Source organism: Mustela nivalis, assembly GCF_964662115.1.
Source record: "Mustela nivalis genome assembly, contig: HAP1_SCAFFOLD_692, whole genome shotgun sequence".
NCBI classification, from domain to species: domain Eukaryota; kingdom Metazoa; phylum Chordata; class Mammalia; order Carnivora; family Mustelidae; genus Mustela; species Mustela nivalis.
In genome coordinates, this window is record NW_028135971.1 from 48225 (window position 1) to 191033 (window position 142809).

The 142809-nt window shown below is 44.4% G+C and overlaps 1 protein-coding gene and 3 long non-coding RNA genes across 10 annotated transcripts; 3 read left to right on the forward strand and 1 right to left on the reverse strand.

Annotated features, from left to right (window-relative positions):
- Window positions 1–14724: 14724 nt before the first annotated feature.
- LOC309857420 lies at window positions 14725–90141 on the reverse strand. 4 transcript variants are annotated; one of them, XR_014307705.1, is made up of 4 exons: window positions 90050–90141; window positions 76988–77416; window positions 71081–71167; window positions 70843–70996 (listed from the first exon to the last, which is right to left on the reverse strand). It is a non-coding gene; the product is annotated as an uncharacterized lncRNA (long non-coding RNA). The 4 variants fall into 4 exon arrangements; XR_014307703.1 differs by lacking the exons at window positions 70843–70996; window positions 90050–90141 and adding an exon at window positions 14725–14751 and having other exon boundaries at window positions 76988–78034; XR_014307704.1 differs by lacking the exons at window positions 70843–70996; window positions 90050–90141 and adding an exon at window positions 45570–46067 and having other exon boundaries at window positions 76988–78034.
- On the forward strand, window positions 25019–32419 carry LOC309857417. Its single transcript, XR_014307702.1, has 3 exons — window positions 25019–25089; window positions 26371–26542; window positions 32294–32419. It is a non-coding gene; the product is annotated as an uncharacterized lncRNA (long non-coding RNA).
- Window positions 32531–42624, forward strand: LOC309857416. Its single transcript, XR_014307701.1, has 4 exons — window positions 32531–32571; window positions 36984–37061; window positions 41057–41133; window positions 42066–42624. It is a non-coding gene; the product is annotated as an uncharacterized lncRNA (long non-coding RNA).
- On the forward strand, window positions 44666–55402 carry LOC309857419 (uncharacterized protein). Of its 4 annotated transcripts, XM_082750133.1 has the most exons (6): window positions 44666–44900; window positions 46158–46182; window positions 48920–48973; window positions 49630–49847; window positions 52696–52795; window positions 53272–53667. In XM_082750133.1, exons 1-4 carry the CDS (start codon window positions 44715–44717, stop codon window positions 49716–49718), a joined length of 354 nt encoding a protein of 117 aa, XP_082606259.1. In that variant the 5' UTR covers window positions 44666–44714; the 3' UTR covers window positions 49719–49847; window positions 52696–52795; window positions 53272–53667. The 4 variants fall into 4 exon arrangements, with proteins under 4 accessions (XP_082606259.1, XP_082606260.1, XP_082606261.1 ...); XM_082750134.1 differs by lacking the exons at window positions 52696–52795; window positions 53272–53667 and adding an exon at window positions 55157–55402; XM_082750135.1 differs by having other exon boundaries at window positions 49625–52795.
- Window positions 90142–142809: the final 52668 nt, after the last annotated feature.

Here is a 142809-nt window from a genome sequence, read left to right on the forward strand (position 1 = left end):
CTGCCCATTTCTTGATTGGGTTATTTGTTCTTTGGGTATTGATTTTGGCAAGTTCTTTATAGATTTGGGGTACTAGCCCTTTATCTGATATGTCTTTTCTGAATATCTTCTCCCATTCTGTCAGTTGTCTTTTCATTTTGTTGACTGTTTTCTTTGCTGTGCAAAAGCTTTTGATCTTGATGAAATCCCAATAGCTCATTTTTGCCCTCGTCTCCCTTGCCTTTGGCAATGTTTCTAGAAAGAAGTTTCTGTGGCTAAGGTCGAAGAGGTTTCTGCCTGTGTTCTCCTCTATGATTCTGATGGTTTCCTGTCTCACGTTGAGGTCTTTTACTCATTTCGAGTTTATCTTTGTGTATGGTGTAAGAGAATGGTGAAGTTTCACTCTTCTACATATAGCTGTCCAATTTTCCCAGCACCATTGATTGAAGAGACTGTCTTTTTTCCACTGTATATTTTTTCCTGCTTTATCAAAGATTATTTGACCATAGAGTTGAGGGTCCATAACTGGGCTCTCTACTCTGTTCCACTGGCCTATGTGTCTGATTTTATGCCAGTACCAAGCTGTCTCGGTGATCACAGCTTTGTGGTAAATCAGGCAATGTGAAGCCCCCTGTTTTGTGTTTCTTTTTCAACATTTCCTTAGCAATTCAGGGTCTCTTCTGATTCCATACAAATTTTAGGATTGTTTGCTCCAGCTCTTTGAAAAATGCCAGTGGAATTTTGATCAGAATGGCATTGAAAGTATAGATTGCTCTAGGCACTGTAGACATTTTAACAATGTTTATTCTTCTGATCCATGAGCATGAAATGGTCTTGCATCTGTTTGAGTCTTCTTCAATTTCTTTCATGAGTGTTCTGTAGTTTCTCGAGTACAGAACCTTTACCTCTCTGGTTAGGTTTATTCCCAGGTATCTTATGGTTCTTGGTGCTATAGTAAATGGAATTGATTCTCTAATTTCCCTTTCTGTACTTTCATTGTTAGTGTATAAGAAAGCAACAGATTTCTGTACATTGACTTTGTATCCTGCCACATTACTGAATTGTTGTATGATTTGTAGTAGTTTGTGGGTGGAGTCTTTTGGGTTTTCCATATAAAGTATCATGTCACCTGCGAAGAGAGAGAGTTGGACTTCTTCATTGCCAATTTGAATACCTTTTATTTCTCTCTGTTGTCTGATTGCTGTTGCTAGGACTTCTCATACTATATTGAACAAGAGTGGTGAGAGTGGGCATCCTTGTTGTGTTCCTGATCTGAAAGGGAAGGCTGTCAGCTTTTTACCATTAAGGATGATATTCACTCTGAGTTTTTCATGGATGGATTTTATGAAGTTGTGGAATGTTCCCTCTATCCCCATACTTTGAAGCGTTTTAATCAGGAACAAATGCTAGATTTTGTCAAATGCTTTTTCTGCATCAATATAGAGGACCATGTGGTTCTTCTCTCTTCTATTATTGATCTGCTCTATCACATTGATTGATTTGCGAATGTTGAACCACACTTGCAACCCAGGGATAAGTCCCACCTGGTCATAGTGGACAATCTTTTTAATGTACTGTTGGATCCTATTTGCTAGGATCTTGTTGAGAATCATAGCATCCATATTCATCAGGGATATTGGTCTGAAATTCTCCTTTTTGGTGAGGTCTTTGCCTGGTTTGGGAATCAGGTAATGCTGGCTTCATAAAAGGAGTCTGGAAATTTTCTTTTGCTTCAATTATTTGAAACAGCTTCAGGAGGATAGGTATTATTTCTTCTTTGAAAGTTTGGTAGAAATCCCCAGGGAATCTGTCAGGTCCCGGGCTCTTGTTTATTGGGGGGTTTTTAATCACTGTTTCAATCTCATTACTAGATATCAAGTCTATTCAGGTCATCAGTTTCTTCCTGATTCAGTTTTGGAAGTTTATAGTTTTCCAGGAATGCATCCATTTCATCTAGGCTTCTTAATTTATTGGCATGTAACTGTTGATAATAATTTCTGATGATTGTTTCTATTTCCTGAGTGTTAGTTGTGATCTTTCCCTTTTCATTGATATTTATTAATTTCGGCCTTCTCTCTTTTCTTTTGGATTAGTTTGGCCAATGGTTTATCGATCTTATTAATTCTTTCAAAAAGCAGCTTCTAGTTTCATTGATGAGTTCCACTGTATTTGTAGTTTCTATCTATTGATCTCTGCTCTAATCTTGATGGTTTCCCTCCTTGTGTGTGGAGTTGGCTTAATTTGGTGTTGATTCTCCAGTTATTTAAGATGTACAGACAGCTGGTGTATTCTGGATTTTTCCATTTGGTTGAGGGAGGCTTGGATGGCTATGTATCTTCCCCTTAGGACCGCCTTTGCTGTTTCCCATAGGTTTTGGACTGAAGTGTCTTCATTCTCATTGGTTTCCGTGAATTGTTTAAGTTCCCCTTTGATTTCCTGGTTGATCCAAGCATTCTTAAGCAAGGTGGTCTTTAGCTTCCAGGTGTTTGAATTCCTTTCAAACTTTTCCTTGTGGTTGAGCTCCAGTTTCAAGGCATTGTAATCTGAGAATATGCAGGGAATAATCTCAATCTTTTGGTATCATTAAACTCTGATTTGTAACCCTGTATGTGGTCTATTCTGGAGAAGGTTCCATGTGCACTCGAGAAGAATGAGTATTCTGTTGTTTCAGGGTGGAATGTTCTGTATACATCTATGAGGTCCATCTTGTCCAATGTGTCACTCAATGCTCTTGTTTCTTTATTGATTTTCTGCTTGGATGATCTGTCTGTTACTGAGAGTGGAGTGTTAAGATCCCCCACTACTAATGTATTCATATCAAATATGTCTCTTTATCCTGATTAATAGTTTTCTTAGGTAATTGGTGCTCCCATATTGGGGGCATACATATTTACAATTGTTAGATCTTTTTGGTGGATAGACCCTTTAAGAATTATGTAGTGTCCTTCTGTATCTCTGTTTACAGTCTTTAGTTTAAAATCTAATTTATCTGATATGAGAATGCCTACCCCAGCCTTCTATTGAGGCCCATTGGCATGAAAAATTCTTCTCCACCCCTTCACTTTCAGTCTGGTTGTATCCTTAGGTTCAAAATGGATCTCCTGGAGACAACATATGGATGCGTCCTATTGTTTTAGCCAATCTGCATTCCCATGCCATTTTATGGGCATGTTTAGGCCATTCATGTGGAGAGTGATTATTGAGAGATATGTTTTTTTTGACATCGTGTTACCTGTGAAGTCTTTGTTTCTATAGATTGTGTCCATAAATTTCTGTTCAATGATATTCTTGGGATTTTTCCTCTTTTATAGAACCCTCCTTAATATTTCTTGTAGTGCCGATTTGGTGGTCACATTCTCTTTTAAAGCTTGCCGGTCTTGGAAGCTCTTTATCTCTCCATCCATTTTGAATGTCATTCTTGCTGGATAAAGTAGTCTTGGCTGCATGTTCTTCTCATTCAGTGCCCTGAATACATCTTGCCAGCCTTTTCTGGCTTGCCAGGTTTCTGTGGACAGGTCTGATGTTATTCTGATAGTGATGCCACAACTTTGGGTTTCTTTTTCAACATTCCTCTGGGTATTCATGATCATTTCTGGTTACATATAAATTTTAGGATTATTTGTTCTTTTTCTTAGAAAAAAAATTGATAGTTTTTGATAGGGTTTGCATTAAATGTGTAGATTGCTTTAGATGGCATACACATTTTCACAATATTTTTTCTTCCAATTCATGAGCATGGAATGTTTTTCCATTTCTTTGTGTCTGCTGCAATTTCTTTCATGAGTACTTTATAGTTTTCTGAGTAGAGATTCTTTGCCTCTTTGGTTAGGTTTATTCCTAGGTATCTTATGGCTTTGGGTGCAATTGTAAATGGGATCAACTCCATAATTTCTCTTTCTTCTGTCTTGTTGTTGGTGTATAGAAATGCAACTGATTTCTGTGAGTTGATTTTATATCCAGACACTTTACTGAATTCCTGTATGAGTTCTAGTAGTTTTGGAGTGCAGTCTTTTGGGTTTGCCACAGAAAGTATCATATCATCTCCAAAGAGTGAGAGTTTTACTTCTTCTTTATGCCTTTTCTTTCTCTTTGTGGTCTGACTGCTGACACCAGGACTTCTAGTACTGTGTTGACTAGCAGTGGTGATAGTGGATACCCCTGCCGTCTTCCTGACCTTAGGGCAAAAGCTCTCAGTTTTTCCCCATTTTGAATGATATTCACTATTGGATATCATAAATGGCTTTGATGATATTGAGGTATGTACACTCTATCCCTACACTGTGAAATGTTTTGACTAAGAAAAGATGCTGTACTTTGTCAAATGCTTTTCAAGCATCTACTGAGAGTATCGTGTGGCTCTTGTTCTTTCTTTTCTTAATGTATTGTATCATATTGATTAATTTGCAGATGTTGAACCAAACTTGCATCCCAGGAATAAATCCTCCTTGGTCATGGTGAATAATCCTTTTCATGTACTGTCAGATCCTATTGGCTAGCATTTTGGTGAGAATTTTTGCACCTGTGTACATCAAAGATATTGGTGTGTAATTATCCTTTTTAAAAAAAAATTATTTTCAGCGTAACAGTGTTCATTGTTTTTGCACCACACCCAGTGCTCCATGCAATACGTGCCCTCCTTAATACCCACCACCTGTCTCCCCCAACCTCCCACCCCCTGCCCCTTCAAAACCCTCAGGTTGTTTTTCTGAGTCCATAGTCTCTCATGGTTCACCTCCCCTTCCAATTTCCCTCAACTCACTTCTCTTTTCCATCTCCCCATGTCCTCTCATGTTATTTCTTATGCTCCACAAATGAGTGAAACCATATGATAATTGACTCTCTCTGCTTGACTTATTTCATTCAGCATAATCTCTTCCAGTCCTGTCCATGTTGCTACAAAAGTTGGGTATTCATCCTTTCTGATGGAGGCATAATACTCCATAGTGTATATGGACCACATCTTTCTTATCCATTCATCCATTGAAGGGCATCTTGTTTCTTTCCACAGTTTGGTGACCATGGCCATTGCTGCTATAAACATTGGGGTACAGAGGGCCTTTCTTTTCACTACATCTGTAACTTTGGGGTAAATACCTAGTAGTGCAATTGCAGTGTCATTAGGGAAGCTCTATTTTTAATTTCTTGAGGAACTCCATACTGTTCTCCAAAGAGGCTGCACCAACTTGTATTCCCACCAACAGTGTAAGAGGGTTCCCCTTTCTTCACGTCGTCTCCAACACACATTGTTTCCTGTCTTGCTAATTCTCCTTTTTGAAGGAGATTTTGCTTTTGGGATCAAGATCATGCTGGCCTCATAAGTTTGGAAGTTCTCCTTTTGTTTCTAGTGTTTGGAACAGTTTTGGGAGAATAGCTACTAATTCTTTTTTGAATCTTTTGTAGCATTCCCCTGGGAAGCTGTCTGGCCCTGGGCTCTTGTTTGTGAGGAGATTTTGCTGACTTTTTCAATGTCTTTACTGGCTATGGGTCTGTTCAGGTTTTCTATTTTTATTTTTTCCTGGTTCAGTTTGGGTCATTTATACATCTCTAGGAATGCATCCATTTCTTCCAGATTGTCAAATGTGCTGGCATATAGTTGCTCATAATATGTTCTTATACTTATTTGCATTTCTTTGGTGTTGGTTGTGATCTCTCCTCTTTCATTCATGATTTTATTGATTTGGGTCCTTTCTCTTTTCTTTTTGATAAGTCTGGCCAGGGGTTCCTCAATCTTATTAATTCTTTCAAAGAACCACCTCCTAGTTTTATGGATTTGTTCTACTGTTCTTTTGGTTTCTATTTCACCGATTTCTGCTCTGATCTTTAGGATTTTTCGTCTCCTGCTGGGTTTAGGCTTTCTTTGCTGTTCTTTCTCCAGCTCATTTAGGTGTAGGGTTAGGCTGTGTACTTGAGACCTTTCTTGTTTCTTGAGAAAGGTTTGTATCACTATATATTTTCCTTTCAGGACCATGTTTGCTGTGTCCCAAAGATTTTTACTAGTTGTGCTTTCATTTCATTTGTTTCCATGATTTTTTTCAATTCTTCTTTAATTTCCTGGTTGACCCATTCATTCTTTAGTAGGATGCTCTTTAGCCTCCATGTATTTGAGTTCTTTCCAACATTCCTCTTATGATGTTGTTCTAGCTTCAGAGCATTCTGGTCTGAAAATATGCAGGGAACGATCCCAGTCTTTTGGTACCGGTTGAGACCTGATTTGTGACCTGGGATGTGATCTATTCTGGAGAATGTTCCATGTGCACTGGAGAAGAGTGTGTATTCTGTTGCTTTGGGATGGAATGTTCTAATTATATCTGTGATATCCATCTGGTCCAGTGTCATTTAAGGCCTTTTTCCTTGTTGGTCTTTTGTTTGGATGATCTGTTCATTTCCATGAGGGGGGCATGTTAAGGTCCCCTACTATTATTGTATTATTGTCGATGTGTTTCTTTGATTTTGTCATTAATTAGTTTATATAGTTGGCTGCTCCTATCTTAGGGACATAGATATTTAAAATTGTTAGATCTTGTTGAACAGACCCTTGATATATGATATAGTGTCCTTCCTCATCTCTTATTAGTCTTTGGCTTAAGATCTAATTAATCTGATATAAGGATTGCCACTCCAGCTTTTTTTTTATGTCTATTAGCATCGTTTTCCACCTCCTCATTTTATTTATTTTCTTTTTACTTCTTTTCAGTGTGATAGTATTCATTGTTTTTGCACCACACCCAGTGCTTCATGCAATATGTGCCCTCTCTAATACCCACCACCTGGTTCCTCCAACCTCCCACCCCCCCACCCCTTCAAAACCCTCACGTTGTTTTTCTGAGTCCATAGTCTCTTATGGTTCACCTCACCTTCCAATTTCTTTCAACTCCCCTCTCCTCTCCATCTCCCCTTGTCCTACATGCTATTTGTTATGCTCCACAAATAAGTGAAACCATATGATAATTGACTCTCTCTGCTTGACTTATTTCACTTAGCATAATCTCTTCTAGTCCTGTCCATGTTGCTACAAAAGTTGGGTGTCTTTGGGTCTAAAATGTGGTTCTGCAGACAGCATATTGATGAGCTTTGGTTTCTTATCTAATCTGATACCCTTTGTCTTTTGATTGGGGCATTTAGCCCATTTGCATTCAGGGGAACTATTGAAAGAAAGGAATTGAGTGTCATTGTATTGCCTGTAAGGTGACTGTTACTGTACATTGTCTCTGTTCCTTTCTGATCTATGACATTTAGGCTCTCTCTTTGCATAGGGGATCCCTTTCAATATTTCTTGTAGGGCTGGTTTGGTGTTTGCAAATTCTTTTAGCTTTTGTTTTTCCTGGAAGTTTTTTTTTTTTTTTTAATCCCTCCTTCTATTTTCAATGGTAGCCTAGGTGGATATAGTATTCTTGGCTGCATATTTTTCTCCTTTAGTGCTCTGAATATATCATGCCAGTCCTTTCTGACCTGCCAGGTCTCTGTGGATAAGTCTGCTTCCAATTTAGTATTTCTACCATTGTATGCTATTGACTTCTTGTTCTGAGCTGCTATCAGGATTTTCTCTTTGTCACTAAGACTTGTAGGTTTTACTATTAGATGATGGGATGTGGACCTATTTTACTGATTTTGAGAGGGGCTCTCTGTGCCTCCTGGATTTTGATGCTTGTTCCCTTTGCCATATTAGTGAAATTCTCTACTATAATTTGCTCCAATATACCTCTGCCCTGCTCTCTCTTTTTTCTTCTTCTGTGATCCCAGTTATTCTAACATTGTTTCAGCTTATGGTATTACTTATCTCTTGAATTATCCCCTCATGGTCCAGTAGTTGTTTGTCTCTCTTTTGCTCAACTTCTTAATTCTTTGTCATTTGGTCTTCTATATCACTAATTCTCTCTTCTGCCTCATTTATCCTAGCAGAAAGAACCTCCATTTTTTATTGCAGCTCATTACTCACTTTTTAAAATTTCAACTTCATTAGATTTTAGTTATTTTCTTTTTCCAGAAAGGGATTCTCTAATATCTTTTATTCTAATATCTTTATTAGATATTTTCTTATATTTTAGTCTAATATATTTATTTCTCTAATATCTTCCATGCCTTTTTTGAGCCCAGTTAACAGCTTGAGAATCATCATTCTGAACTCTAGTTCTGACAATAGCCAATGTCCATATTGATTAGGTCCCCAGCCACCAGTATAACACCCACCCACCCACACACACACACACATTTGGCTAGTGAATAGAACAGAGCCACCCATTTGATTTTGGGTGTATTTTGTCTCTTAGGAGAAACTACCTCCCAAAATTATAAAGAAAGAAAAAAAATATATATATATATACACACACACAAAAATAAGGGTAAACATGATGAAAGGATGGAATATGAGTGTAATGATGAAAATTTTAAATAAATTCTAAAAAAGGAATTGATAAGTTGGTTGGAAATAGGAAAAAAAAAAAAAAGCAAGAGGAGGGAAGGCGTTCTGGCTGGCAACCAGGACAAAGCCATGTGCTAGATTTGGGTATATTTTAATCAACTTGAAGAAATTGTATCGCAAAACTTTTTTAGAAAAAAAAAACCTATATGTATACAAGAAATTAGGTTAAATACAATGAAGGGATAAAATATGACTCTAACAATGAAAGTGTAAAAAGATTTTTTTTTAAAGAAATCTACTGTGAAGATAAACTAGTTAAAAAACACTAAAAGAGGAAAGAACAAAAGTTAAAAAATAGAGTAAGAAAAAAAGAAAATTAAAAAATAATTAATTTAACTTTGCAAGACTAAAGGATCATGGGGGAAAAGTCATGAATTCTATGCATTCCTTTCCCCTAGCTCTGGAGTTCCACTGTTCTCCTTAATCAGTGAGCTTGGTCTTGGGTGGTGTTCTTGCTGATCTGTGGGAGGGGCCTGTTGCAATGATTCTCAGCTGTCTTTGTCTGAGGTAGAATTGCACCAACCTTGCTTGGGGGTGGACCAAGTAATCTACTCGGGTTTGTTCTCGGGAGTTTTGTTCCCTGAGTGCTTTCCATAGAGCTTTGGAGGATGAGAGTGAAAATGGTGGCCTCTCAATCTCTGGTCCGGAAGAGCCAAGAGATCAGGGCCCCATGCTCAGTGCACCCCCAGAGAAAACCAGCCAATCACTCCTGTCTCCCTGGTATGAAAATTGACACTCTCTGACATATCACTCAGCATAATCTCCTCCAGTCCTGTCCATGTTGATACAAAAGATGGGTATTCATCCTTTCTGATGGAGGCATAATATTCCATTGTATATATGGATCATATCTTCTTTATCCATTCGTCTGTTGAAGAACGTCTTGGCTATTTCCATAGTGGGGCAACTGTGGCCATTGCTGCTATGAATGTTGGGGTACATATGGCCCTTCTTTTCCCTACATCTATATCTTTGGGGGTAAATACCAAGTATTACTTTTGAATTCTTTCAACCTCCATAGGCTCTGTAGTGATCCTCTTGTGTCCGATATTAATGTACATTTTCTCTTTTTCTTTCATTTTTCTCCAGGCTAGAGTTCATCCTTTTCACTGATATTTACAAGAAACGAGCTTATGTCTTGGTTTTGTGGATTTGGTCTGAGAATTTCCCGTGTTCCATTTCATTGGTATCTGCAATAATATTATTTTTTTCTCTTGCTTGTTTTATATGACACTATTCTCTTGCCTTGTTTTCTAAGAAGGAAGCCTAGTCACTTTATGTCTTTCTGATTTTCCAACACACATCTTTCAGTACTATCAATTCTCCCAAGCCCTACCTCTTCATAAATGTTTGTCAAGATATAGTTACATCTCATTTAGCTCAAAATATTTTAACGTTTCCCTTGAAACAATTTCTTTGACCATTGTGTTATTGAGAAATATATTTTTAAATCTCCATCTCTTTAGGGATTCTCCAAGATTTCCTCCTATTGTTGCTCTCTAGTTTAATTTCATAGAGGTCTGAGAGCAACTATTGTATGGCTTCTGCTCTTTTAAATGTGTTGGGGTGTGTTTCACAGCCCAGAATGTGGTCTCTTTTGCTGAATGTTCCATGTGAGCTTGAGAAAATGGTGTGTTCTACTAAAGTCTCTGCTCCTGTGCTCCAGGAAAGCTTTATTCCCTGTGTTCCCTTTTCTGTCTCCTGAGAGCCATGGTTTGCCCTGTGTCTTCCCCTCTCCTATGGATCCCAGAGGAGTGGTTGATTTTTCAGTGTCTTCAGCCTTTCTTTTGTCCTTGGGAAGAAGAGCTGATTTCCATGCTTCTTGCACATGGAAGCCTCTCCTTTTGCGTTCATGTGCCTTCAATCTCCCTTCTCCTGGCATGTGTCTTGAGTTAAATATATGTGGGCACATGGTGCTTTCATTCATAGAACTAGTTTTCCAAAACAGCTAAGAAGAATGTGTCTAGATGTAAGCTTCTGTACTAAAACACATTTCCTTTACATCTTTTCACCGTTATCCCAAATTATAAGTGTACAAAAATATCAGCAACATGCTTTCTCTCAACCTGTTGCCCACCCCAGAGGTGTAGACTGGTGAAAAGAGAAAAAAAATAGATATATACCCATTGAGTATCCAGCCTTTCACACACAATGATAGACAAAGAAATCCATTGACAGAGATGGATCAAAAAGCAAGTCCATAGGGAGTTGATACCATAACAAAAAAATGAAAGGTAAATTTTTGAGATAAAAAGAGAAATAAAAAAATTATGTATATAGATCATTGCATACTTTTGCATATAGAGCACCAGCTTTAAAAAAGAACAAGTTTCTATGGATGTTGTTTTGATGTAATGCGCAAATCTGGTCCCGTGAAAGACCTAGAGCTCTTTTCAAAGGTGAGGTTAACATCATTTGCATGACTTGGAAACAGGTCTTAGTTTGACATGCCTACTTGAGAAGGAACAAATCACACGAGATGATTCGTTTCACACATTTTGGAACACCCATATGTTATGTAGGCAATCCTCTCTCCCTAGAAAACTGGTGTTCATTGTGTTTTACCAGATAGGTGTTGGGTCAGGCAACTAACACATTCTGGAAGCATGATGCACATTATTTTGGGAAATACCCACTTGGTGTATACTCAGGCAGTATACTCAACCAAAAGATTTCTGAGACCTTTGTCTGACTCCTTCAACACCAGGTCGGTTTAAGATAAAGTGTCATGTTTAGACAGAGCAGCTGTAAGTCATGGAAAAAGCATTGCCCTGGGAGTTTGGATGCCAGGGTTTGAATGTAGCTCTGAGTTTTGTGAAGTTATAGGATCTCAGACAAGGCATCTCACCTCTAAGTAACCTTTCTGATCATTTACACGGCATGCTTTACTTATATGAACCATTCAACCCTCACCACCAATTTAGTGGTTTCCTTGCTAATGGCACTCTTCAGATGGAGAAACTGAGGCACAGAGATGAATATGCCCAGGCACACAAGCTCTTAAGTGTAAATGCCAAAATGTGAACCCCTATGCTGATCCTTTGAGATACAGAATTGCACTTACCACACTGACAAGGGTAGCTCTGAGCCATGGGTTCAGTAGAAACAATGGAAGGTCTTTCCAAGGTCTGTATAGATTTCTGAACTGCTTGAGTCTACAGAAATCCCAAACACTGTCTATCCTCATAAGGTGACCTCAGTGGTCCCATGGAGGACCAATGTCGGCATAGCCATTAGTGTGACAAGCACAGAAAAGGTCTAAACTGTCTGGCCATCTCACAGATTTTGAGATTGGGAGGCATAACATTGAGAAACCTGGTAAGTCGATCTCAGTGTTGGGTCACCTCTCAGCAGCCAGCCCCAAACAGAAATGGGGAGAAAGTTAGTACTCATTGACTGCTGAGCCCCAGAAAGCCTCAGATACTGGAAGGTACACAGCAAGCAACAAGCACAAACAAGAACTCAAAGTCACCTTTGGCTATGAACCTAGGCTCCACTCTTTTTCTTTCTTGCAACTCTCATACAGAGTTGGGTTAGATAGAGAACATTGGAAGGAACCCAGGCCTCCCATTGTAAAGAATCATCCCATGAGTGAATGACTACTGCTCACTCGGAGAGCCACCCAACTCAGTGAATACAGAGATGAGACACAGACTGGATGGAAAGATACCATGAGATTAATGATGGTTACTTGTATTAATTTCATGTTTTGAAATTTTTGGACCCTCTTCTCTCTTTAGGGTTTCTTTATTTTCCTTTATTGTTTTTTAATGGAGGCCAAGTTGACATACAATGTCCCCTTAGCTTCAGGTGTAACTTTGTCTTCAATGGCAAAGCCAAGACTCTGTTTCTCCCTTCTTTTCTACTCTTCTGCCTTGCATTTCCTTCCATGAAGAAGGGTGGCTCACCAAGAGCCACCTGCATGCTTGTTTTAAAAGTTTAAATTCAGATTAGGTAACAGATACTGTAGTATTGGTTTCAGAGGTAGAATTGAGTGATTCGTGTGTTCCGTCATGTACCCTCCTTCAGAGACAGAGACAGAGAGAAGTAATAAAGACACACAGAGAGAGATGATAGAGAGTTAAATGTGTTTCTCCAGGAGATACTGTCAGACAGAAACCACATGATATCAACCTTCTAAAAAAATATTATCACATGGCACACTTTAAAACTTACTGCTGTGGGTGGCCCAACATTGGCATTTCAGTCCATGCTTGGTACCCAACTGGCGCCATACACTCTAGGCTCACGTCCATATCAACTAACACGCCCCGGGTTACTCTTGAGCAATACCACCAACATGCTGATGGGTACTCTGTGTCCTAGATCTCTCAGAGGACTTCCTAGGAACAGCTCTGGGTGATAACATCATTACCAAAGATCTATCCATTGTGACAGTGAGCTTGATGTTCTTTGTCCAAGGAACAAATGTTGCTTTCTTGTTTTCTTTCCAATCAAATACAGATGACAATGGGACAATGTACATTTGAGTTGAGATATATATATATCTCCTATGATTTCCCTATTGTAGAGAGTGCTGAGTGGTGCCCTCTTTTGAACCGCTAGCTGATGAGAGAGGACATTTACTATTGGTAACACCAAACCTGGTTAGAAATGCTGTGGTAGGATCCTTTCCCTCAGCAACAGTTTCTCCTGTTTGGATGAAGAATTTTGTAGTTGCCATCCTGAGTGAATGGGGCAGACACATCCCCCAGGAAAAACAACTTCCTACAGGCATCCAGGTCATGTACTTGGGGTCTTGGGCTCAACCACTGTGTTCCATATGGTTTCCTAAAGTCATCCAGAGAACTAAAGATCAGTGCAGACAGACAAGTGTACAGCATGACCTGAGCCCCATGGTGTCCTCTTATTTATACCTGCAACCCCCAGAAATGTCGGGAGCAAAGGGAAAGTGGCATGTTATCTGGAATCAGTCTCTTCCTGGGAAAAACTTCTAGCTGGTAAGGCAGGTGGGGCCCCCTTGGAATCTTCAGTCTGGAGAGCCTCACCAGTTGGGGGTTCCTGGTAGGACTATTGGAGGTTTGCAAGACAGGCATATTTCCCAGGTGACAAAGTATGCTCTTGTGTCTGCAAGACTAGGAAGCCAATGTATTCCGTGTGTGTGATAGGAGTTTGTGTGCATGAGACTTGGGGTTAGGGTGTCTTTTGTGGCTCTATGTAGTGTGATTGAGAGTGGGTGCTTTTGTGTGGGAGACAGGAAGAGATAAAGACAGATACAGTCACAGAGACAGAGACAGAGAGGAAGAGGGAGAGAGTGAAAGAGCAGGAGAGACAGTGTATATTTCTGCAGATCAATCCCACTGCCACTGGCCAATGTCAACCTTCTCAGAGAAAAGAAAAAAACCTCATCACGGCACACGTTCTAGCCCTATGACCGTGGGAGGCCCCACAGGTTCATTTCAGCCCCTGCCAGCCAACCAAATGACCCCAATGATCTAACACCATTTATATCAAGCAATCCTCTCCAAGCTATTCATTCTTTTTTTTAAAGGATTTTATTAACCTGAGAGAGAGAGAAAGAGAGAACACAGTCAGTTGGGAGGGGCAGAGGGTGAGAGAAAAACAGACTCTCGCTGAGCACGGAGGCCCCACGTGTGACTCAATTTCAGGACCCTGAGATCATGACCTGAGTGGAAGGCCGATGCTGAAAGGACTGAGCCCTCCAGGTGCCCCTCCCCGAATTATTCTTGAGCAGCACCACCAATGTACTGACAAGTATGTTCTTGATGTCCTTCTAGACATCCCCAAAAAAAGCTCGATCTGGGCAAGGTTTCGTCAGAATATCAAAGACAAAGACGACCAATGTGTTGCCAAGGTGAGCTTGCCTGTCCTTGCCCAAGGAACAAGTGTTGCTTTCTCGGTTTCTTTAATCAAATTCAGTTGAAAAGCATATAACATACTATATGTTGGTAAATTGAAAATAATAAAACATCAGCTAAATAAATAAATGGCTTGTATATGGAAATAAAATGTTTAAACTGTATGAGTGTTTGTGTTTATGTGTATATACACACATATATACATACACACATACACATACACACACATTTGAGAGGACACATATATAATTTCTCTTTTGGGGAGTGTGCTGAGTGGTTGTCTCTTGCCAACCATCATCTGATTTGAGAGGACATTTACTATTGGCAACACCAAACCTGGTTATAATCGCTGTGATAGGATCCTTTCCCTCAGCAACAGTTTCTCCTGCTTGAATGAAGAATTTTATAGTCACCTGGGTGGACTGGGCAGACACATCCCCCAGGAAAAACAACTTCCTATAGGCATCCTGTTTGCTTACCATGGGAGCCAAGCACTGGGTTCCCTCTGGTTTCCTATTGTCACTGACATAACTAAAGATTAGCAGACAGACAGTATACAACATGACCCGAGGCTCATTGTGCCCTCTTTTCTGTACCTGCAGGTGCCACCCAGATTGAGCAAAACAGGTATGTATTCTGGAATACGTCTCTTGTTATCTTTAGTCAGGGGCACCATCAGATCCTGGGTTCCCATTGGAATGGGGATCAGAGGTGTGTTGAAACAATGGGTTTTCCACATGGAGAACCATGGTCATGTCTTTGCGGCTGTGTAGCATTCACGTAGTGAGTTTGTGTGAATGGAGGTGGAGTGTGTCTCTGTGTGAACTGACGAGGTGTGATTGTGAGTGGGCATGTGGTTTTGTGTGTCTCTCTGTGTGTGTATATTTCCAAGAAATTATGTCTCCCTAAATAGCACAGTTGTTGGTGTGAACTTTGCCATTTAGGAAAAGAAAAAGCAAATCCTGTCCCCTGGCCTAATGGGTGCATATGTATGTCAGAACTTACGGCATTGTACGACTTAAATATGTGTGTAGTCTATCATATACCAAATAGACCTGGTTTCATCTGAAAAATCCCATTACCACACAGAAAAATGTTCCCAGGGTCCTGAGAGGAAAAAGCATTTTCAGAATTCCCCTGAGTCTGTCAGGAATGACTTCAGTTAATGATGGGTCTCACCTCTGAGCAGACAGTGGGATCGATCATGACTAAAGAGATGGACTCCTGTGGTGTTCAGTTGGCCTCAGAGAAAAGGGAGGCTGGAGGGGGTGCTGAATGACAGCGGGGTCATAGTGCCTGTGTTTGGGGAGCCTGGCACTGAGATGAGGCTCTTTAACCCAAAATCTCATGCACCATTTCCCACCTCTCCATTTCTAGGGGAAGACCCTACATTTTTTTGTAAAATTTTTTATTTATTTTCAGCGTAACAATATTCATTGTTTTTGCTCCACACCCAGTGCTCCATACAATCCGTGCCCTCTCCAATACCCACCACCTGGTTCCCCCAACCTCCCACCCCCCGCCCCTTCCAAACATTCAGATTGTTTTTCAGAGTCCATAGTCTCTATGGTTCACCTCCCCTTTCAATTTTCCTCAACTCCCTTCTCCTCTCCATCTCCCCATGTCCTCCATGTTACTTCTTATGCTCCACAAATAAGTGAAACCATATGATAACTGACTTTCTCTGCTTGACTTATTTTATTCAGCATAATTTCTTCCAGTCCTGTCCATATTGCTACAAAAGTTTGGTATTCATCCTTTCTGATGGAGGCATAATACTCCATAGTGTATATGGACCACATCTTCCTATCCATTCATCTGTTGAGGGGCATCTTGGTTCTTTCCACAGTTTGGCGACCGTGGCCATTGCTGCTATAAACATTGGGGCACAGATGGCCCTTCTTTTCACTACATCTGTATCTTTATGGTAAATACCCAGTAATGCAATTGCAGAAGACCCACACATTTCTACACGGAGTTTGGAATCAAAAATACTTTTACACCTTGTTCCTGATCCTCCTACTGTGGGGTGCTTGCCAGTCATGAGACTACAGTGATCCCAGGGTCCTTGCTCTCTCACATACTTTAAGGTAAAGGGATTTTTCTCCCCATGGATTCTTTGCTTCTGCCCCTCCTCTGTTCCCACACCTTTCTGATGAAAGGAGCCTGAGAAAGAATATTCTTCCTCTTAGTGGGAGAGCTGGGGCAGGTGGTCCCAAGGGCAGATGGTTACCACACCCTGTTCTGAAGGGAATCTGAGAAGTGGGAGCCTGCAGGTTCTAGAAATCCTTTGTCTCTAGATCATGGTCACTTGGTAGTGTGAAAGAGAATGCCTGCTGGGTGCAACCCAATAGAGAAGTGAGAGCAGCAGTTAGGCTCTAAGGAGTCCTGGCTCCATCAGATCCTTCTGCATTGAAGGGTGAGGGCATGATCCAGGGGCTTGGACTAGAGCTTTAGAGGGAAGAGGTAGAGGGGATGGTGTGGGGGGGGCAGACGGACAGCACGAAGGACAGCCAGGCCATGTGAGAGAGGGAGGGCATGCCAAGATTGCAAGGATAGGTGAATCAGTCCAGGATCACTGCCTGGGCCCAGCCTTGCCCACCCTGAGGATGCCACTCGGGCTCCTCCTGAGCAGGGACGAGGCAGGTCACACTGTCACGGCTGGTGTGAGCACTGTATGGACGTCTTCCTAAATCCCCAGGGAAGGGGCTTGCTTCTCGTTCCATCCTCTTCTCCGGCCACCTGTGCAACAAACCAGGCTCTTTCCATCATGGAAATTAGGGAGAGTCAGAGAATGCCGTCAGGTCTCCTGTTCCCCCACTTTAGACACATCAGTGGGGATGAAACCAGGACCAGGCCAGACACACAGAGGCTCACAGCCTGAACCACCCAGGGCTAGGAGGGGCGAGTTTTTACTTTTCACCTGCTTTTGGAAGTCACTTGACAACCAGTCCTTGTCTACACGCAGTTGGCCAAGGGTTATCTGGCCTGCAGACATATTTATGCTGAAGAGATCTCATACCATGTGGCTATGGCAGCTGTAGAACATTCTAGGTGCACATGAGGTGAGAGCGGCACAGACTCCAGGCATGGTGAACTTAGCAAAGTCATGGGAGCTGATCCCACGGTTGGGGTGCTTCTTGCTCCTCCCTTTTATGGCCCAGAAGACATCAGTTTGATGGTTTCTCTAAAATGATCTGAGAGTTCACACACCCAAACTCTGTGTCCTTCCACTCATGGGGACAGGAGCCCTGCACCTGGTAGCCACTGCAAGGACACGAGCAGCATCTCCCTCATTCCTTCTCCCCCAAATGGTTAGCTCTGAGCAGCCTCTCTTGATACAGTCTGGATTAAGGTCTAGTTCAGGGGCAGAAATTTCCCTCTTCAGCTTGTCGTGGTCTATGTTCACCCACATTATGCTAACTGCATGCCCAGGCTCTAGTATGGACCAGGAAGAGAAGGATGGGCTCCTGAGGACAGTGAAGTGTCCCTGCCCCTAGCAAGACATGTCTGCTCACGTGTGAGTTAATTCGAGGAAACAAAGCTAAACAGTCCCATCCTTCATCACATCAGCTAAATTACAGGTGCCCCATAATGCATGTTTACAACACAGAACATTTTCATCCTCACAGACAGCTCCCCTGGGCACCTGTTCTGAGCCTGGCAGAGGGGCTGCTCATGGACCCCATCTAACCCAGACTGTTTCCACTACAGTTGGGATCACAGGTTGATCCATGCATGGGTGAGAGCTATTGTAATCCCATGGAGACAGGGAAGTGCCATGTGAAGGGGCATCCTTCCTCTCCCTGAGGGTTAGCAGCTGTGCTCAAGGTCTGTTGAAGGGCTCTGACTCCAGGGAGCCCAGGGCAGGTCTGAGGATCTAGGAGGAAGAACAGGTGATGGCAGGTGAGCCAGCCTGACCTCTGCTGGAGCAGTAGGTGCAAGGGAGACCCTCTCTCTAACAACCTGCTGCTCATGCTTGTGTCTCTATAGAATGGAGCCTGGATACGATATACGAGGTCAGCTCAGAGGAAGAAGACCCTCCAGGTAGGGAAGTACACTCAGGTAGGAACTAAGGGGAGAGGGTTCCTGGGAATAGGCAGGTTACAGCAGCTACTTTGTAGACTGAGAGTGGGAGGTAGGAAATCAAAAAGATGAAGTATATGTATTAGAGGATTTCTTTCTGTTTTTCAGCCATGGAGAGATTTTATTTTTTTACAGAGAGTGAAGGATTGGTGGGGAGGGGCCATGGGAGAGGGAGATGACGACTCCAGGCTGAGCCAGGAACCTAATGCAGGCCTGCTCCCAGGGATCAGAAACCCAGCAGAATGCAGACATTGAAATGACTGAGCCACCCAGATTCAGTCTCTGTTTTGTTCCTTTCCTGTAATGGTAGGTTCTTTTGAAATAATAGTAAGAAGTAGTCTGCCTCTGGGCCTTGAAGGTGCTCTGTTTGTAATCCTCTTTTCTTATTTTATATTTAAGATTCTCTTTCCTAAGGAGCTGTGAGGTTGCATTCCTCAATGCAAAACAGGAGAGCCTTTGGATATAGTCGTAGACTGGTTGGAATTCCAGAGGCATATGTGAAGGCTGCTGAGCTGGTCGCACACCCTGGCGCTCAAGGGTCCCACTGAGCTGTTTCCTGGATGACCAGGCCCAGGACAGAGGCTCTAGAAGTGGGACCATGGTCTCTGCTCCTGTCTGATCCCACTACTCCAGCCGCACAGCGATGGACCTGCTCCCCACATCATGGTCACAGACCATCCTTGGACCTTCCCTCAACCTGCTCGGGGCCTCCTCCATTCCTGCCAGGGCTTGGGGGCTTGGCATGATTGCTGTCAAGTGCTGGGGTTTATATAGCTGTGCTCACTGTGGAACCCTGTCCCCACACTGACAGCCTAGGGGAATTTGGACACGTCATTTGATCTCTCCTGTCACATTCATCTCTTCTCTAGGCTAGGACACTTAATGGCTGTAGTAACACTCAAGTATGATTCCAGTGTCTATGATCAGCCCAGGCATAGGGTAGTACCTTTATTGCTCAGTTTCCTGTCACACTCATGCCTAGCAAAACCCAGGCCCATGGAAACCATCTCCATGGTGGCTGGTTTGGCTCACGGGTCAACTGAGGGACTAGGGAGGATGGCAGTAAACCCATCATCATTGCTCCACTGTTGCCATTTCACAGAACAATCAGGTTGTTGGAGGTGAGAGGAGAAGGGAAAGAAGAAATTCATGATTCGGGGAAGGATGAGGGAGCATAGCAGGAGGGAGCAGAGGAAGGCATGAAATCATGGGGACAGGAAGTCATGGGCAACACCTTGGCTGCCTCTTGAAAGAATGGGATGACAGGCATTGGTTGCAGGTCCCAGTTATGAAATGTAAGAGCTGGAAAAGGCCCAGAGACCCTGGACACCTTCGTTATCAGTGGGTTAAAGGGATCATGGTTCTGGAGCTGGTGAGGTGGGGGGACTGTAGCGCTGAGGATAGAAATTGAGTTCTGGGGTCAGGGACATGATCCTAGGAGCAGTGGCCTGAGTCCTCTTTCTCCCCTTTCCCTTCCCAAAGGAAGGCCATGTCTGTTACCATTGCTCTGCACAGAGAAGCCTATTATGCAGACTGGGAAGACTCAGAACACTAGATCCTCAATCCGTGTGCCATTATTTCGTCTCTCATTCCTTTTTACTCTTTCTTTTCTTTCTTTTTATTTTCTTTTGTTAATGAATTATTTTATTTTGAGAGAGAGTGAGATCACATGAGTTGGAGGGTGGGCAGAAGAGGGAGAGAGAATCCAAAGCAGACAGCGTGCTGAGTGCAGATCCTGACAGGGGACTCAACCCCAGGACCCTGAGACGATGGCCTAAGCTAAAACCTGGATTCAGACACTTAATCAACTGAAGAAACCAGGCACCCTTCCTCTCTCTTATTGATAAGCTACTTTTTGTAACTTTGCTTACTTTCTATTTTCGTGCTTTTTATGATTCTCATCCTGCAGGACCTGGGCTCATCCAGGAACTTGATGTTCTTAAATCTTCAAATTTATGGTCTCTCTCTTCAGCCCTGCTCAACAACTTCCTCAGCATTTTCCTGGTTTCTGGTTCCCAGTCTGCATGAAAAAGCGAGCACACAAATGGGCCGTAGGCAGACCGTACATGAAAATAGGTTTCTGTCCACAACCAATCCAGGACCCAATCCTTGGTGTCAGCAGAGAAAGCAGGCTTACTATGTATGTCAGACTTGGAAGGAGATTAGCTGCTGTACATAGCAAATGGCCAGGGTTCCACACCAGGTCCTTCTTAACAGTGGGCCTCAAATGGCCATAATTCTATCTGAGAGCTTCCCTAACTCTTGTCCCCACTCCCCACAAAGAACCAATTGACCATAAAACAACCAAGTATGCACCTATAACAACCACAGAGGATGCCTCCCTTCCAGCCACCTCACTAGACCCTCTTTGTGCCAATAACCTCCCATCAGGGCATAGCTGAAGCCTTCCCTTTTTCCCACTAGCATGAGTTCTCACTCTTCTGCTTGATGTCGAGTCTCTGCCAAGTGCACATAATGGTGGCTCGACTCCCTTGCTCTAGCAAGCTCTGGGTGTTCTTTTCCTGTTGTCATTTGATTGACCTTTCTTTACTGGGCAGGTCATCCCAGAGTTCCTGCCTAGACCCTGTCTAGCTGCCTGTTGCTTCAAAACCACAGCTTTCAAGCCTGTGTGGTGCCCACCAGGCCCCTTGGCCTTGCTGCATGCAGCTTCTCAACACCTCTTCTGTGTTTCTGACTGTGGGATGTGCCATGTAGCTCTGGACCCCATGGGAAATCCCTCTGGGCAATTCAGATTTCATCAAATGAAAGGAATCACCAATACCAGAATTTCCAACTCCTGGGTGAGCTCCAAAAGGAGGCCATGTTTGGTTACTCAGGCACACAATTTGGGGGAATTACTATTCATGCCCCAAACTAGAACAATGCTCCCTTTGGTGAAAACTGCAAAAATAAGAAAGCCTATGAGTGAGCACTGAATCTGAAATTTGCTCTCTTGCAGTGAGTTCCTAGGCTGTTGATACTCAGGCTGGCACCTGGGGCTTGTTTTGGGGACCCATTTGTTTGCCTCCTTGGTGGATTCATACCATTCCTTTTTGTCCCCTTAGGCTGTCCTTTTGGTTACAATGTTGTGTTGTGCTGTGCAAAACTGTTGTGAGTTATAAGAAGAAGAATCTGAGCATAGAACCATGCATAGGCTCTTGTGAATCTTGTCTGAGCCAGCCTCACAGACAAGGAGACTAATGATCTCAGCAGACTGTCATCCACCGGGATGAACTGAGATGAAGATCCTCTATGAAACCAGCTAAAGTTCTCCCGCTATGTCAATGTTGGGTCCTGGGAGTACTCTCTCTGGTTTTCCACTGGCTAGAGAGTCCATATTGATGAACCTGTGTTCAGAGGTGGCCAACTGCCATTATGGGGGCTCAAGGTATGAGATATACAAATGTTCTATTTCAACCAACCATCACCACTTCTTTGGGAATCCTCTAAACCTAAACACTTTCTTCTCCCTAAAAAAAAAAAAAAAAAAAAAAAAAAAAAAGATCTGCTTCTCATGTGTACTTTCATCACAATCTCAATTATTATTCCCCACAACTTCACCAATGATGACTTGGGTCTTTAAGGCCAACTCTGCACAACCTGATTTGAGCCAAATCGTTCATTTGAGAAGCAGGCATGTAACACACAAGATATTGGGTCAAGTCATCCATTTCATTCTTTTTTAATTTTCCTTTTTTTAAGATTTTATTTATTTATTTGACAGAGAGAGAGATCACAAGTAGGCAGAGAGGCAGGCAGAGAGAGAGAGGGAGGAAGCAGGCTCCCTGCTGAGCAGAGAGCCCAACGCAGGGCTCGATCCCAGGACACCGAGACCATGACCTGAGCTGAAGGCAGAGACTTTAACCCACTGAGCCACCCAGGTGCCCCTTCCTTCTTTTTTCATTTTGTATCTGCTTAGTTAAAATTATTCTTCTCATTTTACTTAAATCCCTTGCTGCCATTCACCCAGAATGACCCCTTTACTCCTTTTGTCTTATTATAATCATTATACTAATTATTATCCTTTTAAAGTCAGAACATACTCTATACCTCTTCTGTGTTTCTGACTGTGGGATGCGCCATCCAGCTCTGGTCCCCATGGGAAATCCCTCTGGGCAATTCAGATTTCATCAAATGAAAGGAATCACCAATACCAGAATTTCCAACTCCTGGGTGAGCTCCAAAAGGAGGCCATGTTTGGTTACTCAGGCACACAATTTGGGGGAATTACTATTCATGCCCCAAACTAGAGCAATGTTCCCTTTGGTGAAACCTGCAAAAATAAGAAAGCCTATAAGAAACCTATCTCCAGGGGGCGCCTGGGTGGCTCAGTGGGTTAAGCCGCTGCCTTCGGCTCAGGTCATGAAATCAGGGTCCTGATATGGAGTCCTGCGTCGGGCTCTCTGCTCAGCAGGGAGCCTGCTTTCCTTCCTCTCTCTCTGCCTGCCTCTCTGCCTACTTGTGATCTCTCTCTCTGTCGAATAAATAAATAAAAATCTTTAAAAAAAAAAAAGAAAGAAAGAAAAACACATTATGTTTAAAAAAAAAAAAAAAAACCTATCTCTAGGGTGCCTGGGTGGCTCAGTGGGTTAAAGCCTCTGCCTTCAGCTCAGGTCATGATCCCAGGGTCCTGGGATTGATCCCACATCGGGCTCTCTGCTCAGCATAATGCCTGCTTTTCTCTCTCTCTCTCTGCCTGCCTCTCTGTCTACCTGTGATCTCTTAAAAAAAAAAAAAAGAAAGAAACCTATCTCTACTTTTGGCAAAATTTACTGATAATACAATTTTTGTCCGAGATGGAATATGGATCAGTCTCAGCATATTGGTGGCATTTGACAGTTGTCCCATTGCCATAGATTTCTTGTTGGCAGGATGTGGTGGCATCTGTGTTAGTGTTTACACCTTTTGTGCTTGACCCCATAAAGGAGGGCAGGTAAAACAGGTTCTCAAATGTCTTAAAGAAGAAGCTGTTTGGCATTAAGGTTGATCTTCATGCCTTATGGGATTTGTTCTCTTGGCCTGGGTTGGGCAATAGGGCTTCCTGGTTTGGAAGCACCTTATACAGACTATCAACATATTCTTTGTTTTGTTTGTCTTCATAGTGGTCATCGTGCTGGTCCATTGTGTTCTAGCCAGTGTTAGTCTTACAAGCATCTATACAGATGTTCTCTCATCACATGCATGGTCAAGAAGACCTTCCAATACAGTTGCCCATGAAGATGACTAGACCATGTCCAGCAGTGAAGTGTGGGATCTCTGGTCTTGTCTGAATAGGCCAACCTCTCCTAAGTGAGATAAGGACCAAAATGGGGGATAGACACATGGAAGACCCCAAAGAAAGTGCCCTGAATATATATAAAAATAGGACTGTGGCCTGATATGTGTAGCCCAGGAAACCAACCCATTATCTACAGTTTTCATCTTTTAAGACATCAGACCACTATCTGGGGCATCCAGTCCAGAAAGCTAACAAATAACCTCTGTAGCAATTGGCCCCGAAGGACCAGCACATGATTTGTAACAGACTGAGCCTGGTTTTTCTCCATTTTTGCACCTGAGGCCCAGCATATACAATAGCCCTGACAAAGACATGGGATGTCCTGCTGCTAGATTCCTGACTTCAGCTTCCTTATGCCAAGAGGCTTTCATCAGGCATCCCTGAAGACTTTCCTTCTGGCTCTACAATGTTTCTGCACTCTTCTCCTGCTTTTGAATCTCTGCCCAAATGCAGTGATAGTGGCTGACTCCCTTGCTCTAGCAAGTTCTGAATAAATCCCCTTTACTTGTTATCATACGGTTGGTCTTCGTTTTTATGCACATCACCACTGAATAGTGTCAAGAAACCCTGAATGGTCCAGGCAGGGAGCTGGACTGAGTCAGGTGTACTAGGCCCACCCTGCTAGAAGGAAATCCTGTAAAGTCAGGTTCTGGCCCATGTACTCCCCCACACTGCTATTTTCCTGTTTTGGGTGACTCTGGACATGCACAATTTGCCCATCAATTTCCACTCTCGAGATTGCTCCAGCAGGGGTCTGGTTCTAGAGGTTCTTTTGTCTTTGTCTTCAGCTTTGGAAATATGAAGACTGAGGCATGAGACAACTGTGTGGAATTGCTGAGTAATATTCTGGATGTCTGGGGCATGGTGTGGGCAAAATTTTAGATTTGAAGTGGGGCCATGCTAGGTCAGAAAGTTTGGAGCTGATGAGCATAGAGTTTTCCTGAGTGAAAGAGAAAATAGGAAAATATGTCTGGTTTGTGATCCTTGGTTTGTGTCCTGGGGAGGGGGTCTGCAGGTTCTGGGTATAAAGGGGGCCCTCTAAGAGGAGACAGGACATTGTCCCCTGCCCCTATAGGAACTAGTAAGGGAGAAAAGTCTGTAGAACCTGGATCTGGAGAGACTCTTTGGAAGGAAGGAGTAGGGAAGTTGCCCACTCAAGCCAGTGTTCAGACCCCCTGTTCACTCTGAGGCCATAGTCCAGGTTATTTGCACACTTTCTCAGATCAACCTATGAGACACTGAAGGTCACAGGTTTAATTTATTAAGCCACCAAAGCACCAATGCAGATGGCCACTTTCACAGTTTATTCACAGTAACTGCTCCGGCATCCTACAGAGGCCATCTGGCATCCTGCAGAGGCATCCTGTGACAGTTGGTTTGGAATATTCCGTATTCTGAGTCAGTTAGCAGTTGAGCAGACCACTCACTGGTCACTAAGCATAGCCAACTGGTCCCTGGGAAGGCTCCAGCTCCACGTGACACAGCTGGTAATGTGCATGCTGGGGGAGAATGGCCACAGTGGGTCTTCCACCGGCACTCCAGGGGGTTTCCCTTGGGGTTAACTGCCTTGTGTTTTGGGTTATGGATTAACACCTAGAGGTGGGAGGCTGAATTAGCATCTGGTCTTTTCTGTTGGCTCAGGCACCTCCTCCAGCAGGAGCGTCCAAGAAAGAGACTTGGTTCTGGGCGACAGGGCATGATCTCTGGTGCCCTGGGCAGGTCTTGGGTGTTCAGGGATCTCTCTCCCCAGGGAAACAACTCTATTCCTGTCCTGGACCCCATCCTCATCTGTATGGTAACTCCTGGCATGTCAGTTCATCTCTGTGAATTTCAGGGCCTCCCACTGTAGAATAAATGAAACAAGATGGGATTGGGAGGGAGACAAACCATAAGTGACTCTTAATCTCACAAAACAAACTGAGGATTGCTGGGAGGAGGGGGGTCGTGAGAAGGGGGGTGGGGTTATGGACATTGGGGAGGGTATGTGCTATGGTGAGTGCTGTGAAGTGTGAAAACCAGGTGATTAACAGACCTGTACCCCTGGGGATAAAAATATATGTTTATAAAAAAAAAATAAGAATAAGGCTTACAGCCTCTGCCCTGCCCTCACCCACCTCACTAGGGCCGACCTGGGAATTACAGGAGATGGTCACATGTATTGTATTGTCCACGAGCTGTGAAACATCATTCCCATGTAAAAGCTAAGAGGGAGCTTCCTTCCTCCCTGCTGTGGAGCCATCCAAATCCCCTCTCTGGATTCAACCACTACCAAGTGTCTATTTCCTTCTTGCAGTCACTCAGGGATTGAACACTTAGGGCAATTAGGAAACACCAGTCATCTGTTTGTTTGTTTGTTTTTTTTTTTTTTTTTTTGTAATAAGGCTTTCTTGTATTTAATTATGTTTAGGCTCTTAACATAATAGTAAAAAAGTAGGCCATATTCACATTTGAACATCTCAGAACAGGGAATTACACAGAGTGTTTTTGTCACTTTCTCAGGCACTTGTGACTTCTAAATGGAGTTTGAACCCAGGCCATCAGTCATGGATAGTGCCCTTTGCTGCATTTCTCTAATGCCTTAGTGAAATAAAAGTATTTGATCACAGGATCTGTCTATAGGGTGTTCTAAGCGTATAGCCAACCACAAGAACTCCAGAAGTCCTACTTGGATTCAGGAGGCTCTACTGAGCGGGCAGCAGGTGGATAATGGGATGAAAGGATTGAATTAGGAATAGATGATCACCCATTTCCCTGTGTTCTTCTGCCAGCAAGTTGTCCACAGTTCTCTCTATTGTGATGCATTTCCTGGGATCTTGCTTCAAGGATTAAGAAGAAATGTTCACATAAGGTGAAGAATATCAACTGGTCCTAAGCAGTGATTCAGGAAACTCTACCTCTGGCCACACAACAGAGGGCACCCTATAGATGACCCACTTGAAGGTACTGTGGAAATGGACTCATTAGGTTCATTCAAGAATAATGATTCTATTTTATTCCCTGGCCTATCTTTAAGAGAAAACCATAAAAATGTTAAGCCACATTCTTCTCTTGTGTATGCAAAGATAAATGAGCAAGCCATTCAGTATTGCTGTAGCTCTAGAATACAGGTACTTTTCAAACTCAAGAATGGGTTTCCTTTTAACAGTAAACAACATCTTTAGTTAACATATAGACTTTTAGCTGATTTTTGAACATTGGCTGAAACAGATCTTTGACTGAAAAAGTGTTTTCAGATTTTAAAAAATTAATAGGTATTATTTATAACAGGAGGTTTAGATGAATGTAAGAGTTGAACAGATAATATAGAAAGCTCCCATAACCCATGCCCCCTGATTCATCCATTAAGGACATCTTACATGAATGTGGTCCATTTGTTATAATTTGCAAAACAATATCAATACATTTCTATTAACTAGAAGTCCACGGTTTACATTAAAATTCACTCTTTGTGCTTTGACATTCTGGGGGTTGTGACAAATGTATAGTGTCGTGTATCATCACCATGCCAGGATTCTTTTTTTTTTTTTTTTTTTACTTTGATAGATTTATTACAGATGGAAAAACAAAACCAATATAAAAAAGAGTTGAGTTAAATATTTGGCTATATCTGACGTACTTTTCCTACTAGGTTTCCTACTAGGTTTGTGAAATCAGTGAGAACATAACTGGTGACAAATGATGGCTGGTGATACAATTTATTGTCACAGATACCATTTAACACAGACATCAGTCTAATTCAATAGAAGTTTACCAAATGATTGGTCAAAAATCTATCATGACTCTACCTTCTTCCAAATTTTTGCTACTTATAGAACTTTGAAACATTAAAATTTTTGTGGATTTTCACTGGCGTGTTTCTTTTTTTTTTAATTTTTTTATTTTTTATAAACATATATTTTTATCCCCAGGGGTACAGGTCTGTGAATCACCAGATTTACACACTTCACAGCACTCACCAAAGCACATACCCTCCCCAATGTCCATAATCCCACCCCCTTCTCCCAAACCCCCTCCTACCAGCAACCCTCAGTTTGTTTTGCAAGATTAAGAGTCACTTTTGGTTTATCTCCCTCCCAATCCCATCTTGTTTCATTGATTCTTCTCCTACCCACTTAAGCCCCCATGTTGCATCACCAGTTCCTCATATCAGGGAGATCATATGATAGTTGTCTTTCTCTGCTTGACTTATTTCACTAAGCATGATACGCTCTAGTTCTATCCATGTTGTCGCAAATGGCAAGATTTCATTTCTTTTGATGGCTGCATAGTATTCCATTGTGTATATATACCACATCTTCTTGATCCATTCATCTGTTGATGGACATCTAGGTTCTTTCCATAGTTTGGCTATTGTGGATATTGCTGCTATAAACCTTCGGGTGCACGTGCCCCTTTGGATCACTACGTTTGTATCTTTAGGGTAAATACCCAATAGTGCAATTGCTGGGTCATAGGGCAGTTCTATTTTCAACATTTTAAGGAACCTCCATGCTGTTTTCCAGAATGGCTTCACCAGCTTGCATTCCCACCAACAGTGTAGGAGGGTTCCCCTTTCTACGCATCCTCGCCAGCATCTGTCATTTCCTGACTTGTTGATTTTAACCATTCTGACTGGGGTGAGGTGATATCTCATTGTGGTTTTGATTTGTATTTCCCTGATGCCGAGTGATATGGAGCACTTTTTCATGTGTCTGTTGGCCATCTGGATGTGTTCTTTGCAGAAATGTCTGTTCATGTCCTCTGCCCATTTCTTGATTAGATTATTTGTTCTTTGGGTGTTGAGTTTGCTAAGTTCTTTATAGATTCTGGACACTAGTCCTTTATCTGATAGGTCGTTTGCAAATATCTTCTCCCATTCTGTCAGTTGTCTTTTGATTTTGTTAACTGTTTCCTTTGCTGTGCAAAAGCTTTTGATCTTGAGGAAATCCCAATAGTTCATTTTTGCCCTTGCTTCCCTTGCCTTTGGCCTTGTTCCTAGGAAGATGTTGCTGCGGCTGAGGTCGAAGAGGTTCCATGCCAGGATTCTACAGAAATCCATACATCAGTGCTCCTGGCAGCACTATTCACATTAGTCAAAAAGTGGAATCAACCCTCAAGTCCCTCAAATGATGAATGGATCAATCACAATGTGTTATATACACACAATAAAGTACTATTCACCTATAAAAAAGAATTTGAAATATGCCCAACATGTATGGACCTTGAAGAAATATTATCCTCTATGAGATCAATCTAGCACAGAAATACCAATATTGTATGATTCCACTAATATAATGTCTTTAGAATAGGCAAACTCATAAAGACAGAGGTTATTAAGAGCCAAAAGCAGTGGGGAAGATGGAGTTATCTCTTCCTGGGTATGGAGGTTATGTTGGATAGGATGAGAGAGTTTTGGGTATAGATAGTAGTGATGAATATACATGTGTAAAGATAATTAAAACCACTGAATTGTATACAGACAAATGATTAAAAGGATGAATGTTATATATTCTTCATCACAGTAAAAAAGTTAAAAATCCAATAGACTAGTGATGAATACATTAGCTGTGTAAAAAAAGCATGGAGGCTGAAAAGGTCTTATAACATTTGAATAAGTGTAATTTTGCTGTGCTTTAAAATGGGTAGGAATCATGGGACTCCATCATTGAAACAACATACATTTTAATGTTTGCCTTTTTTAGATAGACCATTTCACATGGATTAAGTTCCCCTTAGCTAGAAAGACAAAGCCTCTATTTCTCATTTCCTTCCTGCTCCTTCTCTTTGCCTGCCTTCAACCACTGAGGAAGATGCTCCAGCAGCTGCTCAGTCCTTGCTGGTTAACCAACGATATGCATACATTCCTGCCCCATGTCCACACCAAGCAAATCTCCCTGAGTAATAAGTGAGCAGCACTTCCAATGTCCTGACAGCTTCTCTGTGCCCTATCTCCGTCCAAAGGCCTTTTGGAGAACCTTCTTGGAGACACAAGGGAGAAAGTGGTCCCATCTACCACCAAGGGAAGCAAGCCTGTCTTTGAGATAGAAACCTTGCTTCCTTTCTTTCTTCAAAAGAAAATGAAACAATGTGCGTTATAGATGACATCCACAATTTCCTTGTTGGGCGTGGGGAGAATGTTGAGTCTATTATCAACTTATACCTGATTTCAAAGGACATGTGTTGTCTTAATGTTACAGTTAACTCAGGAAAGGTGTCCAATTAATAGGGGACATTTGTGGTCAATTAAATAAGATCAAGATATACACCGATCTATTTCACAAAATTGGTAATTGGGGATATATTTAAGGGATGTGATCATAACTTGGCAACAAATATTTTACGTTAATCCTTTTTCATGTGCTGATGCATGTACCATTTGCTGCCCATCATGACCCCCGGAGCCATACTACGAGCCCCTGGATGGAAACCTGGATAGATTTTTTTTTTTAAGATTTTATTTATTTATTTCACACACACACACACACACACACACACACACACACACACACACACAGCTCACAAGTAGGGAGAGAGGCAGGCAGAGAGAGAGAGGAGGGGAATAAGATTCCCCACCAAGCAGAGAGACCAACGTGGGGCTCGATTCCAGGACCCTGATTATGATCCAGGCCAAGGGCAGAGGCTTAACCCACTGAAATACCCAGGTGCCCCAGATTTTTTTTAATTTTTTTATTATATTCATTTAGCCACTGTATAGGAGTACATTATTAGTTTTTGATGTAGTGCTCAATGATCTATTCTTTATATATATATAACACCCAATCTCAGCATATGCCCTCCTCAATACCCATCACCCTGTTACCCCTTCCCCCTACACTTCTCCCCTCTGAAACCCTCAGGTTGGTTCTTGGGGTCCATAGTGTCTCATGGTTCATCTCCCTTTCATCTCCCCTTTCAGATTTCCCTCCCTTCCCCTATGGCACTTCATGCTATTGCTTATGTTCCACAGATGAGTGTAACCATATGATAATTGTCTTTCTCTGCTTGACTCTTTTTTTTTTTTCCAAATAAGAGGAATTTATTACCTTTGAATCAAAGCATGTGGATTTGTTTTAACTGGCAATAAAGCAATATGGAGACACAAACCATAGAAAGTCATATTTTAGATTTCCAAAAGACTTTGAAGTGAAGAGTATACATTTTTTAATTGCTACATAATGCTACGTAATGACAAGATGACAGGTTGTGACAAATAGCATTTTAAAAGCTCTACTCATAATGGAATGGAAGGTGTCATTTCCCTATAATTTTATATATGTCTTTAATTGACTCTATCTGGATACAACATATTACCAAACAGATGTTCATTAAAGACTAAATCAGTTTTAATGGCACATAATAATTTGAACCTACATCTATTAATCATTTTTTTCGATCTAACATTTGTAGTCTCGCTAAACATTTTATCAGTTGTTGACAAAATTCAAAATAAATAGGATAAAAAGTCGGGTTTGGAAAAGTAGATTTCTTTTTTTTTTTTTTTTTTTGTTTTAATTTATTTTTTTTTTTTATTTTCAGCATAACAGTATTCATTATTTTTCACCACACCCAGTGCTCCATGCAATTCGTGCCCTTTATAATACCCACCACCTAGTACCCCAACCTCCCACCCCCCACCGCTTCAAAACCCTCAGATTGTTTTTCAGAGCAGGTGAACCATGAGAGACTATGGTCTCTGCTTGACTCTTCTTTCCTTAACATATTCCCCTCCAGTTCCATCCATGTCAGTGCAAATGGTGGGTTTTCACTGTTTCTGATTTTATATATGGACCACATCTTCTTTGTTTTTTTTTTTAATTTTTTAATTAATTTTCAGCATAACAGTATTCAACCAGTTAGAATGGCCAAAATTAGCAAGACAGAAAACAAGTGTTGGAGAGGAAGTGGAGAAAGGGAAACCCTCTTCCACTGTTGGTGGGAATGCAAGTTGGTGCAGCCTCTTTGGAGAACAGTGTGGAGATTCCTCAAGAAATTAAAAATAGAGCTTTGCTATGACCCTGCCATTGCACTACAGGGTATTTACCCCAAAGATATAGATGTCGTGAAAAGAAGGGCCATCTGTACCCCAATGTTTATAGCAGCAATGGCCACAGTTGCCAAACCGTGGAAAGAACCAAGATGCCCTTCAAAGGACAAATGGATAAGAAAGATGTGGTCCATATACACTATGGAGTATTATGCCTCCATCAGAAAGGATGAATACCCAACTTTTGTAGCAACATGGGCGGGACTGGAAGAGATTATGCTGAGTGAAATAAGTCAAGCAGAGAGAGTCAATTATCATATGGTTTCACTTATTTGTGGAGCAAAAAATATAGCATGGAGGACATGGGGAGATGGAGAGGAGAAGGGAGTTGGGGGAAATTGGAAGGGGAGGTGAACCATGAGAGACTATGGACTCTGAAAAACAATCCGACGGTTTTGAATGGGCCTGGGTGGGAGGTCGGGGTACCAGGTGGCGGGTATTAGAGAGGGCAAGGGTTGCATGGAGCACTGGGTGTGGTGCAAAAACAATGAATACTGTTATGCTGAAAATAAATAAAAAATAAATTTAAAAAACATTTAAAAAAAAGAATGGGACCTCTATCTATTCTCAATATGTGTTTCTTTTCCTCTCTTAACCCTAAAGATGGGCTAGTGACTCTATTTGGGGGGCAGGCCACCTCCCCTCATGTCATTTCTTTTCAAAAACAGAGGGATAATGTGTGAGACCAGACTTCAACTTTGGAAAGGAAGTGTTTCCTCTCACGTGAGACCCTTGTCTGTGAAGAGCCACCTGTCTGGACAGCAGGAGTTGGCCGCTGTGCAGCTGCGATGACTCTGAAAGGTCTATGATGACACCATCACCATGGCGACGAGAAATACACCTCTGCTGTCCTTTCCAACGGCCCCTCTTTGAGCTGAGTGAGTCATTGAGACACCTAGAGCTCTCTATATGGGGAACAAGATTGGATTGTGTGGCTGCTGTTGTGGTATGTTCTTACAGATCTCCTGACTGCTGTTTGCTGCTAATCAGATAGTTCACTCTTCCTCCAACTATTCTCTCATCTTTGAAAATTTTTTCTCTCTCCAACTTGTCATTCAGAGTTATACAAATGTTTTATAGTTTAGTTTTATCCCTTGATTTCTATTTTTGGTTATTCTACCAAGCTAGCTGCCTTGACTTTTGTCCTCCATTTTGAAAAATGTACTCCTTCCTTTGATATCCTGCACCTCACCCTTGACAAACTAGGTTTCCCTAGGGGAGAAAACATGGCAACATCTATTTTAATTTACGCCTTTTTAACGTCCAAAATTATACATTCCCATTCCTCCTTTCTGAAAGTGAGAGTGAACCCGGAAAGGTCGATATGGAGGATATTTATGATTGTTTTATCCATGTTTTACAATGTCTTCCTGTACCGTTTATCCCAAAATGGGTATTTCAGGATTTGGGGGACATGTTGGTTTGTTCCTAGAAACAGGCGCCCCAAAGAGATCCAAAGAAGAGAAGAGTCTACATTTCACTTATGACCCCCAAGCAGATGTTTCCCTTTCTTCTTTGGCTGTTATCCAAAATTACTTTTTCTAGGTGATATGCTGTCTAGGTCATATGCTATCCCCCATCCTTTTCAGTTCCCCAGAAGTAAGTATAGTGAAACTATAAGGACATTTTGTCCTCAGTTACACAATGAATAGCCAGTCTTTCAACATATGGTGAAAGATGGCTAATTAGTTAATGAATTGTGTTAATGAGTGATTGATACCCAAGCACATAGATTGTTAGGAATGCACAAAGAACGATGGGAGGTGGAGACCATGAGTAGAGACAAACTTTACGTGTAAGTGGATAAACATGTACACTTGCCCATAGGATGGTAGCTCGAAAGCAGAAAGAGTCTTCATTAGAGTGGTTTTGATGGGATGTGTTTGTTAGTTCTCTTGACCTTTCCTCCAGATCTCTTTCCAACAGCTAAGCTATGGTTTTCTTCTGTGACAAGGGCCTCAGGAACTCATATGTTGTTTGGAGGCACTTATGTTTGTGTGAGGAATACATAATGCAAGGTGGCATTGTTTCACATGCTTTAAAACACTAGACTTTGCAATAGTGACCCTGCCATCCTTTACCCTGGGATTCCTCTCATTTGGCCTGCTGACCATGAGTCAGGCAACTGGAACAATCTAGAGAATAATCATGACTATTTCTGACCAAGGGTCCCAGAGAGTGTATTCAGGGAATCAGCAATTGGTTGTTTTTTCCTTATTGACTTCTTGATACCTCTGATCCATCCAAACGAAATTGTGTTAGGGTCAAACACTTGTATTTAGGCAAAGCAGCTGTGCCACAAAGCAATGGTCTGGGAACTCAAATGCCCAGATGTGACCCAGCTCTGGAAGTTGTGAAATTGTGAGATCTCAGACAAGATCCATACCCTCCAATGAGCCTCCCAGACCATGTGACATGCATTAATTCAGTAATGCTCATCACACACATATTGGATGTTTTGTTTACTCTCCGTATTTCCCAGGTGGAGGAACGTAGGCATAGGGATGAATGTGACCAGGTTCATGGTCTCCTATGTAAAGGAGCCAGGAGGTGAACCTAGGCCTATGGTCCCAGGGTTCATGCTCTAACTACTGAACTGAACTGCACTGACTACTCAGACATGGATTCATTAGTGTCTGTGCATAGAGCTGTAGTCACAGTGTGTACGTCAGGAATTACCTGAGCCAAGGGAAATCCCAAGTGCTGTTTAGCATTATGAGGTCATCTCGGGGGTCACATAGGCCACAGAAGCTCCTGAGCCCCACAAGTACAGACCTTGCCATAGTCCTTACTAGGAAAGGGACATAGAAAGCCTGGTTAGTTCAAAGATATTGAGGGTTTGGAGGCACACTTGAGGACAACCCAGTCAAACTCTGTTTCATTGCTGGGCTACACCTCAGTCCAGTCAGAACTGAGGAGACCCTTTCATCGTATTTGATGGCATTTTCAGTATGAGTAAGACCTAGTAATGCAGAAATCCTGTGAGCCCAGGGACACTCCTGGGACAATAAAATGGACTCAGAGAACCGGTTCATGATTAGCCTTCTCTCCACTGCCCTCATTGCGATTGCCTTGTAGAGCTGAGATAGAGAGTGGTCAGTGTCATGGCATGGTCCCTTTTCAGGGCATGGTACAAATAGAATAAGAATAGGGATCATAATGGGTGGTTCCTGGCTGACTCAGTCAGGGGAGCATTTGACTCTTGATCTCAGGGTCATGAGTTCAGTCCCCATGTTGGGCGTGGAGCCTACTAAAAAAAAGAAAGAAGAATTGGGGACCTAGTGTAGCATATTGGATAACATTCTCCCCCATAAGCCCTAAAAACATGCTTGAATGCCGTGAATTACACACTTTAGGGACAGTGACCAATAAGAACTCAAATGCTCGTAACAGCCTGGTGTCCATCGTCTCTGTTTTGACAGGCTTATCCCTCAGGGTCAGGGAGTGTCCATGCTCCAGTGGGGACCTTGCCTTCTTAAAGAGCTCTCCCATTGTTGGCTAGTAAGTGCAAGCATGGAGAGAGTCCATGCTCAATGAATATATACACCTGGCATCACACAGCAAGACCAGAAGGAAATCAACATAGAACTAAGAGGGTGCTTGGTTTTCAATGATAGGACTTCATTATTTACATATTGTCAACAACTGATGAGATTCCTCACCAAGGACCAAGCAATTTGGTTGCTTCCTAACCAAGCAACAGAATGTCATGCCTAGATTTGAATCTAGTCTCAATGAAAGGTCACCGATTCTCAGGCTCCAATGAGTATAGAGCAGAGGAGAGATAAATGCAAACAGGTCTGGGTGATCCTCATGGAGTGTCATGAGAGGGGGAGCTTCGCGGGGCTCGGGTTTAGAAGGGTCCCTCCCTATGGGTCCTTTGTATATTCCCGGTTTTTGAAAGAAGATTTTATTTGAGGGGGAGAGAGAGAGAACGGTCATTGGTTATGAGGAAAGTGGGGAGGAGAAGAGGGACAAGTAGGCACCAAGCTGAGTGCAGAAGCAGGGGATGGGCTCGATCCCTGGACTCCAAGATCACGACATGACCCGACGTGAGACACTTAACCCACTGAGCCACACAGGTGCCCCAGAGGGTTCCCCTGAAAGGAGGTGGGACATGGTCCCCTGCCACTTCAGGGTGTAGAGAAGAATGAGGAGTCTATAGAGACTGGGCCTGGGGGAGGGAGGAAGGAACAGGGAAGGTGCCCACTGAGAGCCTGTGCAGCCCCTGTTCACTCTGTGCCAGCCAGCCCTTCGTCCAGGCTGTTTGGAGACTTACTCAAATCAATAACCAAGGAGACACTGAAGGTCTCTGTCTTGATTTATTCAACCACCAAAGCACTAAGCCAGGTTGCCATTTTACCAGTTAACTGGCAGGAATGGCTCAGGGATGCTGAGTCCTTAGAAGGGAAGCAGATTCTTAGTAGAGCCATCATGGGACAGTTGGTTTGGAATGTCCTGGCTTCTGCATGAGCTTGGGATCCCAGCAGACCACTGGTCCCTGAGGGTGGTCCACTGGTCCCAGGGAAGGCTCCACATGAGAGAGCTAGGAGTATGAATGCTGTGGGTGGATGGCCCTTGGATTCCACTGGCTCTTCAGAGGGGTTTCTCACGGGGCCATCTGCATTGTGTTCCAGGTTGGGGATTGAAACTCAGTGGTGGGGGGCTGAGTTAGGATTTGGACTGTTCTGTTGGCTCAGGCACCTCTTCCAGGGCATCAAGTGTCTCCCACACTCCCACTTGGGGCAGGAGGATTTGAGAATGGGACTAAACTGAGGAAGCCCTGGTTCAGGACTGCAGGGCATGATCTCAGGTGCCCTGGGCAGATCTCAAGTATTGAGGGATCTCTCTCCCCAAGGATTCGACTCCATTCCTGTCCCAGATTTCCCACTCCTCAGTATAGTCACTCTTGGCAAGTCACCAATCCCTCACTCTCAATGACAGTGTCCTTCTGTCTTTCTCTATAGTCTCATACAGTGTCTGCTAGAGCTTTCCCCCATCTTTTCCTGTGGTAGTAAAGGACACTTAAGCTACACTTAACCTACATTCCAACATTTTACTGATTTTCAAGCCTGGAATACAGGGTTCTTAATCCCAGGCCCCATGTTGCAAGGTCCATTTCCAGACTCATTTCTTCTGTACCTTTGAAACTTTGTTCTATCATCAATATCCCCCTATTTGCTGCTCCTCCAAGCCCCTATTCTATTCTCTGCTTCTACGTATTGGACTATTGGAGGTGCCCCATATAAGTGACATGATGCCATATTTGTCTAACTGGGTCTGGCTTATTTCACTTAAGATGATGTCCTCCAGGGCCATCCAGGTTGTCACAAATGTTGACATTTCCTTCCTTTGCAGGTGAGAAATTCACCCAGCTATGGGCCCGAAGATGGAAACATCATATAAAAATACAACCCACTGATGGATCCCATGAAGGTACCATGGGAATTTATTCATGAATCGGATTCAAGAATAATTACTGTAGGAGCACCTATGTGATGTCCAAATCTTGATTTTGGCTCAGGTTATGATGCCAGGGACCGGAGCTCGGCCCCATGTGTGACTCCGTGGTGGGTATGGAGCTGTTTAAGCTTCTCTCTCCAATTCCCATGCCCTTCCCCTGCTCACACTCTCTCTTTGTTGCTAGAAAAAAAAAAAAAAAGAAAGAAAGAAAAGAAAAAAAGAAGCTGTATCATTATACTAGCCTGTGAGTGTCCCATACTTCAGACAAAGATACCAAGCCATATTATTTTTGTGAACATTGAATTTCAGCTGGTCACTCATGAGTTTATAACCACAAGAATAAAGCTGCATTTGCACCTCGAGTTTGGTAACGTTAAATGGTAGGTATAGTGAAGCTAACATTTGGACATGAGTGTGTTGTTAAACACTAGCCAAAGAGATCTCTTCTTAATTTTTAATCAATAGACCTTAATACTTAGAGTAGGTTTAGAGTATCCTAACAAGTGAAGAGATAATCAAAAAAAGTTCCCTTATCCCCCTTATCCCATAGTGCACCTTTTCCACAAGTATCAAAACCTTCATCATTGTGGAACATTCGTCACAAATAACAAACCAGCCTAGAGATATTATTCACTGAATTCCACCATTGCTATTAAGGCCTGCTCTGTGTTGAGCAGTAGTATGGGTTTTGACAAATGGGCAAAGTCCTGTATCCACCATTTATAGGGTAGGTTCACTGCCATAAAAATCCTGTGTTTCACCTAGTAATACCTTTGCACTTTCTCTAGGAATCAGAGCAACCGCTGATGGTTTGTCATCGCTCTAGATTTCCTTTTTCCAGAATATGATAGAGTTGGAACTGTAAGCCATGTTGCTTTTCCACACTGACAGCTTTCTCCTCTATCTATACAGTTACCATTCATTGATATCTTTCTGTGACTTGACACCTGAATTATTTTTCTTTTCTTTTATTATTTTAGTTAGAGAAAGAGGGAAAGTGTGGGGGAGAGAAGGAGGAAGAAGGAGAGAGAAACTTCAGCAGGCTCCTCCTCAGCATGGAGCTTACCTGACACGGGGTTGAAATTCCTGACCCCGAGATTCTGACCTGAGCCAAAATCAAGTGTTGGGTGTTTAACTGAGAGAGCCGACTACATGCCCTGAAGTTCAGCTCTGTTTTTTACAGAATCCTATTTCATTGTATGGGGATATTGTTGGTTGTTTACCCATTCACCCTGTGAAGGACAACTTAGTTGCCTCGAGTTGTGGTGTTCCTAAAGAAAGCTGATAGAAGCACTCCTGGGCCGGTTTTCATAGGAACATAATTTTTCAGCTCAACTAGATAAATACCTAAGAGTGTGATGGCTGGATTAGACACAGCAAGGCTCTTATGCTTTGTTAGATTTGATAGAATTCACCAGTCCAGCCACCTGGGGCCGGCACCTCCTTTCTGGGAAACGTATGAACTGTGGATTCACTGTCTTTGATATATGCCAATTCAGACAATCTATTTCCTTTGCGTGGGTCTTGAGAGTTTCTGTTTTGGAAGGAATTGGCCTTTTTGCTTAAGCCATCCTAGGATTTTTCCATGTATTACTTTACTTTTTAAAATTTGATTTTATTTTTTTTTTCAGTGTTCCAAGTGTTCATTGTTTATGCACCATACCCAGTGGTCCAGGCAATACTGCCCTCTTTAATACCCACCACCAGGCTCACCCATCCCCCTCACTTCTAAAACCCTGTTTGTATCTCAGAGTGCACAGTGTCTCATGGTTCATCTACCCCTCTGATTTTCCCCAATTCACTTTTCCTTTCCTTTTCCTAATGTCCTCCAAGTTATTCCTTATGCTCCACAAGTAAGGGAAACCATATGATAATTCACACTGCTTGACTTATTTCTCTCAGCATAATCTCCTCCAGTCCTGTCCATGTTGATACAAAAGTTGGGTATTCATCCTATTTAAAACAATTTTTATTTATTTTTTTAAATTTCTTTTAACTGTTCCAGAATTCATTGTTTATGCACCACACAAGTGCTCCATGAAATACATGCCTTTCATAATACCTACTACCAGGCTCACCCAGCCTCCCAACACAGCCCCTCCAAAACCCTCAGATTGCTTTTCAGAGACCATAGTCTCTCATGGTTCATCTCGGCTTGACTTGTTTCTCTCAGCAAAATCTGCTCCAGTCCTGTCCATGTGGATACAAAAGTTGGGTATTCATCTTTTCTGATGGAGGCATAATATTCCATTGTATATATGGACCATATCTCCTTTATCCATTCGTCTGTTGAAGAATGTCTTGGCTATTTCCACAGTTGAGCAACTGTGGCCATTGCTGCTATGAACGTTGGGGTACAGATGGCCCTTCTCTTCCCTACATCTCTATCTTTGGGAGTAAATACCCAATATTACTTTTGAATCCTTTCAACCTCCATACGATCTGTAGTGACGATAACTCTTGTGTCCCATGTTAATGTACGTCCTCTCTTATTCTTTCATTTTTCATCTGGCTACAGCTTTATTCATTTCACTGATATTTACAAGGAATGAGCTTGTGTCTTAGTTTAATGGATTAGGTCTGAGAATTTCCCATGTTCCATTTCAATGGTATCTGCAATAATATTATTTTTTTCTCTTGCTCGCTTTCTATGATACTACACTCTTGCCTTGTTTTCTAAGCAAGCCTAGGCATGTTACATCTCTCTGATTTTCTGACACACGACTTTCAGTCCTATCAGTTCCCCCAAGCCCTGCCTTTCCATAAATGTTGGTCAAGGTACATTTGCATCTCATTTGGTGAAAAATATTTTAAAGGTTCTCTTGAAATTTCTTCATTGACCACTGTGTTATTCAGAAGTGTATTTTTAAATCACAGCTCCTTGGGGATTCTCCCAAGATTTCTTCCTGTTGTTGATCTCTAGTTGAATTTCATAGAGGTCTGAGAGCGGCTGTTGTATTGAGTCTACTCTTTGATTGTGTTGGGATGTGTTTTCCGGCTGAGAATGTGGTCTCCTGCTGAATGTTCCATGGGAGGTTGAGAAAATGGTGTGTTCTGCGAGAGAGTGTCTGCTCCAGGAAAGCTCAATCCCCTGTTTTCCCTTTTTTGTCTCCTGAGGGCCATAGTTTCCCTGTGTCCTCTGTTTTCCTATGGATCCCAGAAGAGCGTGCTGATTTTTCAGTGTCTTCAGGCTCTCTCCTGTCCTTAGGAAGAAGAGGTGATCTCCATGGTCTTTGCCCATGGAAGTGTCTCTTTTTGTCTTCATGTACCTTCAAACTCCCTTCTCGTGGCCCAAGTCTTGACTTCAATACAGCTGGGCACATGCTGTTTTTATTCATAGAACTAGTTTTCCAAAACAGCTGAGAAGAATGTGTCTAGATACAAGCTTTTGTACTAAAACACACATTTTCTTTTACATTACGTCTTTGATGACATCTGGCTAATTTAATTAATCTGCCTAAATTTAATCTGCCTAAATTATAGGTATAGAGAAATACCAGCAGCATGCCTTCACTCAGCATTTGCCCACCCAGAGGTATAGACTGGTGAAAATAGAAACAAGATATATTTCAATATATACCCATTGATTATCCAGCCTTACACACAATGGCAGGCAAAGAAATCTACTGATAGAGATTGATAGAAAAGCAATGACCTTACACATCTAACCCACATTCATATCAAGCAATACTCTCCGAGCTATTCATTTTTTTAAGATTTTATTTCTCAGAGTGAGAGAGAGAGAGAGAGAGAAAGCACAGTCAGGTGGGAAGGGCAGAGGGAGAGAGAAAGAGCAGGTCCTCCCTGAGGAGGGGCCCCCCACGTGGGACTGGATCATAGCATCCTGAGAGCATGACTTGACGGGAAGACCAGTGCTGAAAGAACTGAGTTTCCAGGCGCCCCTCCTCGAATTAATCTTGAACAGCACCACCAATGTGCTGATGGGTACATTCTTGATGTCCTTCCAGATGTGTCTGAGAAAATCTCAGTCTGTGAGACGCTTTGCCATAAGGCCAAAGAAGAAGAGGACCAGAGTGTTGCCAAGGTGAGGTTGCCTCTCTTTTTCCCCAAGGAGCAAGCATTGCTTTCTTAGTTTCTTTCATCAAATTCAGATGACAATCAAATTATACACTATATGTTGGTGAATTGGACATAATAAAAAAATTCATTTTCCTAATGTAAATTTTTTGTACATGGAAGTAAAATGGTTTTTTAAAGATTTTATAACTTTATTTGACAGACAGAGATCACAGTAGGCAGAGAGGCAGGCAGAGGGAGAGGTGGAAGCAGGCTCCCCGCTGAGCATAGAGCCCGATGCTGGGCTCAATCCCAGGACCCTGTAATCATGTCCAGAGCCAAGGCAGAGGCTTTAACCCACTGAGCCACACAGGCACCCCTAAAGTGAATTTCAAACTGTATGTGTGTGTGTATGTATGTGTATATATAATTTTATATACATATATATGTATAAACGTGTATATATATATGTATATGCTTATATATATATACATACATATAAATATATGTGTGATTATATAAGTATATATATCCATATATATGCACATACGTGTGTATACACACACATACACATTTGAGAGGACATATGTATAATTTCCCTTTTGTGGAGAGTCCTGAGTGGTTGTTTCCTGCCCACCATCGTCTGATTCAAGAGGATATTTACCACTGGCAACAGCAAATCTTGTTAGAATTGCTGTGGTATGATCCTTTCCATCCACAAGAGTTTCTCTTGCTTGGATGAAGAATTTTGTAGTTGCCATCCTGAGTGGACTGGGTAGACACATCTCCCAGGAAAAATAACTTCATACAGGCATCCAGGTCCCACTCTTGGGGCCTTGGATTCAATCACTGTGTTCCATCTGGTTTCCTAAAGTCATTCAGAGAACTAAAGATCAGTACAGGCAGACAAGTATACAGCACGGCCAGAGACTCATGGTGTCCTCTTTTCTGTGCCTGCAGCCTCAGGAAACATCAACAGAGGGAGGCGGTACGTATTCTGGACTCAGTCTCTTCCTGGGGAAAAACTCTAGCTGGTAAGGCAGGTGGGGCCCCCTTGCAATCTTCAGTCTGGAGAGCCTCCCTGATTGGGGGTTCTTGGTAGGACTCTTGGTGGTTTGGGGACAGGCATATTTCCCAGGTGACAAAGTATGCTCTTTTGTCTGCAAGACTAGGAAGCCAGTGGGTTCTGTGTGTGTGCTGTGAGTTTGTGTGCATGAGGTTTTTGGTTGAGGTGTCTTTTGTGGCTCTATGTAGTGTGATTGTGAGTGGGTGATTTTTTGTGGGAAACATGGAGAGACAGAGGCGGAAAGATACAGACAGAAAGACAGAGAGGGAGAGATGAATAGAGCAAGAGAGAGCGTGTATATTTCTGCAGGAGATAGATTCTACCACCACTGCCACTGGCCAAAGTCAACATTCTCAGAGAAAAGAATAAACCTCATCTAGGGCACACGTTCTAGCCATGGGAGACCCCAAAGGGGCAGTTCAGCCCCTGCCAGCCAACCACATGACCCCACATGATCTAACCCACATTCATATCAAGCAATACTCTCCGAGCTATTCATTTTTTTAAGATTTTATTTCTCAGAGAGAGAGAGTGAGAGAGAGAGAGAGAAAGCACAGTCAGGTGGGAAGGGCAGAGGGAGAGAGAAAGAGCAGGTCCTCCCTGAGGAGGGGCCCCCCACGTGGGACTGGATCATAGCATCCTGAGAGCATGACTTGACGGGAAGACCAGTGCTGAAAGAACTGAGTTTCCAGGCGCCCCTCCTCGAATTAATCTTGAACAGCACCACCAATGTGCTGATGGGTACATTCTTGATGTCCTTCCAGATGTGTCTGAGAAAATCTCAGTCTGTGAGACGCTTTGCCATAAGGCCAAAGAAGAAGAGGACCAGAGTGTTGCCAAGGTGAGGTTGCCTCTCTTTTTCCCCAAGGAGCAAGCATTGCTTTCTTAGTTTCTTTCATCAAATTCAGATGACAATCAAATTATACACTATATGTTGGTGAATTGGACATAATAAAAAAATTCATTTTCCTAATGTAAATTTTTTGTACATGGAAGTAAAATGGTTTTTTAAAGATTTTATAACTTTATTTGACAGACAGAGATCACAGTAGGCAGAGAGGCAGGCAGAGGGAGAGGTGGAAGCAGGCTCCCCGCTGAGCATAGAGCCCGATGCTGGGCTCAATCCCAGGACCCTGTAATCATGTCCAGAGCCAAGGCAGAGGCTTTAACCCACTGAGCCACACAGGCACCCCTAAAGTGAATTTCAAACTGTATGTGTGTGTGTATGTATGTGTATATATAATTTTATATACATATATATGTATAAACGTGTATATATATATGTATATGCTTATATATATATACATACATATAAATATATGTGTGATTATATAAGTATATATATCCATATATATGCACATACGTGTGTATACACACACATACACATTTGAGAGGACATATGTATAATTTCCCTTTTGTGGAGAGTCCTGAGTGGTTGTTTCCTGCCCACCATCGTCTGATTCAAGAGGATATTTACCACTGGCAACAGCAAATCTTGTTAGAATTGCTGTGGTATGATCCTTTCCATCCACAAGAGTTTCTCTTGCTTGGATGAAGAATTTTGTAGTTGCCATCCTGAGTGGACTGGGTAGACACATCTCCCAGGAAAAATAACTTCATACAGGCATCCAGGTCCCACTCTTGGGGCCTTGGATTCAATCACTGTGTTCCATCTGGTTTCCTAAAGTCATTCAGAGAACTAAAGATCAGTACAGGCAGACAAGTATACAGCACGGCCAGAGACTCATGGTGTCCTCTTTTCTGTGCCTGCAGCCTCAGGAAACATCAACAGAGGGAGGCGGTACGTATTCTGGACTCAGTCTCTTCCTGGGGAAAAACTCTAGCTGGTAAGGCAGGTGGGGCCCCCTTGCAATCTTCAGTCTGGAGAGCCTCCCTGATTGGGGGTTCTTGGTAGGACTCTTGGTGGTTTGGGGACAGGCATATTTCCCAGGTGACAAAGTATGCTCTTTTGTCTGCAAGACTAGGAAGCCAGTGGGTTCTGTGTGTGTGCTGTGAGTTTGTGTGCATGAGGTTTTTGGTTGAGGTGTCTTTTGTGGCTCTATGTAGTGTGATTGTGAGTGGGTGATTTTTTGTGGGAAACATGGAGAGACAGAGGCGGAAAGATACAGACAGAAAGACAGAGAGGGAGAGATGAATAGAGCAAGAGAGAGCGTGTATATTTCTGCAGGAGATAGATTCTACCACCACTGCCACTGGCCAAAGTCAACATTCTCAGAGAAAAGAATAAACCTCATCTAGGGCACATGTTCTAGCCGTGGGAGACCCCAAAGGGGCAGTTCAGCCCCTGCCAGCCAACCACATGACCCCACATGATCTAACCCCTGTTCATATCAAGCAATACTCTCTGAGCTATTCATTTTTCTTTTAAGATTTTATTTATCTGAGAGACAGAGAGAGAGAGAGAGAGAGAGAGAGCCCACAGTCAAGTGGGAGCAGCGGAAGGAGAGAGAGAAGATGACCCTCGCTGAGCAGGGTGGCCCCCATGTGGGACTAGATCTCACAACCCTAAGATCATAATTCAGATGAGCAAAAGGCTGATGCTGAAAGGATTGAGCCCTCCGGGTGCCCCTCCCCGAATTATACTTGAGCAGCACCACCAATGTGCTGACAGGTACATTCTTGATGTCCGTCTAGATGTGGACATCCGCTTGGTCTGGGCGTGGCCTCGCCAGAACATTGAAGTGCAGAAACACCAGCATATTGCCAAGGTGAGCATGCCTGTCTTTACCCAAGGAACAAGCATTGTTTTCTTGGTTTCTTTCAGCAAATTCAGGTGAAAATCAGATAATATATGTTGATGAATTGAACATAATAATAAAAAATTCATTTTCCTACTATAAATTGCTTGTATATGGAAATAAAGTGATTTTTCATATGTATATGTGTCTGAATGTGTGTGCATATGTAATTGCATAAATGTGTAATTACACATACACACACATTTGAGAAGACATATGTATAATTTCCCTTTTGGGGAGAGTGCTGAGTGGTTTTCTCTTGCCAACCATCATCTGATTCGAGAGGACATTCACCAATGGCAACAGCAAACCTGGTTAGAATTGCGCTGGTGTACAAAAGATAAAAGAAAGAAAAATGGTGTAACATTATCATTATTTAGAAAAGGTATTGATACTATTTGTTCCAAATTATAGAAATATTATAGTATAACCTCACTTTCTTTTTTTTTTAAGATTTTATTTATTTATTTGACAGAGAGAAATCACAAGTAGGCAGAGAGGCAGGCAGAGAGAGAGAGAGGCAGAAGCAGGCTCCCTGCTGAACAGAGAGCCCGATGGGGGACTCAATCCCAGGACCCTGAGATCATGACCTGAGCCGAAGGCAGTGGCTTAACCACTGAGCCACCCAGGTGCCCTCACTTTCTTAAAGCTAAAGAAAGTAATTTCTTATTTAGCTTTTAAATTTGGTCAACTTTTATGAGGTACCTATACAGGATACATAAAGCAGGGATCCCAAATGTCCTTGCTGAAAAGAACTTTCTATAGTTAGTAGATCATGCTTTCATTTTAGACCCACATTAGTCTACACTAGACTTTCCGAGCTTTAATATTACATTAGTTAAAATGATTTGGGGTTCTGTGAACAAACGCATTTGCTAAACACTAAGTATGTTCCTAATATGTATAGACAAATAAAGGTTGGTTGAACTTCACGAATGATACTTAAAAAAAAAAAAAAAAAAAAGAATTGTGGTGGTGGCATTCATTCCCTCAGCAACAGTTTCCCTTGCTTGGATGAAGAATTGGTAGGCACCATCCTGAGTGGACTGGGCACACACATCCCCTAGGACAAACAATTTCCTTCAAGTGTCCTGTTTGCTTTCCGTGGGGGCCAAACACTGGGTTCCCTCTGATTTCCTGATATCACTGAGAGAACTAAAGATCATGAAGTCAGACAGTATACAACATGACCTGAGCCTCATGGTGCTCTCTTTTCTATACCTGCAGGTGCCGCGCAGACTGAGCCAAAGAGGTGTGTATTCTGGAATCAGTCTCTTGCTGTCTGTAGTCAGTGGCACCATCAGATCCTGGGTTCCCACTGGAATGGGGATCAGAGGTGTGGTGAAACAATGGGTTTTCTATGTGCATACCCATGGTCATGTCTTTGTAATTCAGGTAGTGATTTTGTGTATGTGGAGGTGGGCTGTGTCTCAGTGTGAAATAATGAGGTGTGATTCTGAATGGGCATGTGGTTTTGTGTGTGTGTGTGTGTGTGTGTGTAACCAGGATTTATGTCTCCCTAAATAGCACAGTTGCTGGTGTGAACTTATCATTTAGGAAAAGACAAAGAAAATCCCACCCCTTGCCTCATGGGTGTGTTGTGTGTCAGAACTTACGGCATTGTATGACTTAAAAATGTGTGCAGTCTATCGTATGCCAAATACATCTGGTTTCATCTGACAAAATCCCAACACCATGGAGGAAAGTGTTCCCAGGGTCCTGAGAGGATAATAACATTTTCAGAATTCCCTTGAGTCTGTCAGGAATGACTTCAGTTCATGATGGGTCTCACCTCTGAGCAGACAGCGGGAGCGATCATGACTAAAGAAAAGGAGCCACAGCATATTCAGTTGGCGTCAGGGAAAAGGGAGGCTGGAGAGGGTGCTGAATGACAGCGAGGATGTAGTGCCTGTGTTTGGGGAGCCTAGCACCGAGATGAGGCCCTTCAACCTCAGATCTCATGATATTTTTCCCATCTCAATTTCTAGGGGAAGACCCTACATTTCTACACTGAGTGGCATTAGTAATAGCTATTTGCCTTGTTCTTGATCTTCCCTGAACGGGGCTCTCACCAAACCCAATCCCAGAGGCCATGTTCCATCAGACTCTTCAGATTAAAGGGATATTTCATCTACGACCCCTCCTCTGTTCCCACAACTTTTTGATGAAAGGAGTCTGAGAAAGAATCCTCTTCCTCGTAGGGGGAGAGCTGAGGCAGGTGGTCCCAAGGGCAGATGGTTGCCACACCCTGTTCTGAAGGGAATCTGAGAAGTGGGAGCCTGTAGGTTCTAGAAACCTTTGTCTCTAGACCATAGTCTCACGGTAGTGTTGAAGGGAATGCCTGCTGGGCACAACCCAATACAGAAGTGAGAGCAGCAGCTAGGCTCTAAGGAGTCCTGACTCCATCAGATCCTTCTGCTTTGACGGGTGAGGGCATGATCCAGGGGCTTGGACTAGATCTTCAGAGGGAAGATGTAGAGGGGATGGGGGGGCGGGCAGAGGGACAGCTCAAAGGACAGCCAGGCCATGTGAGAGAGGGAGGGCATGCCAAGATTGCAAGGATAGGTGAATCAGGTGAAGCCTGGGCCCAGCCTGGCCCATGCTGAGGACGCCATTCGGGCTCTTCCTGCACAGGGACGAGGCAGGTCACACTGTCACGGCTGGTGTGAGCACTGTATGGACGTCTTCCTAAATCCCCAGGGAAGGGGCTTGCTTCTCCTTCCATCCTCTTCTCCGGCCACCTGTGCGACAAACCAGGCTCTTTCCATCATGGAAATTAGGGAGAGTCAGAGAATGCCGTCAGGTCTTCTGTTCCCCCACCCGAGACACATCAGTGCGGATGGAACAGGACCAGGCCAGACACACGGAGGCTCCCAGCCTGAACCACCCAGGGCTAGGAGGGGCAAGTTTTTACTTTTCACCTGCTTCTGGAAGTCACTTGGTAACCAGTCCTTGTCTACACGCAGTTGGCCAAGGGTTATCTGGCCTGCAGACATATTTATGCTGAAGAGATCTCACACCATGTGGCTATGGCAGCTGTAGAACATTCTAGGTGTTCATGAGGTGAGAGGGGCACAGACTCCAGGCATGGTGAACTTAGCAAAGTCATGGGAGCTGATCCCACGATTGGGGTGCTTCTTGCTCCTCCCTTTTATGGCCCAGAGGACATCAGTTTGATGGTTTCTCTGAAATGATCTGAGAGTTCGCACACCCAAACTCTGTGTCCTTCTACTCAGGGGGACAGGAGACCTGCACCTGGTAGCCACTGCAAGGGCACCAATTGCATCTCTCTCATTCCTTCTCACCCAGATGGTTAGCTCTCAGCAGCCTCTCTTGATACAGCCTGGATTAGGGTCTACTTCAGGGGCAGAAACGTCCCTCTTCACCTTGTCTGGGCCTCTGTGGTCCCACAAAATGCTAAGTGCCTGCCGAGGCTCTTGTATGGACCAGGAAGAGAAGGATGGGCTCCTGAGGACAGTGAAGTGTCCCTGCCCCTAGCGAGACATGTCTGCTCATGTGTGAGTTAATTCAAGGAAACAAAGCTAAACAGTCCCATCCTTCATCACATCAGCTAAATTACAGGTGCCCCGTAATGCATGTTTACAACACAGAACATTTTCATTTTCACAGACAGCTCCCCTGGGCACCTGTTCTGAGCCTGGCAGAGGGGCTGCTCACGGACCCCATCTAACCCAGACTGTTTCCACCAAGTTGGGAACACAGGTTGATCCGTGCATGGGTGAGAGCTATCTTGATCCCATGGAGACAGGAAAGTGCCATGTGAAGTGGCATCCTTCCTTTTGCTGAGCGTTAGCAGCTGTGCTCAAGGTCTTGTTGAAGGGCTCTGACTCAGGGAGCCCAGGGCAGGTCTGAGGACCTGGTGGAAGAGTAGGTGTTGCCAGGCGAGCCAGCCTGGCCTCCACTGGAGCCTCAGGCGCAAGGGAGCCCCTCTCTCTAACAACCCGCTGCTCATGCTTTTGTCCCTATAGAATGGAGCCTGGATATAATATATGAGGTCAGCTCAGAGGAAGAAGACCCTCCAGGTAGGGAAGTACACTCAGGTAGGAACCAAGGGGAGAGTGTTCCTGGGAACAGGCAGATTACAGCAGCTACTTTGTAGATCGAGAGTGGGAGGTAGGAAATCAAAAATGTGAAGTATATGTATTAGAGGATTTCTTTCTGTTTTTCAGCCATGGAGAGATTTTATTTTTTAGAGAGAGTGAAGGATTGGCGGGGAGGGGCCATGGGAGAGGGAGATGGTGACTCCAGGCTGAGCCAGGAACCTAATGCAGGCCTGCTCCCAAGGATCAGAAACCCAGCTGAATGCAGACATTGAAATGACTGAGCCATCCAGATTCAGTCTCTGTTTTGTTCTTTTCCTGTAATGGTAGGGTTTTTTTTTTATTATTTATTTTCAGAAAAACAGTATTCATTATTTTTTCACCACACCCAGTGCTCCATGCAATCTGTGCCCTGTATAATACCAACCACCTGTTGCCCCAACCTCCCACCCCCCTGCCATTTCAAACCCCTCTGATTGTTTTTCAGAGTCCATACTCTCTCATGATTCACCTCCCCTTCCAATTTACCCCAAATCCCTTCTTTTGAAATAGAAGTAGTCTGCGTCTGGGCTTTGAAGGTGCTCTGTTTGTAATCCTCTTTTCTTATTTGATATTTATGATTCTCTCCAAAAGTGAAGTGAGGCTGCATTCCTCCCTGCCAAACATAAGAGCCTTTGGAGACCCTCCTAGGCTCGTTGGAATTCCAGACCTGTGTGAAGGCTGTTGAGCTGGTCGCACACCCTGGTGCTCGAGGGTCCCACTGAGCTGTTTTCTGGATGACCCGGCCCAGGACAGGGGCTCTAGAAGTGGGACCATTTTCTCTGCTCCTGTCTGATCCCGCTGCTCCAGCCACACGGTAATGGACCTGCTCCCCACATCATGGTCCCAGACCACCCTTGGACCTTCCCTCAACCGGCTTGGGGCCCCCCCAGTCTTGCCAGGGCTTGGGGGCTTGGAATGATTGCTGGCAAGTGCTGGGGTTTATATAGCCGTGCTCGCTGTGGAACCCTGTCTCCACACTGACAGCCTAGGTGAATTTGGATATGTCATTTTCCCTCTCCTGTCAAATTCACCTCTTCTCTGGGCTAGGACTCTTGTGGGCTGTAGTAACACTCAAGTATGATTCCAGTGTCTATGATCAGCCCAGGCATAGGGCAGTACCTTTATTGCCCAGGTCCCTGTCACACTCATGCCCAGCACAAGCCAGGCCCATGGAAATCACCTCCATGCTAGCTGGTTTGGCTCATGGGTCAACTGAGGTAGGACTAGGGAGGATGGCAGTAAACCCATCATCATTGCTCCACTGTTGCCATTTCACAGAGCAATCAGGTTGTCGGAGGTGAGAGGAGAAGGAAAAGAAGAAATTCATGATTCGGGGAAGGATGAGGGAGCATAGCAGGAGGGAGCCGAGGAAGGCAGGAAATCATGGGGACAGAAAGTCATGGGCAGCACCTTGGATGCCTCTTGAAAGAATGGGATGACAGGCTTTGGTTGCAGGTGCCAGTTCTGAAATGTAAGGGCCAGAAAGGGCCCAGAGACCCTGGAGGACTTCATATCAGTGGGCTAAGGGGATCATGGCTCTGGGGCTGGTGAGATGGGGGGACTGCAGAGCTGAGGACAGAAATTGAGTATTTGGGTCAGGGACATGATCCTGGGAGAAGTGGCCTGAGTCCTCACCTCAGCCTGACTGTCCCCTTTCCCTTCGCAAGGCATGGCCATGTCTGTTACCATCGCTCTGCCCAGAGAAGACTATTTCGCAGACTTAGAAGATTCAGAACAAGAGATCCATAATCCGTGTGCCATCATTTCCTCTTTCATTCCGTTATACTCTTTCTTTTCTTTCTTTTTAGTTTCTTTAGGTAATGAATTATTTTATTTTGAGAGGGAGTGAGATCATGGGAGGGGGTGAGGTGTAGAAGGAGAAAGAGAGAATCCCAGGCAGATTACCCACTGAGTGCAGAGCCTGACAGGGGACTCGACTCCACGACCCTGAGACCATGGCCTCAGGACTCACACACTTCACCAGCTGAAGAAACCAGGCACCCCTTCTCCTCTCTCTTACTGATAACCTCCTTTTGGTAGCTTCAGCTACTTTCCTCTTTCCTGCTTTTTTTGATTCTCCTCCTGTAGGACCTGGGCTTATGCAGGCACTTGCTGTTCTCAGATCTTCAAATCTATAGTCTCTGTCCTCAGCCCTGCTCAGCAACTTCCTCAGCATTTTCCTGGTTTCTGGTCCCCAGTCTGCATGAAAAAGCGAGTGCACAAATGGGCCATAGGCAGACCGAACATGAAGATGGGTTTCTGACCACAACCAATCCAGGACCCAATCCTTGTTGTCAGCCGAGCAAGCAGGCTTACTATGTATGTCAGACTTGGAAGGAGGTTGGCTGCTGTATCTAGCAAAAGGCCAGGAATCTGCACCAGATCCCACAGAACAATAGGCCCAAATGGCCGTAGTTCTATCTGAGCGCTTCCCTAACTCTTGTCCCCACTCCCCACCTAGGTCTGACGGACCAGAAAACATCAAGCTGGGACCCCGAACAGGCACATAGGATGCCTCACTTCTAGACAGCTCACTGAGGCTCTCTGGGCCAATAGGCTCCCATCGGGCATAGCTGAGGCCTTCCCTTTTCCCCACTAGCGAGAGTTCTCACTCTTCTGCTTGATGTGGAGTCTCTGCCAAATGCACATAATGGTGGCTTGACTCCCTTGCTCTAGCTAGCTCTGATATTCTTTGCCTGTTGTCATTTGCTTGGCCTTCCTTTACAGGACAGGTCATACCAGAGGTCCCGCCAAGACCCCGTCTGAGCTGCCGTTGCTTCAAAACCACAGCTTTCCAGCCTGGCACCTGGGCCTTCTTCTGGGGTCCCCTTTTTTTTTTTGGCCTCCTTGGTGGAACCAGACCATTCCTTTTTGTCCGCTTATGCTGTCCTTTTGGTTACAATGTTGTACTGTTCTGTGCAAACCTGTTGTGAGTCATAAGAAGAAGAATCAGAGCTTGGAACCATGTATAGGCTCTTCTGAATCTTGTCTGAGCCTGCCTCAGAGACCAGGGAGATTGATGATCTCAGCAGATTGTCATCCACCGCGATGAACTGAGCTGAAGGTCCCCAATCACAAAAGCTGAAGTTCTCCCACTAAGTCAATGTTGGGTCCTGGCAGTATCCTCTCTGGGTTTTCACTGGGTGGGGAGTCCAGACTGATGGGTCTGTGTTCAGAGGTGGCCAACTGTCATTTTGGGGGGCTCAAGACATGAGATATACTAATGTTCTATTTTGACCAACCATCACCACTTCTCTTCGGAATCCTCTAAACGTAAACTCTCTCTTCTCCCAGAAAACAAAAATGTCTGCTTCCTGTATGTACTGTCCTCACAATCTCAAGTCTTATTCCCCGCAACTTTTCCAATGATGATTTGGGTCTTCAGGGCCCACTCTGGACAACCTGATTTGAGAAAATCGTTCATTTGAGAAGCAGGCATGTAACACACAAGATATTGGGTCAAGGCTCCCATCTAGTTCTTTGTTCATTTTGTATACGCTTAGTTAAAATACTACTTCTCATTTCCCATAAACGGCTTGCTGCCATTCACCCAGAATGACCCCTTTACTCCTTTTTTTCTTATTATAATCACTATACTAATTATTATCCTTGTTAAGTGAGAACATAGCCTATGCCACTCCTCTCTGTGCTTCTGACCGCAGGATGTGCCATCCATCCCTGGACCCCATGGCAAATCCTTCTGGGAAATTCAGATTTCAACAAATGAAAGGAATCACCAAGACTGGAAATTCCAACTCCTGGGTGAGCTCCAAAAGGCGGCGACTTTTGATTGTTCGGGCACAGGACTTGGAGGATTTACTATTTATGCCACAAATTAGAACAATGTTCCCTTTATTGGAAACTGCATAAATAAGAAAGCCTGTAAGAAACCTATCTCTAATTTTGGGGAAGTTGACTCATAATACAATTTATGTGGAAGATGGAATATGGAGCCGTCTGAGCCTATTGTTGGCATAGTGATTTTCGTGCCATTGCCGTAGATTTTTAGTTGGCAGGAGGTAGTGGTATTTGTGTTACTGTTTACACCTTTTGGTCCATAAAGTAAGACAGAACAGTCTCTGAAAGGCCTTAAGGAAGAAGCTGTTTGGCATTAAGGCTGATCCTCATGGCTAAGGGGATTAGTTCTCTTGGACTCAGTTGGGCAATAGGGGTTCCTGTTTGGAAGCACCCTATAGTGACCCTTAACATGTTCTTGTTTGTTGTGTTTATCTTCATAGTGGTCATAGTGCTGGTCCACTGCGTTCTTGCCAGAGTCTTACAAGCATCTATACAGATGTTCTGTCATCACATGCATGGTCAAGATCTTCTAATACAGTTGCCTGTGAAGATGACTAGACCATGTTCAGCAGTGAAGTGTGGGATCTCTGGTCTTCTCTGACTGGGCCAACCTCTCCCAAGGCTCAAAATGGGGACAGACACGTGGAAGATATGAACGGGCAGTGCCATGACCATACATAACAATAGATCTCTGGGGGCGCCTTGGTGGCTCAGTGGGTTATGCCTCTGCCTTTGGCTCAGGTTATGATCTCATTGTGCTTGGATTGAGCCCCACATCAGGCTCTCTGCTCAGTGGGGAGCCTGCTTCCCTATCTCTCTGCCTGCCTCTCTGCCTACTTGTGATCTCTCTGTCAGATAAATTAATAAAATTTAAAAAAAAAATAGGTCTCTGGCCTGTAGTGTGTAGCCCAGGAAATCAACCCATTATCTACAGTTTTCTCCTTGGAAGGCATCAGAGCGCAATCTGGTCCATCCGGCCTAGAAAGCGAACCAATAACCTCTGTAGAAATTGTCCTCAAATGACCCGGACATGGATTGTAACTGAGTCTGTGCCTGATTTCTTTCCCTATACACACCTGAGGCCCAGCAGATACAATAGCCCTGAAAAAGACATGGGATGTCATACTTCTAGACCACCGGCTACAGCTTCCTTATGCCCAGAGGCTCTAATGGGGGCATCCCTGAAGCCTTTCCTTCTGGCTGTACAATGTTTCCCTACTCCTATGCTACCCTTGAATCTCTGCCCAAATGCAAGTGATAGTGGCTGACTCCCCAGGCATGGAGCTGGGCTAAGTCAGGGGTACTAGGCCCACCCTGCTCTAAAGGAACCCTGCAAAATCTGGCTCTGACCCAGGTACTACCCACACTGGTGTTTTCCTGACTTGGGTGGCTCTGGACATGTACTATTCCCCCTCCATTTCAACTTCCAAGATTGCTCCAGCAAGGGTCTGCTTCCCGAAGTTCCCTTCCCTTTTTCTTCAGCTTTAGAAATATGAAGACTGAGGCGTGACACAACCATGTGTAGTTGCTGAATAGGATTCTGGATGTCTGGGACATAGTGCCGGGAAAATTTTAGATTTGAAGTGGGGCCATGAATTCCGAAAGTTTGGAACTGATGAGCATAGAGTTTCCCTGAATGCAAGAGAAAATAGGAAAATAATTCTGGAGACCCTTGGTGAGTATCCTGGGGAGGAAGTTGGCAGGTTGTAGGTATGGAAGGGCCCCTCTAAGAGGAGATGGAACAAGTCCCCTGCCCTGTAAGGAAATAATGGAGAAAGTCTGTAGAGACATGATCTGGGGAGACGCTTTGCAAAGGAGTGGGAAATTTGCCCACTCAGAGCCAGTGCAGGCCCTGTTCACTCTCGGCCAGGCCTTAGGCCAAGCTGTTTGTACACTTGCTCAGATCAACAAGCGGTAAGACACTGAAGGTCACAGGTTTAATTTATTAAGCCACCAAAGCACCAATGCAGGTGGCCATTTTCCCAGTGTGTGCACAGTAACTGGTCAGCCAGTGTTGGTCAGTAAAAGGAATCTAATTCTTGGTGAGCCATCCTATGACAGTTGGTTTGGAATGTCCCATGTTCTCAGCAGTTGAGCAGTTGAGCAGACCACTCACTGGCCACTAAGTGTGGTCAGCTGGTCCCTAGGAAGGCTTCATTTGAGACAGCTGGTCATGTGAACACTGAGGGAGGATGGCCACAGTGGTTTTTCCACTGGCACTTCAGAGAGGCTTCCCTTGGAGGTAACTGTTTTGTGTTTTGGGTCAGGAGGTGAAACCTAGAGATGGGAGGCTGAGTGAGCATGTGGACTTTATTGTTGGCTCAGGCACCTCCTCCAGCAGGAGTGTCCAAGAAAGAGACTTGGTTGTGGGCGACAGGGCATGATCTCAGGTGCCCCAGGAAGGTGACTCGTGTTCAGGGATCTCTCCCCCCAGAGAACCAACTCTATTCCTGTCCTGGACCCATCCTCATCTGTATGGTAACTCCTGGCATGTCAATTTATCTCTGTACATTTCAGGGCCCTCACTCTAGGATATGGCTTACAACCCCTTTCTGTCCCCCCAAACCTCAAAAGGGCCTACCTAGGAATTACAGGAGATGGTCAAAGGTGTCCTCCACGAGCTGTGAAACACCATTCCCATGTGAAAGCTAAGAGGGAGCTTCCTTCCTCCCTGCTGTGGAGCCGTCCAAATCCCCTCTCTGGATTCAACCACTATCAAGTGTCTACTTCTTGCAGTCACTCAAGGATTGAACATTAGGGCAATTAGGAAACACCTGTCATCTATTTTTTCTTAAGGCTTTCTTTGTGTTTAATTATGTTTAGCCTCATAATATCATACTGATAAGTAGGCCATATTCACATTTCAACATCTCAGGGAAATGAGACCCAGAGGGGTCTACGTAACATTCTGCATACTGATGGCTCCTAAATGGAGTTGGACCCCAGGCCATCAGTCATGCATACTGTCCGTTGCTGAATTTCTCCAATGTCTCCATCAAATGAAGGTATGTGCCCACAGGACCTATCTGTCCGGTGTTCTTAGTGCACCCCCAACTGCAAAGGCTCCACAAGCCCAACTTGGATTCAGGAGGCTCTACTGAGCAGGCAGCAGATGAATAATGAGATGAAAGGTTTGAACTAGGAATAGGTTATCACCCATTTCCCTGGGTTCTTCTGCCAGCAGGATGTCCACAGTTCTCTCTACTATGATGCATTTCCCAGGATCTTGCCTCAAGGATTAAGAAGAAATGTTCACCCGAGGTGAAGAATATCAACGGGCCTGAAGCAGTGATTCGGGAAACATCACATCTGGCCAAACAACGGGCCCCCTATGGTTGGCCCACTTGAAGGTACTGTGGAAACACACTCTTTAGGTTCATTTCAGAATAATGAGTCTATTTTAATCAGTGACCCGTATTTAAGACAAAACTATGAGATGTTCAGCCACATTCCTCTCTCCTGTATGCAAGGGTGGATGATCAAGTCAATCGGTAGTGCCTCTAACTCTAGACATCAAGATACACCAACTCCAGAATGGGCTCCTGTTGAACAGTAAACAACATCTCTAGCCAACGTGTGGACCATTAGTTGTTTTTTTTTCCTCTTTTGTCTACATTCTTTGTTTTTCTTATGTTCAATTAGCCACCATAGAGTACATGTTTAGTTTTTGAGGCAGTGTTCAATGACTCATTGTTTGCATAGAACACCCAGTGCTCCTCACCACATGTGTCCCCCTTAATACCCATCGCCCGATACCCCCTCTGCTCCCCTCCCCTCACCCTTCTGTAACCTTCAGTTTTTTGCAGGAATCCAGAGTCTCTCATGAGTTGTCTTTCTGATTTTTTCCCATTCAGTTTTCCCTCCCTCCCCCTATGGTCCTCTGCACTATTCCTTGTTTTTTTTCCCCCTTTTTTAAAGTTTTACTGTGTTGTTAGTCATCATACAATATGTCATTAATTTTTGATGCAGCATTCCAAGATTTATTGCTTATGTATAACACCCAGTGCTCCATACAATACGTGCCCTCCTTACTACTCACCACCAGGCTCATGCATCCCCCACCCCTCCCCTCCAAAACCATCAGTTTGATTCTCAGGGTCCACGGTCTCTTTTTTTGATCCTTTTCGTGAACAGAACAAAATCATGTAGTATCCATCTATGTGCCAGAACACACACTGAACCCTACCTTTTGGGGAGTATTTAAAATACTTCATTTAGATAAGTATCGATTTTATGTATTTCCCTCCACTGGTCCACTCATACAGAAATGCTGTGTTGATAAAACAGTGATTTGTTTCTCATAATTACTCACGTAGAGCCTGTTTTTCCCACACACAGTGACCGAGAAATTGGTCAGTGAGTTCACAAAGTTTGAGAGATTATGAAGTACCTAGCCTTAGCTACACACAGAGAAAAAGCAGATCAAATACATAGATGGTGAGAAAATGACATAATTTGATTAGTATGTGCTTAGAGAAATATGACTTTGGAAAATGGAATTGGTGTTAACACTGCTTTTGATTTCATCTGGAACCCATGTTAAACTTTGTTCTAGAAATGTCCGGTGACTCAGGACGGTAAAAATGGATAGGGATGGTGTTTTCAATCAAGAATGGGACCTCTATTTATCTCAATATGTGTTTCTTTTCCCCTCTTCACCCTAAAGTTGGGCTAGTGACTCTATGGGGGGGGCAGGTCACCTCCCTTCATATCATTTTTTTTTTTTTTCAAAAACAGAGGGATAATGTGTGAGACCAGAGTTCAACTTTGGAAAGGAAGTCTTTCCTCTCATGTGCCACCCTTGTCTGTGAGTAGACACGTGTCTGGACAGAAGGAGTTGGCCACTGTGCAGCTGTAGTGACTCTGAAAGGTCTATGATGACACCATCACCATGGCGATGAGAGATACACCTCTGCTGTGTTGTCCAATGGTCCCTCTTTGAGCTGAGTGTGTCATTGAGAAACGTACAACTCTCAAGGATGGGAAACAGGATCAGAAATATTTTGTGTGGCTGCTGTTGTGATATGTTCTTACAGATCTCCGGACTGCTGTTTGCTGCTAACCAGATAGTTCACTCTTCCTCCAAAATTTTCTCATCATTGAAAATTTTCTCTCTCCAACTTGTCATTCGGAGTTATACAAATGTTTCATAGTTTAGTTTTATCCCTTGATTTCTATTTTTGGTTATTCTACCAAGCTAGCTGCCTTTTGTCTTTCATTGTGAAAACTACTCCTCCCTGTGATATCCTGCACCACACCCTTGACACAGTAGGTTCCCGTAGGGGAGAAAATACGGCAATGTCTATTTTCATTTCTGTCCAAAAATATATATTCATTTAATTAATCATATATTTCATTTAACGTCCAAAATTGTATATTCACATTCCTCCTTTCTTTAAGTGAGAGTGAACCCAGAAAGTTCGATATGGAGGATATTTATGATTGTTCTATCCATGTTTTACAATGTCTTCCTGTATCGTTTATCCCAAAATGGGTATGCATTTCAGGATTTGGGGGACATGTTGGTTTGTTCCTAGAAACAGGTGCCCCAAAGAGTTCCAAAGAATTGGAGAGTCTATATTTCACTTATGACCCCCAAGCAGATGTTTCTCTTTCTTCTTTGGCTGTTATCCAAAATTACTTTTCCTAGGTGATATGCTGTCTAGGTCATATGCTATCCCCCATCCCTTTCAGTTGCCAGAAGTAAGCATGGTGAAACTATAAGGACATTTTGTCCTCAGTTACACAATGAATAGCCAGTCTTTCAACATATGGTGAAAGATGGCTAATTGGTTAATGAATTGTGTTAATGAGGGATCGATACCCAAGCACAAAGATTGTTAAGAATGCACAAAGAACAATGGGTGATGTAGACCATGAGTAGAGACAAACTTTACATGTATGTGGATAAACATGTACACTTGTCCATGAGATGGTAGCTCGAAAGCAGAAAGAGTCTTTATTAGAGTGGTTTTGATGGAACGTGCTTGTTAGTTCTCTTGACCTTTCCTCCAGATCTCTTTCCAACAGCTAAGCTATGGCTTTTTACTGTGACAAGGGCCTCAGAAACTCATGTTGTTTGGACGCACTTAAGTTTGTGTGAGGAATACATAATGCGAGGTGGCATTGTTTCACATGCTTTAAAACACTAGACTTTGCAATAGTGACCCTGCCATCCTTTACCCTGGGATTCCTCTCATTTGGCCTGCTGACCATGAGTCAGGCAACTGGAACAATCTAGAGAATAATCATGACTATTTCTACCAAGGGTCCCAGAGAGTGTATTCAGGGAATCAGCAATTGGTTGTTTTTTCCTTATTGACTTCTTAATGCCTCTGATCTATCCAAAAGAAATTGTGTTGGGATAAAACACTTGTATTTAAGCAAAGCAGCTGTGTCACAAAGCAGTGGTCTGGGAACTCAAATGCCCAGATGTGACCCAGCTCTGGAAGCTGTGAAATTGTGAGATCTCCGACAAGATCTATACCCTCTAATGAGCCTCCCTGACCATGTGACATGCATGAATTCAGTAAATGCTCATCATGCCCATATTGGATGTTTTGTTTACTCTCCATATTTCCCAGGTGGAGGAACGCAGGCATAGGGATGGATGTGACCAGGTTCTTAGTCTCCTATCTAAAGGAGCCAGGAGGTGAACCCAGGCCTGTAGTCCCAGGGCTCATGCTCTAACTACTGAACTGAACTGCACTGATTACTCAGACATGGGATCATTAGTGCTGTGCATAGAGCTGTAGTCTCAGCGTGTACGTCCGGAATTACCTGAGCCAAGGGAAATCCCATGCTCTATTTAGCATTATGACGTCAACTCAGGGGTCACATAGGCCACCAAAGTTCCTGAGCCCCGCAAGTACAGACCTTGCCATAGTCTTTACTTGGAAAGAGACATAGAAAGCCTGGTCAGTTCAAAGATTTTGAGGGTTTGGAGGCACCCTTTAGGACAACCCAGTCAAATTATGTTTTAATACAGGGCTATCCTCAGCACCTGACCTCAGTCCAGTCAGAACTGAGGAGACTCTTTCACTGTATTTGATGGGATTGCCAATATGAGTAAGTCCTGGTAATGCAGGAATCCTGTGAGCCCAGGGACACTCCTGGGACCATGAAAGGGACTCAGAGATCCAGTTCATGGATTAGCCTTCTCTCCACTGCCCTCGTTGCCATCGTCTTGTGCCACTGAGATAGAGAGTGGTCAGTGTCATGGCATGGTCCCTTTTCAGGGCATGGCACAAATAGAATAAGAATAGGGAGCATAATAGGGGCTTCCTGGCTGACTCAGTCAGGGGAGCATTTGACTCTAGATTTAAGGGCCATGATTTCAGTCCCCATATTGGGCATGGAGCATACTAAAAATAAATAAATAAATAAATAAATAAATAAATAAATAAATAAATAAAATAATAATAATAATGATGATTGGGGACCTAGTGTAGTATATTGGATAACATTCTCCCCCATAAGCCCTAAGAACATGCTTGAATGCTGTGAATTACACACTTTAGTGACACTGTCCAATAAGAACTCAAGCGCTTGTAACAGCCTGGTGTCCATCATCCTTATTTTGACAGGCTTGTCCCTCAGGGTCAGGGAGTGTCCATGCTCCAGTGGGGACCTTGCCTCCTTAAAGTGCTCTCCCTTTGTTGGCTAGTAAGTGCAAGCATGGAGAGAGTCCATGCTCAATGAATATATACACCTGGCATCACACAGCAAGACCAGAATGAAATCAACATAGAACTAAGAATGGTGTTTGGTTTTCAATGACAGGACTTCTTTATTTACAAATTGTCAACAACTGGTGAGCTTCCTAACCAAGGACCAAGCACTTTGGTTGCTTCCTAACCAAGAAACACAATGTTGTGCCTAGATTTGAATCTGGTCTCTCAATGAAATGTCACTCATTATCAGGTTCCAAGGAGTATAGAGCAGAGGAGAGATGAATGCAAGGAGTGTCATGAGAGGGGGAGCTCCATGGGGGAGTGTGTTTAGGTGTCCCTCCCTATGGGTCCTTTGTATATTCCCGGTTTTTGAAAGAATATTTTATTTGAGTGGGAGAGAGAGAGAACGGGAGCACTGGGTATGACAAAAGTGGGGAGGAGAAGAGGGACAAGCAGGCACCAAGCTGAGTGCAGAAGCAGAGGATGGACTCGATCCCTGCACCCCGAGATCATGACATGACCCTACGTGAGACACTTAACCCACTGAGCCCCACAGGTGCCCCAGAGGGGTTCCCTTCAAAGGAGGTGGGACTTGGTCCCCCTCCACTGCAGGGTGTAGAGAAGAATGAGGAGTCTATAGAGACTGGATCTGGGGGAGGGAGGAAGGAACAGGGAAGGTGCGCACTGAGTCCCTGTTCACTCTGAGCCAGCCAGCCCTTCATCCAGGCTGTTTGGAGACTTACTCAAATCAATAACCAAGGAGACACTGAAGGTCCCAGGCTTGTTTAATCAACCACCAAAGCACTAGGCCAGGTGGCCATTTTCCCAGTTAACTGGAAGGAATGGCTCAGCCAGGCTTAGTTCTTTGAAGGGAAGCAGATTCTTGGTAGAGCCATCATTTGGAATGTCCTGGCTTCTGCATGAGCTTGGGATCCCAGCAGACCACTGGTCCCTGAGGGTGGTCCATTGGTCACAGGGAAGGCTCCACATGAGAGAGCTAGGAGTATGAATGCTGTGGGTGGATGGCCCTTGGCTTCTCTTGGCTCTTCAGAGGGGTTTCTCATGGGGCCATCTGTATTGTGTTCAAGGCTGGGGATTGAAACCTAGTAGTAGGAGGCCGAGTTAGGATTTGGACTGTTGCATTGGCTCAGGCACCTCCTCCAGGGCATCAAGTGTCTCCCAAACTCCCACTTGGGGCAGGAGGATTTGAGAATGGGACTAAACTGAGGAAGCCCTGGTTCAGGACTGCAGGGCATGATCTCAGGTGCCCTGGGAAGATCTCATGTATTGAGGGATCTCTCTCCCCAAGGATTCGACTCCATTCCTGTCCCAGATTTCCCACTCCTCAGTATAGTCCCTCTTGACAAATCACCAACCCCACACTCTCAATGACAGTGTCATTCTGTCTTTCTCTATAGTCTCACACAGTGTCTGCTAGAGCTTTTCCCCCATCTTTTCCTGTGGTAGTAAAGGACACTTAAGCTACACGTAACCTACATTCCAACATTTTACTGATTTTTAAGCCTGGAATGCAGAGTTGTTAATCCCCGGCCCCATGTAGGAAGGTCCATTTCCAGAACTCATTTCTTCCTTATCATTGAAACTTTATTCTATTGTCAACATTCCCCTCTTTGCTCCTCCTTCCAGCCCCTATTCTATTCTCTGCTTCTTCGTATTGGACTATTTGAGGTTCCCCATATAAGTGACATGATGCCATATTTGTCTCACTGGGTCTGGCTTATTTCTCTTAAGATGAAGTCCTCCAGGGCCATCCAGATTGTCACAAATGTTGACATTTTCTTCCTTCGCAGGTGAAAAATTATCCCAGATATGGGCCCAATGATGGAGACATCATAGAAAAATAAAACCCTCTGACAGACCAAATGAAGGTACCATGGGAATTCGTTCATGAAGTGGATTCAAGAATAATTATTCTAGGAGCACCTGGGTGGTGTCCAACTCGTGATTTTGGCTCAGATCACAATGCCAGGGGCCCGAGCTCGAGCCCCATGTGGGGCTCCAAGGTGGGTATGGAGCTGCATAGCTTCTCTCTCCAATTCCTATGCCCTTCCCCTGCTCACACTCTCTCTTTGTAGCTAAAAAAAAAGAAAGAAAAGAAAGAAAGAAAGAGGAAAAAAAAGAAGTTGTATCATTATACTAGCTTGTGAGTGTCCCATACTTCAGACAAAGATACCAAGCCATATTAATTTTGTCAACATTTTATTTCAGCTGGTCACTCATGAGTTTATAACCACAAGAGTAAAGCTGCATTTGCAACTCGAGTTTGGTCACGTTAGATAGTAGGTATAGTGAAGCTAACATTTGGACATGAGTGTGTTATTAAACACTAGCCAAAGAGATCTCTTCTTATTTTTTAATCAATAGACCTTATTACTTAGAATAGGTTTAGAGTATCCTAACAAGTAAAGAGACAATCAAAAAAATTTCCCTTATCCCCCTTATCCCACAGTGCACCATTTCCACAAGTATCAAAACCATCATTGTGGAACATTCGTCACAAATAAGAAACCAGCCTAGAGATATTATTCACTGAATTCCACCATTGCTATTAAGGTCTGCTCCGTGTTGTGCAGTAGTATGGGTTTTGACAAATGGGTAAAGTCCTGTATCCACCATTTATAGGGTAGGTTCACTGCCATAAAAATCCTATGTTTTACCTAGTCATGCCTTTGCACTTTCTCTAGGAATCAGAACAACCGCTGGTGGTTTGTCATCGCTCTAGATTTCCTTTTTCCAGAATATGTTAGAGTTGGAACCGTAAGCCATGTTGCTTTTCCATACTGACAGCTTTCCCCTCTATCTATACAGTTACCATTCATTGATATCTTTCTGTGACTTGACACCTGAATTATTTTTCTTTTCTTTGTATTATTGTTTTGGTTAGAGAAAGAGGGAAAATGTGGGGGATGAGGCAGAGGAAGAAGGAGAGAGAAACTTCAGCAGGCTCCTCCTCAGCATGGAGCTTGCGTGACGCGGGGCTGTAATTTCTCACCCCGAGATCCTGACCTGAGACAAAACCAAGAGTTGGGTGTTTAACTGAGAGAGTCAACTACATACCAGGAAGGCTCATCCCTTTTCATTACAGAATCCTATTTCATTGTATGGGGGTACTGTTGGTTGTTTACCCATTGACCCTGTGAAGGACAACTTAGTTGCCTCGAGTTGTGGTATTCCTAAAGAAAGCTGATAGATTATTTGTTCTTTGGGTGTTGAGTTTGCTAAGTTCTTTATAGATTTTGGACACTAGTCCTTTATCTGATATGTCATTTGCAAATATCTTCTCCCATTCTGTCAGAACTAATAGGAATTAGTTCTTCTTTAAATGTTTGGTAGAATTCATCCGGGAAGCCGTCTGGCCCTGGGATTTTGTTTGCTTGGAGATTTTTAATGACTGTTTCAATCTCCTTACTGGTTATGGGTCTGTTCAGGCTTTCTATTTCTTCCTGGTTCAGTTGTGGTAGTTTATATGTTTCTAGGAATGCATCCATTTCTTCCAGATTGTCAAATTTGTTGGCATAGAGTTGCTCATAGTATGTTCTTATAATAGTTTGTATGTCTTTGGTGTTAGTTGTGATCTCTCCTCTTTCATTCATGATTTTATTTATTTGGGTCCTTTCTCTTTTCTTTTTGATAAGTCTGGCCAGGGGGTTATCAATTCTATTAATTCTTTCAAAGAACCAGTTCCTAGTTTTGTTGATTTGTTCTATTGGTTTTTTTTTTTTGTTTCTATTTCATTGATTTCTGCTCTGATATTTATGATTTCTCTTGTCCTGCTGGGCTTAGGGTTTCTTTCTTGTTCTTTCTCCAGCTCCTTTAGGTTTAGGGTTAGGTTGTGTACCTGAGAACTTTCTTGTTTCTTCAGGAAGGCTTGTACCGCTATATATTTTCCTCTCAGGACTGCCTTTGTTGTGTCCCACAGATTTTGAACCGTTGTATTTTCATTATCATTTGTTTCCATGATTTTTTTCAATACTTTAATTTCCCAGTTGACCCATTAATTCTTTAGAAGGATGCTGTTTTGTCTCCATGTATTTGGGTTCTTTCCAAACTTCCTCTTGTGGGTGAGTTCTAGCTTCAGAGCATTGTGGTCTGAAAATATGCAGGGAATGATCCCAATCTTTTGATACTGGTTGAGTCCTGATTTAGGACCGAGCATGTGATCTATTCTGGAGAATGTTCCATGTGCACTAGAGAAGAATGTGTATTCTGTTGCTTTGGGATGAAATGTTCTGAAAATATCTGTGATGTCCATCTGGTCCAGTGTGTCATTTAAGGCCTTATTTCCTTGCTGATCTTTTGCTTGGATGATCTGTCCATTTCAGTGAGGGGAGTGTTAAATTCCCCTACTATTATTGTATTATTGTTGATGTGTTTCTTTGATTTTGTTATTAATTGGTTTATATAGTTGGCTGCTCCCACGTTGGGGGCATACATATTTAAAATTGTTAGATCTTCTTGTTGGACAGACCCTTTGAGTATGATATAGCATCCTTCCTCATCTCTTATTATAGTCTTTGGCTTAAAATCGAATTGATGTGATATAAGGATTGCCACTCCTGCTTTCTTCTGATGTCCATTAGCATGGTAAATTCTTTTGCACCCCCTCACTTTAAATCTGGAGGTATCTTCGTGCTTAAAATGAGTTTCTTGGAGGCAACATATAGAGGGGTTTGGTTTTTTTAATCTATTCTGATTCCCTGTGTCTTTTTTTTTTTTTTTTTTTTGTCTTTTAGAAATTTTTTATTTTAGAGGCGCCAGAGTTTCTCAGTTGTTGAAGTGGCTGCCTTTGGCTCAGGTCATGATCCCAGAGTCTCTGGGATCGAGTCCCACATCATGCTCCTTGCTCAGTGGGAAGTCTGCTTCTCTCTCTCCTGCCTGCTGCTCCCTCTGCTTGTGTGCTCTCTCTCAAATAAATAAATAAATAAATCTGTCAAATAAATAAAATCTTAAATTTTTTTTTTTTACTTTAAATTGTGGTAAAAAATACATAGCATAAATTTCACCATTTTTGTCTTTAAGTGTATAGTTTAACAATATTTAGCATTTTCACACTGTGGAGTAATGGATCTCTAGCACTTTTTCACCTTGCCAGACTGAGACTCTGAATTCACTGGATAACAACTCCCCATGCCCCCTCCCCCAGCCCCTGGCCCCCACCACACCACTTCCTGTCTCTATGAATTTGACCACCCCAGTACCTCATGTAAGTGGAACCACACATTTTCCTTTTGTGACTGGCTTATTTCACTCAGCGTGACGTCTTCAAGGTTTATCCATGTTGCAGCAGGTGATGGGATGTCTTTATTTTTTTTTCTAAAGATTTTTATTTATTTATTTGACAGAGAGAGATCACAAGTAGGCAGAGAGGCAGGCAGAGAGAGAGGAAGGGAAGCAGGTTCCCTGCTGAACAGAGAGCCAGATGCGGGGCTCAATCCCAGGACCCTGGGATCATGACCTGAGCTGAAGGCAGAGGCTTAACCCACTGAGCCACCCAGGTGCCCCATGTCCTTATATTTTTTTAAGACTGAATAATGTTCTACTGTATGCGTTTATCACATTTTTAAAATACAGCCATCTTTCAATGGACCACTTAGTTATTGTGAATAATGCTGCAGAGAATATGGGGTAAACAGCACCATCTGTTAAAGCAAAGACATTTGCACGTGTGTGCCTGTCCATGAAGACATGAACACACATATAAACGAGTGCTACATACACACACAATCACGTTTTCATGAAAGAGCATCAGGTTTTGAAAATTTTATCAAATTAATTGATTAGTAAAACAGAAGAGAAATAGCCTTTTAAACTTTTCACGGAGTTCAAAAGAGTGGGTCTATTTTATTTTTTAATTAAATTGCTTTGGGATTTAAACCCTTTTTTTATTTAAATAATATTGAAGTTTAATTTAAAATTGTATGGTTAAATATTTTTTTTAAATTTTTTTATTTTTTATAAACATATATTTTTATCCCCAGGGGTACAGGTCTGTGAATCACCAGGTTTACACACTTCACAGCACTCACCAAATCACATACCCTCCCCAATGTCCATAATCCAACCCCCCTCTCCCAAACCCCCTCCCCCCAGCAACCCTCAGTTTGTTTTGTGAGATTAAGAGTCACTTATGGTTTGTCTCCCTCCCAATCCCATCTTGTTTCATTTATTCTTCTTCTACCCACTTAAGCCTCCATGTTGCATCACCACTTCCTCATATCAGGGAGATCATATGATAGTTGTCTTTCTCTGCTTGACTTATTTCGCTAAGCATGATACGCTCTAGTTCCATCCATGTTGTTGCAAATGGCAAGATTTCATTTCTTTTGATGGCTGCATAGTATTCCATTGTGTATATATACCACATCTTCTTGATCCATTCATCTGTTGATGGGCATCTAGGTTCTTTCCATAGTTTGGCTATTGTGGACATTGCTGCTATAAACATTCGGGTGCACGTGCCCCTTTGGATCACTACATTTGTATCTTTAGGGTAAATCCCTGTGTCTTTTGATTGGGGCATTTAGCCCATTAACATTCAGGGTAACTATTGAGAGATATGAATTTAGTGCCATTGTATTGCCTGTAAGGTGACTGTTACTGTATATTGTCTCTGTTCCTTTCTGATCTACCACTTGTAGGCCCTCTCTCTGCTTAGAGGACCCCTTTCAATATTTCCTGTAGAGCTGGTTTGGTGTTTGCAAATTCTTTCAGTTCTCGTTTGTCCTGGAAGCTTTTAATCTCTCCTTCTTTTTTCAATGATAGCCTAGCCGGATATAGTATTCTTGGCTGCATGTTTTTCTCATTTAGTGCTCTGAAAATATCATGCCAGCTCTTTCTAGCCTGCCAGGTCTCTGTGGATAAGTCAGCTGCCAATCTAATATTTTTTTCCATTGTATGTTACAGACTTCTTTTCCCGGGCTGCTTTCAAGACTTTCTCTTTGTCACTGAGACTTGTAAATTGTACTATTAGGTGACGGGGTGTGGGCCTATTCTTATTGATTTTGAGGGGCATTCTCTGAACCTCCTCAATTTTGATGCTCATTCCCTTTGCCATATTGGGGAAATTCTCCCCCATAATTCTCTCCAGTATACCTTCTGCTCTCCTCTCTCTTCTTCTTCTGGAGTCCCAATTATTCTAATGTTGTTTCGTCTTATGGTGTCACTTATCTCTTGAATTCTCCCCTCGTGGTCTAGTAGCTGTTTGTCCCTCTTTTGCTCAGCTTCTTTACTTTCTGTCATTTGGTCTTCTATATTGCTAATTCTTTCTTTTGCCTCATTTATCCTAGCAATGAGAACCTCCATTTTTTATTGCACCTCATTAATAGCTTTTTTTTATTTCAACTTGGTTAGATTTTAGTTCTTTTATTTCTCCAGAAAGTGCTTTATATCTCCTGAGAGTGTTTCTCTAATATCTCCCATGCCTTTTCGAACCCGGCTAGAACTTTGAGAATTGTCATTCTGAACTCTAGATCTGACATATTACCAATGTCTGTATTGATGTGGTCCCTAGCCTTCGGTACTGCCTCTTGTTCTTTTTTTTTTTTTTTTTTTTTTTTTTTTTTGTGGTGAATTTTTCCGCATTGTCATTTTGTCCAGATAAGAGTATATGAAGGAGCAAGTAAAATACTGAAAGGGTGGCTACAACCCCAGGAAAAAATGCTTTAACCAAATCAGAAGAGATCCCAATTCGTGAGGGGGGAGAAAGGGGATAAAAAGAGGTTCAAAAAAAAAGAAAAAAAGGGAAAAAAAAACGAAAAGAATTAAAAAAGGAAAATGAATAAAGAAAAGTATAAAAAGGAAAAATATATATTACACTATTTAAAAAACATTAAAAAAGAAAATAGTAAAAGTTAAAAAAATTTTTAGCAGAAGAAGAGAAAAAAATGAAAAGTAAAAAAAATGAATTAACTGCAAGACTAAAAAATCACAGGGAGAAAGCCATGAGTACCATGCTTTGCTTTCTCCTCCTCTGGAATTCTACTGCTCTCCTTGGTATTGAAACCACACTCCTTGTTAGGTGAACTTGATCTTGGCTGAATTTCTTGTTGATCATCTGGGGGAGGTGCCTGGTGTAGTGATTCTCAAGTGTCTTTGCCCCAGGCAGAATTGCACTGCCCTTACCAGGGGCCGGCTGAGTAATCCGCTCGGCTTTGATTTCAGGAGCTTTTGGTCCCTGAGTGCTTTCCGTAGAGTTCCGGAGGATGGGAATACAAATGGCGGCCTCCGGGTCTCTGGCCTGGAGGAACCTAGAGCTCAGGGCCCCACTCCTCAGTTCGCCCTTAGAGAACAGCACCCAGTAATTCCCGTCTGCCTGACCTCCTGCCAGGCTTCAAGCTCACTGAGCCTGCAACCAGTTCAAGGTAACCCCCAGCTGTGAGCTTACTGTCAGCTCTGTCTCTGTAGCTGGCTTTCCCATTCCAGTACCCACAAGCTCTGCAACACTCAGACACCCCCGATCCTTCTGTCACCCTGCGGGACCTGAGGCCACGCTGACTCTCCATGGGCTTCGCCCTGGTTTAGCCTCTGGAGCGATTTCCCTCAGCGGAACAGACTTGTAAAAGTCCTGATTTTGTGCTCCATTGCTCCGGCGCTTGCCGGGAGCTGGCCCCTCCCCCCGGGGTCTATCTTCCCGTCACTTTGGATTCACTTCTCCGCCAGTCCTACCTTTCAGAAAGTGCCTGTTTCTCTGTTTCTAGAATTGCTGTTCTTCTCTTTGATCTGCCGATGGATTTGCAGGTGTTTGCAATCTTTAGATAAGCTATCTAGCTGATCTCCTGCTAGCTGAAGTAGTCTCAGCCTGCTACTTCTCCGCCATCTTGACTCCTCCCTTGGGTATTCATCCTTTCTAATGGAGGCATAATATTCCATAGTGTATATGGACCACACCTTCCTATCCATTCATCTCTTGACTGGCATCTTGGTTCTTTCTACAGTTTGGTGACTGTGGCCATTGCTGCTATAAACATTGGGGCACAGTTGGCCCTTCTTTTCACTACATCTGTATCTTTGTGATAAATACCCAGTAATGCAATTACAGAAGGCCCTACATTTTTATACGGAGTTTGGTATCAAAAATATATTTACCCTTGTTCCCGATCCTCCTCCTGTGGGGAGCTTGCCAGTCCCGAGACTACAGAGATCATAACCTGAGCGGAAGGCCGATGCTGAAAGGATTGAGCCCTCTGGGTGCCCCTCCCCGAATTATCCTTGAGCAGCACCACCAATGTGCTGACAGGTACTTTCTTGATGTCTGTCTAGATGTGGACATCGGCTCAGTCTGAGTGTGGCCTCGCAAGAGCATGGAAGTGCAGAAAGAATGGCATATTGCCAAGGTGAGCATGCCAGTCTTCACCCAAGGAACAAGCATTGTTTTCTTGGTTTCTTTCATCAAATTCAGGTGAAAATCAGATCATACATGTTGGCGAATTGAACATAATATTAAAAAATTCATTTTCCTAATATAAATTGCTTGTATATGGAAATAAAATGATGTTTCAACTGTATATGTGTCTGAATGTGTGTGTATGTGTAATTACAGAATTACACATACACACACATTTGAGAGGACATATATATAATTTCCTTTTGGGGAGAGTGCTGAGTGGTTGTCTCTTGTCAACCATCATCTGATTTGAGAGGACATTCACCAATGGCAACAGCAAACCTGGTTAGAATTGCGCTGGTGTACAAAAGAAAAAAGAAAGAAAATGGTGTAAATTTATCATTATTTAGAAAAGGTATTGATACTATTTGTTTCAAATTATAGAAATATTATCATATAACCTCACTTACTTAAAGCTAAGAAAGTAATTTCTTTCTTTTTTTTTAATTTATTTTTTATTTATTTTCAGCATAACAGCATTCATTATTTTTGCACCACACCCAGTGCTCCATGCAAACCGTGCCCTCTATAATACGCACAACTTGGTACCCCGACCTCCCACCCCCCCACACTCCTTCAAAACCCTCAGATTGTTTTTCAGAGTCCATAGTCTCTCATGGTTATTTCTTATTTAACTTTTAAATTTGGTAAACTTTTATTAGGTACCTATACAAGATACATAAATCAGGGAGCCCACGTGTTCTTGCTGAAAAGAACTTTCTATAGTTAGTAGATCATGCTTTCATTTTAGACCAGCATTAGTCTACACTAGACTTTTCTAGCTTTATTATTACATTAGTTAAAATGATTTGGGGTTCTGTGAACAAACGCATTTGCTAAACACTTAGTATGTACCTAATATGTATAGACAAATAAAGGTTGGTTGAACTTCACCAATGATACTTAAAAAAAAAAAAAGAATTGCGGTGGTGGCATTCTTTCCCTCAGCAACAGTTTCCCTGCTTGGATGAAGAATTGTAGGCACCATCCTGAGTGGACTGGGCAGACACATCTCCAAGGAAAAACAATTTCCTACAGGCGTCCTGTTTTCTTACTGTGAGGGCCAAACACTGGGTTCCTTCTGGTTTCCTAATGTCACTGAGAGAATTAAAGATCATGAAGTCAGACAGTATAAAACATGACCTGAGCCTCATGCTGCCCTCCTTTCCGTACCTTCAGGTGCCGCCCAAAGAAGTGTATATTCTGGAATCAGTCTCTTGCTGTCTGTAGTCAGGGGCACCATCAGATCCTGGGTTCCCACTGGAATGGGGATCAGAGGTGTGGTGAAACAATGGGTTTTCTATGTGCATAACCATGGTCATATCTTTGTAAGTGGCTCTTTAGTGTTCAGGTAGTGAGTTTGTGTATGTGGGGGTGGGCTGTGTCTCTGTGTGAACAGACGAGGTGTGATTCTGAATAGGCATGTAGTTGTGTGTGTGTGTGTGTGTGTGTGTGTGTGTGTGTGTGTATCCAGGATTTATGTCTCCCTAAATAGCACAGTTACTGGTGTGAACTTATCATTTAGAAAAAGACAAAGAAAATCCCGCCCCTTGCCTCATGGGTGTGTTGTGTGTCAGAACTTATGGCATTGTATGACTTAAAAATGTGTGCAGTCTATTGTATGCCAAATAGATCTGGTTTAATCTGACAAAATCCCAACACCATGGAGGAAAGTGTTCCCAGGGTCCTGAGAGGAAAATAACATTTTCAGAATTCCCTTGAGTCTGTCAGGAATGACTTCAGTTCATGATGGGTCTCACCTCTGAGCAGACAGCAGGAGCGATCATGACTAAAGAGAAGGAGCCACAGCATATTCAGTTGGTGTCAGAGAAAAGGGAGGCTGGAGAGGGTGCTGAATGACAGCAAGGATGTAGTGCCTGTGTTTGGGGAGCCTAGCACCAAGATGAGGCCCTTCAACCCCAGATCTCATGATCCTTTTTCCATCTCTATTTCTAGGGGAAGACCCTACATTTCTACACTGAGTGGCATTAGTAATAGCTTTTTGCCTTGTTCTTGATCTTCCCTGAATGGGGCTCTCACCAAACCCAATCCCAGAGGCCATGTTCTATCAGACTCTTCAGATTAAAGGGATATTTCTCCAACAGCCCCTCCTCTGTTCCCACAACTTTTTGATGAAAGGAGCCTGAGAAAGAATCCTCTTCCTCTTAGAGGGAGTGCTGGGGCATGTGGTCCTAAGGGCAGATGGTTGCCACATCCTGTTCTGAAGGGAATCTGAGAAGTGCAAGCCTGCAGGTTCTAGAAATTCTTTGTCTCTAGATCATGGTCTCAGGAAGGGAGGCAGAGGCTTTTTTTTTTAAAGATTTTATTTATTTATTTGAGAGAGAGAAATCACAAGTAGATGGAGAGGCAGGCAGAGAGAGAGAGAGGGAAGCAGGCTCCCTGCTGAGCAGAGAGCCCAATGCGGGACTCGATCCCAGGACCCTGAGATCATGACCTGAGCCAAAGGCAGAGGCTTAACCCACTGAACCACCCAGGAACCCCAGATTGGTTTTTTATTTATTTTTTTATTATATTAATTTAGCCACCGTAGAGTAGTACATCATTAGTTTTTGATGTAGTGCTCAATGATCTATTCTTTACTTATAACACCCAATCTCAGCATATACCCTCCTCAATACCCATCACCCTGTTACCCCATCCCCCTATACTCCTCCCCTCTGAAACCCTCAGGTTGGTTCTTGGGGTCTATAGTCTCTCATGGTTCATCTCCCTCTCTGATTTCTTGCCTTTCAGATTTCCCTTTTTTCCCCTATGGCACTACATGCTATTGCTTATGTTCCACAGATGAGTGTAACCATACAATAATTGTGTTTCCCTGCTTGACTCTTCTTTCCTTAACATATTCCCCTCCATCTCCATCCATGTCAGTGCAAATGGAGGGTATTCATTATTTCTGATGGCTGAATAATATTCCATTGTATATATGGACGACATCTTCTTTTTTTTTTTTAATTTCTTTTCAGTGTTAACAGTATTCATTGTTTTTGCACCACACACATTGCCCCATGCAATCCGTGCCCTCCTTAATACCAACCCCCTGGCTCCCCCACTCTCCCACCCCACGCACCTTCAAAACCCTCAGGTTGTTTTTCAGAGTCCATAGTCTCTCATGGTTCACCTCCCCTTCCAATTTCCCTCAACTCCCTTCTCCTCTCTAACTCCCCTTTTCCTCCATGATATTTGTTATGCCCCACAAAAAAGTGAAACCATATAATTGACTCTCTCTGCTTGACTTATTTCACTCAGCATAATCTCTTCCAGTCCTGTCCATGTTGATACAAAAGTTGGGTATTCATCCTTTCTGGTGGAGGCATAATACTCCATAGTGTATATGGACCACATCTTCCTTATCTATTCATCCGTTGAAGGCCATCTCGGTTCTTTCCATAGTTTGGTGTTTTGTGTTTTTTTTTTAAGATTTTATTTATTTGACAGACAGAGATCACAAGTAGGCAGAGAGAGAGAAAGAGAGGAGGAAGCAGGCTCCCTGATGAGCAGAGAGCCCAATGCGGGACTCTATCCCAGGACCCTGAGATCATGACCTGAGCCGAAGGCAGAGGCCCCAACCCACTGAGCCATCCACGTGTCCCGGACCACATCTTCTTTATCCATTCATCTGTTGAAGGGCATCTTGGATCCTTCTACACTTTGGCTATTGTGGACACTGATGCTATGAACATTGGGGTACATGTGTCCCTTCTTTTCACTACATCTGTATCTGTGAGGTGAATACATAGTAGCACAATTGCTGGGTGGAAGAGTAGCTATATTCTTAACATCTTGAGGAAACTTCATACTGTTTTCCAGAGTGGCTATACCAGCTGGCGTTTCAAACCACCCAAGAAGTAAGAGGTTTACCCTTCCTCCACATCCTCACCAACATTTGTTGTTTCTTGACTTGTTAATTGTTGCCATTCTAACTGGTATAAGGTGGCATCTCAGTGTGGTTTTGATTTTTATTTGTCTGATGGCTAGTGATGGTGAGCATTTTTTCGTGTGTCTATTAGCCATTGCATGTCTTTTTAGGAGAAGTGTCTGTTCAAGTCTTTTTCCCATCTTTGGACTGGGCTATTTGTTTTTTGAGTGTTGAGTTTGAGAAGATCTTCATAGATCTTGGATATCAGCCCCTTATCTGTAATGTCATTTGCAAATATCTTCTCCTATTGTGTGGGCTGCCTCTTAGTTTTGTTGCCTGTTTCCTTTGCTGTGCAGAAGCTTTTTATCTTGGTGAAGCCCAGACAGTTCATTTTTGGCTTTGTTTCACTTGCCTTTGGAGGCATGTCTTGAGAGAAGCTGCTGTGGCTGATGTCGAAGAGGTTACCGCCTATGTCCTCCTCTAGGATTTTGATGGATTCCTGTCTCACATTGAGGTCTTCCATCCATTTTGAATTTAGTTTTGTTTATGGTGTAAGGGAATGGTCAGGTTTCATTCTTGTATATATAGCCATCCAATTTTCCCAGCACCACTTATTCAAGAGACTCTCTTTTTCCCATTGGATATTTTTTCCTGATTTGTCAAAGATTAGATGACCATCAAGTTGAGGGTCCATTTCTGGAGTCTCTATTCTGTTCTACTGGTCTATGTGTCTGTTTTTGTGCCAATACCATGATGTCTTTGTGATCACAGCTTGGTAATACAGCTTGAAGTCAGGCAACGTGATGCCCCAGCTTTTTTTCTTTTTCATCATTCCCCTTTGGTGATTCAGGGTCTTTTCTTCTACCATACAGATTTTAGCACTGTTGGTTTGAACGCTTTGAAAAATGCCAGTAGTATTTTAATAAGGATGGCATTGAAAGTGTAAATCTCTCTGGGCAGGACATTTTTTTTATTTAAAGATTCTATTTATTTATTTGACAGACAGAGATCACAGTAGGCAGAGAGGCAGGCGGGGGGACAGGAAGTGCAGGCTCCCTGCTGAGCAGAGAGCCTGATGTGGGACTCAATTCCAGGACCCTGAGATCATGACCTGAGCCGAAGGTAGAGGCTTTATTTAACCCACTGAGCCACCCAGGCGCCCCCAGGACAAACATTTTAACAATGGATAGATTCTAACTGTCACACAGCCTGCCATCCCATTTCATCAGGAAACAGAGCAGGCATCATCCCATTCCCTAACAGCAGTTAGGGTTACTATTCCACGGGGAGGAATAGGCAAGGGACAAATGGGGCTGGTAGGGAGAGATAGATAGGGGACTATGGGATCAGGCTCACAGAAATCCCCAAACTGTGAAGGTGTGGAGAAACCAGAGGCATTTGGGATGGAGGACCACCCTGCCACAGGCATGTGGTGTGGGTCCTGAGGGGTACATATTGTTATGATAATCACCTGTGATCAACAAAGAATAACCAGCCCCTAAAAAAGAATTAAGCCACTGAATGTGTTATCAATAGAGATCTTAAAAGATTTTAAGTTCCCTGGTTAGCTGCCTTTAAAAGACCAACCTTAAAGGCCCTTGTTGGCGACCCTGTCGAGACCCCTCTCACTCTTGAGAGCTTTTTCTGTATCCTGACTTAATAAAGTTCTATCACTTTACTCACTGGGGGAAAAAAAAAGAGCAAAAATCGACAGCATCAGTTACAAAGTGTATGGCAGTGAGCAATTTCCTCAGTAAGAAATCCTCCTCCTTATCATAACAAATAACATGGAGGACATGGGGAGATGGAGAGGAGAAGGGAGTTGAGGGAAATTGGAAGGGGAGGTGAATCATGAGAGACTAGGGACTCTGAAAATCAACCTGAGGGTTTTGAAGGTGTGTGGGGGGGGAGGGTGGAGGAGCCAGGTGGTAGGTATTAAGGAGGGCACGGATTGCATGGAGCACTGGGTGTGGTGCAAAAACAATGAATACTGTTAACACTGAAATGAAATTAAAAAAAAAAAAAAACCTCGTCCTTGACAAAGAAGTTTGTATTTGCTGACCAAAATGCACTTGAAAGGTCTGCCATGAAAAGCCCAAACTTTTCCTTTTGGGGGCTGTGTATCCCATCTGGTTCCATAAAATCAAGAGAAAAAAGCCATATGTAAACAGTGTACAAGATGATATGATCTTCATACTTTTTAATCACAGATGGATGCAAAAAGAATCTAAAATTGTACATATTCTGGAATCACGTGCTGAAGAAGTATCTCAGTGCTGAAAGAGGTGGGGCTTTCCTGTCTGCTTTGGCCTGCGTGTCTACCCTGATTCTGGGTCCTGCCGGAATGGAGGGATGGGGTGCCATGAATGCTCAGCAGAGAGCTTTGGCCACAATCTATGGGCTCTGTAAGCAACTTAGTCACTTAGGTGGTTTGGATTCATGTGCGTGTGAGAGTTGTGTGTGTATGTAAGTCTGCATGGTATGACTGTGAATGTGAGTGTATGTGTGTTCCCTCGGGAGGTATTTCCCATGTACCCAGCCCAAAGCAAGTGTCAGATCTCCCTTCAGAAATCTCATTACCCCTGCACAATTTACATACAACACCACGTTCCTCTCTCACCACCTCTGGACCTGGGGGTTTGTTGGCCATTCCCTCTCTTTGTGGAGAAGGTGCAGAGAGGGATGGCCCATGCTCTTGACTGCCTAGGTTGGAAAAGCCAAACTGTGAACCCAAGCATGGGTCCCAATGTTGTTGCACTGGCCACTAACAAGCATTTACCACTTAACCATGAGATCATTAGTCACAGAGCAAGGCAGTTCTGGCATTCATGTACATGCCTGCCAATACTCGAGTATACAGTGGTCCCACATACTGCCACCGTGCTGGGGTGGCCTCAGTGGTCCCATAGCCCAGGGAAGCTGCATTTATCAGTCAACTGCAAAGCTGAGGACATAATCTGTCCTCAGATCAGGGGACAGCAGATCCTGAGATCTGCAGACATAATCCTGGGAGCAGCAGGGCCCGCTCTGAGTCCTTAGCTTCCCTTCTTCTCCACTTTCCTTTCCACGGACATCCCAATGTCATTGCTGCCCTGTCCCCTCAAAGACTACTTTGAAGATGTTGAAGACTGGCACAGAATGGGCAAAACTGTGCCTGCAATTTATCACTATAGTCCTCTCTTTTCATTTTCTTGCATCCTTACGTTTGATCTCCACTTTTTGTTTCTTCCCCTTTCCCTCTTTGGATGGTTCTTCCAAAGAACCCGGCACCATGCAGGTACTGGAGATTCTTACACCTTCAATGTCTTTCAGGTCTCTCTGCTGGCTCCCTCACCAGCTTTACTGGTGTCACCCCGGCTCCTGACCCAGGTCTGCACTGCTGAACCATGCTGAGCAGCCCTGAGTGGTGGGCAGGGAGCAGGGTGGGGAATCAGAATGGCTGGGCTCCCTTGCAGCAGGAGCTCCAGGAAGTCACACAGCCCCCTAATGTGAGCATTTTCCTGCCCTGGTGGGTGTTGTGGGGGGGGGGGCTCTGATATTTCCAATTCTTTTCTTCTTTTTAGTTGTCAAGAAATCCTCTAGTGGACGATTCGATAAAAGGAGAAGAGGAAGCAGTTTGGGGCAAAGAAGACCTGGAGGAAGAAATGTGAATGTGGACTGTTAGGGATGAAAAGGGTGAAGCAACCAAGGCCACATGAGGATGCATTTACTCAGCCAACATTAACTGAGACTCCACCATGTGCCATGCTCTGTAGTAGATGCTGGCAACAAGTTCGCTCTATCCTCAAGGTTCCCAGTGCAGAGGACACATGAAAACTGGCCATAGAATGGGTCTGTCTTATTCATCTCTATATCCCTCATACCTCACATGGTGCCCAGCACATAGTAGGAGCTCAAAAAAGAGAAATTTCCTTGGACCGTGGGACACTGTGGTGGTCGAGTCTCTGGCACTTGGAATCTGGGAACTTGGGTTTGATTATAGCCTGTCCAGTGCTGTGCAGCTATGGGCAGGTCACTTCACCTCTCTGAGACTCAGTTTCCTTGTAGGTAAAATGGGAACTTGGAACACAAGACCTGTCCGGGGGGTTAAGGAGCTAATCTGTGAAAAGAGACTGGCCCATGCTAAGTGTTCAGATTACAGTTATTGGGGTTAATGTTGCCACCATAATGTCAAAAAGCTTGAGTAAACAATCTCTTCTCCATTTGCTTTCTGGAAAATGAGAAGGACTGACCAGATCGCCTCTGTGTCATCAACACTAGGAATCTAAAAATTAAAAATGGTGGTTGACCTTCTTTCCCTTTATGTCTCCCTCCTCCCTCCCTCTCCCCTGCTCTGCTCTCCCATTTCAACTCCTCTCTCTTTGGCTTGCTGCTCCATCTTTCCCAACCACCCTCCTCTGGGAACAGGGCAGAAGGGGTCACCTCTCAGCTCCTGAGGGTGCAGGCACTTGTCTACCCTTCCTGCCTAGTTGGGCTTCTATCCATAAATCCCTACTCCCTGGAGAGGGGCAAGACTGGGCTCAGAGGACAGGCAGGCTCCTGCTCTCAGGCCTGATGTACGGGATGCATAGCACCTTCTCTCCTTCCCCACCACACTCCAGCATGCTCTAAGACCTCCACCGATGAAGGTAGTTCAGGCACCAAGGTCTGCTCAGGCAAAGAAAACTGGTTAGGACACAGCTCAGAGAATGGACTCAAGTCAGCAAAACCTTCCCGTCTGGGTGACTTGGGACAGGTGGTTAACCCTCTGCTTGCCTTGGCTCTCCTATCTGCAAGACAGAGTGGCCCACAGTATCCACTTCCCAAACATGATGTGAAGAAACACATTAATGTAAGTGAAGTACTTAGCTCAGGGGCGGCACAATTAAACCATGTGTATGAGTTTGTGATCATCATTGTTACATGGTTAAAGGCCAGTCAATGCCCCTTAACCAGTGACCACCAGGCCTGCACCTGCAGCTCTCCAAGCTGGGCTTCCCTCTCCTCTCCATGTAGGAGAAAACAAACCATGGGGAACTCTTGGGTGTTTCTGTAAGAAAACCACGAGAGACTATGGACTCTGAAAAACAATCTGAGGGTTTTGAAGGGTCAGGGGGTGGGAGGTTGGGGGAACCAGGTTGTGGGTATTAGAAAGGGCACGGATTGCATGTAGCACTGGGGGTGGTGCAAAAACAATGAATGCTGTTACACTGAAAGGAAATAATTTTTTAAAATGTCAGGAAAAATATTGGTTGGGTTTTAAAAAGGTATAAGTAATCTCTACACTACTCATGGCAGAGTAAAGGAAACCCAGGGTCAGAGAGGACAGGAGTTCACTGCATGTCAGAGGACAAGTGGGCAGCAGGACTCAGAATGTAATTGCCCACAGACATCCCCAGAAATCACTGTCCCTGGAATTCGTGTTTCCAACCAAGACGTGGTTCTTCCTGTTGGACCTTGTGATTGGGAGTCCCTCCCTGGGGGAATGGAAGCTGAGAAGCTATCCTATGTCTCCTGTGGGTGGGGGGGCACAATGGAGACAGTGCCTTCAGAGGCTGGAAGGTAGGCAGGAAACAAAACCTGGACCTTCACACTGGAGGCCAAAGGGCTCAGGAAGCAAAGGGAAAGGAGAGAGACACACTCTTCCAGGCAGGGAGGAGAGGACCTTCTAAGACCCAGTGGGCTGCTAAGGCCCTAGGTTACTGGCTGGAGGTTGGAGCAGTCCAGGGTAACCCCAGGGAGAGAGACTGGTGAGCCTCTGTGTGCTGCCTGGTGGAGAGGGTGAAAGGGAGGCAGTATTGGTTCCACATGTCCCCGGAATTCTGAATGCCACCCTGACGCCCATCTGCGGCTCCTGAAGGTATGCAGGGAAGGCTTCTGCCAACCAGAGGTAGAGCAGGTGTGTAGGGTGGGATTAGGGCATCCCCTCTGGAGCTTTGACAATTTGCAAAGACCCCCAGACGAGAGATGCTGTTATGGTCCTCTATCCATCTCCAGGTTGGGGAAGGCAGATTAAACTCCTAAAACTGTAGAATTCACACTGGGTGTCCCTGGATGTCCACTGTTGCTTCCTTTGTTCAACAAATCTGGTGCTGGGGTGTTGAGGTCGAGAGGATCCTTTTTCACTGTATTGCTGGGCAAGCTACAGTCACCTCTCTGAGCCTCATCTGTAAAATGGGGCTGACAATAGCGCTTTCATAGAGTTTTTAGGATTTCATGAGAGAACAAGGCCCTGGGTAAAGGTGACTGTTCCTATTGCTCTCCACCCCCCCCCCAAACCCTCTGCTCTAGGGAGACCGCTACCTGGTCGACCCAGAAGCACAACCTTGCTGGTTGTTTGGGGACTGAGCAGGGAGAATGGTTAAAGCCACAGCTGGAACCAGCAATATACAGACTCAGTGACCTTGGACAAGTCCCTGGCACTCTCTGGGCCTCAGTTTCCTTATCTGTGGAATTCAGGAGTTCTACAGGAAAAGCTGAGACAGCAGTGCCTGTACATTTAAGAAGTGCTTACTGTATGCTCCACTCTTCACCTGCTTCTCAATAATTCTAGGGGCCACCCATGTCATCGACAGCCCATTGTCCAGGAAGCAAGGCTTAGGAGGGGTGGAGGGATATGTCCACAGGCACACAGCAGGGAGCAGTGGTGCTAGCTTGAGGCCTGCTCTCCTGTACAAGTAACTTTCTCCCCTTGGGGTGCAAGGCCAACACCCCGGAGCCAACCCAGGTGGGGAGGGTGTTCTGGGAGCTGCTTTGGTTCTCTGGGCCCACAGCCAAAGGGCCACAGAAATGAGATTTGATTCCTTCAGCAATCTGAGCCCCTATCATGTGCCTGGCATGAAGCAAGGCCCTGGAGTCAGGTAGAAGAATGGGAGAAGTCACCCCAAATCACAGAAGTGTGTATGCAAGACTTACCAAGTGGGCTCTCCTTTAATCCTCACCACCTCGAGTGATCCATGCTGTCATGATCCCCAAGTGACAGATCTGGAAAATTAGGTCCAGAGAAGGTAAGTGATTTGTCTAGGCCACACAGCTAGTTCATGTCGGAGCTGAGAATCAGAATTCTTTACTTTGAATCAGACAATGTATTCTTAGGTATTGACCTCCTAAAGACAAAATAATGCTTTTGATCTCCAAGCATGTCTGTCTTACTATTCATGAACATGCCTCAGTTTTCTGTCTTGTTCATTAGTGTTTGCCTAATATCTTCCCCAACATCTTCATCAAAACATTTATGGGTACTTATATGTACCTATGTTTTTAAATAAATTATCCAAAGTCAATACAGCCTTTGAGTTGTCATGTTAAGTCCATTTACATTTAGTATGAGTACTGATCCATTTATAGATATTTTTACTCAATTTTTTTTTGCTATTTATCCTGATGGATTTATGCTTCTATCCTCCTTTCTTCTTTTGGATCGACTCAGTGTAAGTATTATTTTTGTAACTACAACCACTGAACTATTCTGGAAGTACACAGTCACTTTTAAATTATTCTTCAAAGTTTAACATGCCAAATTAACTTAAAATGCAAAGTAATGAATACACGTACGTTATTCCAAACAGAATGAGAACACTTCAAATCTGATTACATGTTACTTCTGATCCTACATGTTACTTCTGCTTATGGGTTTGCTTCCAACTTGCTGTTTTCATCCTGGCTTGGGAAACAGTATTTACTTGGTGGAGATATCATTTTTGCCTACTTGTATATTTGCTGAGCATCCAGATATCTCAAACTTCCATTCTGAGATCATTCATCTTCAGTTTCTTTAATGACCTCTCAAGAAATCATCATTTCTCTGTTATTTGAATAAGTGTTTGACCAAGTATATACCTCTGTCTTGATCTTTAGGCTCAGTTCACTAAAGGTGTTATTTCACTTTCTTTGGTTCTACTTTTGCTGATTGTTCTTCTGGGGTAAGTAACACAGGTCTTATCTTTCCCTTTTTTTCTTGACTTGCACCAACATATATCTATATGTAGGATGTTTCCTTTTCTTTTCTTTTCTTTCCTTTTCTCTTCTCTTCTCTTCTCTCCTCTTTCTTTTCTTTCATTAGTGTTGACCTTCTAAAGACAAAATGATGCCTTTGGTCTCCAAGCCTATCTGGCTTGCTATTTATTAACAACATGGAACTTGAACTCATGAGCCTGAGATCAAGACCAGAGCTGAGACCAAGATCTGAATGCTTAATTGACTGAGCCACCCAGATGTCCCCACCCATCGCTTTTATTTTGGCGTTTCTTTGTTTTGCTTTGTTTGTTTTCAATCTATTTATACTCTGTGGCTTTCACTCTGTTTCCCAAAGCTGAGAAATCATATATTTTTTATCAGATTAAAGAAATGCTCAACTGTTATGACCTCAAATGCATTGTCTTCTCCAGTCTCCCTGCTTTCTCCTTGGAGCCAAATTAGATTATTAGACATTCTAAATCAGGCTTTCAAATTATTTAAATGCTTTCTTTGAATATCCAATTTCTTTTTCTGCCTGAGCTGGGTAAATATGTCAGAACTACCTTCCATCTCTGTATTTCTTTTTCCTCCTATCTCTAATCTGGTATAATGAATTGAGTTTTTTTGTTTTGTTTTGTTTTGTTTTTAATTCATTTATTTTCAGCATAATAGTATTCATTAATTTTTCACCACACCCAGTGCTCCATGCAATCTGTGCCTTCTATAATACCCACCACCTGGTACCCCAACCTCCCAACCCCCCATCACTTCAAACCCCTCAGATGAATTGAGTTTTTAATTTTAATTTCTGGGATGTTCATTTCCTATAGTTCTAGGAGAGTCCTTTTATAAAGGTGTGGTTTTTAAAATCTGGGCATTTTCATACTATATGATTCTTTGACCATGTTTTTAATTCTATGTTTGGTTTTTATTTAAAAAAAAAACATTTAAAAGCCATTTCTGATTTGGGCAATTCTTGACTCTCAAAAACCCTTGGCTAAATAACTTGACAGAAGAATACAGGTGAGATCCAGACTTGTCTTGACGTTATCTGGAGACTGTACTTATCTGGAGATCCATGTGCTCTATCCTCATCACCTACCTGGATCTTTTTTTAAATTAATATATAATGCATTATTTGCCCCAGGGCTACAGGTCTGTGAATCATCAGGCTTACATATTTCACAGCACTCACCATAGCACATGCCCCAGTGTCCATATCCCAGCCACCGTCTCCCTACCCCTCTGCCCCCCAGCAACCCTCAGTTTGTTTCCTGAGATTAAGAGTCTCTTTTGGTTCGTCTCCCTCCTGATCCCATCTTGTTTCATTTTCTCCCTCCCTACACCCCATGACCCCCCACTTTGCCTCTCAAATTCCTCATATCAGAGAGATCATATGATAATTGCCTTTCTCTTGATTGACTTATTTTGCTTACATAATACCATCTAGCTCCATGTCATTGAAAAATGGCAAGATTCTGTTTTTTTTGATGGCTGCATAGTATTCCATTCTATATATATATCACATCTTCTTTATACATTAATCTGTTGAGGGACATCTAGGTTCTTTATAGAGTTTGGCTATTGTGGACATTGGTGCTATAAACATTTGGATGCACGTGCCCCTTTGGATCACTACATTTGTATCTTTAGGGTAAATACCTAGTAGTGCAATTGCTCGGTCGTAGTGTAGCTCTATTTTCAATGTTTTGAGGAGTGGCCATACTGTTTTCCAGACTGGCTGCATCAGCTTGCATTCCCACCAACAGTAGGTGAGATCCTCTTTCTCTGCTTCCTCACCAACATCTATCATTTCCTGACTCATTAATTTTAGCCATTATGACTGGTATGAGCTGGTATCTCACTGTGGTTTGGATTTGTATTTCCCTGATGCCGAGTGATGTTGAGCACTTTTTCATGTGTCTGTTGGCCTCTGGGATGTCTTCTTTGCAGAAATGTCTGTTCATGTCTTCCACCCATTTCTTGATTAGATTCTTTGTTCTTTGGGAGTTGAGTTTGAAAAGTTCCTTATAGATTTGGGATACAAGTCCTTTATCTGATATGTCATTTACAGTATCTTTTCCCATTCTGCTGGTTGTCTTTTGGTTTTGTAGACTGTTTCCTTTGCTGTGCAAAAGCTTTTGATCTTGGTAAAGTCCAAATAGTTCATTTTTGCCCTTGTTTCCCTTGCCTTTCATGATGTTTCTAGGAAGAAGTTGCTGCAGCTGAGGTCGAAGAGGTAGCTGCCTATGTTCTTCCCAAGGATTTTGATGGATTCCTGTCTCACATCAAGGTCTTTCATCCATTTTGTGTCCATTTTTGTGTGTGGAATAAGGAAATGGACTAGTTTTATTTTTCTGAATGTGACTGTCCAATTTACCCAGCACCATTTGTTGAAGAGAGTGTCTTTTTTCAATTGAACATTCTTTCCTGCTTTGTTGAAGACCAGTTGACCATAGAGTTGAGGGTCCATTTATGGGCTCTCTATTCTGTTCCATTGACCTCTGTGTCTGTTTTTGTGCCAGTACCATACTGTCTTGATGATGACAGCTTTGTAATAGAGCTTGAATTCTGGAATTGTCATGACACCAACTTGGTTTTCTTTTTCAACATGCTTCTGGCTATTTGGGGTCTTTTCTGGCTCCATATAAAGTTTAGGATTATTTGTTCCATTTCTTTGGGGAAAAAATTGATGGTATTTTGATAAAGATTGCATTAAATATGTAGATTTCTTTAGGTAGCATAGAGAATTTCACAATATTTATTCTTCTAATCCAGGAGCATGGAACATTTTTCCATTTCTTTGTGTCTTCCTCTATTTTTTCATGAGTACTTTATAGTTTTCTGGGTATAGATTCTTTTCCTCTTTGGTAAGGTTTATTCCTACGTATCTTATGGCTTTCAATGCAATTGTAAGTGGGATCAACTCCTTAATTTCTCTTTCTTCTGTCTTGTTGTTGGTGTATACAAATGCAACTGATTTCTGTTCATTGATTTTATGTCCTGACACTTTACTGAATTCCTGTATGAATTCTAGCAATTTTGGAGTGGAGTCTTTTGGGTTTGCTACAGAAAGTATCACATCATCTGCGGGGAGTGAGAGTTTAACTTCTCTGCCAATTTGGATACCTTTTTTTTTTCTTGTTATCTGATTGCTGAGGCTAGGGCTTCTCGTACTATGTTGAATAGCAGTGGTGATAGTGGACATTACTGCATGTTCCTGACATTAGGGGAAAAGCTCTCAGTTTTTCCCCATTGAGAATGATATTCACTGTGGGATTTCATAGATGGCTTTGATGATATTGAGGTGTGTACCCTCTATCCCTCCACTGTAAAAGTTTTGATCAAGAAAGGATGCTGTACTTTGTTAAATGCTTTTCCAGCATGGATAGAGAGTATCACATGGTTCTTGTTCTTTATTTTTTATTAATGTATGGTACCACATTAATTGATTTTTGCATGTTGAACCAACCTTGCAGCCCAGGAATAAATCAACTTGGTTAGATTTTAGTTCTTTTATTTCTCCAGAAAGGGATTCTCTAATATCTTCCATGCTTTTTTCAATTTGATAATCATCATTCTGAACTCTGGTTCTAACATCGTACTAATGTCCATATTGATTAGGTCCGTAGCTGTCAGTACTGCCTCTTGTTCCTTTTTTGTGGTGAGTTTTTTCACCTTGTCATTTTATACAGATAAGAATAGATGAATGAGAGAACAAAATACTAAAAGGGTAGCAGTGACCTTAGAAATATATACACTAACCAATTCAGAAGAGACCTGCATCCAGGGGAGAAGAAAGGGGGAAAAAAAGAAAAGATATATCTATATCTATATCTATCTATATCTATATCTATATCTATATCATCTATATATTAGATTGGTGAATAGAACAGAGCCACACACTTGACTTTGGGTGTATTTTGGACTGTAAGGAGAAACTATATTCCAAAATTTTAAAGAAAGATAAACTTACATATATAAAAAATAAGGGTAAACACAATGAAGGGGTGGAATATGACTGGAAAGATGAAAATTTAAAAAGATTCTTAAAAAGGAATTGATAAGATAAGAAGTTGGTTGAAAAAAGAAAGAAAAAGAGGAAAAAATGTGATCAGGCTGAAGAATAGAACAAAGCCATGCACTAGATTTAGGGTATATTTTGAGCTATTAGAAGAAATTGTATCCCAAAATTTTAAAGAAAAAAAACCTATGTGTATTCAAAGAATAAGGTTAACTACAATGAAGGGATAAAATATGACAATAACAATGAATATGTAAAAGATTTTTTTTTAAGTATTGGTAAGATAAAATAGTTAAAACGTTAAAATAGGAAAGATGAAAAATATAAAAAATAAAATAAGAAAAGAATAAAATAAAAAAATAACTTTGAAAGACTAAATAATCATGGGGAAAACACCATGAATTGTATGTGTTGATTTCCCCTAGCTCTGGAGTTCCACAGCTCTCACTGATTGGTGAACTTGGTCTTGGCTGAATGTTCTTGCTGATCTTCTGAGGGATAGGCCTGTTGCTGTGATTCTCAAATGTCTTTGCCCAAGGTGGAATTGCACTGTCCTTGCCAGGGTCCCAGCTAAGTAAACTGCTCGGTTTCAGTCTCGGGAGTTTTTGTTCCCTGAACACGTTCTGTAGAGCTTAGGAGGATGAGAATGAAAATGGCAGCCTTTCAGTGTCCAGCCCCATAGGAGCTGAGAGCTTGGGCCGCACTCCTCAGTGCACCCTCAGAGAAAAGCAGCCAATCCCTCCGGTGGCCACACTCTGTGCTCACCCAGACTGGGTTGAGCATTTCTATCTCTGGCACATGGCCCCATTTGGATTCTCCAAACCCAGACATCGCTGTCATGAGACAAAATCGGGATGCCTTATAAGGGAAGAAGAAGGCATGGATGAAAGGGTAAGCAATGGCTATAATCTCCACCAACATATTATGGAGTCCTTATTTTTTATATGTGTGGGAATTTCTCAGAAATGCACTACACATGCATGCAATACATTCAGTAAATGTGGGTAAAATCATAGAAAACCAAAGTGCAACAGGTAGGCAAGAAAAGTTCCCAATTCAATGTGGATTTTTCTTTAAATACTCCAAGATGTATGCTTTTTGTGTGCTTAGGAGATTCTCCTGTCTGTATCAAGGATCACTCAGAGGTGAGTGCTTAATGATACAGCTTTGGGATCATTTTGGTCATGAGGGGTGAATGGCTGTGAATGCTATCAGGTTCTTGTAGCAGTCTGGGGATTTTTGATGCTACGAAACAGTTACTATAAGAGTCCCCACGTGATTGCTGTATTTGGATACAGGGCTATGATTCAGGGTTTGTGATAAAAGACCCTCTTACCCTGTCTGCAACAGCATGGACCTGCTTGGATTTTGATACCATGTTTGAAATATACAGGCATATAATTCTTTGAAGTGTAGGAAAAGAAAGAGTATCTGTATATGAAATATATACTATATACTATATAATATACTATATATAAATATATACTATATACTATATATATGAAATATATATTTCATATATACTCTTTCTTTTCCTACACTTCAAAGATTTATATGCCTGCCCCCCAAAATCTATCACGACATGATTGTACATCTCAATGAATTTTCACAAATTGTGTCATCATACTTCAAATAAAAAACAAAGACAACCCCCCCAAATTCACTACTGGAACCTAGCACCCCCAAAAGTGCCATTGGACCTCCTTCCCATCATGAACGTCACCCCAAAAGGAACCGTCGTCAACCACTTGCCATTAAAGGAAATCTTGATTCCTTTTGTGCCTGACTTCCTTTGCTCTATGTTTTGTGAGATTCACCCATGCTGTAGGAGTATGTTCTTAAGGATCATTCTTCCCTAGGAAGGAATAGTGCATAGTTGTTGAAATGTGCTAGAATCTGTTAACATGTTACCTTATTATGAGCGTTTAGGAATTTAAGAGGAATGCTTCTGTGTACATTCCTGATGGAAATGTCTTCTGGGAAACACATGTTTGCATTTCTGTTGGGTGTTTCTCCACCCGAAGAAACACTGGGGCATGGGAGATGCTTGTATACACCACCATGCATCCTGACTAAAGGTTTTCCAGATCTGCACATCTGATGCTCATGGCTATCATAGAAGAGAGTTTGGGTGCTCCCCAGCCTCAGCTGCATTTGGTATTTTCTGATGTATTTAATTTTAGTTATTCAGGGGAATATGTAAAAAACACATCAAAAGTTCAATCAGCTCACACATTCTAAAGATTTGGTGACAAAAAGAAAGGCAATGTGGCCAACCTCTGTCCTTGCTGGGGTTATGCCTTCGTGTCTGACCCCAAACAAATAAGAATGAGGAGGATTTTACTGGAATTTAAGAGTATTGGAATTTAAGAGTATTCTCTACAGAAGCACTGGAAATGCCCAAATTCTGGGTATTACACAACTTGGGTACAGAGACAAATAAGAGTTTATAGCACCAGCCTGGTGTCCAGGACCTTTTTTTTGCAATTCTTCTTTAAGCTGAGATCCAGTACTGCATGAGCACTCTCACCCATGTACTCAAAGGTCATCTATACACTTGTAGTTCCCCCAGAGGACCAGGAGGCAGGGAAGATGAAGGGATCCCACCAAATGCCAACTCAAGATTGTCTTTGCCTGGGATAGAAATGTTGCTTTCTTGATTTTTTTTTCTCCTTAGCCAGTCTAGTTCCAAATGAAAACCCAGTAGCATCTCTATTATACAGGTTAGTTACATTTTCCTTGGAGGACTGGAAGGATAGTCTCTTGCCAACTGATGCTTGTTTCAAGAGGCGCTCAACTATGGGAGTAGTGATTAGAAACTGTGAGTAGGGGGCCTTTTCCTCAGCAGTGGTTTTTTTTTCCTCATTAAGATTTTTGTAGTTGACAACAAAGATGCACGTGACAGATAGCTCCTCCAAGAACAATTCATTCATTTTGGTGTGTATAAGTGTCCTCTACTCTTGCTGATGAATTACCTTCCCTTGAGCACTGTTTCCCATATAATATTCTTTTTTTTAAATTAATTTCTTTTAAGTAGGCTCCATACCCAATGTGGGGCTTAAGCTCATGGGCTCAAGATCAAGAGTTGCGTATTCCACCAACTGAGCCTGGCAGGTGCCCTTCCCATCTGATTTCCTATAGTCAACAAGAGACCAAAAGGATAGACAGGGCATAGCATGACCTGCCCCTCATGGTAGTTGCTTTTCTGTGACTACAGGTGGCCTCAAGAGAAAGAAAGAAAAAATATTCATGGTCTAGGCCAGTCACTTGCTGAGGGAAAAGATCCAGATGACAAAAATGGTGGGTCTTCCTTGTAAGTTTTCATCTGAGGTACCACCCCAATTCGAGCTCCAGCTTAGTGAAGGCAATGAGGATTGAGAGTGTGGTGAAGGAAATGATTTTCTAGGTAATGAACTATGTTCTTGTTTCTACAAGCAGCTGTACTCCCTTTAGATGAAACAGGTTTGGGTCATGGGGTCAGGGAGGTGGGCCTATATGTGAATCTGTATGGTGCTATGGTGTGTGCATGTGTGTCTTTCCCATACAACTGTATCCCCCTTGTGCAGAAAAATTGCAAGTTCCACTTTTTCAGAAAAAAAAAACACTCATTACCATTGCTTCATGGACATTTATGTGTGTCCTCTCTCTATCCTAATTGACTGCACTGTGATGCCATTCTGACACCATCCACCCAGAGTTACAGTGAGAGCCCACAAGTTCAGGGCAAAGTGCTACACTTGACTGCCCCTTCTTCAGACACCAGCCACATGTTGGAGGTCCTGAGGCTACCTGCATTTCCAGAAGACCAGCTACAAATTCAGGGGTTCCCATGACTCACTGGGATTTGGTAATTTGCTATAAGTGATTCATAGGACTTAGGAAAGTGCTATACTGAAGATCACAACTTAATAAAGGATACACACAGTGCCAGGTCCAGGAGGGTACTGGAAGCAAAGTTTCCACACCCTTTCTGGGTGCAGTCAGGTCATGTTACCCTCCCAGAACAACCATGTGTTTTCCAATGAAAAAAACATCACTGAGCTTTCCTGTTGAATATTTTTATTGAGGTGTCATTTGGTAGGCATGGTTGATAAAAGCTTGGCTATATGAATGTAGTCAATCTCAGCCTGCTCTCCCCTCTCCCAGCCTTTGACCACATTTACCTTATAGAAAAATGAGCACACCTGTCTTAGAATCCTCATTTGAGATAGCATTTCTATAAAAGATTCAGAAATCTTATCAACATGAATATACCCAATATTTGGAGGAGCAAGTGTGGGGTGCAGAAACTAGGTTTTTAGCTCACCTGTACTCCGCAATGTGTTTGACTCTCCATATCGGTGTTGTACTCACAATGCCAGTGTGAGGGCCTATTGCAATGTGGTAGACATGACCTGAAAAATAAAAGTCAAAAGGTAGTGTCCTATTCCTAGAGTGAATTGCTGACATTAATAATTAATTCAGTGCATTATCTTATTACATGGGCAGAATATCTCCTGAGGTCACACAAGTTTGCAGTCTTACATTTGTGATTAGCAGGTTCCAAAAGATGGGAGTGGTCTCAGCAACCAATGGCTAAGCCCCATCAGGCATCCAACATCTTTAGCTAAGGGTCTTTTCTGAAGAATATGGGATCTCCCACATTGCACGATGCATGTGTTCATTCCTTATCCTCAGCTGTTAGTGCCCCTTCTCTGCATTTGTGCAGAAGTAGTGGGCTATTTCTACCTCTTGGTGATATAGGTGCATTCACAGTTAACCCCATTTTTGCCAGAGGAAGTGACAGCCCAATCCACTGAGTCAGGCACTTCTCTCATCCTCTTCCCCATTGGGAAGAATTTCATAGTCCCACCAGCATCCTCTGATCCCCCTTTCCCCTAGGTCCACCAGAAAAGCAGAGGGGTCTATCTAGTGGGGACAGACTCTCTGTGCCCCTCATGTTGACTGTGAGCAAACACTCATGAAGCTGTGTAACCCAGCCCACCATGCTTGCCTCTCCCTCTGTTTCAGACCACCGATGCTTTCATTGCCCATTCTGACTTCCTGTCAAACCACTACTCCTTCTAAGATAATGTAACTTAGCAGTCTAAATTAGTGCAGGAGCTTCATGGTGGTTCTCTTGTCATCCTATGAGCCCCTCTCCGTGAGAACTGCTGGAAACATGAACTAGAGAATTTCCATTTGAGGAATAATAACTAGCTAAGCTAAAGGACATTGATTCCACCCTTGCAACTGAAGGGCAAAAAGAAGCTTGAAACCTAAAATACCCACAATACCTTTGGTGCTGTTAGAGAAACACTCTAAATGGAGGGCAATGGCCGGATGAGTTCCATCATAAAATAGAAATGGTTTGTGCATGGGGCATGTTCCAAGAGGAAAAGAAATGGTTAGTCAGTGTGTCTGTGAGTAGGTACACCCTATTTCCTTAGAACTGACTTGGGCATCACATCTCAGGAGCTGCGTGTTTCTGTTGCCCCTTCCCCCCAGATAGTGCCCTATAACAGCTCCTGATTGACCAACAGAGTTGCTTGGCTTTTGGATGGCCTTTTGGGGGTGAAGTGAGAGTTTCCTGTTTAGAATACCACCACTCTGATCAAGAAGGTAAAAATAAATCAACTCCCTGGGCTAGATTGCATGCTATTTGCTCCTGTGTTTGGCTTTGTAGAGTTTCTCTGGTTCTGACCAATAGCCTATGCCTATGGTCGGGCAGAAGGACAAAGGCCTATCAGAAGGAAGCCCAAAAGGGGGCATGGACCAATGGCATTCACCATGGAAAGTTGAAGAAAGCATTAAAGTAAGACCTGTCAATGTTTCTCAGAACTCCCAACCAGATTGGTATGGTTGGAATTGATGAGTGTATGTACCAGTATGCTTGCTGGGGGTGGCCACCTTGCCCCAGGGACTGTAGTAAAGTGGAGAGCAGCTAACCCTAGACATATTCCTCTTGCAACTTCTGAGACACAAGATGGCCACAAGAACTGTTCTGTCTTCCAACCAGAGAAACAGAGACTGCAGGTGGGTAGGATATTGCCTCCAGGGGGCAAGAGAGGCAAGTGGATTGCACTGGACCAATATCCATGCATCCTAATGGGAACAGGCCCTGACTCCAGATCAGCTGTCTGTACCAGGTGGTAGATCTAAAGGCTCGGAGGATAACAACCCCCAGTCAACGTTCCACACAGGATTCTTGGACAGAGACTTTGTACCAACTCTCCACCCCCTTTTCTTCCCACTGTGTGGGCTCTGGCATTCTTCCTGATACCCATTTAGCATGTCCAATTATATGGCCTGAAGGGCAGATTTATGTGCCTTCTGTTTTACACTGCCGGGTGGGGGAAACATTCACCAGTCAGACACATTATCCATCCCCGTAATACTTTGCCAGGTAAAATAGGCACAGCCTGCATGAACATTCCCATTGTCAACCAAACTTTTCACCTTAATCTTATCAATATTTGCATTTCTAGATTCCCTCCATTTAACTGTAGGCTTCCTGTGTATGGTCTCACCAACAGATTTTGGTATGACAACGTTCCTGGGATTCCCCTTGTCAAGGAGTCCAAGAAACCTCTTCACCCCTCAACCATTGGGCACAAGGTTTTGGGTCCCCAGCACAGCATTGAGCCAAGATACCCTGGCCCTTTTGTCAATACTCATCTGGATAAATCTGCTTGACTATCGCCCCATCCAACTCCATGTTGGGCTTCTCCTTGTAATCTTTACCTTTGGCTTTTAAATTTCATCCATACTGGATTAGATGGAGGGGACAGGCTTGGTTGGGGACCTTAAATGTTGGAGGACACCAAAGAACTTCCTTCAGTGTTCCATTCAGAAGTCTTCAAAAATGTACCTTTGCTTCAACCCCACTAACATCTGCTTTATTGATCCCATTCCTTAAAAGCCATGTAAAGATATCCATTCTGCTGAGATGAATCCCTTGACTCTCTGATTCTCCCCATTTGGGGGGTAGGGTAACATCTGAAAAACCTTTAAGGGGAAACTGAGATGGGTTAATCCAGTAAGTCATTTTGTCCCCTTGCTCAATTTTGCACCAGTAAAATTTCATGGTTTGCCCATACAAAAGGGGCATTTTAATCACAACAACTAGCATGTCCTGGACAAGGGGCTTATTCCAGGGATACACTTCCTGGTCATCATAAAGCCAGGGCAGCTTCGCTTACATACAAAGTCTATCAGTTGCTTCATCCAAGATGTACCCCTTGGCATTTATAGGGGCAGTCAGACAGTTCCCTCCTGCTCAGTATACACAAACCATACAATGCCTTTTGTCCAATCCCTGGGCTTGCTGGTTGCCTCAAGAATAACCTGCAGTGTGTCTGACCATTTGCAGCATCTGCAATTGTTCCATAGTGAGATGTGGGTCCTCTATGGACCCAAACATGCCCTCCCACACTGTAGCCTTCAAAACTAAAGACACAGCCCGCAAATGAGTCAGTCTCACATCCCATTTCAGGAAAGGTTTGCTGGGGACCTGGTGATGCCCATCCATAAATGAGACAACTTCTTCACACTCTACCTCCTGGCTTTGGTAACTTCTTGGTTTTGTCATTTCCCCAAAGCTGGACTCAGTTTACTGTAACCAAAGCTGTTAGTAGCTATAATCTGTGTTGTCCAAGCCTAATACTTCATTTGGGGGAAGACTTGTGACTGCCTGAAATCTGACCTTGGTCTGGCCTTGAGGTCTGACTCAGCACTTTATTTCTAGCTCCACTTGGCTATCCGTGATAACCATGACCAAGGGATTGCTTCCTTAACATTGTTCTTATTATTTTACATTTCCTTTCCATTTCTAGTGGGCCAGCTCCCTAGGAGTTGGGTCCATCACTTCCAAATTCTGTTACTCTACTTTCCTTTATAACTTCTTTTTCTTTTTTTAAGATTTTGTTTATTTATTTGACAGACAGAGATCACAAGTAGGCAGAGAGGCAAGCAGAGAGAAAGCAGAAGGGAAGCAGGGTCCATGCTGAGCAGACAGCCCAATGTGGGGCTCTATCCCAGTACCCTGGGATCATGACCTGAGCTGAAGACAGAGGCTTAACCCACTGAGCCATGCAGGTGCCCCTCCTTTATAACTTTTAATGTACAGAAATGACTGAGGTACAGCTGCTGGTCAGCATCATGGCTGACCTTCTGAGTACATAGGAATCAAAGGAGACTCACACCCCCACTGTCATCCCTTCTCTTTCCAAACCACATGTGTCAGTGAGTCAGTTCTTCTCAGGAACCTTGCATTTCTGATGCCATATATTCCCTTACCCCCCAACTTGGCATACTCCTATATTATTCTGATGCTAACCACTGAGTTAGCACGAGATCCCACAAGAGAAGGGCAGGGTCCCCCACATGTCTGTCCTCATATCAGTCAGCAGATGCAATTTGGGGATTCCTTAAGCCACCCATATTTTTCTTGACAGACTGGCTCTATATTCAGAGGTTCCCACAGCCCCTCAGTTTCACCAATTCCCTGGAACTCATTCTTAGAACTAAGGAAAGTACTATACATCCAATTTCAGAATATTATAAAGTACACACCTAGATTAAGACCAGAGAGGGTCTCTAGCCCTCTCCTCCCCCTGAAGGTCAGTTTGGTCCAAAGTTACAACCATCTGATCTCTACATGTGGTCTTTTGCTGCCTCGGGGCCCACGATGAGCCACCTCACTGGTATAATAAAGGCAACCTTATCACGTAGGGAATGCCAAGACTTCTGAAGTTCTGTGCCAGAAATCAGAGATGGAGACCGGCGAGAATAACCATCACACTGAGGTCATGTACATCAAGTTTTATTGAATGGTAAACTTTCATTATGTACAGCATACTGTATGCCAGTATCCCTCAATAAGCCAGGGAAGAAAATACCATCACCACCCAGGAAAATGTTCAAAGTGTTCTAAAAGGACAAAATGGGGTCTCACAACTCCCTGTCAGCCTTGAAATAGAATGGCTGGTTACTTTACAAGCACAATGGGTTTCTTCAGGAATAGCAGAGGAATTGTACCTAGGGACAAGCAAGCAATATGAACCCTGGGTAAGTACAAAGAGAAAAAAAAAAGGACAGCTCCCCTAACAGGAAGGAATGGATCAGGTAAGCAGGCTATTGTAGAGAAAAGCTCATTGGGGTGACCTGGGATTTCCAGTGTATTGGCTTTTCATTGGCACAGTTGTGGCAGTCTCATCAGCTGGGCTGTTGCCAGGGGAGGAGAAAACCTTCCTTCATCATGCTTCTGGGCTTCTTTCTCTTCCTGAAGGGCCTGCAAAGGGCTGCAAGGAGACATCCCTCCTCCCGGCCACCAATTCCATCTCAAGTGTGGTTTCATTTATTCAGATGCCGGCTCTATTCCTGAGTCAATAACCACTTCATTTCGTAATAAATCTCAACCCTGAGGATGCCTTTATGTTGCCCTTGTGGCATTTTGGTGGATCATATAACAAGTAAAGTCTCTCAGGCTGTAATTACTTGATTTACGAGAAAGACAGGCTTGAGAATGTGGGCAAATTGTGCAGAGCTGCATGACCAGCAAATGGGGAGTTAGACACTGAGACAAGGTCCTTTAACCCCAACTCCCATGCATCTTCTCCCATGTTTCTACCACCTGGGAGGTGGAGGAGAGTCTAAACTTCTACCTTGGATTTGGCATCAGTAATACTTTTATGCCTTGTTCCTGATCCTCCTCCTGTAGGACGCTCACCAGCCCAGAACTGCAGTGATCCCAGAGTCCCTGTTCTGTCAGATAGCTCAGCATTAAAGGGATATTTCCCCCACTGATACTTTCCTTCTGCCCCTCCTCTGTTCCCACACCCTTTTGATGAAAGGAGCCTCAGAAAGAATCCTCCCCCTCTTAGCTGAAGATCTGGGGTTAGTTGGCCCTAGGGGCAGCCCGAACCAGGCCCGGTTCTGGAGGGAATCTGAGGAAAAGGAACCTCCAGGCCAAGCTGTCCCCCTTTCCATTCACCTTTCGACCAACAAGGTCTAATATGTTGCCCTAGAAAGTGCTGCCAAAAGTAGGAAATGGCCTTTCCATGTGGAAAGTCTGTCTCTGGCCCTGGTTTCTGGGCAGTGGGACAAGAAACACTCTGTCAGATGAAGAGAGAGCCCCAAGGTCTTCTTAAGGGACTGAGCCTCTGGGTGGGCACTTGGCTTCCCACCTGGGAGGATGAAGGGGAGGTCACATGTTGCAAGGCCCAGGGAAATCAGTATGTGATGGGAGGATGGCCACTCATGTCCTTGGAGGTCCTACCAGATGAAACAGGTTCTTGCCTTATTCTGTACACCTTTGCAAGGGAATGAGTCAAGGTAGTTCTTTTACTAATCACAACTAGAAAGTGAGGCAAATTATGCCTTGGACCCTTTGGATCAAGACTCTTATGTGAAATACGTGCTCTTTAAATTGAAATCGATTTTCCCACTGGTGTCAGTATATCCTGCATGTAACAAAAAGATGAGACAACTTTGTTGAAAACAACATTTTATTTCCCCCAGGTAAAGCTGCTTGTCACAAGGAATCCTTCATCTCTGCATCAATTTCCCTGGGTGCTTGAGGGGACCCAGGCTGTGAGTGATTGTTAAAAAATGAGTGATACCAAGAGCTAGGGATCTAGGAATCCAGGAGAGCTGTCCAGTGAATTCCATGGGAGAATGGGCAGGTGGTGTCCAGAGCTGTGGACTAGACCTTAAGAGGGAGAAGACACAGAGGGACAGAAGGAAGACAGAAAGAGCACACAGGCCACATGAGTGTACAGAGTGGGGACGAATTCCATGGTGCGAAGGTCAGGAGAACCAGTACAGCATCATCGCTGGAGCCCAGCCATGGCCATCAGCCCGAGGATTCAGACAAAGCTCTGACAGAGTACACCTTCTGCTCCAGACCCAGGGCATGAAGCAAAAATCTCAGTAAAGTGGGTCCAGTGAATTTGTTTCCCGTGCATACAAGAGTGACCTTGACACTATCCTGTAGTCTGTTAAGTATGCAATAGCCTTCTGTCTTAGAAGTATGTTATAGCCTTCTATCTTTAAAAAACAAAAAAAAAACATCCATGGAGCACTGTGTGTGGTGCAAAAACAATGAATACTGTTACGCTGAAAATAAATTTAAAAAATAAAATAAATAGTATACCTCATATTAAGAAAACAAAAGAAAACAAAAAACAATGAAAAACAAGGTCCGTACTTTCCAAAAGAACACTCTGTTGTCATAAAACGCTCATCATCATCTGATCTCCCAGTAAGCTGCAATCCACAATCACAGATCAGTTTAATAAATACAATAGAGAAAATGTTTGAAATATTGTGACAATTACCAAATTACGACACAGAGACATTGCAGCAAATGCTGTCAGAAAAATGGTGCCAATATATTTGCTCCACACAGGGTTGCCAAAACCTCCGTCTTTTAATAAATGCCGTATCTGGGAAGCACAATGAAGCTGGGGCTCAGTAATCTGGGGCAGGGCTCCATTTATGCTTCTTCTAAGTGGGAGGGAGGCATGAGGCAAGTGCGATTACTAGACTGAGAATGGCAAGGACATCTTCCCAAACGTCTACAAGGAGAAGCATCCTTCCTGTTCCGTTGTCATTCCATCTACCATGACATCCCAGGCCCTTCCCTTCCTGGAAATTGGCGAGAGCCAGTGCACAGGAGACAGGCCTGACATGGGCTAGTAGGAACAGACCACAGGGTCTGGCTGGAGACAGAAAACCCTGAGTCCCGTTCCCCCTTAAGCCAGGAGAGGGATGAGTTCAGATCAGGCTCTTGCCTGGACCGGGGAATGGAAAGGCAGGAGCCTTCGGACAGTTAGGAGACCCCGTCTGCTCTACTGCTCTCATTACATCCAGCACAAATGTATGGGGTCCTGCTCGTCAGCTCTGCTTACAAGGGGGCCCCTGCTGGAATTTTTTTAGGACCTGGGTATTGACCTTCCTGTGTGAGTGTCCCCAGGGCCTGCCATGCCTGGCATGGGAGCAGAAGCCCAGGGAGAATCTGCAAATGAACGATCAGATCAGGCCAGGAAACACCTCTGCAGGAACCCCCAGACCATGGACGTCACATCTTCTTTGTGTTTGGATCCTAGAACTGTGCTATCCAGGGGCAGCTGCTAGCCAGACGTGCCTGCTCATGTTTAAATTAATTAAATGAAGTTGAATATTCCCATTCTTCATCACATCAGTCACAGTTCGGGTGCCCCGTAGTGCATGCTTACAACACAGAACATTTCCATCCTCACAGACAGCTCCCCTGGGCACCTGTTCTGAGCCTGGCAGAGGGGCTGCTCATGGACCCCATCTAACCCAGACTGTTTCCACCACTGTTGGGATCGCAGGTTGATCCGTGCGCAGGTGAGAGCTATCGTGATCCCATGGAGACAGGGAAGTGTCGTATGAAGGGCATCATTCCTCTCGCTGAAGGTTAGCAGATGTGCTCAAGGTCTTGTTGAAGGGCTCTGACTCCAGGGAGCCCAAGGCAGGTCTGAGGGTCTGGAGGAAGAGCAGGTGATGCCGGGTGAGCCAGCCTGGCCTCTGCTGGAGTAGCAGGAACGAGGGAGCCTGCTGCTAATAACCTGCTGCTCGTACTTATTTCTCTAATGACTGGAGTGTGGACAGAAGGTACAATTCGAGCAGCAAAGACTAAGACACCCCAGGTTGTAGTGCTCTCAGCCAACATCCCATGTGAGAAGGTTCAGGAAGCAGTCAGGTTACACCCGTGGCATGAAGACTGAGAAAGGAGCTAGGAAATCAGAAAAAGGAAATGGCCCAGGGTCCCTGGGTGGCTCAGATGGTTAAGCCTCTGCTTTCAGCTCAGGTCACGATCCCAGTGTCCTGGGATCGAGTCTTGCATCGGGCTCCCTGCTCGGCAGGGAGCCTGCTTCTCCCTCTCCCTCTGCTGCTCACCCTGCTTGTGCTCTCTGTCAAATAAATAAATTCTTTAAAAGGAAATGGCCCCCACGTTTCCTATTTTAATGACATAAGAGTAAGATCTGTCACCTCTATTGGCTGCATGTTTGTAGTCACCTTTTCTTGCTTTGTTATTTAAGATTATCTTTCCCCAGGGATGCCTGGGTGGCTCAGTCTGTTAAGTGTCTGCTTTCAGCTCAGGCCATGAACCCAGGGTCCTGGGATTGAGCCACACACCTGGCTCCCTGCCCTGTGGTGAGCATTCTTCTCCCTCTGCCTCTGCCCCTCCCACTGCCTGTGATCTTTCTCTCTCTCGAATCAATAAAAACTTTTACAAAATTATCTTTCCCCCAGACCTGTTCTTTTCTGCTCTGCCTATGCCAAGCAGCAAGGCCTTGCTTATATTTGGTTCACGTGTGTTGAGAACTGAGCAGGGGATTTACTGGGTCGGGCTTAGCGTGACCCCTCACAGAGGCTGTCAGGTGGGACACACTGTAAACCATAGGTAGGGTTTGATGACGTGTTAGGAAGAAGAAGGATTATGACCAAGGAAAAGGGGGCAGGTTCCAGTCTTTGTCCACCATGCTGGGGCAGGTGTCATGATGGGTTGTATTGCATGAGGGGTGGGGGGCAGGGTCACCACTCTTGGTCTCTGTCTTCAGTCCTCCTGCTCCTCAAAGGGCCCAGAGGGTGGGACTTGGCCTTTTTCTCCTGCAGTTACTTACATAAATTTCCCCAGTGGCAGCTTGACATAGAGAGGAGCTTGCCTGCCTTCCCCTGAGGCAGTGCTAAAGCTTTCCTTGCATGCAGCAAAGTTTCTGCACGGTAAGGTTGACTGGATGCTGTGTTTCAGCATCTCACTTTGCAGGCACCAATCCCTTCCTCTTGTCCCCAGACTTGTGTCATAGAACCCAGGACAGGACAGTGACCTCACCCTTCACATCCTGAGTTAAAGTGGAGACTAATTCCTGTCAGGGCTCTAGGTCCCTGATCTTGGACACCAGCTCCCCCAGCTGAACACTTGTCTTGATCTCACTCTTCTGAGGGACCACAGAGCAGAACAGACACAACAAACCTTCCCCCTGGGGCTCCTTCTGCCCTGAATTGGTGCACTTATGGCCGCAGACAGAAGCACATTTTTGGTACATGGGTTTCTCAAGATAACCCAGGCAGATGAGACATCTACTTCCTTCTTTAAAATGTTCAGCCAGACCCACTCTCTGTGGAAAAACGTGTAGACTGGAGTTTCCTAATAATAAATGACCTTGAGTGCTTGGGTTCTTAATCTTCTTTGCTTGCATAGACATGTTATGTAGCTACTACATGTCATCCCTCTACTAGGAAATGACACACAATATAACAATAAGTGACTCTTGGCCCCGACCTTCTGATATTTGAGATGCTAATGAGAATAAAAAACTCCATTGGTCATTCAGCCTTGACCTGAGCTGGTGAATTGAACCAGATCGTGCGTGGGTGTCCAATACTGTAGCCACCGACCACCTGTGGCCATCGAGCACCTGGAGTTCAGCTTCTCTGAGTTGAGATGTGCTCTGAGGATAAAATGCACACTGGATTCTGAAACCGGAAGAAGGAAGAGGAGTTAAATTATCTTATTGAGATCTTTAAAACAATACTCATTAACATAAAAACATGTGGAGGGGATACCATTTTTCCAATTATAATTATTTTGACTTATTTCCTTTTACTGTCTGTAATGTGCCTGCTAGAAAATTTGTAACTGACATGGGCGGGACACATTAGATTTCTGCCAGGCATTGCCAGACTCAACTCCCGAGAGTCTCCAACTTGGGGAACTGGTCCCACCTGGCCATGACTCAGAACCACTGCAGCCACTGAGGGGTGGAATCAGTCAGTCCGGAAACTCAGTGCAGCATCTCGTAGAGCAGTCTGAGCTATGATCTGGTTAAGGAATAGAAAGACTTGGTCCTCTCTCCAGTGTGGGTATTGAAAATCTAGTCCTGCCCACAACTCCTAGAGTAGAGAGCCCGAGTGTACCCATTGTCTCTAGGTGCAGATCCTGTGTTTGGAACTGAGCTGGCCTCCAAAACACTCGTTGTATTAGGAAAATACTTCATTCCCCAGACTTGCTGTCTCATATTTCCTTTTGTGAAACCCTGAGGGTTAAATAAAAAAAAAGTTTCACAATCTTGGATGTGTCCTCTATGAGAGTCTTCTCTGGCTTTCCACTCCCTCTGAAGGTGACTTGGTTCTGGAATGAGATTGATCCAGAAGGTATCTCTGTTAAAGGGTTCTTCTCACACTCTACCATAGCAGCAATCGCCTCTGAAATTTGAGTCCTTTTAATTCTAGGAGAAAAGCGATTTACTGATGACAGAAAGGTGGCCACAAATGTTTGCATTCAACATTCACCCAAAATTGAACAGGGTGCTACACTTTCAAGAAATTTGAAGTTGAGTATTTACAAATCTCAAGAATGGCCCGTGGCCATTATAATTTTTCTCATTGTTTAGACAAAGTCAGACATGTGTATTTGACTTCATCAATATTTCTCCATATAGATTCCTCCATATCCATTTGGAAAAAATTCATGCTTCATGTGGAAACCACACCCTCGGAGGTAAAATTCCCATTTCAATTTGACTCCTATTTTCTTAAGATTAAGACCTCAGTTTTACTAACCAATACTCACCCTTCACTAATATCTGTATAAATTATCTTTCACTTTAGCTCAAGTGTTTAGAGAATGTGGGCCAGGGTGATGGCCATACCACCTATTTGGGGAACCAAGCCAAGGGGGATGGCATTTTACTCCGCTTCGTTCCCATCCTATGAGATAGAGGCTTCATGTTTGTTGATTTTATTGCCAATCGGTGACTAGAAGAAGAAATCCCTTATTCCTACCACGTTTTGATGCACAGTGAAATATGAAAATATAGGCATATCAAAACCATGAAGCAAATTTTAAATACATTTGAATTCAAAACACGGGAAGGTCTGATGAACATTTCATGAATTATAGCTGTTTTAAATATCCTTGTTAGCAGTCCCTCAGTGAAATTTGAGGTGTTTTGCTGTTGCACCTCCCTTATTTTGCCTTTATTCCTCAAATATGGAAAGTCCTGGTGGATTTGATTTTTTTTTTTTTTTTAAAGATTTTATTTATTAATTTGACAGAGAGAAATCACAAGTAGATGGAGAGGCAGCCAGAGAGAGAGAGAGAGGGAAGCAGGCTCTCTGTTGAGCAGAGCGCCCGATGTGGGACTCGATCCCAGGACTCTGAGATCATGACCTGAGCCGAAGGCAGCGGCTTAACCCACTGAGCCACCCAGGCGCCCCTGGATTTGATTTCTTGAGTGACTGTGGCAGACACGTGGAACTTTTGGTGAATGGAGCAATGGTAAACGCAGCTGGCCACTAGGTGGAGCGATGTCACCAACTGTGCAAGCTCTTCTGGCTGGTTCCTGTCAGAATTGCATGGAATTGTTGGACAACTTGGAGAGTTGGCGGTGGTTGGTGTCAGCAAATAGGACACACCCATGTACTTGAAACAGGAACACATCTGCTACCACCACGGCAGCAACAGCTGCATAAAGAGCCCCATGGGGGTCCTCTGTGCTCTGTGGTCTTGGAAGAATGGAATCTGGCAGTGGGGGGAGTTGGTTTCCAAGATCAAGGATCTGGAGCCCTAGGTTAGAGCTATTCTCTGGGTGAACCTGTGGATGCTGACATTACCCCCCCCCCGCCCGCCCCCTTCCTCACTAAGGACTCAGAGATCATGATATCACTGCTGGTTCTCCAGGAATGGCAGGAATTATCTGATCTTAGGCATTCTATGTGCCTATGCCCCTCAGTCCCGAGTGCACAGTAGAATGACCTGGCAGGTCCCTGATAAAGACTGATGCTTGAGTCCTGCTCTGGACACAAGTGAGTCACGTGACAGAGCCTGTTCTCACTACAGGTTGGTTTCTTGTGAGACTTCTATGCTTTGGAAGGGTACCCACCGATACACTCTTGCTACCATTGCTTCTCCACTCCTCTAGGCTCTTGATTGGTGCCCTTGTGGAAGGTCTCCTTGTCATGCCAAACCTCAGGGGGAATCTCTATTACACAGAGGAAGCACCTGTCTCGATTCTTGATTTCCCTCACAAGACATGTAACACAATCTTGTCATTGTTGTTAGCTTTGTAGGGGGGAAATGATAATAATAACATGTGTCTCAACTCTTACAGGCTAAAGGATGTGGGTAGCCTAGAGTACAAATTAATGAAGGCTTCAAAAAAAATCATAGTGCCAGGGCACCTGGGTGGTTCAGTGGGTTGGGCCTCTCAGGTCATGATACCAGGGTCCTGGGATTGGGTCGGGCATCGGGCTCTCTGCTCAGTGGGAAGCCTGCTTCCTCCTCTCTCTCTCTGCCTGCCTCTCTCTATGCCTACTATGATCTCTGTCTGTCAAATAAAATCTTTTTAAAAAATTATAGTGCCCCCTCTGTCTGGTATTGCTTATTTCCCTCATTAAATCCTTTTTTTTTTAATAGATCTTATTTATTTAGACACAGAGAGAGAGAGAGAACACAAGCAAGGGGAGTGGGAGGAGCAGGCTCCCCGCTGAGCAGGTAGCCTGGTACAGGACTGGATCCCAGGACCCAGGGATGATGACCTGAGCTGAAGGCAGATGCTTAACTACTGAGGCACCCAGGTGCCCTCGTTAACCTCTTTTCCTGGTTGGCTGCTTAACATCCATGAGACAAGATTGGTGTTAATATGCATCCTTAATTTTAGACCTGAGGTGGGAGTTCAGGGAAGATTTCTGTGGAAAGGTTTATTGACTGTGGAAAGAGCAGAGATAAGCCACTTAAATGCAAAAGGAGTATGTGGGCCTCTTCTAGGTTCAGGCTGTGCATTCTGACCAGTTGTTGATTGGGGTTCTTTCTCTCCAATGTCTATGACCTCAGATGTAGATACACCCAAGGAGAACCTCATGACTTCTGCTACTCTGAAGGGTGTCCAACATGGACATTCATTTCAAATAGAATCAGAAAGAGGTGCTGAGAGGTTCAGCAACTCCATCTGCACCCTGGACTCCCCTTGCTTGCCCTCTAGGCACCCTACTGGGAAATAGATGTTGGAACAATCAAAGAATAGGATCTGGGCATTTGCAAAGAATCTCTTCACCAACACAGGAGGCACCCAGTGCCTGCAAAATGTGGATTCTGGACTGTGGATTTAAGAAATGGAAAGCACTCATACATTGATTGGCGCTGGGCCTCGGGCTGCTCTCTTCATGGACCCCACGTTCTACTTCATGAGGTTCTCCCGGGGTGTGGATATTTGAAACCTTTCATTTTCTAGCAACAGCACTGTGTCCTGACTGAATTCCCAACCCCACGACCATGAGCAGAATAATGTGGTTGTTTTATGCCATTCCTTTGGGGGGAATACCTACTCAAAGGAACCCCCCCAGGAATACAAACATGAATGCATAAATGGTTTTTTATTTATCTGTTTTGTACAAAACTCTAATGCTTTTGCATTTTCTCCTCCTATTTGACACGCAGAGGTGTGAACTTGTTTTCCAGTTGTTTCCTATTTCTGTACATATCTATTGATGTGTTTAAGAAGTTTCCCATCACAGTGGGGCCAAAATTCTCCATTTTTAATGCTCCAGTGTACCATTGCCTGTTTCCTCCATACTGGTTCAACTACCTGGATATTCTATGGAGAAAATGTGGCCCTAACCATATTAATGCGATTTCTTCTGTCTCCTGAAGAGCTTATTTGATTGACTATGTCTAGAAAGTTGCAGTGAATCAGCAACGATGGGCACTGGTGCCGTGTGGATTTTATCTTCTTCTTTTGAAAGATGTTATTGATTTGCAGAGAGAAAGACCATGGGCACGCACATGAGCGCGTGTGTAATCGTGGCACAGGGAGATGCAGAGAGAGGATTTCAAGCACACCCACATTTAGCGCTAAGCCTCGCGTGGGGTTGGATCTCATGAACCCGAGTCAAGCCCTGAGCTGACATTCAGAGTTCCAGGATAACCAGGCACCTGGAATATACGCAATTTTTTTTTTTTTACCATGTATTGCAATTACTTCATTTTAACCATGCCATGTCTCTTGGTTTTGTTCTAAAAGTTTTCCTTGTTTCATGTATTTGGGGGCTGGTTCCTTCCCTTTCCATTACTCCTTTTCATAAACAGAACAAGATCATGTATTACCCATCTATGTGCCAGAACACACACTGAACCCTACCTTTTGGGGGGTATTTAAAATACATCATTTAGAAAAGTATTCATTGTATGCATTTCCTCCAACCGTCCACTCATACAGAAATGCTGTGTTGAAAATACAGTGATTTGTTTCTCATAATTACTCATGAAGAGCCTGTTTTTTTCACACATAGTGACCAAGAAATTGGTCAGTGAGTTCACAAAGGTTGAGAGATAACAAAGTGCCTAGCCTTAGCTACACACAGAGAAAAAGCAGATCAAATACATAGATGCTGAGAGAATGACATAATTGGATTAGTTTGTGCATAGAGAAATACGACTCTGGAAAATGGAATTGGTGTTAACACTGCTTTTGATTTCACCTGGGACCCATGTTAAACTTTGTTCTAGAAATGTCTGGCGACTCTGGGTGGTAGAGATGGATAGGGATGGTGTTTTCAATCAAGAATGGGACCTCTATAAATGGTGCTGGGAAAACTGGGCAGCTATATGTAGAAGAATGAAATTCTACCATTCTCTTACACTGTACACAAAGATAAACTCAAAATGGATAAAAGACCTCAACATGAGGCAGGAATCCATCAGAATCCTAGAGGAGAACATAGGCAGTAATCTCTTCAATATCAGCCACAGCAACTTCTTTCAAGATATGTCTCCAAAGGCAAAGGAAACAAATGCGAAAATAAACTTTTGGGACTTCATCAAAATCAAAAGCTTCTGCACAGCAAAGGAAACAGTCAAGAAAACAGACAACCGATGGAATGGGAGAAGATATTTGCAAATGACAGTACAGACAAAAGGCTGATATCCAGGATCTATAAAGAACTCCTCAAACTCAACACACACACAACAGACAATCATATCAAAAAATGGGCTGAAGATATGAACTGACACTTCTCCAGTGAAGACATACAAATGGCTATCAGACACATGAAAAAAATGTTCATCATCACTAGCCCTCAGGGAGATTCAAATTAAAACCACATTGAGATATCACCTTACACCAGTTAGCATGGCCAAAATGAGCAAGACAGGAAAGAACATGTGTTGGAGGGGATGTGGAGAATGGGGAACCGTCTTCCACTGTTGGTGGGAATGTAAGTTGGTGCAGCCTCTTTGGAGAACAGTGTTGAGATTCCTCAAGAAATTAAAAATAGAGCTTCCCTATGACCCTGCCATTGCACTACTGGGTATTTACCCCAAGGATACAGATGTCGTGAAAAGAAGGGCCATCTGTACCCCAATGTTGATAGCAGCAATGGCCACAGTCGCCAAACTCTGGAGAGAACCAAGATGCCCTTCAACGGAAAAATGGATAAGAAAGATGTGGTCCATATACACTATGGAGTATTATGCCTCTATCAGAAAGGATGAATACCCAATTTTTTTAACAACATGGATGGGACTGGAAGAGATTATGCTGAGTGAAATAAGTCAGGCAGAGAGAGTCAATTGTCATATGGTTTCACTTATTTGTGGAGCATAACAAATAGCATGGAGGACATGAGGAGATGGAGAGGAGAAGGGAGTTGGGGGAAATTGGAAGGGGAAGTCAACTATGAGACACCATGGACTCTGAAAAACAATCTGAGGGTTTTTAATGGGCCGGGGGTGGGAGGTCGGGGTACCAGGTGGTGGGTATTAGAGAGGGCACGGGTTGCATGGAACACTGGGGGTGGTGCATAAACAATGAATACTGTTATGCTGAAAATAAATAAAAAATAAATTTAAAAAACATTTTTAAAAAATGGGACCTCTATTTATTCTCAATATGCGTTTCTTTTCCTCTCTTCACCCTAAAGATGGGCTAGTGACTCTATTTGGGGGGCAGGCCACCTCCCCTCATGTCATTTCTTTTCAAAAACAGAGGGATAATGTGTGAGACCAGACTTCAATTTGGAAAGGAAGTGTTTCCTCTCACATGAGACCCTGGTCTGTGAAGAGCCACCTGTCTGGACAGCAGGAGTTGGCTGCTGTGCAGCTGCAGTGACTCTGAAAGGTCTATGATGACACTATCACCATGGCGACAAGAGATACACCTCTGCTGTCCTGTCCAACGGCCCCTCTTTGAGCTGAGTGAGTCATTGACACACGTAGGCTCTCAACATGGGAAACAGAATTGGAATGTGTGACTGCTGTTGCGTTATGTTCTTACAGATCTCCTGACTGCTGTTTGCTGCTAACCAGATAGTTCCCCCTTCCTCCAACTATTCTCTCATCATTAAAAATTTTCTCTCTCTAACTTGTCATTCAGAGTTATACAAATGTTTTACAGTTTAGTTTTATCCCTTGATTTCTATTTTTGGTTATTCTACCAAGCTAGCTGCCTTGACTTTTGTCCTCCGTTGTGAAAAATGTACTCCTCTCTTTGATATCCTGCACCTCACCCGTGACACACTAGGTTCCCCTAGGGGAGAAAATACGGCAATGTCTATTTTCATTTACCCTTTTTTAATGTCCAAAATTATACTTTCCCATTTCTTCTTTCTGAAAGTGAGAGTGAACCCAGAAAGGTCGGTATGGAGGATATTTATGATTGTTTTATCCATGTTTTACAATGTCTTCCTGTACCGTTTATCCCAAAATGGGTATGGACTTCAGGATTTGGGGGACATATTGGTTGGTTCCTAGAAACAGGTGCCCCAAAGAGATCCAAAGAATAGGAGAGTCTACATTTCACTTATGACACCCAAGCAGATGTTCTCTTTCTTCTTTGGCTGTTATCCAAAATTACTTTTTCTAGGTGATATGCTGTCTAGGTCATATGCTATCCCCCATCCTTTTCAGTTCCCCAGAAGTAAGTATAGTGAAACTATAAGGACATTTTGTCCTCAGTTACACAATGAATAGCCAGTCTTTCAACATATGGTGAAAGATGGCTAATTGGTTAATGAATTGTGTTAATGAGTGATTGATACCCAAGCACATAGATTGTTAGGAATGCACAAAGAACAATGGGAGATGGAGACCATGAGTAGAGACAAACTTTACGTGTAAGTGGATAAACATGTACACTTGCCCATAGGATGGTAGCTCGAAAGCAGAAAGAGTCTTCGTTAGAGTGGTTTTGATGGAACGTGTTTGTTAGTTCTCTTGACCTTTCCTCCAGATCTCTTTCCAACAGCTAAGCTATGGTTTTCTTCTGTGACAAGGGCCTCAGGAACTCATATGTTGCTTGGAGGCACTTATGTTTGTGTGAGGAATACATAATGCAAGGTGGCACTGTTTCACATGCTTTAAAACACTAGACTTTGCAATAGTGACCCTGTCATCCTTTACCCTGGGATTCCTCTCATTTGGCCTGCTGACCATGAGTCAGGCAACTGGAACAATCTAGAGAATAATCATGACTATTTCTGACCAAGGGTCCCAGAGAGTGTATTCAGGGAATCAGCAATTGGTTGTTTTTCCTTATTGACTTCTTGATGCCTCTGACCCATCCAAACGAAATTGTCTTGGGGTAAAACACTTGTATTTAGGCAAAGCAGCTGTGTCACAAAGCAATGAATGTGACCTAGTTCATGGTCTCCTATGTAAAGGAGCCAGGAGGTGAATCAAGGCCTGTAGTCCCAGGGCTCATGCTCTAACTACTGAACCACACTGATTACTCAGACATGGGATCATTAGTGTCTGTGCACAGAGCTGTAGTCTCAGTGTGTACGTCAGGAATTACCTGAGCCAAGGGAAATCCCAAGTGCAGTTTAGCATTATGAGGTCATCTCAGGGGTCACATAGGCCACCAAAACTCCTGAGCCCCACAAGTACAGACCTTGCCATAGTCTACTAGGAAAGGGACATAGAAAGCCTGGTCAGTTCAAAGATTTTGAGGGTTTGGAGGCACCCTTTAGGACAACCCAGTCAAACTCTGTTTTAATGATGGGCTACTCCTAAGTCCAGTCAGAACTGAGGAGAAACTTTCACCGTATTTGATGGCATTGCCAGTATGAGTAAGTCCTAGTAATGCAGAAATGCTGTGAGCCCAGGGACACTCCTGGGACAATGAAAGGGACTCAGAGAACCGGTTCATGATTAGCCTTCTCTCCACCGCCCTCATTACCATTGCCTTGTAGAGCTGAGATAGAGAGTGGTCAGTGTCATGGCATGGTCCCTTTTCAGGGCATGGCACAAATGGAATAAGAATAGGAAGCATAATGGGCAGTTCCTGGCTTGAATCACTTGGGGGAGCATTTGACTCTTGATCTCAGGGTCATGAGTTCATTCCCCATGGACTGAGCATGGAGCCTACTAAAAAAAAGAAAGAAGAACTGGGGACCTAGTATAGTATATTGGATAACATTCTCCCCCATAAGCCCTACAAAAATTCTTGAATGCCGTGAATTACACACTTTAGGGACACCGACCAATAAGAAATCAAACACTCATAACAGTCTGGTGTCCATCGTCCTTATTTTGACAGGGTCAGGAAGTGTCCATGCTCCGGTGGGGACCTTGCCTCCTTAAAGAGCTCTCCCGTTGTTGGCTAGTAAGTGCAAGCATGGAGAGAGTCCATGCTCAATAAATATATACACCTGGCATCACACAGCAAGACCAGAAGGAAATCAACATAGAACTAAGAATGGTGTTTGGTTTTCAATGATAGGACTTCATTATTTACAAATTGTCAACAACTGGTGAGCTTCCTCACCAAGGACCAAGCAATTTCGTTGCTTCCTAACCAAGCAACAGAATGTCATGCCTGGATTTGATTCTAGTCTCTCAATGAAAGGTCACTCATTATCAGGTGCCAACGAGTATAGAGCAGAGGAGAGATAAATGCAAAACCAGGTCTGGGTGATCCTCAGGGAGTGTCATGAGAGGGGGAGCTTCGCAGGGGGGTGGGTTTAGAAGGGTCCCTCCCTATGGGTCCTTTGTATATTCCCTGGTTTTTTTTAAGGATTTTATTAGAGGGGGAGAGAGAGAGAACCGGAGCACTGAGTATGAGGAAAGTGGGGAGGAGAAGAGGGACAAGCAGGCACCAAGCTGAGTGCAGAAGCAGAGGATGGGCTCGATCCCTGCACCCCGAGATCATGACATGACCCTACGTGAGACATTCAACCCACTGAGCCACACAGGTGCCCCAGAGGGTTCCCCTCAAAGGAGGTAGGACTTGGTCCCCTGCCACTGCAGGGTGTAGAGAAGAAAGAGGAGTCTATAGAGACTGGATCTGGGGGAGGGAGGAAGGAAGGAACAGGGAAGGTGCGCACTGAGACCCTGTTCACTCTGAACCAGCCAGCCCTTTGTCCAGGCTGTTCGGAGACTTACTCAAATCAATAACCAAGGAGACACTGAAGGTCCCAGGCTTGATTTATTCAACCACCAAAGCACTAAGCCAGGTGGCCATTTTTCCAGTTAACTGGCAGGAACAGCTCAGCCAGGCTGAGTCCTTTGAAGGGAAGCAGATTCTTGGGAGAGCCATATTGGGACAGTTGGTTTGGAATGTCCTGGCTTCTGAATGAGCTTGGGAGCCCAGCAGACAACTGGTCCCTGAGTGTGGTCCACTGGTCACAGGGAAGGCTCCACATGAGAGAGCTAGGAGTATGCATGCGGTGGGTGGCTGGCCCTTGGGTTCCCCTGGCCCTTCAGAGGGGTTTCTCACGGGGCCATCTGCATTGTGTTCCAGGTTGGGGATTGAAACCTAGTGGCGGGAGGCTGAGTTAGGATTTGGACTGTTCCGTTGGCTCAGGCACCTCCTCCAGGGCATCAAGTGTCTCCCACACCCCACTTGGGGCAGGAGGCTTTGAGAATGAGACTGAACTGAGGAAGCCCTGGTTCAGGACTGCAGGGCATGATCTCAGGTGCCCTGGGCAGATCTCAGGTATTGAGGGACCTCTCTCCCCAAGGATTCGACTCCATTCCTGTCCCAGATTTCCCACTCCCCAGTATAGTCACTCTTGGCAAGTCACCAACCCCACACTCTCAATAACAGTGTCGTTCTGTCTTTCTCTATGGTCTCATGCAGTGTCTGCTAGAGCTTTTCCCCATCTTTTCATGTGGTAGTAAAGGACACTTAAGCTACACTTAACCTACATTCCAACATTTTACTGATTTTCAAGCCTGGAATAGAGTTGTTAATCCCAGGCCCCATGTGGCAAGGTCCATTTCCAGAAATCGTTTCTTCCATACCATTGAAACTTTGTTCTATCATCAACATTCCCCTCTTTGCTCCTCCTCCAAGCCCCTATTCTATTCTCGGCTTCTACATATTGGACTATTGGAGGTGCCCCATATAAGTGACATGATGCCATATTTGTCTCACTGGGTCTGGCTTATTTCACTTAAGATGATGTCCTCCAGGGCCAACAGGTTGTCACAAATGTTGACAATTCCTTCCTTTGCAGGTGGAAAATTGACCCAGATATGGACCCGAGGATGGAGATGTCGTATAAAAATAGAACTGTCCAATGGATCCAATCAAGGTACCGTGGGAATTCGTTCATGAAGTGGATTTAAGAATAATTACTCTAGGACACAACCACTGTGTTCCATCTGGTTTTCTAAAGTCATTCAGGGAACTAAAGATCAGTGCAGGCAGACAAGTATACAGCACGACCAGAGCCTCATGGTGTCCTCTTGTCTGTACCTGCAGCCTCAGGAACCATCAGCAACAGAGGGAGGCAGCAACAGAGGGAGGTGGTACGTATTCTGGACTCAGTCTCTTCCTGGGGAAAAACTCTAGCTGGTAAGGCAGGTGAGGCCCCCTTGAAATCTTTAGTCTGGAGAGCCTCTCTGATTGGGGGTTCCTGGTAGGACTCTTGGGGATTTGGGGACAGGCATATTTTCAGGTAACAAAGTATGCTCTTCTGTCTGCAGGACTAGGAAGCCAGTGGGTTCCATGTGTGTGGTTTGAGTTTGTGTGCATGTGGTTTTGGGTTGGGGTGTTTTTTTGTGGCTCTATGTAGTGTGATTGTGAGTGGGTGTTTTTGTGGGAGACAGGGAGAGACAGAAAGATACAGAAAGAGAGGGAGGAGGAGAGATGGATAGAGGAAGAGTGTATATTTCTGCAGGAGATAGATCCTACTGCCACTGCTGCTGGCCAAAGTCAACATTCTCAGAGAAAAGAAAAAAACCTAATCACAAGGCACACACGTTCTAGCCCTATGACCACAGGAGGCCCCACAGGGGCAGTTCAGCCCCTGCCAGCCTACCACATGACCCCACATGATCTAACCCCTGTTCATATCAAGCAATACTCTCTGAGCTATTCGTTTTTAAGTTTTTGTTTATCTGAGAGAGAGAGCGAGCGAGACCACAGTCAGGCGGGAGCAGCGGAAGGAGAGAGAGAAGACGACCCTCGCTGAGCAGGGTGGCCCCCATGTGGGACTCGATCTCACAACCCTGAGATCATAACCTGAGCAGAAGGCTGATGCTGAAAGGATTGAGCCCTCCGGGTGCCCCTCCCCGAATTATCCTTGAGCAGCACCACCAATGTGCTGACAGGTACATTCTTGATGTCCGTCTAGATGTGGACATTAGCTCAGTCTGGGCGTGGCCTCACCAGAGCATGGAACTGCAGAAAGAACACAGTATTGCCAAGCTGAGCATACCTGTCTTTATCCAAGGAACAAGCATTGCTTTCTTGGTTTCTTTCATCAATTTCAGTTGGAAATCAGATAACATACTACATGTTGGTGAATTGAACATAAAAATTCATTTTCCTAATATAAATTCCTTGTATATGGAAATAAAATGTTTAAACTGTATGAGTATGTGAACATGTGTGTGTGAATGTGTGTATGTGTATGTATATATATGTGTGTGTGTATATGTGTGTATGTATATATCTATATATGTATGTATATATCAATATATATTTCAACACATATAAATATATTGATATATACATACACACATACACATTTGAGAGGACATATATATAATTACCCTTTTGGGGAGAGTGCTGAGTGGTTGTCTCTTGCCAACCATCATCTGATTCAAGAGGACATTTACCACTGGCAACAGCAAACCTGGTTATAATCGCTGTGGTAGGATCCTTTCCCTCAGCAAGAGTTTCTCCTGCTTGGATGAGAATTTTGTAGTCGCCATCCTGAGTGGACAGGGCAGACACATCCCCTAGGAAAAACAATTTCCTACAGGCATCCTGTTCGCTTACTGTGGGGGCCAACCACAGGGTTCCCTCTGGTTTCCTAATGTCACTGAGAGAACTAAAGATCATGCAGACAGACAGTGTACAACATGACCAGAGGCTCATCATGTCCTCTTTTCTGTACCTGCAGGTGCCGCCCAGAACAAGCAAAAGAGGTGTGTATTCTGGAATCAGTCTCTTGCTGTCTGTAGTCAGGGGCACCATCAGATCCCTGGGTTCCCATTGGAATGGGGATCAGAGGTGTGGTGAAACAATGGGTTTTCCACATGGATAACCATGGTCATGTCTTTGTAAGTGGCTGTGTAGCATTCACGTAGTGAGTTTGTGTGTGTGGAGGTGGTGTGTCTCTGTGTGAACTGACAAGGTGTGATTCTGAGTGGGCATGTAGTTTTGTGTGTATCTATGTGTGTGTGTGTTTCCTAGAATTTATGTCTCCCTAAATATCACAGTTACTGATGTGAACTTTGCCATTTAGGAAAAGAAAAAGAAAATCCCATCCCCTTGCCTCATGGGTGTGTATGTTGGTCAGAACTTATGGCACTGTAAGAGTTAAATATCTGTGTAGTATAACATATGCCAAGTAGATCATCTGAAAAAATCCCATTACCACACAGGAAAATGTTCCCAGGGTCCTGAGAGGAAAAATACATTTTTGGAATCCCCATGAGTCTGTCAGGATGACTTCAGTTAATGATGGGTCTCACCTCTGAGCAGACAGTGGGTCAATCATAACTAAAGAGAAGGACTCCTGTGGTATTCAGTTGGCCTCAGAAAAAAGGGAGGCTGGAGAGGGTGCTGAATGACAGTGGGGTCACAGTGCCTTGTGTTTGGGGAGCCCCACACTGAGATGAAGCCCTTTAACCCCAAATCTCATGAACTGTTTCCCACCTTTCCATTTCCAGGGGAAGACCCTACATTTCTACACTGAGTTTGGTATCAGTAATGTAAGGGCCTATTTAGCCAGAATGATGCCATCCGGTTAAACAGTGATTTTGTTGTTTATGCAATAAAACTTAAACTGTCCCTCTCCCCCCTCCCCCCAAGGGACCTACTTAAAAGCAAGTCCCAGAAACCAGTCCCAGGTAACAAAGCCCAAATACCAGGGTGGGTCAGGCCAGGTGGAGGTATCCAATCAGTGGGGGCACATACTGTCTCCCTAGTTACCAAGGAGTATGGGCCACGCCCTTTGGGTGCCTTTTGGGTGCCAATTCTGACCAAGGTGATAGGCTAGTTCAAATATCTACTAGGGTAAATTGTAATTCAATTGGCCACCCATGTGTGACCTAGCATGACTGCGCAGCTTTCTCTGTGTGTTACAATCTCTTTGGCCACCTGTGCGTGGCCAGGCCCAACCACATGGCCCTTGCCCTTTAAAAGTTAGTCGGTAAGGCAGAGAGAAGTCTCCTCTTTGTAAGAGACGGCCCTGACCGGTCAGTTTGATTCTCAATGCTTGGTGCAAAATAAAGCTTTGCTTGACCTTCACTTTGTATCAGTCTCGCTCCTTTGACCATGGACCCAACAGTAATACTTTTACACCTTGTTCCCGATCCTCCTCCTGTGGGGGGCTCGCCAGTGCCGAGACTACAGTGATCCCAGGGTCCTTGCTCTTGTCACATACCTTAGCATTAAAAGGATAATTCCCCCAATGGATTATTCCCTTCTGCCCCTCCTCTGTTCTGACACCCTTTTGATGAAAGGAACCTGAGAATGAATCCTCCCCCTCTTAGCGGAAGAGCTGGGGCAGGTGGCCCCAAGGGCAGATGGTTGCCACGCCCTGTTCTGAAGGGAATCTGAGAAGTGGGAGGCTCCAGGTTCAGGAAATCCTTTGTCTCTAGACCATGGTCTCACGGTAGTGAGGAAGGGAATGCCTGCTGGGCGCGACCCAATAGAGAAGTGAGAGCAGCAGTTAGGCTCTAAGGAGTCCTGGCTCCATCAGATCCTTCCGCTTTGAAGGGTGAGGGCATGATCCAGGGGCTTGGACTAGATCTTCAGAGGGAAGATGTAGAGGGGATGGTTGGGGGGGGGGGGGCAGAGGGACAGCACCAAGGACAGCCAGGCCATGTGAGAGAGGGAGGGCATGCCAAGATTGCAAGGATAGGTGAATCAGTCCAGCATCAATGCCTGGGCCCAGCCTTGCCCACCCTGAGGATGCCACTCGGGCTCCTCCTGCGCAGGGATGAGGCAGGTCACACTGTCATGGCTGGTGTGAGCACTGTATGGAGGTCTTCCTAAATCCCCAGGGAAGGGGCTTGCTTCTCATTCCATCCTCTTCTCCGGCCACCTGTGCGACAAACCAGGCTCTTTCCATCATGGAAATTAGGGAGAGTCAGAGAATGCAGTCAGGTCTCCTGTTCCCCCACCCGAGACACATCAGTGCAGATGGAACAGGACCAGGCCAGACACACGGAGGTTCCCAGCCTGAACCACCCAGGGCCAGGAGGGACTAATTTTTACTTTTCACCTGCTTCCAGGAGTCACCTGACAACCAGTCCTTGTCTACACACTGTTGGCCAAGGGTTATCTGGCCTGCAGATATATTTGTACTGAAGAAATCTCACACCATGTGGCCACAGCAGCTGTAGAACATTCTAGTTGCACAGGAGGTGAGAGGGACACAGACTCCAGTGCACGGTGAGCTTAGCAAAGTGGTTGAAGCTGATCCCAGAGTCAAGATGCTCCTTGCTGCTCCCTTTTATGGACCAGAGGACATCAGTTTGAGAGATTCTCTGAAATGGTCTGAGAATTCTCAGACCCAAACTCTGTGTCCTCCCGCTCATGGGGGCAGGAGTCCTGGGCCCCGGTAGTCACTGCAAGGGCACCAACAGCATCTACCTCATTCCTTCTCCCCCAAATGGTCAGCTCTAAGCTGCCCCTCTGAATACACTCTTGGGCTGATTGGTCTTGCAGAAAAAGGAAAACATTTGGAAATCGAACATGGTTTTTAGGACAGAAATGTAAACATAAAACCCAACGAAGACACCTCAACCATTATAGTTAATATTGGAAATGTAATATCTCTTAGTTTATCTACCTAGTTTATGTGTGTCATACACAAAAGGTTCCATACGCTACTGCTGTAACTCTTTCGCGTGTGTGTACCAAGCAGAAATTATTTTAGCTGTGAGCACATAGTGAGGGTCTTTCAATGTTTTTGTGGCCAAAGACCTATCAGCATTGCTCAGGGAAAATCAGCGGTACCCAAGATGACTTCCCTGAACACCACTCATTGGATTTACAGGAGCAAAAAAATGGAAGCAGTGACTCTACAGCAGAAATTTTTAGTGCATGTCAATATATGGGATCCATTGCTAATGTGATGGAGGGAGAGGATTCCCTTATCCATATCCAGGGAAACCCCTGAAAGGCACCTAAGCTGTCTGGTATTTTAGCCACCAAGCCCCCCCACCCCTGACCCGCTACCACCACCACCACCACCCCCACAACCACTCCCCCCACCCTCCAAGCCCCCCCTTGCCAATCGAGCGCTTAACATGAGAATGAGCACTATCTCGTTTTAAGCTCTTTTCAATAATAATAACCCTTATCAAAATAACATTTTGCCCATTAAGATTATTTTGACTTGGTTCCTTTTACTGTATTTAATGGGGCTTCTAGAAAATGTACAATCACATTTTCATTTTCATCACGCTATATTTCTCCTGGACCTCACCAGCCTAGACTCTGATACTCTCCAGCTCCCCAGCTGGTCCAGCCTCACCCTGAGCCCTTAGCCACGAGGAAGGAAGCTGGGGGTAGGGGGAGGTTCTCACTTTGGAACTTCGGCCCCTTCACAGCAGCCCCGAGGGGTGGAATAAGCCAATGCCAGAACCTCCAGGCACCATCCCCTAGAATAGTCCAAGCCGTGGTCTGACTAAGAGAAAGGAAGACTATGGCATCTCTCCAGCCTGGATCTTGAAAATCTAGCCCTGCCCACAACTCCTAGAGCAGAGAGCCCAAGTGTACGCTGTGTCTGAACTTGAGCTGATCTCAACAACGCTGTCTGTATGAATAAAGTACTCCGTTCCCAGACTTCACTCTGCCCTATTTACCTTCTGCAGAAACCCAAAAAGTAAAAAAGGAATCATGTAATTGGACTCACCTCTCCTCTACTAGATTCTTCTCTGGCCTCAGCTCCTCCCTACAGTGGCCCAGTTCTGGAGTGAGACTGATGCACCAGGGGCTCATTCTGATAAAGGTTTTTCTTCCCACCCTACCACACCTGGACTCCCCGCTTTAATCCGATTCTATTTTGGCTTAATTTGGGGAGAAATGAGATTTACTAAGGAGAGTTTACTACCAGCGTTTTTATGCAGCGTTTTTATGGCACCAAAATGCCAACAGGAAGAGCACTTTTCATTAATTAAAAACAATTTCATTAATATTCCTGTATGTTTGTATTTGATGCTGATTGGGTGGCAAGCCATCCAATGGTGACTAACATTCTCATTTTGACTTACACTTTTTAAAGATTAAAACCTTCAACTTTATTAATTAAAATTCCCCCTTCACCAATAACCAGTATAAATTTTCCCTCACTTCAGCTCAGCTATTTCTGTGAGGCCAAGTTAATGAACACACAGCCTAATTGCTATGGAGTCATGGGGAGCCAGAGTGAGTAGAGATGGGAAAAGGTCTCATCCCAGGAGACAGATTCTTTACTTTGGTTTTTATTACCAATCAATGACTAGAAAGAAAAAAATCTCAAACTGTTATCTTGTGTTACCATGCATTAAAGGATAAAAATAAAACTAACAAAAATCATGAAGCTTATTTCAATACACAGATATATTTTAAAATATGGAATGCTTCCAGAATCCGTGTGTCATCCTTGCACAGGGGAGGGGGGCCACGCTAATCCTCCCAGGATTGTCCCAATTTTATTATACGTACTGCCAAAGACAGCACTATTTCAGATGTTTTTAAGTTGAAAAGATGGGAAGGTCATAACACTTCATAAATTATACCTATTTTAAATATTCTTATTAGCGAACCCTCGGTGAGATTTGAGGGGATTTTGTTGTTGTGCCTCATTCATTTTGGCCTTTAGTCCTCAAATAGAGAAAGTCCTGGTGGATTTTAGTTCTTGAGTGACTGTGGCAGACACTGGAGCTTTTGGTGAATGGAGCGGTCGTAAACGCATCTGGCCACTAGGTGGAGCTATGTCACAGACTGTGCAAGCTCTTTCCTCTTCCCATCCGGGCTTTCCTCCTCCTCCATTTCACTTCCTGAAATGCCCACCAGAGGGCAAGGACCCATCTGATCCCGCAACTGCTCAGTTTAGTAAACATCGCTGATAACTAGGGGTGATCTTCACTACCTGCTGCTCACAAGACTATTCAAAGTTATAGCAGTTCAAATTCTGTTACGGGTCCCACCACCCTCCCAATTCATCTGCGAAAGTCCTAAGCTCCAGGACCCCAGAGGGAGACTGATTTGGGGATCCGTCCTACATCGTGCCTTCTACACTTCGCGGGTCTCTCAGAAGAATGGCATTGGACCCAGGTGCCAGCCACGGGCAGGTTGATTGTTTATGGCAAGGATCAGAGTCCCAGCTGAGAGAGGTTCTCCTGATGAACCCATGGGTGCTGAAGTTCCAGAGAAAGAGACTTTCCCGCTAAGGACCCAGACGTAATTGACACGGCAGTTGGTTCTTCTTATGAAAAGTGGAAATTACCTGAATTGTGACATTTTACCCTCCTGTGCCCTTCCCGCACCCATGGTCCTTGCAAAGTGAGTGCAAAGCAGACCACGGATATAGGCGCATGCCCAAGTCCCACTCTGGGCACAGGTGAGCCACCTGGCAGAATAGGTCACCAGGGCAGCTTGGTTTCCGCTGAGGCACCTGTTATTTGGGAACGTGATCCAACTCATGAAGCTCTCCCCGCCCAGTGCTCTCGCCCTGCCCCACACCACGACCTCCTCTGGGCTCTAAGTCGCTGCCAAAGCCCAGCATCTCCCCACCAGGCACAGGCCTGAAGTTGAATCGCTTTTAGACAAGGAAAGTGCCTGCCTCTGTTCTCGATTTCTCCACAAGATACTCCACATAAAACAGTCATTTTTCTTAAATTCGAGGAGGGAAAAATTGCAATACTAATGGGGTATCTGTCTGATTTGGGAAAGTACAATAAAAAAAAGAAAGAAAGGTATTTCAAAATTTACAGTGCAGCATATGTCTTATATTGCTTATTTCGATCTTTCATGACTTTGTTGCAGGTTTATTGATTGACTAGTTTTAAGAGAGGATCTACTGTAACACCAGTCTTCAGCTGATTCCCTATTCAGATCAGGAAAGATTTGTGTGGAAAAGTTGTATTCACAGTGGAGAGGGCAGAAGTAAACCAACTTAAATGCAGAAGGGGGATGTAGGTCTCTTGTAAGACTGGACCATATATTCTGCCCATTCGCTAGTTTATTTTTCTCTCCACCGTGGCTGTGACCACAGACCTGGACACATTCACTAACAACCTGAAGATTTCTGATGACCTGAAGAGTGTCCAATGTCAGCATTTCAAACAGAATCAGAAAGAGAATCAGCTACTGGATTTGGGTCCAGGAGCGCCCCCAGGTTCACTTCGGGCTGTCATTACTGAGAAGTAGGAACATGAAAAGAATGGAATCTGGACATATGCAAAGAATCTGTTCACTGGCTGAGGAAGGTCAGTCTGTCTGCTGAACCTGGCTTAAGGACCATAACTTTGAGAAACAGAAAAGCACTGCTTTCCCAGCACAAGACCCAGGGCTTCCCTGTGCATGGATGGACCTCGGATCCCACCTAGGAAGGTTTTGGATATTGGAAGTTGTTCCTTTTTCATTAGTAGCAATACATCTCACATTTTCTGTTCACCAAAATATCCACTTTTGAGCCACTGCATTTTATTCTTTTTTTCCTTTCCTTTTCTTCACTGGATGCTTACCAAGGATCACTGATTGTCTTTACACTGAAGCATCTACAACAGCAATTTTTCTGGGAATATCCAGGGAGCAAATAGAACTATTTGTGCTAAAAATAATTTTTTTTAAAAAAAGAACACATGGGGAAAAGAATGTGTCCTGTGGTGAATGAGATTTCTCTTGTTTTCACGCACTGTAAAATGTAGACGAGGAAAAAAACTGATTCCCTTGGGATCCTAGATTGAAATTTTCATAGTCAAAAGCTAATTTCATAGTCAAAAGCTAATGTGCTCGGTAGTACATATGGCAATAAACCTACTCTTTCAGTCTTTGGTTAATTTTTTTCTTTCCTGGACCTCTTCCTCAAATTTCGAATTAAACTTCTGCAATTTTTACTTCTTTGTTTTGCTCCTGAGTTCCTTAGGCAGTGCTGAGTTGAGGATTGAAAGAAACATTTTTCTTCTATTTAGGGTTTTTTTTTTTAATTGACGTGCAGCAGACACACATGTTCCGTTAGTGTTCCATGAGTTTCAGGTGTGTGACACGGTGGTTTGACAGCTCTGTGCATTTTGGTGCATTCCCGCGGTCACCAAACATCACCACCATGCCATCAAGGACTACTCCCCATGCTGTACCTTTCATCCCTACGACTTATTCATTCCTTCATTCCTTAACTAGAAGCCTATACCTCCCCCTCCCCTTCACCCATTTGGCTTCACCTTCCCCTTCCCCCCACCCTTTCCCTCCCCTAACCCCCCAGCAACCACCAGTTCATTTTCTGTGTTTATGGGCCAGTTTCTGCTTTTTTTTGTTTCTTTGCTTGTTTTGTTTTTTAGATTCCACCTACAAGTGAAACCATATGTCTGACTTAGTTCATTTCCTGAAATCAAATCAACATGCCGAATGGATCCAACTGATTGTCTCATCGACTAGACGTTAAGAGCGTAAAAAAAAAAAAAAAAACGAATGGAAAGCAGAAGACAAATTTGAATGCAACAAAAGATATAGCCCAGGATAATTTCTGGAACTGGAATGATGGTGTGCTGTGATCGCTACTGCAAGAGTGTCTTTCCAGACGTCTTCCCCAGCCTGTTTCACCCAGCCTATGCCTACCTAGGTCATCAACAGTGTGGTAAGTTCTGGCCACCCTTCATCTTCCAACCTCACAGTCACGCTCTTTTCCAAAGCCATTTCTTTAGGCCACAGCTATGGTTAAGTCAGGTTGAGGTTTCTGTCACTGCGGGCAGCCTCAAAAGCCATGACATAGTACATACTCTGGAGTCACCCAGTTACTAAAGGAAGAAACATCTAGGGAATGAGAAGGGCAGAGCTTTTTTATTTTTCACTGGCTTCGGTCTGGCGAGCCATCCTGATTCCAGCTTCTTGGGGACCAAGAGGACTTGAATATGGTGAAAGAAATTTCCATTCCAGATAAAGAACTGTTACCATATTCTACAGTTCTGGAAAGAGCTGCGTTCCCTTTCAGTGGTGTGGATAGTGTGTACATAAGGTGGGTCTGGGTGGTGTGCGTGCGTGTGCACCAAGAGATACATCTCACTTATACATCACGTTGTGGTGTTAACTTGCTCAGATAGGTAGGAGGGAAGGAGGGAGGAGGCCAGAGATCACCGCTGCACACCTTACATGCATTAATTCATTCAACGCTCTCCATGCCAGTACATGGAGATTGGTCCAATATCCCCACGCCTCAAATGGAGAAAGTGTGGCGCAGATTTGGATGAGTCCGAGTCCCAAGCTCTTAAGTGGATGAAACGAAATGTGAACCCGGCGTGTGTCCCCAGGGCTGATGGTCTGGACTACAGAACGGCACCTGTCACTCATCAACGGAACCATCGGTCCCCTTGCCAGAAGTTCCAGCATCTGCGTATGTGCCTACAAGTCCCCAAGCCCACAGAGATCCCAAATACGGTCATCATTAAAAGGTAACCTCGACAGGTCCCAGGAAAAAAAGCAGCTGTCAAGCAGGAGGGCCCGGCAGCCAGTGCCAGTTGGTATTCCCAGTGCATGCAGGACAGCAAAGATGCTGATGACGCCAACCCCCAGAAGAAGGAACCCACACACCTCGGCCCCACTGAATCTGCTACGGGTTCAGAGTTGTCAAGGAGGCTCAATACACGTGGCATGGGTTAGAACACACTGCATTCACAGGAAGGAAAAGCAACACAGCAAGATCAGGGTCTGTAGCATGCACTGGTGTCCTAACAGCCCGTGGGTCCCTCCCCCGAAGACCATCGCAGGGTGGTGGACTGCACACGCCCCATCCACGCCACAAGTGCGAGTCCGTTCTCTTCCTGTGGGGGCCACATGTAACTGATGAAACTGACCAGGTACCATATGACCACATACTTCAACACAAGGAAAATCTTGGGGACCCAGGACAGGGGAAAGGTTCTCCGAAGATGGACGAAGAGTCTAGGGCCAAGGGAGAGCTGTGCACATGGCCTCTGTCCAGGAGAATGTTCCAGTCCTGGGGCACTGACTGGGCAATCCCTGAGGCCTCAGGTCTCACCATGTCTGCTTCTCCAACAGTAGCTCTAGGTATGCGTGTTACACATTGGTGTCCTCATGTGTGTGAAAAGGGCGTAGAAAGACCACATGCTCCTGGGGGTCAGCTCACAGACCCTGAGCACTGAAAGCGCTACATAGGATGACTGGGTCACCTTCTGCCAGGTCTCAGTCACTCCCCAGCAGCTGGCACAAAACCAGTAAGAATGCACGTGTGACTGTAGTATATCTGGCCGCATCATCACCAGGAGCCCTAAAACCCCTGAAATCCCGTGAGAGCTGCACACCCTGGGGATAGTGACAAGAAAGAACCCAGAGTGCCACTTTGGTTTTAGCCCCGTGCCCATCTCCCTCGTTGCAGCGCTCATGCAGCAGGCTGAGCACGTGGGCCCTCGCTCCACTCCCTCTGTGCCACCAGAACGAGGACAGCCCCCTCCCCTCAGTGAATGCACACAAGAGGACTGGATGAAGAAAACACCATCTGATTAATAACGGCTGTTGTTAAATCCAGGATTTCCACGCTCTCTCATCTTCTCCTCTGTCTCTTCGTGACAGAGGATTGGTAAATGAGTACAATGCAACGTGTGGGCCCATGATTCAATCTCTTCCACCAATACGAGTTTGCTTTTAATCAAGCATGAAATCTCACATGGAGAGGGCTCAGCAGCCTGTTTGCCTCCACAGAGGCTAAAAGGGTCTTGGAAGAGGTCGAGGAGGTAGGGACCGCTGAAAGGAGCTGCAGATCGGGCAGGAGGAACACGGGGAAGGGGCCATCAAAACATGGGGCATAGTTTGGTCCTCTGGGTAGACTGATGGGCCTGGCTTGAGGCTGCCTTCAGCTACAAAGCCAAGGACTCTGTTTCTCATTTCGTTCCATCTCCTCTGCTTTGCCTTCTTTCAACCACCAAGGAGAGTGGCCCAGCAGGAGCTCAGTCCATGTTTGTTACCCACCCACGACCACATGCTCTGGCCCCATGCTCCCATCAAGCGAAGCACCCTGAGTTAGTCCTGAACGGCCCTGAAAATGACTGACAATCCATCTGTGTCCTCCCTGATCCCCCTGAGCACCTGGCGGGGGAGCAGGCAGCAGGGGAAGAGACCCCTTTGGTCCCTGAAGTGAGGTTGCTTTCCCTACCTTCTTGGTTTCTTTCCTTTATAATCTGATTTGCGTATGAAATCTGACTATGTATATGAGGTTATGCATACATGTTCGGGGTATGTACAATTTCCATGGTGGGGAAAGTGTTGAGTGAGAGCCCTTAGCCAAGTGACCTGAGCCAAGAGGCCATTTACCAAGACAGCTTAAGCTGAAGAGTAGGGGGCTTTTACTCCACAGATGTTTTCCTCCTGGGATTAAGAATTTTGTCGTTCCAACCCGGAATAAGACACATCCTTCAGAAAAAGCTCGTGCCTTTCCCACAGGTGTCCTCTGCATGTGCTTTCGAGGCCTCTGAATCAACCACGGTTGCCCATCTGGTTTCCTAAGCTCATCAAGAGAACCAAAGACCTGTGTGACCAGTACACATGGAGATCCGCCCCTCGAAGTGTTTTCTGTAATGCAAATGACCCCTGGAGCAAGTGAAAGTGGGACGTAATCTGGAATCACTCACTTAGGAAAAAATATGCTGGCTTTCGCATGGACAGCCACCTGGATTCTGGGTCCTAGTTGGGATTGGCCAAAATGTGGGTCAAAGGGATGAACCATATGGTCAGGCCTGAGAAAAGAAGGTTCCTAATCCTGATACGTGAGATCTAGAAGGACCGACTTATTTTTACTTTTCACCTGCTTCTGGGAGTCACCTGACGAGCCCTTGTCTACACGTTGTCGGCCAAGGGTTGTCTGTCCTTCAGACACATTTACACTGAAGAGATCTCACACCATGTGGCCAGGGAAGCTGTAGAACATTCTAGTTGCACAGGAGGTGAGAGGGGCATGGATTCCAAGCACAGTGAGCTTAGCAAAGTGATGGGAGCTGATCCCACGGTTGGGGTGCTTCTTGCTGCTCACTTTTATGGCCCAGAGGACATCAGTTTGAGGGTTTCTCTGAAATGACCTGAGAATTCTGACACTCAAACTCTGTGTCCTCCCACTCATGGGGACAGGAGCCCTGGCCCTTGGTAGCCACTGCAAGGGCACCAACAGCATCTCCCTCATTCCTCCTCACCCCAGTGCTTAGCCCAGAACAGCCCCTCTTGTAAATCCCGGGGCTGGGGTCCCGATCAGAGCTGGAAAGTTCCCTCATCAGCTTCTCTGGGCCTATTACCACACCACCACCCCCCCCTCAACCCAACCCACCCTCCCCCACCCCCTGCCAAGCTAGGTGCCTTCCCAGACTCTAGCCTGGATCAGGAATGGAAAGGCAGCCTCCTAAGGACAGTGAAGAGGCCCCCATCTGCTCTGCTGCCCTCAATACATCCAGCACAAATGTATGGGGTCCTGCTCGTCAGCTCTGCTTACAAGGGGGTCCCTGCTGGGATTCCTCTAGGACCTGGGTATTGACCTTCCTGTGTGAGTGTCCACAGGGCTTCATGTCATGCCTGGCATGGGAGAAGGAGGCCAGGGAGAACCTGCAAAGGAATGATCAGATCAGGCCAGGAAACACCTTTGGAGCAACCCCCAGACCATGGAGGTCACATCTTCCTCATATTTCGATCCTAGAGCTAGGCTATCCAGGGGGCAGCAACTAGCCAGATGTGCATGCTCACGTTCAAATTAAATGAAGTTGAATATTCCCATGCCTCAACACACCAGTCCCATTTCAGGTACTCGTGGAGCATTGTTTACAACACAGAACATTTCCAACCTCACAGACAGCTCCCCTGGGCACCTGTTCTGAGTCTGGCAGATGGGCTGCTCACGGACGCCATCTAACCCAGACTGTTTCAACCACAAATTGGGATCTCAGGTTGATCCGTGTGCAGGAGACAGCGATCATGATCCCATGGAGAAAGGGAAAGGTCAAGGGAAGGGGCATCCTTCCTCTCATTGAAGATTAGCAGCTGTGCTCAAGGTCTTGTTGAAGGGCTCTGACTCCAGGGAGTCCAGGGCAGATCTGAGGATTGGGAGGAAGAGCAGGTGATGCTGGGCGAGCCAGCCTGGCCTCCGCTGGAGCAGCAGGCGCAAGGGAGCCCCTCTCTCTAACAACCCGCTGCTCATGCTTGTGTCTCTATAGAATGGAGCCTGGAGATGATATTAGAAGTCAGCTCAGAGGAAGAAGAGCCTCCAGGTAAGGGAAGTACACTCAGGTAGGAACCAAGGGGAGAGGGTTCCTGGGAACAGGCAGGTTACAGCAGCTACTTTGTAGACTGAGAGTGGGAGGTAGGAAATCAAAAAGATGAACTATATGTATTAGAGGATTTCTTTCTGTTTTCCAGCCTTGGAGAGACTCTATTTTTTAGAAAGAGTGAAGGATTAGTGGGGGAGGGGCCTTGGGAGAAAGAGAAGCGACTCCAGGCTGAGCCAGGAGACTAATGCAGGCCTGCAGGCACAAGGGACACCCTCTCTCTAACAACCCACCACTCATGCTTGTCTCTCAATAGAACAGAGCCTGGAGACCATCTATGAGGTCAGTTCAGAAAGGGAAGACATGCCAGTTTGGGAACTACACTCAGGTAGGAATCAAAGGAATGGGTCCAGGAGCAGTCAGGTTCACTTGCTGCTTTGGAGACCGAGAGTGGGAGGTAGGAAATCAGAAAGATGAAGTATATGTATTAGAGGATTTCTTTCTGTTTTTCAGCCTTGGAGAGATTCTATTTTTTAGAGAGAGTGAAGGATTGGCGGGGAGGGGCCATGGGAGAGGGAGAAGCGACTCCAGGCTGAGCCAGGAGACTAATGCAGGCCTGCTCCCAGGGATCAGAAACCCAGCTGAAGGCAGACATTGAAATGACTGAGCCACCCAGATTCAGTCTCTGTTTTGTTCCTTTCCTGTAATGGTAGGTTCTTTTGAAATAAGAGTAAGTCTCTGGGCTTTGAAGGTGCTCTGTTTGGAATCCTCTTTTCTGATTCGATATTTAAGATTTTCTTTCCTAAAGAGCAGTGAGGCTGCTCAAGGTCTTGTTGAAGGGCTCTGACTCCAGGGAGCCCAGGGCTGCTATGGGTCTGGAGGAAGAACAGGTGATGGCGGCCGAGCCAGCCTGGCCTCCGCTGGAGCCCCAGGCACAGGGGACCCCCTCTCTCTAACAACCCGCTGCTCACGCTTGTGTCTCAATAGAATAGAGCCTGGAGACCATCTATGAGGTCAGTTCAGAGAGGGAAGACTTGCCAGGTTGGGAACTACACTCAGGTAGGAATCAATAGACAACGGTTCCAGGAGCATGGGTTCACTTGCTGTTTTGGAGACTGAGGTGAGGGAGGGGCCTTTGAAATCAGAGAAAAGAAATGAATATGTGTGATGGCTTGGCCTGCTTTCTTAATATCAATGACATAATACTAGTAGATATTTTGTGGGTGGGTTTCACTGTGCTTTGCTGGTGAAGATCATCTTTCCCCAGACCTGCTCTTTTCTGCTCTGCTTCTGCCAAGCAGCAAAGCCTTGTTTATGTTTGAATCTCATGTGTTGAGAACTGAGCAGGGGAACTCCTGGGTCAGGTTTGTGGGACCCGAGACAGAGGTGTGTATGATGGCTGTGGGGTTGTGTACACACAGTGGCTCTCATGGTCTCGCTGAGCTGGCCTCCTGGGACCGACCAGGCCTAGGAAAGAGGTTCTGAGCACCAGAGCCAGGGTTCTGAGCACCCTGCTCCTATTAGAACCTGCTGCCCCAGCCAGACAGCGATGGGCCCGCTCCCCACATCACGGTCACGGCCCTCTGTGGGACCTTCCCTCAGGCCTGCCCGGGGCCTCCCCCAGGCCTTCCAGGGCTCGGGTCTTGAAGCAAATGCTGGCAAGCACTGGTGTTCACATGGCTGCCTCTGCTGTAGATATCCTCTCACTTCACCTATAGACTGTGGAGGACCTTGGACAAGCTAGATGACCTCTAAGCTTGTGTTCATCTTTAGAATGCTATGGGGTTGTTGTGAGATTTAAATGTCTCCCTAGAACCTGGGGTTACCCCAGACATAGGGCGTTGGCTCTCACTGTCTCTATGGGCCCAGCACGACCTTGTGCCCATGGACAGTCCCCTCCTGAGTAAGATCGTGTGGCTGACTGGAGGTTGGCAGTACATCTTCCCATTTTGGAGAATCAGATCGGTGGGGATGGACAAAGAGAAGGGAAATGGGCTTTATTCAAGGGACAAAACAAGCAGGGAAGCTGGGAAGGGGGGGAAGGAGGGGCAATGTCCTGCCCAGAAAGTCATGGGGACAGTAACTGCACCTTGCAGGAATGGGATGACAGGTGCTCCTTGCTGGTCCCAGGTATGAATGTGAGGGCTGGGAAGGGTCTAGAGACCCTAGACCCCCTCCTCATCACAAAGGTGAAGGTCATGGTCCTGGGAGGACCGCAGAGCTGAGGACAGATTTGAGTTCTGGGGTCAGGGACATAATCCCCAGGGAGTGAACATGAGTTCTCACTTCAGCCCTGACTGTCCCACGTCATTTCCCAAGGCCACCCCCTCTTCTGAGCCACTCCTGTCAAGCTCCATGCAGGGGGTTCCTTTGCTGATTTTGAAGACTGGACAGAGGGAGCAAAACTGAGTGGATAATTTATCTCCTCTGTCATCTCCTGTTCATTTTCTTGATTCCCTACCCATGAGCTCCCTCTGTGACTCTTCCCTGTTCCCTGATTGGATGATTGTCATCCAGAAGGACCTGGTCCTAACCAGGCTCAAAAGGTCCTTGCATCTCCAATGTCTATAAAATCCCCAGCCACTGCCTCCTTCACCTGTTCTCCTGCATCGCCCTGGCTCCTGACCCGGGTCTGTGCCGCTGAATGGTGCTGAGCAGCACCAAGTAGCGGACAGGGAGACAGGAGGGTGCAGTGAGAAGGGCTGGGCCACACACACACACAGCTCCCGGCAGGAGGGGTTCCAGAAGCCTGGCTCTGCCCTGGGCACCCCCCCATCTTTGTGCTCTCCCGTGCCAGGTACGAGGAGGGGGCTCTGAACATCCCCCTTCTTCTCTCTCCACCAGCTGTCAGGTCCTGCGCAAGTCTGGCACCAGAAGTTCTCTTGTCTTGGGCTCAAGAGAGGGGGTGCAGGACATAAAAGCTGATAAAGTGGCAGAATAGGAGGAAATGTGAGCGTGGAGGAAGCGGGGGGTGGGGGAGAGAAGCAGGAAGCAAACAAGTCCCATGTTCTCCACTGCTTCCCTCACTCTCTCTTTGGCACATCAGGGTGAAACAGCCCAGAGCGGAGGGCCAGGGTGGACACTACTGCACGTGACACAGAAGTAGAAATGAGATGGTGGTAAAAATCTGTACAGGGAACTGCAGGATTCCCTGAGCACCTCTTCCGAGGGAGTGGGGACCCCCCCTCCAGCTTCTATAGAGGTCCCACAGTGGCTAGGCGGCAGCCTCCAGTGGCTCCTAATTGGGAGGGGCGTTCCATCAGTGCCCACAGGGCCACCAGGCGCTCAGCTCCAAGAGGTGTGGGTCACGCTGTGTTCTTTGTGAAGGGTGCCCTGGAGGTGTTCAGCATCTCACTCAGGGAGACCCACCCCGCCCTCCCAACTCCCCGAGGTTGATAGGGCGTATCTACAGCTAATCACTGGGGTGTGGGAGAGTCTTGCGGCAGGGGAGGGTGGGGAGTCCTGACTTTCCACAGCTCAGGCTCCCTGGGAACGTGAGGAGGACAGAGGCCCTGGGGCTCCCTCCCATGCCAGCAAGGCAGCTCAGCCCAGCCCCACCACGTGTTCCAAGGGCACATGGCAGCTGGGGCTCAAGTAGACGACAAAGCAACATCCATCCCCAGCTGGGAGAGATCCGAGCCCTGGGGGTCCCTCAGCCTCTACGGAGACCTGTGGACAGCCAAGATCACCTCATGGCACCGTTTCTCAGGCTGAGGTCCGATCGATTTTTCGTGCATGTGTAAAAATTGAAAAAACAAAAATCGAAGGAAATTCTGTGGAATGCTAATTTCGGGTGAACTAAAGAGGTAGGATTGCAAGTTACTCGTGTTCTTATTATTATTCTGGCATTGTAATTAAATAGCTTAAATATAGCTGGTTTCATTACACTCTGGAAAAACGGTGTCTTCCATAAGGTTTTCATGTTTAAACGTGGTATTACTTCTACTAGGACACTATAATGAAAAAAATGTTTAATTGACAAGCACAGGCAAGTTTGGTAGGCATGCAACCAAAACACGGAGAAGAAGAGAAGCCTTCCAGATAACTGTCCCCCTTGACAGTGCAGGTGTCACACTGGGTCCTCCCACGGGAAGACAGCGTCAGACCTGTGTCACCAGACCTCCTGTTCTTCACAGGCCCAGGGGTGGGACTCCGGCTCTCCACCCTGGCATCGAGAGCCTCCCCTTTCCACTGCTCCAGGTCACTCACTGTCCAGGGGACCAGTGGCTTAAGGGTCGGCTGGTCACAGGCCCAGGTTGAATCTCTCCTGGACGATACTTACAGATACTCTCAGCAGACATACATCACCCTCAGCCTGAGAGCTGCAAACAGACCTGGTGCCCTGTGGATCTGACTGACTGCTGGGGACCTGAGGGCCTAAGGTCACCTGTCTTTTCGGGTTTTTTTCTTTTTTTTTTTTTTTTTAATTTGACAGAGAGAGTGAGCACAAGCAGGGGGAATGGCAGGCAGAAGGAAAGGGAGAAGCAGGCTCTCTGCAAAGCAGGGGAAGCCCCATATGGGACTTGATCCCAGTACTCTCAGATCATGACCTGAGTCATGAAGGCAGTGGCTTAACCAACTGAGCCACCCAGGTGTTAAGGTCACCTTTCAAGACCTGAGGAGTCTTCTGGGACCTGCCCACACACCCTAGGCCGCTCTCCTCCCAGCCTCTGTGCTTCCCCAGGGGAGCCCAGCCCCCCGTGTTTGTGCTGCAGATGCTGCTGAGACGCCTGGGAAGGAAGTGCCCTGCAGGAGTCAGCTGGGGCCTCAGAGCACCTGGGCTTGGAAAGTGTTTGGAAGCTTAACAGGACAGGAAGCCAAGGACCAAGGTCTGCCTCGCTGCGGCTCCTCTGGTCCCAGCCTGCTAACGCAGGGCAGAGATACATTTTATAGTTAATGCTGGAGGTTTTCGCATGAAGCAGAATTTATATCCTGCTAAAATGAAACACAAAAGCAGAACAGCCCTGGAAGCAAAAGTAGCAGTCACTGAATTCGTGTGTGGGCACTGCACTCTGTTCACTCTGTGAAAGCCCAGATGCTTCGGAGGGGCTTCTCGCAGCTTCCTTGCCCTGCCCCCACACTTCCGCTGTGGAAATTGGATTCTCCCAGCTCTCCGCTGCTCCACTGCCATTCCAGTGTGCTGCCCCAAATATTTTTGTGCCAATTACATATAATTGTCATGCTTGGAATATTCATGGAGTGGTTGATTTCACACTTGTGTCCTAATAAATTAGTGACAACCTTGATGTCTTTCTACAGGAGGCTGTCAGGGGGCCAGAGCCGGTCAGCATGGCAGACTGGGGGTTGGCAGCAAGCACGTTTATGGGAAACCGTAAAGTGTACACTAAAGACGGTGCACTGTACAGTATATGGAGTAAGCAGCAATTCAAAACAGGAAAAATAAAAAATAATCTTCACAGGAAGCAAACTTCAAGCCTCAGGGTGTTTTCTCTGATTTCAACCAAATATTGAAGATGGAAAGGATGCCAGTCTCTTCCACCGTCTCCCAGAGAAGAGACACGGAGGGCACATGCCCACATTGCTTTCATTATATCAGGAGACTCTAGATGCCATCCCAGCATGGACGTGGCAGGAAAAGGGGAGAGCACGGGTCAGCTCTTCTGGATGTGGATGGCAAAATCCCAAACCCCATGTGAGCTGTGTAAATCTAGAGGTTTAGAAGTAACCCTGGGATCTCACAGGGTCACTGGCTGTTTGGGGGTTGCCTGGAAGAGCGGTTGAGAAGAGACAGGGCCATTGGGTTGGTGAAATGAGCATTTGGTGACAGAGGGAAGGAGGGTCTGGGTGACTCTCTGGCAGAGTCCTGGGGTGGATGTCACAGGCTATAGCTATGATGGAAACCCTCTAGAACAACATGGCACTCTCTCCTGCCATACAGGATCTAGGGATGTGGAGACTTTGTCATATTAGGGGTAAGAAAGCACCTACTCAGAGACAGTGCAGCCCCTCTGATCCTCAACCAGACCTTAAGCCAGGCTCACATAGTTGTTCAAATCAGTAATCAGTAGACAAAAGGGGACATGCCAGCTTCCTCCATTAAACCACCAAACACAAGTGCAATGGGTCACTGTCCTCATTAATCAGCACTAACTGTTCATCCACGGTTGGAGGGTAAAGGCCAAGCTAATTTACTAGAGACCTGCCATGTGGGCAGTTGGCTGGGAAATTTGTGGACTCAGCCACGTGGGGGCCAAGTAGACGCCCAAGAGCTCACTTCGGGCAGCTGATATGTGAAGATGCTGAAGGAGGAGGGAGGGACACAGATTGGAACCCCCCCGACCCTTCAGGGGCTTTCTTTCAGGAAAACGTCAGAGCGTTTGGGTCAGGGATTGAAATCTATGGGAGGTGGCCGAGTCAGACATGTGCCCTTCTTTGTCACGGGCATGTCCTGTTTCCCGCAGCAGAAAGAGTTTGGGGTACAGAGGGAGGGGAGCCCTTGGTCTGGAGTCCAGTACAGGATCTAGAGGATTTGAGGGGCATGGGGATCTCTGTCCGCAGGGAACCACCTGTATGCCTGTCCCAGATCTATCAGCCATCAGTTATGACTCTGGACAAGTTACTTAAAATCTATGAATTCAGTGCCATGAACTAGGAAATACGGATGTCTGCACCTGCCCTGTGTACCCACCCCATGGGGGGCTGAGGGGACTCACAGGAGATGGTGGCAGAGCAGTAAAGCATCGTGCCCATGCGATGGCTGAAAGGTCACCTTCCACCCTCCCCTGTCCCACAGCCATCCATGCTTCCGCGCTGGAGGCAGCCACTCCCGCATTTCTTGATTATTCTTCCAGACATGTTCTATCCGATCAGTCATGTAGCCCTTCCGAGGTGCCAGTCATGGTCTTTCAGCATCATCTGGATTTTCTTATACTAAGCTTTCTAAGGTAATACTAGTAAGCAGACCCCATATCACAGAACAGGTAACCGAGGACAGAAGGGTTAAGAAATTTTCCCAGGCATGTGTGGCTTCTGGTATGATTGGATACCAGGCATCAGACACTCCCATGCTCCCGGTCACTGTCCTCTATATTGTCTTTTCTATACTGTCTCATCTCAATAAACTCGCGTCCCGCACATCAGTCTGCTGGAGGTGGTAAGCACTCACCACACCACAATCCCCCCTATGTGAGCCCAGCTTGTTCCCCAGGAACAGATGATCAAAAACGGGAGTGTGACCTAGGAATGAATGAAAGCACTCCCACGGTCTTCTCCCAGCCGCGTATCAACTAGTCTCTCCGTGGTTAGTGTACTTTCCAGGATCATGGCTCGGGTTACAAAAAAAGATCATAAAGGATTCACAAGGAAATCATCTGTGCTTAAGAAAATCTAGTGGCCCTCCCCAGCATAGCCCCAGCAGCATCAAAATGGGCTTCCGGCCAAACAACAGGGCAGAGCTACAAATATCACCCCCACTGACCGCTCCATTAAAGGCACTGTGGGTATAAAATCAGTAAGTAGGTTGTAGAGAGATTGTAGTTTGTATGGCAGAGACTGGATGTTGGGGAGGAAGGAAGGAGCAGGAAAGGAGCTCGCTCAGAACAAGGGAGCCCATGCCTGCTCTCAGCCACGCCTTAGTTCTGGCTGCTCAGATGATGGGTCTGATCCTTGGTCACAGAGATACTCAGGGCTTGTAGACTTCATCCATTAAAGCCACCGGAGCACCAGCCTGGCAGACCCCTCTCTCAGCTAAAATGAACTGCTCATCGCCCAGGTTTGGTCAGTTGAAGATGAATTCTTGGCGCAACTGCCAAAGTCGGCAGTTGGTTTAGAATGTCCTGGGTTCTGAGACAGTTGAGAGTCAAGCAGACCAGTGGTCATTCCTGGTGGTCACCTGACCACCAGCAAGGCAGCTGGTAGCATCGAGTGCTGGGGGCTGACGGACGAGGAGATGGAGACGTGTTTGAATCACCCCCCCACACACACACACATCCTGTCCATCATGGGGTCGGGGATTAAAACATAGAACCAGGAGTTGGGTCAGGTTTTGAGCCATTCTCTCAGACCAGCACCTCCTTAGGGTGCCAGCTGTCTCCTCACAGCAACCTTGGGGCAGGAAGACGTGTGCAAGGGAGTAGGGGAAAGGGTTTGGGCACAATCTCATACCCCCCGTGATCATGGATCTCATACCCTGGTGATCAGAGATCTTTATCCCCACGGAGGCAACTGCATACCCTGCTTCAGAGCTGTCCCTCGTCAGTGTTATGACTCTGAAGTGAGTCACTTCATTTCTCTAAATGTCATGCACTGAGCCACTAAATATAGACCACAAGTCCCTACTCTGCCCACCCCACAGTGCAGATGTGAGCATCACAAGAAGTCAGACTTTTTCCCACGAGCACTAAAACATGTTCATGTAGTTTCCATTCTACTGTCTTGCAGCCTTCCAGGTGCCCTCTCTAGAGGAGACCAGTACTACATTTCTTATTCTTCCAGACATCTATTTGAACACTTATGTCGGGAGAACTTGAAAAAGCATCGATCCTTTTTTCTCCAGGCTTCGTATTTCCTTATTTTTGGTTTCATAACATAATACCAATAAACAGATCCTATTAACAGTTCCATATTCCAGAGCAGGAAACTGAGAAACAAACAAACAAAAAAAAGCTAATAAGCCTCCCCAGACACACGTGTTTTTCAAATGGGATTTGACTTCAGGACATCAGGCCCCCACACCCATGCTCTCAGTCACTGTATTGTGCTGGCTTGCCACTTGCCTCATCTAAAGAAAGTTATTATTCCCATATAGATTCAGTCTTTGGGGTATTTTAGGTTCACACCAAATGGCAAGCTCCATCTTCCTGAGACCTACTTGGATTCAGGGGGCTCCCCGGGCAGCTAGTGAAAAGGAGAGCCAAAGTTTGGTCTGGGAGTATGGTATGAATACTTCCGCCGGGAGGACCTAAATAACCATCCCTATTGTGCATACCGTACCTTGCTTTCCCCGTACCTTGCTTCAGGAATACAAAAAGATAATGAATTCAGGGGTGCCTGGGTGGCTCAGTGGGTTAAAGCCTCTGCTTTCGGCTCAAGTCATGATCCCAGGGTCCTGGGATCGAGCCCCGCATCGGGCTCTCTGCTCAGCAGGGAGCCTGCTTCCTCCTCTCTCTCTGCCTGCCTCTCTGCCTACTTGTGATCTCTGTCTGTCAAATAAATAAATAAAATATTTTAAAAAATAAAAAAGATAATGAATTCAAACAAAAGATACATGTGGGGAGTGATCTTCAGTGAAGAAAATACCTGCGAGCCCCTGTAGGCAAAAGGGCTCTGGCCACACAGGGTCCCCTACAAGCTACCCCACTGACTTCACTGTGGGAATCCCATCATTAAGCTCACTCAAGAAAAATTATTGTATGGTTGGCCATTGAACGACGTAAGGGTTAGGGATGCCAAGCTCCCATGCAGTCAACAATCCAAGTGTAACTTTTGACTCTCCCAAAACTTAACTACTAATTAATATCCTACCGTTGCCCAGAAACCTTATCGTTGACATAAACAGTCAACTAAGACCTATTCTGTATGTTATTTGTATTAAATACCATATTCTTACAATAAAGTAAGCTAGCGAAAAGAAAGTGTTCTTGAAAGAAATAAAGAGGAGAAAATACATTTACAGTACTGTACTGTATCAAAACAAAACAAAACTGGGGCACCTGGGTGGCTAAATTCAGGGCATGATTCCGGAGTCCTGGGATGGAGCCCCACATCGGTCTCCCTACTCAGCAGGGAGGCTGCTTCTCTCTCTCTCTTTCTCTCTCTCTGCCCCTCCCCCTGTTTGTGCTCAAAAAACAAAACAAAATAAAAAAAGAAAACCATGAATAAATGGACCCTCACAGTTCAAATCTGTGTTGTTTAAGGGTCAACTGCAGTTTATTGATGAATCATGTTGAGACAAACTATACAAATGTTAAAAAAAAAAAACTAGAAAAATGCTAAGTCCCATTCTTTTTATCCAGATACAATTCACATCTCATAATTTGATCTTTTTTAATGTGTACAGTTTGGTGGGTATTTAGTATCTTTGGGTTTTTTTTTTTAAGATTTTATTTATTTATTTGTCAGAGAGATAGAGTACAGGCAGGCAGAGAAGCAGGCTCCCTGCAGAGCAAGGATCTCAATGTGGGACTTGATCCCAGGACGCTGGGATCATGACCTGAGCCAAAGGAAGGCAGCCTCTCAACCGACTGAGCCACCCAGGCATCCCAGTATCTTTGGGTTTTGCAATCATGTCTAATCCCAGTACATTTCTATCACCCCAAAAGGGAACCCCATACCTATTATCAGTCAATATCATTTTGTCTGCCCAATATCCCCCCAGCACTAGCTCATTCTGTCTCTGTGGATTTTCCTATTTTGGACATTTTATATAAATGTCATATGATGTGTTGCCTTTTGGGTCTTTTTTCAGTAAGCAAAATGTATCCAAGTTTCATCCAAGTTGTAGCATATATCCATGCTTCACCCTTGAAATGGCTAAATAATATCCACTGTATGGATAGAATACTTCTATTTCCACTCATCAGTGGATGGGCAGTGATGGGCAGTTGGGTTGTTTCCACATTTTGGCTATAATGAGTAGTGCTGCCGTAACGCTCCTGTACAAGTTCTCTTGTTTCTCCCAGGCACACACGCCTTCTGGGTCATATAGTAACTCTGTGTTTAACTCTTTGAGAAACTTGCAAACTATTTTCCTTTTTATATTTGCAAAGGTTTCAATTTTCCACATCATTGCCAAAATTTGGTTGGTTGGTTGGTTGGTTGTTTTTAATTACATCCATATTAGTGAGGTGTGTGGTATCTCATGTGTTTTTAATGTGCTTATCGAGAATTGCTCCCGTTTGAAGCAATACCCAAATCTTTCATTCATTTAAAAAATTTGGTTATTTGGGGCGCCTGGGTGGCTCAGTGGGTTAAGCCGCTGCCTTTGGCTCAGGTCATGATCTCAGGGTCCTGGGATCGAGCCCCGCATTGGGCTCTCTGCTCAGCAGGGAGCCTGCTTCCCTCTCTCTCTCTCTGCCTGCCTCTCCATCTACTTGTGATTTCTCTCTGTCAAATAAATAAATAAAATCTTTTTAAAAAAAATAAAAAATAAAAAATAAAAAATTTGGTTATTTGACATTTTCTTGTTGAGTTGCCAATGTTCTTTATATATTCTGGGTAATAGGTCTTATCAGATACATGATCGGCAAATATTTCCTTCCATTCTGTAAGCTGTATTAGATCTTTCTTGATGGTATTCTTTGAAGTAAGAAAGAATTTAATTTTGGTAAAGTCCTATTATTTTTCCTTTTGTGGCTTGTGCTTTGGGCACCATATGTAAGAATTCACAGCCAAATCTAAGACCATGAGGATTTTTATCCCCACGAAGATTTATTTAACTCTTTTCTTTAAAGATTTACACAGTTTAGCTCTTACATTTAAGTCTTTGGTCTATTTTTGATCTAAAGTTTATTTGGTCTGATTCCAGCATAGCTATTCTTATTATTAATATTTGCATAGAGTATCATTTTTCATCCTTTCATTTTCAACCTGGATTGAATTCACTGATCCAAATGCACAGAGTGGATGGATGGATTTAAAAACCAAGACGCAACCATATGCTGCCCGACGAGACACACAGTCTTAAATGAAGGGATGGAAAAAGATAGCCCATGGAAGTGGAAACCAAAAACAGTGGGGAGTGCTATATATTTACCAGACAAAATAGGCTTTAAACTGATGAAAACAGACACTACACTACATTCAGAGCCAAAAGGCTGAGAAGCAATAGACAAAATAAACTTGAAGCCAAAATGTTAACAAGAGACAGAGAGAGACATTATACAATGAATAAGTGTCAATTGATAAAGAATATATAATAGTTCTAAATGTACACACAGCCAACATCAGAACACCTAAATATATTAAGCAAATATTAACAGATCTGAAGGGAGAAATAGACAATAAAAAAAAACTTCAGCAATGAATAGATTATCCAGACAAAAAAATCAAGGAAAAACTGGACTTGAACATACTTGACTAACAGCCATTTATAGAATATTCCATCCAACAGAAGCCCAATACACATTCTTCCCAAGTGGACACAGAGCATTATCCTAGAAAGACTACGGGATAAGATACAAACCAAGTCTTCAGACCAAAATCATACCAAGTATCCTTTCTGACCACAATGATGCAAAACTAGAAACCAACAAGAAGAAAGCAAGGGAAATCTGCAAATGTGCAGAACTGTAACGACACAGTCCTGAACAACCAATGGGTCAAAGAAGAAAGCAAGGGGTGCCTGGCTGGCTCAGTCTGAAGAGCAAGAAGTTCTTGATCTGAGGGTCATGAGTTTGAGCCCTGCCTTGGGTGTAGAGATTGTTTAAAATGAATAAATAAGGTGCACCTGGGTGGCTCAGTGGGTTAAACCCTCTGCCTTCGGATCCGGTCGTGGTCTCCGCGTCCTGGGACCGAACCCCGCATCCGCTTTCTGCTCGGCGGTGGCCTGCTTCCTCCTCTCTCTCTCTGACTGCCTCTCTGCCTATTTGTGATCTCTGCCTGTCAAAATAAATAAAATCCTAAATAAATAAATAAATAAAAACCTAAGCACAGAAAATAATTTCAAACAACCTAACTTTATTATCTCAAGTGAACCAAGCCCAAAGTTAGCAGAAGGAAAGAAAGAATAAAGATCATAATGGAAATAAAAGAAATAGAGACCAGAAGAACAATAAAAAAGATCAATGAAACTAAGAGCTGGTTTGTTGAAAAGATAAAACAGGGACACCTGGCTGGCTCAGTCAGTAGAGCATTAGAGTGACTAATGATCTTGGGGTGCTGAGTTTGAGCTATATATGTAGAGATTACATATATAGACAAACTTAAATATAATATATATGTGTGTGTGTGTGTGTGTGTGTGTGTGTGTGTGTGTGTGTGTTGTGTGTTTGTGTGTGTGTACCTCACTATATATACCATCACTGCTCATCCAGCAGTGAGACAGATGTGGTCCCATATACACACACACACATATATATGGAGACCTGGGTGGCACATTCAGTTAAGCATCCAACTCTTGGTTTTTGGCTCAGGTCGTGATCTCAGGGTGATCAGATCAAGCCCTGTGTCAGGCTCTGTGCCAGGCTGAGCTCAGCATAGAGTCTGCTTGAGATTCTCTCTCCCCTCTCTGCCCCTCCCATTTATGCTCTCTGTCTAAAAACAAATCTTTAAAATGTATATATATTTTTAAAAGATAAAACAAAACTGGCAAACCTTTAGCTATGCTGAACCAGATTTTTTTTAATTTTTTTTATTAAAAAGACTTCAATAAATAAAATCAGAAAGGAAAGATGAGACATTACAACTGACACTACAGAAATGCACGTGATCGGAAAATACATGCCACCAAATTGGATAACCTCAAAGAAATAGATAAGTTTCCAGAAGCATACAACCTACCAAGGATGAATCAAAAGGAATAGAAATGGGGCACCTGGATGGCTCAGTGGGTTAAGCCTCTGCCTTTCGGCTCAGGTCATGATCTCAGTGTCCTGGGATCAAGCCCCGCATTGGGCTTTCTGCTCAGCAGGAACCCTGCTTCCCCCTTTCTCTCTCTGCCTGCCTCTCTGCCTACTTGTGATCTCTCTGTCTGTCAAATAAATAAAATCTTTAAAAAAAAAAAAAAGGAATCGAGAAAGTAAATAGGCACCAACATGTTACACACTAATACTCTATAATGAACAGTGGGCACAGGCCCAAATGTCCCATACTGGTTGTCATCTTTGAGTCACTCCACATGTCTTACAGTGTCTGCCACTTCACAGCAATAGGTCTAGGCAAGTTTCTCAGGCTTGTTGATCTCAACTGTCTCACATATGGAATGGGAAACACAATGGTTGTAATGCTTACTTCATAAGGTCATCATGAAGATTAGATGATGTGTGAAAGCATCATATAAACTTTATAAACTGTAAAGTTCTGTGCCCACAGAACTTGTGACCTAAGAAAGTATAAAACAATGGATGCCATGAGGTTAAGACAGGGAGGAAACTTATAAGATAGAAATAACTGGTATGCAAAAATGGTAGATGTGACTTTTATTCTATATTCTAGTGAGAGAAGCTTTACAAAAGGATAAATGAATTAATAGAGCAAAACTGGGGTAAGGGATAGTAAAGAAGATAATTAAGAATGGGAAGCCTGGACACCTTTGCATCCTCTGAAGTCTGGAGAGAGGAAAGTGCTTGTTTGTTACCCAGCAGAAACAAATTCCTGCAACTGGGCTAGGGCAATTTCTGCTTGACCCAGATTCAAATCTTTCCTCTACCATTTTGACATTAGGACTCAGTTTTCTCACGTGTAATGTGGGCCCAGGTAACCCTTCCTAAAGATTTCTTAATAACACGGCATTGGATTATAACCAAAGTATGAAATAAATATACATGAGTTTATATTGATATAAATAATGAACAAACATACAAATGGGGGGATAAGAGGCAAATTTTTCTTTAAAAGAATCCCATAGGGGCGCCTGGGAGGCTCAGTGGGTTAAAGCCTCTGCCTTCGGCTCTGGTCATGATCCCGGGGTCCTGGGATGGAGTCCTGCATTGGGCTCTTTGCTCAGCAGGGAGCTTCCTTCCCCTTCTCTCTCTCTGCCTGTCTCTCTGCCTACTTGTGATCTCTGTCCATCAAATAAGTAAATAAAATCTTTATAAAAAAATAATAATGGGGTGCCTGGGTGGTCAGTGGGTTAAGCCTCTGTTTTCGGCTCAGGTCATGATCCCAGGGTCCTGGGATGGAGCCCCATATTAGGCTCTCTGCTCATTGGGGAGCCTGCTTCCCCTGCTCTCTCTGCCTGCCTCTCTGCCTACTTGTGATATCTCTCTGTCAAATAAATAAATAAAATCTTTTTAAAATAAAATAAAAGAAAAGAATTCCAGAAAACAGACTCCCCACTTCAGGAGGTGAAGTTGAATCCTTCCCACCCCCTACCTCAAGGGTGGACTGGGTTTAGAACATGCTTCCAAATAACAGAGGGGAACAGTGACTTAGTGCAGCAGACTGGCACCCACAACCTTAACTGAGTAACAAAAGTCAGCAGTAATGTCTTGGGACTCTAGTGCAGTCCTGGCTCTCATGGGATGAGAAGGCACAGAAGCTTTTCACCTTGGTGATATTCTTTCCAAAATCCATACTCCAGCCTCCTCATGAGAAGAACATCAGACAAACCCAAACTGGGCTCATTCTACAAAATGGCTGGCCAGGAAGGGCCCATCAACAAACCTGTCAAGGTCATAAAAAACGGGAGTGAGAAACTGTCCCAGCCCAGAAGACATTAGGTCAGTGGGACAGCTAAATGCAGTGTGGTGTGCTGCGTTGGCTCCTGCACTAGGAAAGGACATGAAAGGGGAAGTTGGCAAAATCAAGTCTGGAGTTTAGTTCCTGGAACTCAAACGACACTGTTTTCTTCATTGTGACCAGTGTCCCAGGGTCATGGGAGGTGATAACAATAGGGGAACCTAGGAAGTGGGTCTACAGGAGCTCCCTGTGCCACTTCTGCAACTCCTCTGCATTTTTTTAAAAGATTTTATTTATTTGACAGATGGTGAGAGAGGGAACACAAGAGGAATGGGAGAGGGAGAAGCAGGCTTCCCGCTGAGCAGGGAGCCCAATGTGGGGCTCGAACCCAGGACCCCGGGATTATGACCTAGCTGAAGGCAGATGCCCAATGACTGAGCCACCCAGGCGCCCTTGAAATTATTTCACAACAGTTTATTTCAAAGAAAATAAAAATAATCTTTCTTGAAAGCACCGTGACGGTGTTGGGACTGGGGACCCAGCAGTGAGACAGATGTGATCCCTCATCTGGAATCCACAATGAGTGAGGAGGTAGGAACAAGTAAGGAAAATGCGATCTATAAAAAGTAAGACTGGGGCACCTGAGTGGCTCAGTCGTTTAAGCGTCTACCTTTGGTTCAGGTCATGATCTCAGGGTCCTGGGATGAAGCCCCACGTCGGGCTCTGTGCTCAGCTGGGAGTCTGATTGTCCTTCTGGCCCTCCCCTCACTCCTGCCCTCTCTCTTTCTCTCTCTCTCTCTCTCTCTCTCAAATAAATAAATAATTTTTAAATGGTATATTATTCAACTATACGAGAAAAGGAAGTCCTGCATTTATGACAACAAGCAGCAAGCTCAAAGCCATTATGTGAAGTGAAATAAGACAGAGAAAGACACTATGAGCTCATTTACATGTGGAATCACAAGTAAATGAAACAAAATGAAAAGAACTCCCAGAAACAGAGTAGACTGGTGGTTGCCGGAGTTAGGAGGTGGGGGGGAGAGCAATGGATGAAGGTAACCAAAGAGCACAAACTTTGGGTTATAAGATGAATGAATTCCAGGGGCGCCTGGGTGGCTCAGTGGGTTAAGCTTCTGCCTTCGGCTCAGGTCATGATTCCAGGGTCCTGGGATTGAGCCCCACATCAGTCTCTCTGCTCAGGGAGCAGCCTGCTTCCCCGCTTTCTCTGCCTGCCTCTCTGCCTACTTGTGATCTCTCTCTGTGTGTGTCAGATAAATAAATAAAATCTTTAAATTAAAAAAAAAAAAAGATTATTGAACTCTGGGAATCTGACGTACAACCTGGTGACCACAGCTGTCAACACAGCTGACCCTTGAACAATATGGGTTTGGCCTATGAGGGTCCACCTATATGCAGATTTGTTTAAATACTGTATACAGTACTATAAGTGTATTTTCTCCTCATGATTTTCTCCTTTTTTTAAATTTTATTTGTCAGAGAGAGCACAAGAAGGAGAGCAGAGGGAGAGGGAGAAGCAGGCTCCCCAATGAGCAAGGAGCCCAATGTTGACTCCAGCCCAGGACCTGAGCTGAAGACAGGTGCTTAACTCACTGAGCCACCCAGGCACCCCACATCAGCCCCTCTGCTGCAGACTCTGGAGTGGGTAGTTTATGCAAATCTGCTGATTTTATCCCTCCCACCAAACCTGGATTGGCCTGTGCAGCCAGCCATCAGGGCCTCCTGGCCCCTCAGCAAACCTTTCATGTCCCTATTTCCAAAACCCAGTCTCCTCCCCACAGTCGTGGGTCCCCCGCACTTGCTCCAAACCTATGATTTCAACGAGTGGCAAATTTTTGCCATTAACAAAAACGAGAAGAAAACTTCTTTCTGGCATTTTG

Coding starts and splice junctions, on each gene's coding strand:
- LOC309857419 (XM_082750134.1), top strand. CDS start 44,715: ATGAGCAAAAGGCTGATGCTGAAAGGATTGAGCCCTCCGGGTGCCCCT. Junction 44,901..46,157: donor AACACCAGCATATTGCCAAG/GTGAGCATGCCT, acceptor CTATACCTGCAG/GTGCCGCGCAGACTGAGCCA. Junction 48,974..49,629: donor AGAGGAAGAAGACCCTCCAG/GTAGGGAAGTAC, acceptor CCAAAAGTGAAG/TGAGGCTGCATTCCTCCCTG.